At 38.2% G+C, this 131,115-nt stretch overlaps 10 protein-coding genes and 1 pseudogene across 12 annotated transcripts; 4 read left to right on the forward strand and 7 right to left on the reverse strand.

The window, feature by feature from the left end:
- Positions 1 to 5,977: 5,977 nt before the first annotated feature.
- LOC130420401 (hemagglutinin/amebocyte aggregation factor-like) lies at positions 5,978 to 7,169 on the reverse strand. Its single transcript, XM_056747686.1, has 5 exons — positions 7,100 to 7,169; positions 6,920 to 6,998; positions 6,625 to 6,813; positions 6,398 to 6,550; positions 5,978 to 6,206 (listed from the first exon to the last, which is right to left on the reverse strand). The coding sequence occupies exons 1-5, from the start codon at positions 7,152 to 7,154 to the stop codon at positions 6,161 to 6,163; spliced, it is 522 nt and encodes a 173-aa protein (XP_056603664.1). The 5' UTR covers positions 7,155 to 7,169; the 3' UTR covers positions 5,978 to 6,160.
- A 660-nt stretch (positions 7,170 to 7,829) lies between these two features.
- Positions 7,830 to 11,807, reverse strand: mapk12b (mitogen-activated protein kinase 12b). 3 transcript variants are annotated; one of them, XM_056747683.1, is made up of 12 exons: positions 11,397 to 11,807; positions 10,509 to 10,638; positions 10,334 to 10,392; positions 10,123 to 10,234; positions 10,003 to 10,032; positions 9,681 to 9,728; positions 9,453 to 9,567; positions 9,207 to 9,278; positions 8,896 to 8,975; positions 8,700 to 8,778; positions 8,440 to 8,613; positions 7,830 to 8,254 (listed from the first exon to the last, which is right to left on the reverse strand). In XM_056747683.1, the coding sequence occupies exons 1-12, from the start codon at positions 11,513 to 11,515 to the stop codon at positions 8,178 to 8,180; spliced, it is 1,095 nt and encodes a 364-aa protein (XP_056603661.1). In that variant the 5' UTR covers positions 11,516 to 11,807; the 3' UTR covers positions 7,830 to 8,177. The 3 variants fall into 3 exon arrangements, with proteins under 3 accessions (XP_056603661.1, XP_056603660.1, XP_056603662.1); XM_056747682.1 differs by having other exon boundaries at positions 8,440 to 8,634; XM_056747684.1 differs by having other exon boundaries at positions 8,440 to 8,634; positions 10,509 to 10,633; positions 11,397 to 11,520.
- Positions 11,808 to 11,895: 88 nt separating this feature from the next.
- mapk11 (mitogen-activated protein kinase 11) lies at positions 11,896 to 18,897 on the reverse strand. The gene is made up of 12 exons (XM_056747685.1): positions 18,661 to 18,897; positions 16,075 to 16,204; positions 15,938 to 15,996; positions 15,676 to 15,787; positions 15,521 to 15,550; positions 15,325 to 15,372; positions 15,076 to 15,190; positions 14,895 to 14,966; positions 14,555 to 14,634; positions 14,302 to 14,380; positions 14,050 to 14,223; positions 11,896 to 13,381 (listed from the first exon to the last, which is right to left on the reverse strand). Exons 1-12 carry the CDS (start codon positions 18,771 to 18,773, stop codon positions 13,308 to 13,310), a joined length of 1,086 nt encoding a protein of 361 aa, XP_056603663.1. The 5' UTR covers positions 18,774 to 18,897; the 3' UTR covers positions 11,896 to 13,307.
- Positions 18,898 to 19,371: 474 nt separating this feature from the next.
- Positions 19,372 to 34,028, reverse strand: LOC130421215 (deleted in malignant brain tumors 1 protein-like). Its single transcript, XM_056748996.1, has 28 exons — positions 34,006 to 34,028; positions 33,316 to 33,354; positions 32,867 to 33,199; positions 32,477 to 32,782; positions 32,072 to 32,386; positions 31,403 to 31,711; positions 30,978 to 31,283; positions 30,407 to 30,715; positions 30,003 to 30,308; positions 29,614 to 29,919; positions 28,923 to 29,228; positions 28,515 to 28,820; positions 28,091 to 28,396; positions 27,161 to 27,469; positions 26,726 to 27,031; positions 26,307 to 26,612; positions 25,884 to 26,189; positions 25,173 to 25,481; positions 24,739 to 25,044; positions 23,633 to 23,941; positions 23,221 to 23,526; positions 22,806 to 23,111; positions 21,976 to 22,284; positions 21,552 to 21,857; positions 20,632 to 20,940; positions 20,246 to 20,551; positions 19,714 to 20,066; positions 19,372 to 19,516 (listed from the first exon to the last, which is right to left on the reverse strand). The coding sequence occupies exons 2-28, from the start codon at positions 33,347 to 33,349 to the stop codon at positions 19,511 to 19,513; spliced, it is 7,794 nt and encodes a 2,597-aa protein (XP_056604974.1). The 5' UTR covers positions 33,350 to 33,354; positions 34,006 to 34,028; the 3' UTR covers positions 19,372 to 19,510.
- A 4,581-nt stretch (positions 34,029 to 38,609) lies between these two features.
- Positions 38,610 to 48,580, forward strand: LOC130421216 (deleted in malignant brain tumors 1 protein-like). The gene is made up of 13 exons (XM_056748997.1): positions 38,610 to 39,019; positions 39,051 to 39,385; positions 39,554 to 39,862; positions 39,941 to 40,204; positions 40,345 to 40,644; positions 41,525 to 41,764; positions 41,858 to 42,157; positions 46,182 to 46,220; positions 46,457 to 46,816; positions 46,875 to 47,213; positions 47,279 to 47,587; positions 47,837 to 48,142; positions 48,240 to 48,580. Exons 1-13 carry the CDS (start codon positions 38,610 to 38,612, stop codon positions 48,578 to 48,580), a joined length of 3,852 nt encoding a protein of 1,283 aa, XP_056604975.1.
- A 2,243-nt stretch (positions 48,581 to 50,823) lies between these two features.
- On the forward strand, positions 50,824 to 53,627 carry LOC130421217 (scavenger receptor cysteine-rich type 1 protein M130-like). Its single transcript, XM_056748998.1, is given in 4 exon segments — positions 50,824 to 51,004; positions 51,104 to 51,403; positions 52,887 to 53,196; positions 53,240 to 53,627. Coding segments are annotated over 4 exon segments (1,179 nt in total).
- Positions 53,628 to 53,853: 226 nt separating this feature from the next.
- Positions 53,854 to 57,249, forward strand: LOC130421220 (deleted in malignant brain tumors 1 protein-like). Its single transcript, XM_056749004.1, has 9 exons — positions 53,854 to 53,938; positions 54,184 to 54,363; positions 54,662 to 54,967; positions 55,054 to 55,353; positions 55,452 to 55,757; positions 55,846 to 56,145; positions 56,233 to 56,327; positions 56,870 to 56,962; positions 57,149 to 57,249. Exons 1-8 carry the CDS (start codon positions 53,854 to 53,856, stop codon positions 56,957 to 56,959), a joined length of 1,662 nt encoding a protein of 553 aa, XP_056604982.1. The 3' UTR covers positions 56,960 to 56,962; positions 57,149 to 57,249.
- A 3,255-nt stretch (positions 57,250 to 60,504) lies between these two features.
- On the forward strand, positions 60,505 to 89,939 carry LOC130421221 (deleted in malignant brain tumors 1 protein-like; annotated as a pseudogene).
- A 30-nt stretch (positions 89,940 to 89,969) lies between these two features.
- Positions 89,970 to 104,953, reverse strand: LOC130420642 (deleted in malignant brain tumors 1 protein-like). Its single transcript, XM_056748090.1, has 11 exons — positions 104,924 to 104,953; positions 96,264 to 96,305; positions 95,769 to 96,104; positions 93,389 to 93,700; positions 93,003 to 93,308; positions 92,628 to 92,930; positions 92,179 to 92,484; positions 91,218 to 91,526; positions 91,049 to 91,134; positions 90,846 to 90,947; positions 89,970 to 90,773 (listed from the first exon to the last, which is right to left on the reverse strand). Exons 2-10 carry the CDS (start codon positions 96,301 to 96,303, stop codon positions 90,849 to 90,851), a joined length of 2,097 nt encoding a protein of 698 aa, XP_056604068.1. The 5' UTR covers positions 96,304 to 96,305; positions 104,924 to 104,953; the 3' UTR covers positions 89,970 to 90,773; positions 90,846 to 90,848.
- Positions 104,954 to 105,817: 864 nt separating this feature from the next.
- On the reverse strand, positions 105,818 to 109,652 carry LOC130421222 (scavenger receptor cysteine-rich domain-containing group B protein-like). Its single transcript, XM_056749005.1, has 5 exons — positions 109,594 to 109,652; positions 107,190 to 107,236; positions 106,778 to 107,101; positions 106,402 to 106,707; positions 105,818 to 106,323 (listed from the first exon to the last, which is right to left on the reverse strand). The coding sequence occupies exons 1-5, from the start codon at positions 109,650 to 109,652 to the stop codon at positions 105,968 to 105,970; spliced, it is 1,092 nt and encodes a 363-aa protein (XP_056604983.1). The 3' UTR covers positions 105,818 to 105,967.
- A 12,408-nt stretch (positions 109,653 to 122,060) lies between these two features.
- On the reverse strand, positions 122,061 to 124,742 carry LOC130421223 (scavenger receptor cysteine-rich type 1 protein M130-like). Its single transcript, XM_056749006.1, has 7 exons — positions 124,534 to 124,742; positions 124,107 to 124,424; positions 123,672 to 123,989; positions 123,247 to 123,531; positions 122,813 to 123,112; positions 122,598 to 122,680; positions 122,061 to 122,498 (listed from the first exon to the last, which is right to left on the reverse strand). The coding sequence occupies exons 1-7, from the start codon at positions 124,706 to 124,708 to the stop codon at positions 122,400 to 122,402; spliced, it is 1,578 nt and encodes a 525-aa protein (XP_056604984.1). The 5' UTR covers positions 124,709 to 124,742; the 3' UTR covers positions 122,061 to 122,399.
- Positions 124,743 to 131,115: the final 6,373 nt, after the last annotated feature.

Genomic DNA, 131,115 nt, shown 5'->3' on the forward strand with positions numbered 1-131,115 from the left:
GCAGCTTGCCATGTCCTCCTGTCGCCACGGGAACCAGCTGCAGAGAAACACAGCGAAGCTGGGTCAACGTAGCCTCCCACAAATTCATTCATGATCCTTCTATGAAAAATGTCCAAATACAGTACAGACGCTGTGAGGTATTGTAAACCGAGCCTCGATTTTTCCCCCCCTCTAGTTTCTCATACTACAATACTCACTGTACAGCAGTACGATGAAACAGGGATTCTGAGAAGCATTTAATGTTAAATTTTAAAGAAAAATAATAATGATGAATTATTAACTTTGAAGGTAACCCATAAGAAAGAAAATTAACAGATGAGGTCTCTTTAACATGTGTTAGAGATTAAATAGAAAGCAAATGGAAACTTTTGATTTAATCGCCTGCATACGTCTCAAGGCCTTCTTAATGAAATCTCAGAAATGTCTCCATAAGAGTTTCAGATAAGATTTTAACAATGTCTGAAAGTGAGCTTAGATGTGACAAGTCTGCAAGTTAATAGTCTTGAGGATCTCAATATGAACTCAAACATTTCAATTCAAAATTACTCAATATTATAATCATTTAACACCTTCATATTTCCTGTATGTGTATCCAAACAATTGTGCCATTTGTTTCTGTTTTTCTTTCTTCTAAACAAATTTAGGAGAAAAAACGTTGATACACAAAAAGGTAAGTGGGACATACATTTGTCTGGAATATAACGAAGCAAGACATTATTTTATTTTCAAGTATTTTGTGTCATATAAATAAGCGTTTTCTTTTATTTGTGAAGATATCCAAACTCAAGTTTTGCCTAACATTATATAAATTAGAGGCTGCAAAGAATTATTTTGAGATGTTGAAAACATTTAGGTGTTTTATGTCAACTAAAGAACACAAGTATTTTTTTGTTGTTACAGTCAGATCACAATTGAATCTCAATCAATAAACTGTGAGAATACTCATATTTTATTTCTTTACTTTCAAGACATCTGTACTGAGATGCTCCTCTGTTGCAAGACTGTACTCGTGTCAGAATCACCGGCAGCAGCCAGCTCACTTCACAGCCTGCCAATTTGAGTTCCCCTTGGGAAACCTTGAAAGTATGACCCGAGCTAAAAATGGCCTCCCCTTTGAGTCAATACATGCTTTCAAATATCATAAGTTGAAACCAAAGCCAAAGTGTCTTTTGTTTACATCTCCACTTATTAACTTAACACACTCTTTCATCCAAAGCACGAAAAAAATGCGACTGACTGACTTATAATGCGTTCGGACCGTCTGAACTTTCTCAGCCACCTGGTAGTGTTCCAGAATCATGCTTCACCCTGTTTTGTGTCTCTGCGTATGGTGACAGACTCTGCAGAATCATCTGAGTGTGCAAATGGCTCCGGTTAAGCAGAAGGGTTCTTCTTCACCTCAAAGCTATCACACCGGATGGAGAGCAGGGTTGTTTAATACAAACAAATAATGTACTCAATAATAAAAGTGTGGAGTCTGATATGCTATAAATAACGAATGCACACAGGAAAATGTTTGAGACAGGTGTGTTCGTAAATACAAATAAAAATTACAATACAGTTGAAATGTTTTAGCATGGCAATTTAGCAATGTTTAACACAAGTTTCATTGTAATGACACCAAATTTATAAATCTATTTAAATTAGGCCTACTTTTCATTATTTTTACTATATTTAAATGATTAAATTATCTATTTAAATTTGGAGGGCTGACAAATGATTAATCGCAATAACATCCAAAATAAAAGTTTATGATGACATAATATTTGTCTGTGCACTCTGCATATTAATTTTGCGTTTAAAAACACAAAAACATGCAAATGTACACATATAAATTTCGGGAAAATGATATGTATTCATAGTATTCATTTATGTAGTATTCATAGTATACTACACATAGTATAATAGTATAATACATAGTATAATACATAGTATTCATTTATGTTTAACAATAATTCATGTTATTGAAATAAATATTTATTTTTATATTTTATATTTTTATTCTGGATGCGCTTTATCACAATTAATCGTTTGACAGCTCCAATTTAATTTAAAGCAAGCCAATCCTTACAAAATTGTAAAAAGTTTTTTTCTGTGAAAACCAGCTAGATTTAAGTTTGGAACTAAACGGGATAAACTTTCACAGTAGGGAATCTGTTGGTACACGTTTTATATGTTTTCATTTAATTTGATAGCTAATGCCTTTCAATGGAAATTACCTCAACACTCTAAACAAAGCTGCACACTTCAAGGCACTTCAATGTGTCTTCAAAGCTACCGATCAGGATATACTGTATATACTGTAGCGTGAGACGCAGATAGGTCGACCGCACACACGCTTGCATTTGTTGGATGCAAAGTTTGTGTGGTGCCACCCCGACAATCGGGTTATTTAAACAGCGTGGCCTACAAATAGAAGGGCGCTTTCTCTTTCTCAAGCGCACACACATTGTCAGAATGGGGAGTGTGATGGAGGGGTAGAGGGAGGTACTGAGATCAGAAAGGCTTTGCAGCTGTGGGTCTACGTGAGTCCTGGCAGGGACACACTCTCCCTCTCTCGCTCTCTCTCCTTCCTCACTCACTCCCTGGCATCAGTTCCTTTATCCTCCCCATTATTTTTTCGGTTTCTCGCCTCATTCAGTGCCGCGCCCCCCCTAAACTCCCATGAGACCTTGACAATGAGAGATGTTTCACTTTAAGCGCGATATCCGAGACGTGTGAAAAGGCACTGAGAGGCATGGGAACCAGTTTCCAAGCGCAGATGCAGACGTACCTGCAAAGAAATCTACTTTACAGGCCCGAAAATGACTTTTACAAGAATGTGCTATAACAGAGACACAATGAACGCTATGAAAAGATGTCTCAAAGAGAACTGTGGTATAGGACAGTTATCTGTTATATTATTGGGCTGCTTTTTCATGTGTCGCTCTCTCCTGATGTTCCTGTTTATAATGGACCTGGTCACACTGACAGACGTTTTGTCTTAGTAAGCAGTGTGTGGATATCAGCTCTCGTTCAGCCGGATACACACTGGCCGTGAACCAGACTCCTCTATTCAACGTTCCACCTGCTAGACATACAACAGCACGACCATCTGCAGCATTCTGCAACCTGCTTCCTTCATAATACACAAAATCACACTGTGTCACTTTGATAGTTTGTTTCTGAGCACATGTGACTTGCTAAATATTAAGTTCTGTTCAAGGTCGGTTTAAAAGATTCCGAGCAGAGGGAGGGAAAACAGAAAGTAGAGATAGAGATAAAAAGAAAGAGTCAATGAATGAGATTGTAAAGCCAGGGACGGGTCACAGAGGGCATGTGAAGTAAAACAATGCCGATGAAAAGAATGAATGATTCAATGGGCTGCTTTAGTAGTTTATATGCACTGGTTTTAAACATGTGACTGTGCATTACCAATCCATATTAACTCTGTACCGCCCCCTTGTGGTCAGTGTTTGAAATTAGTCTCATACTTTATTTTTTTTTAGTTGATGTGTATATTTTATTTGTAATAAATAAAATACAATTATTGTGAAATGTATTATGAGGCAAATTTACATATTTATTGTACAGTAGCCTACTACCATCAGTTGATCATAACTTCCCAAGGGAAGTAAACTTAGTGCATTCTTTAATATTATTAATAATGTAATCGTTTTAAATTTATTGTGTATTTTATTCTTAATATAAAACGTAAATTAAAACGTTTTGTGACGTTTAAATAAATAAAACGTATTGTGACGTTCATTTGGCGATTTTACTCCAGGGCAATAAACTGATTAATGGCGTTTTGTTGTTACGTTTTTGGTTATCTAGCAAATATAAGATGTATTAACAAACAATAAACAAGTTTATTCTACTACACTAATATATTATTGTTTAATGTAGGCTATTTTACGTAGTCTGGCACATGGGTAGGCGATTACCTTTTTTAAGGCAGCGCTGCGCAGACCAATCGCCATATGACAGCAAGTATCGCGAGAGCTGTACTGTCGACAGATGGACTCTCGCGGTACTTTGTTAACATACGACGATCATTCTGCGCAGTGCCTGAACACACCTGGCGTTTAATTAGACTAAAAAAGTACACGTTTCACGACCACGTGACGCACCTATCAGCTGTCCATGCCCCAAACACGCGCAGCTGTTTCCAAAGCCAGTGCGGGGTAGGTTAGCCAACAAATACTGTAGGACTATGTGTGTATCGTTAATGTCACATTTAATACACATTTTAAATGCACAGAGCGGGTTATAAATGAAATGAGCATGTGCAATTATGTCAAAATGTTACGTTAAACACCAGAGCAGTTATGTGATGATGTCACTTTGCAGAAAACTGGGGTTGCGGTTTCCTCAAATAGATCGCTTTGTCTAAAGTGATTTAAGTAAAATAATTTGTGACGTAGCTGTTACATGCCTCGAAGACATCTAAACACAGTGCTCTATATCATGAATAACATTCAACGTAAGTTAGCTATCGTGTCAACTGCTACTGCGTAAGGACGCAAAGCCTTGTGGTAGTTGTAGTTCTTATTTCCAATTGGTCAACCACGAGTTTTACTCTATAATCATTAAACTAGAATAAAAATAAAAATATGTTTCGCGAGTAAACGTCTAGGATACCTCGAAAATATAGCAGTAGTGTCAGATGTGCCCTGGCATATGCAGTGTAGGCAGTTTCAAGGCATTTAAAAATATTTCAGGGCATTCTTTTAATTTTTGTTTTGTCTGTTTCTGCAGTTTATGCCATCTCCAATCACCGCATCTCTGCTCTGTCATAAGCGAAATCTGAAGGAACCAGAGAACTGATCTCATAAGGTAGGCTTTTAATAAGAAGGGAGGATGCATCAGATTTGCATTTATTACTTTGACTTTAAAATGAATGCAGAATGAAAAATGTTGGGCACCTGAGCACAAAAACAGCTTTTATTGTGCAGTTGGGTTTACACAAAGTGTCAGAACCTTTTTTTATTAAAATACTTTGTACATAAAACAAAATTTTGTATGAAGAACAGCTATAAGGGGGCATGTGATTGTCATCTACCTACAACAACAATCGCTGTTATAGAAAAAACAAACTGTTTTGAGAGATGGTTTTCCAAGAACCCCTGTTTCAACAGATTTGTTTTGTGCAGTTAATGTGTTTCCAACGTCGATCTCTAAAAAGGTAACATAATGATCATAATGATTATGACGTTTACATTTTGGTTTCATCAGAGGTTAAACCTTATTTTGTGCCTGAAACTACAAGATGATTTCTTTTAGAAGAGGAGATTTCTGATCACTTGACTTTCTGCTTAACTCTTTATGCAGGATTAAGATAGAGTGTTGGGCCAAGTGAAACTGAATGTTTTATCATATATCATTAGAAAAATGCATTTACATAGTTTTATGTGTTTCATGTTATATTTCATGTTACATTTAACAAAAATAGATCTATTAGATTGATAGATGTGTGTACATGTTTGTATGACCACCTTGTTTTTTGATAAAGGTTGCGATCAGCAGCAGAAACAGAGCAACAACTCTCATGATGTTCAAAAGACTACGTTGACAAAAACATTAATGTAACTATTTATGCAACAAAATGTAAAGACATAATGTGATTAAGATAATGTTATGAGTAGTGATCAACATGCTAAAATAGGAATGACCTTGATTGATGTTTCACTTCCCCTGTGTCACATGTAGAGCCTTGGAAAATTATTTTTTAATCTGTGATATATTGCACATACAGTCACTTTTGGGAGTGTGTCTTTATGGTAAGAGTTACCTATTAAAACACTTTCACTTAAAGTGAGGTTCTAGGTGAACTCGGGAAATTTATGTGCTCATTAGGCAAACCTCAAAGATAAACACATGTTCTATTTTTTTTATCTTTTCTCTCCTTGTTTTAGGAGATGTTTTATCCCTGAATTTTCTTTACAATGACAATATTAATGACACAGTTTACATTTTAGTTAAGTTTATGTTTTAATGATTTGAACAGTTATTTGTGCAGCATGTGTCTTCTAACGGCACTTGCACGATCTAAATGCAGAGCTATCAGTGTTTTCATAATGACATTGGTTTCATTATTTGCTTTAATTCTGTGTTTATTGTAGATTTAAAGAAGTATAAAGATTATAATTATAATTTTTAGTAGTAATCTGTGAGGATCTCAGCATTGCACCTGGGAACAGAACTTGTACATCCAGCGCCGATCTCTGTAAACAGAATAGGCATCATAATATTGACATATGAATTATTTTTGCATTTATTATGTTTTCACTGCCTGTGAAAAGCAAAACATCTAATTTACAGTCTTGTTGAAAACAAGAAAAATGCAGGGAAATCTGGTGTCATTAAATTCATAAAGAATAAGATGATGTTCATGTGCAGATATTGCGATACTCACTCAGATCTATTTTCATGGTAGCTTTCAGCGCCTACCAGGTAGTTATGGTTAGGTACGGTCCAATGGAAAGCCTCGTCGAACCAGTTCACATATGTAGTCCACTGACAGGCTGTATTACAGTAACCGTTGCTTCTACAGCAGTAAAACTTCCACCTTTGTGAAAACATGGTATTGGGATCAGCTCGAGTGAATTGAAGTTTGATTTTAGAGCAGATGTATAAGCTCAACGCCTGTCCTCTTGTCTGTTGCTATGGTAGCTATTCATTCCCGAAACGACGTAGTTTGATGGACACTCATAGTTGAGTTTCTGGTCAAAGTCGTTTACGTAAGGTGTCCAGAAACATTCTGTGCCGGCATCAAAAGTGTGCTTGCAGCCAAATTCCCACATTCTGTCCTCTTGACGGTTAGCATGTTGGCTTGATGAAATATAAAAAAAAATGGTCAGTTGGTTCTTAGACTTTTATAATCCATAATGTTTTAATAATTAAACAACAAGCCATAAAATTTAATCTCTTGATTTACCTTTTGATGTATGAAATGGACCCTCCTGCAGGGCAGGCAAAATTTAACTCCTGATCATAGCCATTTTCCCAGCGTAGCTCTGTGGAATTTGTTGTAGAAAATATTAAAATTCTTTTTTTTAGCAGACATTCCCACAATGCGGCGAAAAACTTTATTTCACATTGCAAGCATAGAAGTTACCTTGTCCATTGACCAACAGTCCAGCATAAAGCAGAAAGAGAGTAGCTTTTCTCATGTTGTAGTCGTGTATTCAGAAGCTCATAAAACATTTGATATGAAAAATGTGCAGCTTATAAAGATCCCCGAAACCCAAGGTCATATGCAAAAAGTTGTGGGGTCTGATTTTGTTTGAACAGGTGGGGCTGATTATTTCAAGGTGATGCACTGGTTCGTTTATTTTGTATTATGTGTTAATGCAGTACATGAACTAACAAAAAACCATTGATTTTACAACATTTATTAATCTTTGGGAATCTTAGTTAATACAAATCCCACTGTTCATTGATTACTCACATTAGTTCATTTTGAAAATTGATTTTTAAATTGCATTATTAAATTTAATATTTTCAGTTTTATGCTGCAGAAATATCATTCAATATTACTCTGATGAATAATATGTTTATTGTAAAGTGTTACTTTTAAATTACTATGTTTCTTATGGTTTTAAAGCATTTTTGTCATTTGTCATTGGGCAGAGTTAAGCAGGTGACATGCCTGGCAGGAGGCTATGATTCTTCGTTAATTTTTCACCTGATAGTGAAGGGAATTTTGTTTTGTACAGCTGTCAACATCTATGTCTATTTGTACTTGGCCATGTGTTGGCACTCCTGGTGATGTTTGTAAAGAACCTTTGCTTAAATACAATGGTCGTAGTAGCTAAATAGAAAAAAAAGACATTAAACAATAAAAAAACATGAGACTCTCATTATATGTTTTAATTAATACAAAATGTGCTAGACATTATTTACAATCTATTGCATAAATGAACTGCATAGTAAATAAAACAATAATACCGACACACCTAAAACATCACAGTATATTGTGCACAGTACAGTGGCCTCTTTGTTTGATAGGTAAAACATTTGCCTATTTAAATCTCTTAAGATTAATTTGACTTTGTAACTATCGTTACTGAGCAACATTGTATCAAAAAGTCTTAAAGCTCTTGTTCTTTCCTTTCATTTCTGTTCTCTTTCTCTCACACACATGCCCAGATAGTGCTGCATTATTTAGCTCTCAGTCTTGTATGTGTGTCCACTCAAACACATGTTTCTTTGGAGTCTCTGATCTCTGTGATGGGTGGTTGAAACGACAGGATTTCTGTAAACGTGTGACCTGCACAGGAGAAACAGAGATCACAGAATGTTTAAGCTGCCAGTGCGGAACATCAACTGTGACTAACAGGGGGTATAGATTTGCCTTTTAAGCGCCCCCTTGTGGAAGAAAACTAAGTATTGTTGGAAAGCATTATTAGCTAGAAAATGTTGTGGTTGAAACCCCTCCCATGACCCCTTGCATACGTTTCCATTGGTCCAAGGGCAGCTCCATGTTATCCATGGAGTGGTCGTATGGCAACGCCTCCGTCTCTTCCTCGGGTTCTCTGAACTCGGTGAACAGGGGGAGCTCAAGAGCTTCTGCTGCACTGACACGTTTTTCTGGATCTAGAACCAGCATTCGATCTAGAGCACCCACCGCTGACAAGACACAAAACATTTCTGAACACTTTTGATGAGATTACCGTTCTTCTGTTATAATATAGCAAATAAGAGAAACGGCTTACCTTCTGAGCTAGCTTTAAAGAAAATTGTGTTCAAGTCTTTCTTTGGTACTTTAGGTAAACCTCTAATGTAGTTTTTGGCCTGGGTTAACAGATGAAGAAAAAGCATGCGCATTAATTGTACATGTATGCAGTTGTGTGCACATGTATGTGATGGATATGTCTTTCTGGGTCCTCTCGGTGTGTGTTATTCACTCACGTCTTGGCTTTGTAGTTTCATAATAAAATCCTGCGCTGGCGTGCCGGTAATTTTCATGATTTCTCTGAGCTGGTCCAGATCTTAAGTCTTGGTCAAGGATTTAGTGGAAAGAGTGGATAGAGTACAGAGCCTCTGCAGTTAAACTTTTGAAAAAGAAAGATAGCATAGTGCTTACGATGCCAAAGTTAGGGGTTAATTTCCTAGCGGGAATGTACGTATTGATAAAATGTATAGTTTGAATGCACTACATGTACGGATAAAAGCATCTGGCAAATGCAAATAGCAGAAACACTGTTGCTGAAAAAAGATACGGTCATTTCCTTTGAAAAGTGGCCTTCCCAGTAACATCTCTGCCATGATGCAGCCGACTGACCAGATGTCAACTAAAAAAGAAAAACATTGATTCATTTACATATCTATGAATTAATAAAAATGAAAATGAAAAAAAAATAAGTGTGATGTATCATCAGTGACATCTAGTGGTTCAGCCTCTAAATAACAACATCTGTATCCGTGTAGGAATGTGTCTTGAGTTTTTACACAAAAGTGTCTCTCACCTGTTTGTGAGTAGTGCATCCAGTTGAGGATAACCTCAGGTGCTCTGTACCAGCGAGTCACAACATAACCCGTCATTTCGGAATCTGCCTGTCGTGCAAGTCCAAAGTCAAGGATCTGCATCAAAGATATGGGAATTTTATATTATATATACATGTATGAGATATGTGAAACTTCAGGATGTATTGCAAAAAGGAGACACTCTTTAGAAACATTAAGGTATAAAATACCTTTAGCTCACAATCCTGGTTTACTGCCAAATTTCCCGGTTTTAGATCCTGGAGAAGGACAACCCAAATAGAGAATTACAATAAACACAAACGCTTCATATTAAAACATTTATAGAGTGATGAGAAGCAAACAGTTGATCTTTTTATTTTATATACTCAAAGACTTTGGAACGGTTTTAAGAGAAACATGCCTCAAATTCGCTGACATGTTGAAAGAACAGAAAAAAAAAGAGATGGACAGAGGATGATTGAATGTCGGGCTTGAATGAAGTGGTCACCCAACCCCCTCTGTGCATCTTATTAAACTCTAGAGGTCACATACCCTGTGAATGATCCCGGCTGAATGAATGTACTGTGGAGAGAGCAAAAGAGAGATTTATAGACACCACAAAGCTACAAACAAGTGCACAGGGCTTCACAAATCTCTGTGTCTGCGTCTAACCTTCAGTCCCCTCAATATTTGATAGACCAAAAACTGTATCCTGTCCTCTGACAGTCTCTCCATCTTCATCAGTTTTCCCAGATCCGTGCCCATATACGGCATCACAAGATAACTGAGACAAATTAAACAACATTAACAGCTGTTTCATTGCTTGGAATTTTTTTTTTCTAAAATTGAAATTTGCCTTAACATTGAGGGAAAATCTACTCACAAGTCCTGAAATCTGTCCAACAAGATTTCTGATGTAAAAACATCCAGTAGCCCAATAACCTGTGCAGCAGAAAGTTTGAAAATTGAAGTTAAATGTTAGAATGTGTGTTAATTTCGCAAAAGTGGCATTTTAGGAAAACCATTATAGAAGTAAAAGGTAGATGTTGTTCACAAACGTTCTCATGTTTCATATGTTTGAGGAGTCGCAGCTCTCTGTAAGCACGTTTGGCAAACAGTCTGGACTGAAATGGTCGATGGAGCTTCTTGATGGCCACACGCACTCCAGTCTTACGATCAATGGCTGAACTTTGAACATATTGAGAAGAGTAGGATGTCAATACTCAACACATTTTCCTAAAACACCATACACACTATCCTATTCAAAACCACTCCCCAGTAGTAAAGTATGTCAATGTCCAAAAGAAGAACATTACATGGTCATTTGTAAGAATTACATGAAGCATCTCCATGTTTTATGTATGACTCGAAGGACACCAAAATATGTCCAGATGAAGACAAGGTAGTCTGTAGAATAACCAAACATACGAAATATATTGCACATTTCTATAGTGCGTAATGCGCACTGAGCGAAACAGTTGTATTACTCTTCATTGAAACTCAAAAAAACTTGGTGGACATTGGAGTAGTCTTTTAAAACACAGACTGAAGACCAGTTGACTGTCTTTATTTCGTCAACTTCTGCTTGTTTAGCACAGACAATGACTCCAGCGGGAGGCTTTGTTATATGAGCCCTTGTCTTGCAATGGGAGAAACGCTTGCAAGAGAATTCGCCGTTGTTGAAATGGATAGGCCACGGGGATTTAATTTAGGAAGAAAGTATAACACACATGAGTGAAGAACTAAATATAATGATTTTTTGAGTTTTGTTGCGAAAGTCACTTTTTTCGCAAAATCCATTAGAAATATTCTCTTTTCTCAATAAAGCATTAGCAATTGCGTTTCTCTTAACCAAATACCCCTAACATAACGACAACGTTTGAGCCATTTGGACCCGTTTTCTTCAAATAGAAATGTAAACTTATAAATATTGAGAATGTATTTACCAAACCGTCCCGTATGCACCGGTTCCTATTTGGATGAGATCTCTGTGTCTCTCCGGTACGTCCCAAACGGTCCTGTTTATCTCCTGGCGACAAAATCCAGCCCTGATTCGAATAGACATTTTAAAAGTTTCAAAGAAAGTTTCAGTTTTTCTACGTGCTCATGATTTGATGGTATTTTGGTAAAAAAATACTCCGAGAGGTAGCGCAAGGCGAACCCAAGTTGGAGAGCTGCTGGCGCGTTTGGGGGCGTTTCAGAGTTTCCACAGTACGCACGGGAGACGCGCGCAGTTAAGATATTTAGCAAGACACACAACGTGTGCCTGAAATACAAACGTGTTGTTCAATCCAGTTTCATTTAATACCTAAAATTGAATAACTCTTTAAAGTATCATGAAACCCACATTTAACCAGTTGCGCAAATTCACATTATTACGCACACAGTAGTCCTTTTTTGTAAACATTGGACACTCTCTCTAGTTTAAAATAACACAGACACGGGTTGGAGGAAAGGTGTTTACATTTTATTAAGAAAGTAGAGGATGAGGGGATGTGGCTTCATGCTGTTGAGACAGACAAGTCACAAACAAAGGGAGAAAGATCCGCCCAGTCCTGTTGAAGTTGTTTTTTTGTAAAAAGTCATGCAGGATAGAGATACACAGTAACACGGATTGCAAAGTGCTAAGGCCATATAGGCAGAACTTCACCACATTTGTATGACATTTAAAAATATGTTTGTTTGCTTGGTTAAATACAACATTATAGAAGTCTTTTTTTCAATGGTGTAATTTTTTTCTGGATTGTATGCTATAGGAATGTATTAATGAAGGCAGGCAAGTCAGTTTCTGTCATTTACATATACTGTAAAGGGTAGAAACCACACCAATTTGACTTCAAAGTTGCATTAGTCCTTTAGGATGTTTCAACACGTACCATTAACACATATTGTGAAAGAAACCTAACTTCACCTCCTGAATCGCAGTTTCCTCACTGAAACAAGTTAATTCTGTAAACATCTACTGTTATTCCTCAAATCCTTTTCAAGTATTGTATAAAACACATTACATTACAGGACAGAAGAGGACATTCTATAGTAGGACTTTTTTGCATTGTGTCATTAGTTTTACAACAACTAAGCACATTTTTAACGCAGTACATGGTTTATGCTGTATAGGATTTCAAAGTATTTCTCCCTGATGTAATGCAGCATAAACACTTTACACAAGCAGTCAAAGTTTTAATATTCCATTATAAGATGGTTTTAGGGTGATGGGGGGGTTAGTACTGGATTTTGCTGTGTGCTCAGGAACATTTTTAAAACATCCGTTCCTATAATCAGCGGAAGATCATCTTAATGTAATACAATCTTAAAGTAATACAATCAAAACCATATTTGAGGTATGCAAAATTCAACCTTAGCCTTACCGATGTAAAATGGGTCAATGCAGAATGTGTAATTCTCTACATTTTATGCAGAGACATTAATCACTCCTTTCAACAATGTAAACATATTTTCTCTCTCATGGCCGTCTTCTCTTCTGCATGCCTTGTTTGTTTTGGTCTTATATGAAGGACACAATACCCTGCTTTACCTGACACCAACCTCTCATCCGATATAAAAAAGATGCAAAACACACGATTTACACGCATACACACACGCACACAGCATGCACCTCAATAATATGAATACATTGTGTCATTGTTAGAACAATACCACTCGTCATTTGCTCATAGTTAAATGTGTGTACAAACCCACACACATATAGCCTACAGGAAGGGCATCATGCCTTGGAAATACTTTTAAATTGTCTTATGGAAGCAGTCTGTTCTACCAATCCAAGTCCTGTGTCAGAGTGATTGACAGATAGTAAAGGGCCGGTGACGGTCTTCCTGGATTGTATTCACACTTGCATATTACTGTTCAACCTGAAGTGTTTCCGGTTTATTGGACAGGGCTTTGAAATTGTTTACTTCCTCATGCACCAGCTCTGTAGAAAGAGAGATCTTTTTATTGCATATCTTAAAACAACACATCACGGTCCCTATATTATTTTGGGTATTGGGTTGATTCATCAATATATGATATAACTAGAGATCATGTTTGCATTGATTTTTTGAATCAAATAAAAGCTTAAGTGTGGAGTTGGTTCATCAGATTGTGAGCAGTGTTGGATAAGTTACTCTGAAAAAGTAATTAATTACTAGTTACTAATTACATATTCAGAAGAGTAATTCGATTACTTTACAAATTACTCTCTCCCAAAAGTATATAATTACTTATTACTAATTACTTTCTATATCTTTCAACCTTGATTAGTTAGGTGATTCAAAGGTACAAAACTACTCTTGATTCATTCAAATAAATAATATAAAACAGCATTAAGTTCTTTTAATACTGACTTAAGTATTACAAATGTGAGAAAGATACATTAATGCTTGCATTTTAAAGTTAGACTTTGAATTTTAATGTCAATTCCAGTATTACATTACACACTATTTGGTTCAATTACATCTGAAGTAACTGTAATTAAATAACAGAAAGAACTGAAAAGTAATTACATTAAAGTAACTATGTACTATGCAACTAGTTACACCCATCACTGATTGTGAGACAACTTGTAGTGTTATGGCAGCATATGGCATGAGCATCTCTCACCCTTCCATTCCTCCAGCGTTCGGTCTTTGCTCTCAGGGGTCTGATCATACGGAGGGGCTTCCGGTTCATCGTCGGGATCATGGTATTGAGAAAAGTACGAATGGCACAGAGCTTCACTGGCAGAGATTCTCCCATCACAATCCAATACTAACATTTTCTTCAATAAGTCAACCGCTGGAGTTAAAGAGATAGAATGTAGCATTGTAACGCAATTTAAAGTGAGTCCATCTTAAAATACTGTGTTACTCTCACCTAATGGATTTGCCCCCCTGAATATCTTTTCCAGGTCCTGCTGGGGCATGTATGGAAGGGACTGGATGTACTTCTGAGCCTGGACATAGAAAATCATTTCATTTTAGGCCATATAATTAAAACGTCTGTCTCAAATATGATTTTATTCATTTAGTTATTAGTATCTATAACTCCGTCCATTCCAAAGATGAATCCGTTAGTTAAGATTTATAACTGAAACTATTATTAGACCATTTGGCTGACGTCATCTCACATGTTCAGAGGATATTTTCTTCAGGACTTCGGCGGTGGGAGTGCCTACCACCTCCATAATTCTCTTCAGCTGATCTATATCTGCATTCATTGTGTTAAAGATAGAAAACAAAAACAGCTTAACCAAAAACAAATGTTTTTTTTAGGAACTTGTGTAGATTGACTGAACCTTTATCCAGGCTCGGTCCGACCGTGAGATACCCTGCCTCTGTTTGCAGTCATCCTCCATAATTACATTTTGAACCACTTAGGCCGTGCTTTCCTCACATGCCTCACAGGAAGTAAGAGTCACTCAAAAACAGCACTAAGAGGAGGTCTGAGTGCCTTTGAATCAAGGATACAGTCGTTGCCCGGAAACAAAACTTTGCCCTTCAGAAGTTCACCCATGATGCATCCGACCGACCAGATGTCCACTGTCAAATGATTAAATTGCAAAGTGAATATACGCTTGAGGATATTTATTTGTACATCTCAAACAATATAAATATTTGTAAGTTTTCTTTTTTTTCTTTTAAGTTTTACCTGTCTGGTTGTAGTGCATCCAGTTAAGCATTATTTCAGGTGCTCTGTACCAGCGAGTGGCCACATAGCCGGTCATCTCATCATCCGTCTGCCTTGCTAAACCAAAATCCAGGATCTGACAACAGATCAAAATAATTTCTGTGAAAAAATATCTAGAGAGTTTGTGATTATAGACTCTATTTGATCTCCATTGAATCATATTACAGTAGTGCAAACATGCAAAGTCATTAAAACGCTCCTTTTTCCTACCCTGAGTTCACAATCTTCATTCACTGCTACATTGCTCGGCTTTAAGTCCTGAAACATAAATGTCCTTTAATAATTAAAATGATTATGAACAATAAGACAAAACCTGAAAGGATGATACCACTTTAGCCAAAAGAAACCATCATTACTGTTTATTCTGATGTAAATACGTATAAAAATGAAAAGGTCTAGCACTTACTCTGTGGATAAGTCCAGCTGAATGAATGTACTGTTTGTGAGAGAAGAAACTGAGCTGTTAGATGCGAGGCGGAAATAAAGAGACTTGGGTAGCACAACAGAGATCTGATTCGATCCCTGTATGAAACAAACAAAAGCAACATGTCATGTACTCGCCTTAAGGCCCCGGAGAAGCTGATAGATGAGGAATTGTACATGTTCGTCTGAAAGTCTTTGAAACTTGACTATGTTGTTGAGATCCGCTCCCATCAGATTGGTGACAAGGTAGCTGAGGACAGAGAGGCGGTTTTGTTTTAGGAAAGTACACAAGGGTTTACGTCTGTCTATCAAACTTCCATTAGCCATCTGATTTTGCAATGATAAAGGGTCTTTAGTTGTCTCTTAAATGTAGATATGTTGATAAAGGTGAGACACTCACACCTCATGAAAGTCTTCTAGAGAAGCTGCTGGGGTGAAAACGTCCAGGAGTCCAATCACCTAAATGAAAGTAACATTATAGATTTTGAATATGAGGCGAACGAGCAGGTCTTGTGTATGTGCATCTGTGGGACTCACGTTCTCGTGCTTCATGTGTTTGAGAAGTCTCAGTTCTCTGTACGTTCTTCTGCTGTGGATGAGGGACTGGAACGGTCGAGAGAGCTTCTTAACAGCCACTTTCTGGCGGAGGCGCACGTCATACGCCGAGCTAATGAAAGAAAAGCGTTATGTTGGATCATGTTTAGTTTATCTGAAGTTCGACCTCTCATTTTATGTGGCCTCACAAGCTCAGTCATATCCTATATTTCACACACACACACACACACACATATATATATATATATATATATATTATTTAAACTTTTAGTATGGCTACACAAAAAAGGTCTCAGAGCAGAGCTCCCATCCCCCATTTGGGACCTTCTTGTTCCCCGATTCAGCCCTTCACACCCTGGGTCTTCCCAGCCCCCAAACAAGCTCTGCCGTAAAGAAGTCAAATAATCACACAAAAGAAAGGGGCTTTACATGAACAATACAAATTCACAGCTCATTTGAGTAATAAAGTGTGTGTGGGTGTGTGAGAGATTCTCGGGCGGGGGTGACTAAGAATAAAATGACATTAAAGACACTAAAAGTCTTTGAATGAGAATTGCACACCTTTCTCGTTTTGTTTAGTTTATTTCTGAATTCTCAATCTTAATTTAAATGAAGATTAGGATCTCAATTATGTTGGTTTTAATTAAGCCTCATGTCATTTTAAATGGAAGTTTCGCATTGTGGTAGTAAAACCTTGTTGCATTTAAGGTTTTACAAAAGCGACAGCAAATTTGAGTGGATTTCAGCGAATAACTTGGACATTTAATTTTAAAAGCAGTAGATAGTTTAGACGGCATCTATTCAAATACATAACAAAAGCTTAATATCACGTCTCTTGTAGGATTGTATTCACTGAAATGTCTCTAAAAACACATAGGTTGTCAAAATTAAACAAACCAACTCAACATGGGATCAAATCAGCAACAATTAAATCCTTTGTGAAATTCTGTTTTCAATGTTGTGCATCTTTTCATGTGGCTAATGAAGTAATTAGGTCTCAGGTGGTCTCGGTGTGATGTGGGCCATATGTCTCCCTGAGAGTGAAATGAGCTGCATCGCATCCTTTTTCAGGAATGGCAATCTGCCAAACTAAGCAAAAGTTAACAGAAAAATGGTAATGATTTATCACATTCATATTTGGTTTACTATACACTACGTGACATGCTGATGCTGCAATTTCCTGACAGGTAATTTCTTCAGAGGGATCACATGAGGCAGACTTTTGAGCAACTAGGTAATTAAATCTGTTATTGCTTACACAACAATTGACGAAACTTTGTGAACGTTTGAGGAAGGGGAAGAGAAACTTATTAAAATGATAAAATGACCCGGATTAATGAGCAAACTATCAGTAGCTGATTATTTTGTGTCAAACAATGATGTCACAACTAAGTTGAATATTAAGAAATATAAAAAAATATATATATTGACATATTTAGAACCTGAAGATGCTCAGGCCAAGAGAGAAGCTGTGTTACTATGGCAACCATTTCAGTCACAGCGTGAGGGGGGCTGGATGGCTCTAATGCCGAGATGCTATAGTGTGCATTGCCATGCAAATCTTTGTTTCAGCATGACATGTAAAACCGTGGCAGGAAGATAAAGCTAGACTCATTCCCGTACAGATGGATCAGATCAGATTGCCGATGGGGGTGTGGCACTACTAAAAGTGGAAACAGTCTTACTTTAAGATCAGAACTGAATAGTTCTAGCATGATGGCGGATACAGGAATATTATTCTACCAGATGGGTATGTTTATCCATTATGTTTATACAGCATTACAAAGACTCTTGCACAATCTGAGGCCTTTTTGTATAGAAAAGACGGCAGCTGATTTCAACATTTTTAATGTTGTGAAAGACTTCCTTTGTCTTTTAGATGGACTGTCAGCAACATAAATACCCACTTGAGCACAGCAAAGGGTGATTTTGTCCTCATCTACACTACAGTCAGGCAACTTGACTTGAGACATCATGATTTTTACATCAATGATTGACACATCTCATCATTGCCAATAAACGAAACAAAAATTGGTCTGTAGTACAATAAAGACCACACAAACTATAACAGATGCTAACAATATTATGTTTAATACATTAAAGACTATTAATCATGCAATTTTATAGTGTTGTTTTAATTTAATAACAAATTTCCGGACAGATGTTTATTAGCAACGTTGGTGAAGATGGCTGTTTATTTGTTTACTTTTTATCCAAAATATCCGGATGTTGTTTTGTTATGGAATATTCTCGCCTCACCCTCTTTTACTCTTTGACTTTAAATTACAAATCCTACTACGACGAAGCGTAAGCTATTGAATATTAATTTGTTCACACACACGTTGCCTAGTTACCTTCCTGAAACCTCAGGCAGCGTCATCTAAGAAATATTCATAAGCCACGCCCACAACAGTGCATGATTCGCTAGCATCTGCCGTTCACTTCCGCGTTGTCCTTTACGCCAGCAAGCACTGTTTACGGACAAACGTCTCGTTGCGTCATTAATATGCAAGAGTCAAGCCTTCGTCATAGTAGTATTTGTAATTTCGCCTGCTGAGTTGGACTCACCATACTGAGCCGTAAGCTCCCGATCCAACCGGTGTGAGATTCTGGTATCGTTCGGGCACCTCCCAGACTGTCTTGTTCAGCTCTTGCCGGTAGAATCCCGGTCTTGTAGACATATTTTCCCTTAAAAGACGTTCTTTAATAGAAGAAACGACAATTTTTAACGCATACGCCGAAGGGATAGTCCAGTGTGTAGAGTCAGTCGGCTTTGGTGCCTCTTCTTCTATTTGCCAGAGAAGGGAGGAACCGTCTATGATTCGTGTGCGTGTGAGAGTGATGGGGGATGGGGGCAGGCAGTACAAAAATATTTAATTGTCTTTTATATAATGTTATATAGCATATTATCTATTTATTTATAACGATATATTATATATATACATATAATTAAATGATTATTGTATATTGTTATAAATGAAGGATGAGATGGGCAATGGAATAAATGTTGAAAAATACTATTATAATAATTATTATTATGCTTATTTTATGAGAAAAAATACTTGCAAAATTATAATATTACACTATTAAAAAACGAAATATAATATTTTTTTAACATTAAATAAATCAACCTGCACAGCATTTTTTTTTACGATTTATTGATGATATAGTTCTAAATATAAACTTAAAAACACTATTAAAGATATTCATAATGCAAAGATTTAACAACTCTTGATAATTATTATGTTTTTCACAATGCTGTTAGTTATATTCCACCACCCAGAGCATATTACCGTTACTTAATTAGTTTAACTTATATGGACAAAAAAAGAAAAAAGTTTTGCATTGTCAGCATTATTTGAATTATTATCAGCATTGGTCACAGACTCCAAAGTGGGAAGTAGCTCCACCAAGTGTCTCATCCCTGTTAAAACAAGACAAAAAGATTAAGCATTACAAAGTCAAGCTCTAAAACACAAATGTGTAGGCTTTAATGAATGTTAACTGTGTTAAGCATACAATTTAAATATCTAGTAAAAAGTGAACACTGTATACACTAGTGTTTAAAATCAAAAGCAGCATAGGTAGAATATTAAACAGGAATGAAAAGTAAATGCCGACCTGACAGATGAAAGGGAGACTCTCAAAGCAGCAAGCATCCATCCATTCACATGTGTTATTTCGTGTAAGGATTTTTCCACAATAGTTGCTCATTGGATCGGCTGGAAAATTGGGGTGCCACATAGGATTGTCCACATAAGGCCCGCCGGTCCACAACCAAGGGGATGAATGGAATAGCATATTTCTTTCAAGTCCTATCCACACGCCATTGGCGACGTGTTTACCACGAAGCATGCGTGTGATGTACATCTGTGCTGTGTCATTTAAAACGCGAACCAGAGTCTGATGGTGACTTATGCAGTACTGCAGTGCATCAATCCAGCTTTTTGATTCGTTGATGTAGATGAAGTTATCTGACAAGATAACAAAAAGATAAACATGCATAAGAATGTTATTTACCAATATCGAACATTCAAATATCATTTTTTGATAATCATATATTTGCCACATATCCGTGAAAGTGTAAATGTTAATAAAACTAAAACATTCATTTTCCCATTTATTTTATGAAACCATACACAGAATTACTCACATTTGCAAATGACTCCAGCATCCTTACGGTGTGCACAGTCATGTGCTCCCAAACTATTTGCTGAACAGTTTTTCAGTGTGGATTCACTTCCAGTACAATTTACGTTCTTCATCCATATTTGTCCTGAACCTTGTCCAAAGGAAGCACCACCTTTTGCTTCTAAAACATCTCCACAGCCCAGTTCTTTACACACCACTGCAGCATCTGACAGATCCCAGCCATCATCACAAACTGTTCCCCATGTTCCATTATGAAGAATCTCCACTCGTCCAGAGCAAGAGTTAATGCCATTCACCAACTTTACAGCTAATTTACAACATATTTATGTCAAGAAAAACTCAACTGAAATAAAAATGTTGAATGTATTAAAATAAGCAGTGACTCACATTTGCAGGTGACTCCAGCATCTTCATAATGTGAACAGTCATGTACTCCCCATCCATTTGATCTACAGCTTTTCAGAGTAGACTCGGTTCCATCACAGATCACATTATCCATCCATATTTGTCCTGAACCTTGTCCAAAATAAGCAAAGCTCTTCGCCTCTATAACATCTCCACAGCCCAGTTCTCTACACACCACTGCAGCATCTCTCAGATCCCATAAATCATCACAAACTGTTCCCCATCTTCCATCATGAAGAATCTCCACTCGTCCAGAGCAAGAGTTGTCACCATTCACCAACCTTACAGATGCTGATATCCATCCATTATAAGACAAGGAAAATATCTGAGTCAGACACAAACTGACACACAATCTATGTTTGATTTACTATAGGCGATATATGTACTGAAAGGGATTATTCTTTACAATAAGCAATGTTAATGCATGTTAATGCACAAGTAATCATGAACCAACAATCTGAGATAGTTTTAATCGAAATGAATGCCTTTTTTACAAATATACAATTATCAATTGTTCATTTTTTGTTGTTTACAAATGTTTACAATCTATACAAATGGAGGAAATGTTATGTGCATTAACCAAGATCAGTGAAAATATCATTATTTTACTCTCATGTTGTTTCACCTCATTAACCAATGTTTACTAATAGAAACTTACTGTAAAGTTTTACCCATTGATTTGCAAGTCAATAAAAATATTATCAAAATAATGAAACAGATGATGTTCAAGTCAATGTTCTATGTCCTTATATTAATGATTTGTTAAGTAATGTGTAAAATGGAGTTAATAAGAAAAATAAATGACAGTCTATTATCTCTTATCTCTTGCATTCTGTGTAGCACTCAAACACTTTAGTATTCCAGACCAGAGAAAAATACATTACAGAAATATTTTGACTCACATTGGCAGATGACTCCAGCATCTTTATGATGTCCACAGTCATGTGCTCCCGATCCATTTGATAGACATCTTTCAAGAGTAGACTCGCTTCCATTACAGATCACATTATCCATCCATATTTGTCCTGAACCCTGTCCAAAATAAGCAAAACTCTTCAATTCTATAACATCTCCACAGCCCAGTTGTCTACACACCACTGCAGCATCTGATAGATCCCAGAAATCATCACAAACTGTTCCCCATGTTCGGTTATGAAGAACCTCCACTCGTCCAGAACAAGAGTTAGGGCCATTGATCAACCTGACAGCTACACAGTACACCCAAAAAAAATTATATAAAGATAAAAAATAACTAAAATTAATAACTAATGTCAGAATAAGCCTTTTAATTATTTCTTAAATAGTTTTTAATGGTTTTTGACTCACATTGGCAGCTGACTCCAGCATCTTCAGAATGTGAGCAGTCATGTGCTCCCCATCCATTAGATCTACATCTCTTTAGAGTAGACTCTGTTCCATTACAGATAACATTATCCATCCATATTTGTCCTGAACCTTGTCCAAAGTAAGCAAAGCTCCTCGCCTCTATAGCTTTACCACAGCCCAGTTCTCTACACACCACTACAGCATCTGATAGATCCCAGAAATCATCACAAACTGTTCCCCATCTTCCATCATGAAGAACCTCCACTCGTCCAGAGCAAGAGTTACTACCATTCACCAATCTTAAAATTGCTGATGTTCACCCATTATAAAACAAAGAGAAATATACGAGTCAGAAACACAAACAAATGTCATAACACTTTTACAGTAGGCAAAATAATTAATATCTGTTAATGCATGAAGTATTTACTCCGCTTTTTTTCGTGGCTAACAACGCCCCTTAGCTGCTATAAAATTCACTGTAACCTAATGCTACTTGAGGCTTAATGCTTTTTTACATGGAAATGTATATTAACCAAGATCAATGTTAATGATTATGTTTTCATGTTATTTCACTGCACTAACTACGGTTAACAAATATTACCTCACTAGAAAGGTTTCATTAATTTTCATTTTAATTAAGTATTATTTCAAATAAATAATTTATATTCAAGTCAATGCTTCATCAGGGCCCTGGTGCCAGGGTTTATTTGGAACATAATCATCTGCTGACAGATTCTATTATTTGTTACCTATTGTTTTCTGTATAGGACACGAACACTCAACCTAGAAAAGTGCATCACAAAAATATTTTAGCTTTGGTTTTGACTCACGTTGGCAGATGACTCCAGCATCTTCATGATGTCTACAGTCATGTACTCCCCATCCATTTGATCTACATCTCTTCAGAGTAGACTCCGTTCCATCACAGATCACATTGTCCATCCATATTTGTCCTGAACCTTGTCTGAAATAAGTAAGGTTCTTCGCCTCTATAACATCTCCACAGCCCAGTTCTCTACACACCACTGCAGCATCTGACAGATCCCAGCCATTATCACAAACTGTTCCCCATCTTCCATCATGAAGAACCTCCACTCGTCCAGAGCAAGAGTTGTCACCATTCACCAACCTCAGAGCTAAGTTAAAACCAAATTAATTTAAGAAACAAAATATTGTGTAAATGTCAATTGTCAGTGAGAAAAGGTGTCTGAATTATATTTTTAACTTAAGTAAATTTTTACTCACATTGGCAGATAACTCCAGCATCTTTATAATGTCCACAGTTGTGTACACCCCATCCATTTGATCTACAGCTCTCTAGAGTAGACTCTGTTCCAGTGCAGTTAACATCATCCATCCATATTTGTCCTGAACCTTGTCCAAAATAAGCACCACCTTTAACCTCGATCACATCACCACAGTCCAGTTCTCTACACACCACTGCAGCATCTGATAGATCCCAGTCATTATCACACACTGTTCCCCATCTTCCATCATGAAGAACCTCCACTCGTCCAGAGCAAGAGTTGTCACCATTCACCAGCTTGACAGCTATACACCCAAACATATATAATTGTGTAAAGTAAAAGCAACTATATAAAATTATATGGATAAGCCATTTAAATTATTATGAAATATTTTAGTGTTTTTGACTCACATTGGCAAATGACTCCAGCGTCTTCTTTATGTTCACAGTCATGTACTCCCCATCCATTTGCTGAACAGTTTTTCAGTGTAGATTTACTCCCTTTGCAGTTTACGTTATCCATCCATATTTGTCCTGAACCTTGTCCAAAATAAGCATCACCCTTTGCCTCAATAGCATTTCCACAGTCCAGTTCTCTACACACCACTGCAGCATCTGACAGATCCCAGCCATCATCACACACTGTTCCCCATCTTCCATCATGAAGAACCTCCACTCGTCCAGAACAAGAGTTACTGCCATTTACCAATCTTAGATAGTCTGATATCCCCCCCATCATAAGATAATGAGAAATATATGAAGTTCAGACATACGTGCAGAATATATCAAATAATACACACACAAATACACCCTCTTGCATTGTTAATTTTTTTATGATAGATTATACATACTCTATTAATTTAAATATTTTTCATATATTTCATGTTGTTTTACCACATTAACTACTGATAATAAATGGATTCTTTGTGTGAAATATAGCCATTTAAGTAAAAACATGTAGTATAAAATTATGATGTATATAAATGTTATTAAACAGTCAAAATGACAGCAGTATTTGCTAGAAAACTGTTTTCCAAATACAGAAAGCATTTAAATAACTTTACAGTTTAAAACCATAAAATATAAATGACAAATTTTACACATAAGGGCAAAGTTTTGTAAACGCTATATTTAGTTCATTTTTATGATATGTGTTATATTTACTCATGTGGTAAGTAGCCGTGTAATAAAAATGTATAGCCAGCCAGCTGTTATCAATAAATACACCCAGACCAGGTGACAAGTGATACTACTCTTATTAATCAGTTATGACATGTTGTGGTATATTATCTGTCAAAACAACCACTGTAATGGTTAAATGAGAGATAATTAAGATATTTTTTTTTGGGATTAACACGTTTTCGCATCAGGGTCCTGATCAGGGTATGTATTTTACAACAACATCTGTACATTATCCCATATCTTCTGTGTTCTAAGTAGCCGTCAAACACTAGCATTTCTGAACAGGGACAATACATTACGAAAATCTCTAAATACATTGAATGTTTTTGACTCACGTTGGCAGATAACTCCTGCATCTTTCTGATGTCCACAGTCATGTACTCCCCATCCATCTGATCTACAGCTTCTAATAGTAGACTCTGTTCCATTGCAGATCACATTATCCATCCATATTTTTCCTGAACCTTGTCCAAAATATGAAAAATTCTTGGCCTCTATAGCATCTTCACAGCCCAGTTCTCTACACACCACTGCAGCATCTGACAGATCCCAGAAATCATCACAAACTGTTCCCCATCTTCCGTTATGAAGAACCTCCACTCGTCCAGAGCAAGAGTTATTCCCATTCACCAATTTGACAGCTATTTTAACCCAAAATTAAATAAAAATACAAAGATTTTTTGATGTAAAATATCTGAATAAGTCTTAAAATTATATTTAAAATTGTATAATGTTTTTTAATTTTAAATATTTTTTATATTTTTCTCACATTGGCAGATGACTCCAGCATCTTCATGGTGTCTACAGTCATGTACTCCCCATCCATTTGATCTACATCTCTTTAGAGTAGACTCGGTTCCATCACAGATAACATTATCCATCCATATTTGTTCTGAACCTTGTCCAAAATAAGCATAACTCTTGGCCTCTATAGCATTACCACAGCCTACTTCTCTACACACCACTGCAGCATCTGACAGATCCCAGAAATCATCACAAACTGTTCCCCATCTTCCATCATGAAGAACCTCCACTCGTCCAGAGCAAGAGTTTTCACCATTCACCAATCTCACATTTGCTGATTTCCACCCATAATAAGACAAAGAGAAATGAGTCAGAGAAACAAACACTGTTTGATTTAAACTCTAAAAAATAAAGGTGCTCAAAAGGTTCTTCACAGTGATGCCATAGAAGAACCATGGTTGGTTCCGCAAACAACCATTCAGTGAAAGTTTCTATAAAGAACCCTCTCTTTCTTAGTTTTTTTATAAACTGAAGAACCTTTTTTCCCCACAAGATTTTTTTTTGTGAAACTGAAAGGTTCTTCAGATGTTAAAGGTTCGTAATTATACCAAAAGGTTCTGTTATTGCATCAAAGAACCTTTAAGAAGTACCTTTTTTAAGAGAGTACTACAGGAGATATCTGATCTCAAACACTTTAGCCTTTCTAAGCTTAGAATTTCTTGTGTTTTTGACTCACATTGGCAGATAACTCCAGCATCTTCATGATGTCCACAGTCGTGTACTCCCCATCCATTTGATCTACATCTCTTTAGAGTAGACTCTGTTCCATCACAGTTAACATCATCTATCCATATTTGTCCTGAACCTTGTCCAAAATAAGCAAGCACGTTCACTTCTATGGCAGGTCCACAGCCCAGTTGTCTACACACCACTGCAGCATCTGATAGATCCCAGCCATCACCACACACTGTTCCCCATGTTCCATTGTGAAGAACCTCCACTCGTCCAGAGCAGGAATTTTCACCATTCACCAACCTCAGAGCTAAGTTACACCCACATTGGTATAATTATATAAAGTTCAAATGAAATAAATGAAAAACCAATGTCTTAGAATAAGTATTTATGTTATATATTTAATTTTATGTCTATTTTGACTCACATTGGCAGATAACTCCAGCATCTTTGTGATGTCCACAGTCGTGTACTCCCCATCCATTTGCTGAACAGTTCTGCAGTGTAAATTCACTCCCATTGCAGTTTATGTTATCCATCCATATTTGACCTGAACCTTGTCCAAAGTAAGCACCACCCTTTGCCTCTATAACATCACCACAGTCCAGTTCTCTACACACCACTGCAGCATCTGATATATCCCAGCCATCATCACAAACTGTTCCCCATCTTCCATCATGAAGAACCTCCACTCGTCCAGAACAAGAGTTGTCACCATTCACCAGCTTGACAGCTAATTTATAACAAAAATTGTTTAGATATATAATGAAATGTAAATTAAGATATTTTTTGGGAATTTGAATGAGCATTTAAATGTTTAATTTTATGAATGTTTATTTGACCCACGTTGGCAGATGGCTCCTGCATCATTGTAATGTCCACAGTTGTCTACTCCCCATCCACTTGCTGAACAGTTTTGTAGTGAAGATTCACTCCCAGTACAGTTTACTTTGTCCATCCATATTTGTCCTGAACCTTGACCAAAATGAGCACCACCCTTCGCCTCTATAACATCACCACAACCCAGTTGTCTACACACCACTGCAGCGTCTGATAGATCCCAGCCATCATCACACACTGTTCCCCATCTTCCATCATGAAGAATCTCCACTCGTCCAGAACAAGAGTGAGAGCCATTCACCAACTTGACAGCTATTTATACACAAATATATGCATACAAGATAGACAAATAAAAATATACAGAGAGATTTCAATGCATCAGAAAAAGCCCTGACTGTATATTTACATATAAATGGGTGTGTTTAATGTTTTTTTACTCACATTGGCAGATGACTCCAGCATCTTCATAATGTGAACAGTCATGTACTCCCCATGCATTTGATTGACAATTCTTTAGAGTAGACTCCGTTCCATTGCAGTGTATGTTGTCCATCCATATTTGTCCGTAACCTTGTCCAAAATAAGCAAAGCTCTTCGCCTCTATAACATTTCCACAGTCCAGTTCTCTACACACCACTGCAGCATCTGACAGATCCCAGAAATCATCACAAACTGTTCCCCATCTTCCATCATGAAGAACCTCCACTCGTCCAGAGCAAGAGTTGTCACCATTCACCAATCTTACAAATGCTAATATCCACCCATTATAAGACAAGGAAAACATATTAAGATAAGTCACAAATGACAATGTTACACTTTCTTTTGATGATCCTTACAAACAGTCAGTTGACTACAGTATAATGAATGCTGCACCTACATTTCAACTAACTTATGTTAGAGTATTATTAGACTGGTATATTAAGGTTAGGGTTGTTAGAAAGTTGACATGTACTTGCTATGTGCAGTGGAAGAACCATCAAAATGAAGTGCTGTCAGATATTAAGCAGACAGTACACTAATACTGTAATAAAATTAATTGACATGCATCATTTCGGACATTTGGGTAACATTTATAAATGTGCCTTAGAATTAAACATTAAGGATGAGCATCTTGAGACAAAACAATGCCTCTGAGATATTTAAAATATGTCTGAGTGTCTTTTTTGTTAAAGTATTCACTCAGAAAATGATTTTAGTTTAAATTTAACCAATGAGAGGTTACAGATTGCAGCTATATTAAGCCTTTGCTTTGTCAGAATCCTAGTAGGCTCCTGTCAGGGTTCACTTGAAAAATAATCATCTGCTGACCGTCTAGTAGCCCTCAAGCAAAATACATCACAAAAAACATTAACTAACTGTCTTTCGACTCACGTTGGCAGATGACTCCAGCATCTTTATGATGTCCACAGTCATGTACTCCCCATCCATTTGATCTACATCTCTTTAGAGTAGACTGAGTTCCATCACAGATCACATTATCCATCCATATTTGTCCTGAACCTTGTCCAAAATAAGCATCCCTCTTAGCCTCTATAACATCTCCACAGCCTAGTTCTCTACACACCACTGCAGCATCTGACAGATCCCAGCCATCATCACAAACCGTCCCCCATGTTTGCTTATGAAGAACCTCCACTCGTCCAGAGCAGGAGTTACTGCCATTCACCAACCTGACAGCTGTTATAGACCCAAAAATATATAATTTATATATAATAAAAAAATAAACCAAGGTCAATCGGAAATTTGTAAATTAATGTCAATTATATCTTGCATTTTATTTGACTTTTTTACTCACATTGGCAGATGACTCCAGCATCTTTATAATGTCTACAGTTGTGTACACCCCATCCATTTGACCTACAGCTCTTTAGAGTAGACTCCGTTCCAGTGCAGTTTACATTGTCCATCCATATTTGTCCTGAACCTTGTCCAAAATGGGCACCACCTTTTACCTCTTTAGCATCTCCACAGTCCAGTTCTCTACACACCACTGCAGCATCTGACAGATCCCAGAAATCATCACACACTGTTCCCCATCTTCCATCATGAAGAACCTCCACTCGTCCAGAGCAAGAGTTGTCACCATTCACCAACTTGACAGCTATACACCCAAAAATATATAATTATACAGTATAAGGTAAACTATACAAAAAGTATAATATATCTAATTAATTCTTTAAATTATTAATATTTTTTGACTCACGTTGGCAGATGGCTCCCGCATCTTTCTCATGTCCACAGTTGTCTACTGCCCATCCATGTGAACAGTTTTTCAGTGTAGATTCACTCCCAGTGCAGTTTACTTTGTCCATCCATATTTGTCCTGAACCTTTCCCAAAATAAGCACCACCTTTTACCTCTTTAGCATCTCCACAGTCCAGTTGTCTACACACCACTGCAGCATCTGACAGATCCCATAAATCATCACACACTGTTCCCCATCTTCCATTGTGAAGAACCTCCACTCTTCCAGAACAAGAGTTACTGCCATTTACCAATCTTAGATAGTCTGAAATTATTCCAATATGAGAGAAAGAAAAATATATAAACACTGTTTAATGGCTTTAAAAGATATGTGTACTCATCCAGTGGTCACACTTAAAGATTCAACTTGCTAATATTACTTATACCACAAGTTGAATGAACCAACAATGAATGTTTATACTACTCTTTTGTCTAGATGTATGTTAATATATAAATATACTATTGTCCATTGTTAATTATAGTTTTCATACATTATAATTTGTATGAAATGTAAAAAAAGTTTTAGATAGGTAAATTAAATTTTTTCCATGAATAATGAAAACATTGTTCACTTCAATTTCATGTAATTTACTCCAATAACTAATTGTAATGAATAGTTTTCCACTGTACATTTTTTGTTTTTAACTCACGTTGGCAGATAACTCCAGCATCTTTATGATGTCCACAGTCATGTACTCCCCATCCATTTGATCTACAGCTTCTTAAAGTAGACTCAGTTCCATTGCAGTTAACATTATCCATCCATATTTGTCCTGAACCTTGTCCAAAATAATCAAAACCTTTGACCTCTACACCATCTTCACAGCCCAGTTCTCTACACACCACTGCAGCATCTGATAGATCCCATCCATCATCACACACTGTTCCCCATCTATTATTGTGAAGAACCTCCACTCGTCCAGAGCAAGAGTCTGTGCCATTCACTAACTTGACAGCTATTATAAACCCAAAATGATATATTTATATGAAGAAATGCATAATTTATCTAAAAAGTAATAGTAACATTGATTTGACTCACATCGACAAATGACTCCAGCATCTTCATAATGCATGCAGTCATGTACTCCCCATCCATTTGATCTACAGCTTCTTAGAGTAGACTCGCTTCCATTACAGATCACGTTATCCATCCATATTTGTCCCGAACCTTCTCCAAAATAAGCATAACTCTTGGCCTCTATAACATCTCCACAGCCCAGTTCTCTACACACCACTGCAGCATCTGACAGATCCCACAAATCATCACAAACTGTTCCCCATCTTCCATGATGAAAGACCTCCACTCGTCCAGAGCAAGAGTTTTTGCCATTCACCAACCTGACAGCTACACACCCAAAATTATAAATTATGTAAAGAAAAAAACATCTGTACAAGAATAACCTATACATTTACTGTATATGTGTATTTGTTTTTTTGACTCACGTCGGCAGATAACTCCAGTATCTTTCTGATGTTCACAGTCATGTACTCCCCATCCATTTGATCTACAGCTTTTTAAAGTAGACTCCGTTCCAGTGCAGTTTACATTGTCCATCCATATTTGTCCTGAACCTTGTCCAAAATAAGCACCACCTTTAACCTCTTTAGCATCTCCACAGTCCAGTTCTCTACACACCACTGCAGCATCTGATAGATCCCAGTCATTATCACACACTGTTCCCCATCTTCCGTTATGAAGTACCTCAACTCGTCCAGAGCAAGAGTTGTCACCATTCACCAATCCTACATATACTGATAACCACCCATTATAGGATATGAAGACAAATACATGAAGATCAGACACACATACACGGTTTAATTTACTACAGAAGATATCTCAACACATTGTTGTATATTAACCAACGTAAAAACGTGGAATATCTTCTGCTTTATTGGTTTCTTGATGTCATATCAGGTTTATTCTCCTATTCTGTACAGCACTCAAACTTAAGCATTCCTGAGGAGATAAAAAGACATCAAAAAAATATTTCAACTTCAATTTGATTCGACTCACATTGGCAAATGACTCCAGCATCTTCATAGTGAACGCAGTCATGTACTCCCCATCCATTTGATCTACAGCTTCTTAGAGTAGACTCGCTTCCATTACAGATCACATTATCCATCCATATTTGTCCTGAACCTTGTCCGAAATAAGCATAACTCTTGGCCTCTATAGCATTACCACAGCCTACTTCTCTACACACCACTGCAGCATCTGACAGATCCCAGAAATCATCACAAACTGTTCCCCATGTTCCATTATGAAGAACCTCCACTCGTCCAGAGCAAGCGTTATCGCCATTCACCAACTTGACAGCTATTTATACCCAAAAAATTTTACATATAGTTATCAATTAAATTGTGTAAAGAAATTTTAATGTTGCAAAATGAGTTCTTAAATTGGTTATATGAATGCATTAATGTTTTTTGACTCACATTGGCAGATGACTCCAGCATCTTTGTGGTGTCCACAGTCATGCACACCCCATCTGTATGATCTGCAGCTTTTCAAAGAAGTCTCAGTTCCTTTGCAGTAAACATTGTTCATCCATATTTGTCCTGAACCTTGTCCAAAAAAGGCAAAACTCTTTGCCTCTATAACATCTCCACAGCCCAGTTCTCTACACACCACTGCAGCATCTGATAGATCCCAGAAATCATCACAAACTGTTCCCCATCTTCCGTTATGAAGAACCTCCACTCGTCCAGAGCAAGAGTTATTCCCATTCAACAGTCTTACAAGAGCTGATATCAAACAATTAAAGAGAAATATGAAGGTCAGACACGCAGTTTTTGACTTAGAGATGATTTCTGTAATCAATAACTGGTAATATTTTACAATGAGGTTACTTTGTTAATCAGTTAAGGCATGAGTTATCATGACACAATAATGAAGCATTTTCTAGTCTAGATCAACAATTGTTTGTAAATATATAGTTGTCTATTTTTAACTTCTGTTTCATGTTACATTACACACATATGAATGCAAACTGAAATGTAAAATATGTACACTTAGAATATTCAAAATATAATATTTTCATTTTATTTTACTGCATTATCAAATAGAAGCTTTCTTTAAAGTTTTACTCTTTAAATTAGACTCACGTTGGCAGATGACTCCTGCATCCCCATAAAAATAATAATGCCAATAGTTGTGTACTCCCCATCCATCTGACCTACAGCTCTTTAGAGTAGACTCAGATCCAATGCAATCAACATTATCCATCCATATTCGTCCTGACACGTATGTAGAGTAACCTAAATTTGTTGCCTCTATAACATCACCACAGCCCAATTCTCTACACACCACTGCAGCATCTGACAGATCCCATCCATTATAACAAACTGTTCCCCATCTTCCGTTATGAAGAACCTCCACTCGCCCAGAACAAGAGTTCTCACCATTCACCAACCTGACGGCTATTTTACACGCAAAGTTATATTAATACATAGAAATGAGTAAAACTGAATAAAGATATATTAATATATATATATAATTGCATGACTCACATTGGCAGATGACTCCAGCATCTTTATGATGTCCACAGTCATGTACTCCCCAACCATTTGATCTACATCTCTTTAGAGTAGACTCGGTTCCATCACAGATCACATTATCCATCCATATTTGTCCTGAACCTTGTCCAAAATAAGCCTCACTCTTGGCCTCTATAGCATTTCCACAGCCCAGTTGTCTACACACCACTGCAGCATCTGACAGATCCCAGCCATCATCACACACTGTTCCCCATGTTCGGTTATAAAGAACCTCCACTCGTCCAGAACAAGAGTGAGAGCCATTTACCAAAATGACAGCTATCACATACGAAAATGTACAGTTTAAATTGAATTGCATTTAAATAAGGGCTTATTTTGTTACTACACAAAGTTTCGACTCACATTGGCAGATGACTCCAGCATCCTCATAATGTGCACAGTCATGTACTCCCCATCCATTTGCTGAACAGTTTCCCAGTGTAGACTCGCTTCCAAGACAATGCACATCGTCCATCCATATTTGCCCCAAACCTTCTCCAAAAAAGGCAAAACTGTTTGCCTCTATAGCATTACCACAGCCCAGTTCTCTACACACCACTGCAGCATCTGATAGATCCCAGAAATCATCACAAACTGTTCCCCATCTGCCATCATGAAGAATCTCCACTCGTCCAGAGCAGGAATTGTCACCATTCACCAACCTGATTTCACTTTCACTAGTGGCCGCTGTTCTTCCTGTATATGTTAAAGAGTCACAGAGACAGAATAATTTCCCCTAAGCCCTAATTTAAATATCAGGATAAATGAAGCAAATGTGCATTCTTTTTGTATCTGTATGGAGATGTTCTTACCCAGAAGGAGAAAGAGAATCAGGGACCACAGCATACTGCCTGGAAATATATTAGATATAATATGACATGTAACTCCATATGATGTGAGTAATGTAAAGCCTTTTCTATGTTGTTGAATGGAGTTGCATTTAGCCTGTAGCAACTGTAACTGTTATACATATGCAGGAAAAATATACGGCAATGACAATTATCAGTTATATTCAGTATTTAGTGTAATTCAAGTGTCGTTTTTTTATGTTTTTTATCTTTTGTTTTTTGATGCTTAATGATGCTTAAATATTGAAACGCATATATTTTGTAAATGGAAAGCCTGAACAGTTTTACATTCAGATGTAGATTTTATAGTTAACGGTGCTAGAATAACAAGCATCTGTTATTAAGGAAAATTCTAAATGCGCATAAAATATAACTGAGAACACCCAAATGCATTGAACAGTCATATTGTCATCAAAAACAAATTACAGTTCAGTTCTGTGTTCACTGTGTTCAACAACCCTTCTCATACAATTTACAATGTAAAGTATAATAAAATAAAACTATAAAATAATAATTAAACACAGAAAAATGCAATAAGTGTTACATAAATTCTGTTAGCAGATATAAAAAAGATCATTTATTATATTATATTTCACAGCAGTAATTTAAGTTGTATATAAAATAAATGATTAATATATCTTTCTATGGTTGTACCTGTGTAGTTGGGTCTCTGTAAACTCTTTCTTCTCTATCAAATGGAGTCCGTCTGTATGGAAAGTGCTGTGCACATGTGTCAGTTATAAAATGGGATAAAACCACACCCATAATCGCGAAACAACCAGAAAGCCTGCTGTGACACTATTTGTAAAGTTTGGAACCCTGCTCGGTGAAGTTTTGGGTAGAAATGGCTGCACGACTAAATTTATTATTTATTACCTTTGTCACTTCATTTCTGAATTTGCCTGTATTTATTATTTTCTTTACTCATGCACTTTATTTAGAATCTTTATTGAGTCCTTTCTAACCCTCCAGAGAAAACTACCATTTGTTCTCTGATGTAAAACATGGCCACGATGGCTGAGGTTATTGTTGTAAGGATGGAGGAGATATATGTACAGTGGTAATGGTAAACTTTTAATAAAAATGCACGGGGAAATTACCAAGTTCCAATCGGGTCCTAAATTCCTCTCCTGAATTCAAAGAACATCCCTATGAATTAATGAAGCCCTTTTCATATACAGGTTCCTCTATAAAAGCACACATTAGTCACTGAGATGGTCTCTGTAAGCTCTCTTTTAGAAACGGCTTGTTACCCCGCTTTCTCGGGTTTGACATACCTCACATTCTGAAATGTTTCCCTCATTTCAGGGTTAATATCACTAAACCTCCTTTCTGAATCGGTGCCGTTACTTTGGTAACATAAGCTTGTTGCTGATGTTCCAGCAATTTTCTGATGATTCAGGGTTTGGGATATACTGCATAAGCAGCCAGTGAAAAGTGTCAACACAAATATGTCCCAAACACCAGGATTCCACTAAAGGAGTTGTGAAGTGAGAAATGTGCATTTATTGTGCAATTGTTTTCTTAGGCTTATTTTGACTATACCTGTTAATGTACTTATTCTTTGTACACTTGCTTGTATTTACATAAAAAAATAAGTGCATTGTACATATGAATAATAGAAAATAGTTATTCTTCATACTAATTTCAGCAGTTCAAATTTCCTTTTTTAGATCCTACTGGAGTTTTGTATTGAACACATAAAGGAATATATTTCTCCACAGTGCTCAACAGCATGTGAGTATTTTGGTATTTTTTAACATTTGTGTTTGTATATATGAGAGAATTGTATTGTATGTGTTTTATATTTAAGATAACTTAGAAGAACATTTTCATTACATTTGCATTTTCTCATAACACACAATCGTTGGTGACTCGTAAATGTGAAAATGTACAAACATTATCAATCAGGGAAAAAACAGTAGTGCCCCAATGGGACCACAGTGCTATACAACAGAGGTCATCAGGACATTTATATTTAGCTCCAAACAGTAACATTATTACCAAATAGTAAGTATTATTAGTATTATTAGAACTAAGGGTGAGAGCCATGTGAGATATTTGCATAAATAAGAAACCAAGTAAGCAAAACTTCAGTTGGTATTCAAATATGTATTTCCACATAATGTTATTCTTCATCAGCAATGTTTTTCCACAACAGAAATAACACAACAGTCCATTATTTAAATATTTTAATAAAATAAAATTTTCCTACTGTATTTCATATCTCTAATGTAAATTCGTTTCATCCAACGCATCTGATAAATATTGGTGTAATTTACCAAAAATGTATTTACAAAATGCAAAGGCAATAATTAAAAGCTATTGCAAATCTTTTCTATATAGTTGTGCACGATTCCATCCTTAGAAATGCATTTCAACCCATTCATGCAACCCGTTTGAACTGATTTTGGTGTTTTTCCAAAGATGACTTTTTGTTATTTTGCAGAACAGTAAAGATTATTTGGAGGAATGGTAACCCACTGACTTCCATTGTGTGGACACAAAACCATTTCTCACAATTTGTTCTTTTATGTTCCACAGAGTTCAGGTTTTGAAAGGTTAATAAAAGACAGATTTTATATTTTTTTATCATTTGTTTGAATGTTTTTTTCCTCTCCAGTGTTTGTGCTATAGCTCTTACTGATTTCGTTTCTCATCCAAATTGCTGGCTTTTATCTCGAGCTTAATCCGATTTTATGTGTGTTATCACCAACCCTGATGCACTGTAAACCTGGATAAGTTGGCAATACTCAAACATCTTTTAGTTTCAATGGTTCTTGGTAACTAAACTAAATTCTTTCAGTTTCTTTATTTTACATATTTCTTAGTCTTAATATGTATGAATCAAACACCTTTACTTATGCAACCTAAAATGAGCAAGAAGTGACTGATCTCAGAACTGGCATTAGCACAGTTACTGCTCACTGATAATAAACACATGTTACAGGTTAAATACTTTCGCTTATTGCTCCTAAACTCTTTGTAAGTCGCTTTGGATAAAAGCGTCTGCTAAATGTCTAAATGTAAATGTAAATACAGCTTCGCAGACCCTACGCACATCCACCACTCTTCTAAACAATAGTAACCACAAAACTGAAAAATATGTAAAACTCTTCTAAATATCTATGAGAAGTGAACATTAAACACTAACAAGTCTTTAACTTTAAATGAAACATATTAAATAATCATATATTTTTTAATTACTCATGCTGGGAATTGGAAATCCTTCTTGACCAATTGTGTTGAATTGACATGTTTAAATTAAGTATATTGAAAAAGTAGCAAATCCATTTTTAATCAAAAATAATCATTACACTTCACTCAAAAGTAAAAAAGTGTTTCTGGAACTTAAAACATTTAATTAAATTTGATTTTTTTTTATAAAATTAAGTATACATTACATAAACTTCCTAACTCTGTCCGTCCAACCACATCTCTCACAACATTTAAAAAACTACTTAAAACCCAACTCTTCTGTGAATACTTGACAAAAAAAAAAAAAAAAACACTAACACTTTCTCTCAACAGGTAGTGGTCTAGCTTTTGTTGAAATCAGTAACTTTGTATTGGCACCTAATGTATTATGGCTCCTGTATGAACTATCGCTTATTTCTCCTAAACTCTTTGTAAGTCGCTTTGGATAAAAGCGTCTGCTAAATGTCTAAATGTAAATGTAAATAAACTGTTGAACATGAACATTTGGGATTTAGTGTGAGCAAAAGTCATCATAAATTGTCTAATAAAGTTAATCCAGGATGGTCAGTCAAATGAGAGTATAAAAATCTCAGATCCCTGCCAAAATGTTGTGATGTACAATTGCATGCATTCTATACATGTATACATTAAAAGACCCTCTTTTTTAGAACTTAGATCAATTTTTACACCACCAAACAAAATATTATCGATAAAAAAAGGATGTTGCTGGAGGCCGCAGTGCATAGAATCTTAAACACATGCAAACCATCATGCAGGAAAAGGACGTTCATATGATATGTCACTAATTTGTTTACAGGGAGCTCAGTCACGTACACACAATTAGTAACGTAGCCTCAATGTATGGAAGCCTGGTGACCCTAGTTACCTGAGTGATATGAATTCTCTTTTAGGATTTTTTCTCCTCTTTTTTTGAGTTTTACCAACAACACCGTTGAGCTGTATACTGTGGGGTTTGTGTTTTTCATGTCAGTGTACATTTACAGCACTTTCTGTCATGCTTTATGCATGCGAACATTATTGGCATGATGTTTTTTTAGGGTATTTATGTAAATATAAACAAATGCCAAGCCCAGCATTATTTAAATTTAACATTTTCCATGTCTTTTGAATTGCAAATTTTAATCTCATTAAGGAAGTTGAAACCGGCCTACTAAATACTATTGGCAATAGAATAAATAACTTGTGGCTTTTGCTCACAGACTTATTGAGTATTGCGAGATAAACAAAGCAGAAAAAATCCATCTTGCTCTTGTAACCTGAGAAGCTTTACATTTAGAAAACCGATGTCATCAAATTCAGGCTTTATAGCAACGTAACCACTATCATTTGATTTAAATGGTCTATAACTACTTTAGGCTCAGTGTTGAACTGTAAATCCTGTAGCAGACATGATTCCAATGGAATGTATAGCATGAATGCCATATAAATCGTCACTGTAAACATGTGCCAAATGCCTAAATGTAAATGTAAAGATTAACGCTGAGTCATTTAGGGGGAGGAACGGAGTGAACAGGTGATCCAGATCCAAATAAACCACCTGGACGTCTCCTTAACTGTATCAGATGCTGAAGACAAAGAAAGTTGGAGACAAGTGGAATTTTAAAAGGTTCACAATGTCTAATAATTATTATTAATTTTTTGTTTTATTTTGACTATGATTGTTTTTCTGGTGTGGCTATTTTGATTCAATACGCAAACATACATTTCAGTTATTTTATGAATTCTGCTTGACGACAAAAGTAAATGGGATGTCAAGGGTAATTGTGTTCTCTGTTATTTTTTCTAATAGTTTGGTTTCAAAAAGAAACTTCTTTATTTTGTTTATTCAACCGATAAAATTAACCATTTGTAATTTCTTTTCAGGAACATGTTTTATTTCTTGTGGCTCATTCTTCTGTTGGGTAAGAAGAAACAGCTTTTTATATATTTGTTTTATTTTAAATCTCCCTTTATAATAAACCGTGTTAAGCGCCTCATATTGAATTTTTCAATCTATCAGCATCTGAATTGGTCTATAAAAATGGATGTATTTAGTATCCATGATGATCTATGACTGTATGTGCCATACAGATTTTAGAAACGGAGCACTTGGCCAGTCTCTTGTGAGGTTGGTAAACGGTCCCAACTCCTGTGCTGGACGAGTGGAGGTTTATTATAATGGAATTTGGGGAACTGTGTGTGACGATTACTGGGATCTAAAAGATGCTGCAGTGGTGTGTAAAGAACTGGGCTGTGGAAATGCTAAAGAGGCGAAGATGGTTGCTTATTTTGGACAAGGTTCAGGACAAATATGGATGGATGATGTCAACTGTTTTGGCAGCGAGTCCTCACTGATAAACTGTGAAAGGGCGAGTTGGGGAGTTCACAACTGTCTGCATGGTGAAGACGCCGGAGTCATTTGTGAAGGTAAATGCCTCCTAAACACAAATTGCTTAATTGTACCGACGATATTGTCATAAAATGCTAAGCATTTCTAATACCCGATCTTGTTTGTTGGTAACATCAGCCTTTATTAGGTTGGTGAACGGTTTTAACTTCTATTCTGGACGAGTGGAGATTTATTATAATGGTCAGTGGGGAACGCTGTGTGATAATGGCTGGGATCTGTCGGATGCTGCGGTGGTTTGTAGAGAACTGGGCTGTGGTGATGTTGTAGAGGTGAAAAGTGGTGCTTATTTTGGTCAAGGTTCTGGAAAAATATGGATGGATGCTGCACAGTGCAATGGGAGTGAGGCTTCACTCTTGAGCTGTTCATCAACAAAGTGGGACATTCAAAACTGTGACCATTCAAAAGATGCTGGAGTTGTCTGTACATGTGAGCTTAAAATCTTTTTCAAGTTCTATCATGTAATTTTCCTTTGCGAAGATGCATAAAGATTTTTGAGAAAAATTATTTTATTGCGTTGCACAATAAACATACATAGCAACATGCATTTTTAAAACAACATTTTAAGCATTTTAATAACATCCTTTTTTATTTTAGCTTCGGTCAGGCTGGTGAACGGACCCGACTCTTGTTCTGGACGAGTGGAGGTTTATCATAAGGGCGTTTGGGGAACCGTGTGTTCAGATGACTGGGACTCTACTGATGCTGCAGTGGTGTGTAAAGAACTGGGATGTCCATCCAACGCTGAAGCCAAAACATTGGCCTATTTCGGACCTGGTTTGGAATCAATATCGATGGACGATGTTCAGTGTACAGGGACTGAGTTGATGCTAACTCAGTGCAGGTCAAGTGGATGGGGAATACACAACTGTGCCCATGAAAATGATGCTGGAGTCATCTGTCGAGGTAGGATGGAGGCTCGCATTATTTTGCTTCCTCATTACTTTCATTACTTTACTAAATGCTTTGTCCATTTTGCTTTAGATATTAGACTGGTAAATGGAGCTAACCAGTGTTCTGGAAGAGTGGAGGTTTTGCATGATGGTCAGTGGGGAACGGTCTGTGATGAAGGCTGGGATTTATCAGACACTGAAGTCGTGTGTGAGAATTTGGGATGTGGAACTCCTGTAGAAGCAAAGATTGGAGCATTCTTTGGACAGGGTTCTGGACCCGTGTGGCTGGAAGATGTTAATTGTTACGGGAACGAGTCAACCGTTAAAGACTGTCCATCCAGTGAATTCCATACAAGTACGTGCATCCACGAACGAGATGCGGGAGTCATCTGTCAAGGTGATGGTTTATCACTAAAGATCTCATTTTTATACAATTCAGTGCCTTAAAGGGCTAATGCTGTGTGTGTTAACTTTGTTAAACCAAAATTTATACAGAAGTAATGCTGGTGAATGGGACCGGTCCATGTGATGGAAGACTTCAGGTGCATTATAATGGTCAATGGGGTGCTGTGTGTCACACTGGTTGGGGTCTGGAAGATGCTACAATTTTGTGTCGAGAGCTTGGCTGTGGTGAAATCGTGAAAACCACCTCCTTTGTGGGTCCATTTGATGAGCCGATTTGGATGGATAATCTTGAATGTAGAGGAACTGAGGTGAAATTGCAGAGCTGTCCGTTGACCAGAGGGGGCGTGCGCAGTTGTGGGGACGGACTTTACGCAGGAGTTGTCTGCAACAGTAAGATCCTTTTTAAACTTCCTCGTTGAGTCGCAGCTATTGCAGAATATGTTTTATAAATGAGGCTTTTAAGTATCTTGCTATTTTTAAAACCCAAAAAGTCCCACATCAGTTTTGTCTGCAGACATGCTGAATGCTTACTTTAAAATGCGCTGGCTTTGTTCGTCACCTTTACAGATTTGAATGTATTTTTTAATCTTAAAGCACTCATTTACACAGTTTGCTACCTTTAAGCAATGTTTAAACTTTATACGTTACTTCTGTGCATTGAACAGCCGCGGAAAAAAACTAGAGATCATTCAAAATTTGCATTTCTTAATGTCAATCAAAAAACAAACCTCAGGAGTGACATAATCATCCAACAAATAGACCCATGAAACTGTGATAAAGGTTGTCCCATAAACAATTTACTTGTTAACTTAATTAACTTTTCCTAAATACGTCTACAAAAATGACTGTTGTATTGCTTAAAAGTGAATGTGAAAATATACAGATACAGAGCATCTCTTCAGTTATGTTAACTTGTTTTCTTTTTTATGCAAAATAATTGAAAATGGAAACAATATTTTTATTTGAAATATGAGAGGAATATTTTCAGTAGTTTACAGAATGAAACAAAAATAATAATTTTACATAAACACATAATAGTAAATTCAAAAGAACTGAAAATAATTTGGAATGGTGTCTTAATTTTGTCCGTGGCTGCACACTACAGAAAATGTACAAACCTATACATTTTATTTTAGTCTAGGACTAGTCTCAACCCATAAAATGTGGTCACATTGATACTGTTATTTAACACCCACAGCTTTATGAGACCAAGCATCCATAACAGAGAGCTTGTGAACATCTACTCATGGTTTTGTTCACTCTCATTTAGATGTGAGACTGGTGAATGGAGACAACGTGTGTTCTGGGAGAGTGGAGGTTTTACATAATGATGAGTGGGGAACGATCTGTGATGCTGGATGGGATTTAAAAGATGCCAAATTGATGTGTAAAAACTTGGGTTGTGGGACTCCTGAAGCAGCAAAAACCGGAGCTTATTTCGGTCCGGGTTCAGGAACCGTGTTGGAGGATCTGAGTTGTTCTGGGCATGATGTAGGAATCATCTGCCGAGGTTAGTCGAAATCATTGATTATGATTAATGCTCTCATGAGAAAACAATATAATGGCCTACAAAAGCTCATACTGTATGTGATCCAAATATCAGATATGAAGCTGGTGGATGGGACGAGTCCGTGTAACGGCAGACTTCAGGTTCTCCATAAGGGGCAATGGGGGTCTGTTTGTAACACTGGATGGGGTCAGGAAGAAGCGACAGTTTTGTGTCGCGAGCTGGACTGTGGTGAAGCTGAACAGACTATGTCATATGTGGGTCCATTTGCTGGGTCAATATGGATGGATAATCTTGAGTGTACTGAAAATGAGTTGTCGCTGTGGAACTGTCCGTTTACCGGATCTGGCGTAAGCAGTTGTCCAGACGGACTTTACGCAGGAGTTGTGTGCAACCGTAAGATTCAATGTGGATTTGAGTTTTATATTCAAACTGTATTTAAAAAAAAGTTGAATAATATGCTATATGGATCAAATTTTCAATCAATGCTTTTACATGAAACCATTCTTGCTATAATATTTTCATGTTTATTGACACAGATCTTGTGAAAAGAGCCGTGGTACGGATTTTGATAACAGCTCAGAGTGATGTCGATTTAAATGACCCGAATATTAAGAAGAAACTTATGGACAAGGTGAGGTAACATTAATTTTAATGTGCAGTGTAAAACTTCCTATAGTTTTGCAGCTGGTTTGCCAGTTACGTACTTTAGATTTAATTGAAAATTTATCATAAACATAAACTTTCTTATTTCTTATATTTTCTTTCATAAATAAGATTAAACATCTAATATGGAGGACTAGACCTGCAAGAAATATTTTTTACTACAAAAAGCCAAAAATGCTTTGGAAGAAAATAGTTATTTTAGTTTAGTTTAATCAAACTGAAAACAGCACTAAAGTTTTAAGTAGTAATTAAATATGCAGTTAGTTACTTGCAAACCTGCTGCAAAACTACATCAAGTTTTTATAGTGTGCAAAGTATAAAGTATAATATTTACAATATTTGTGTGGTATATAGGGGAGAGCAGAAACAGCTGTAAACTCCTTAACATGAAAAGTAAAAAAACTTTCACAAATAAATACATTTAAGAAATTGTTACCGTTTTGTTCAGCATGTATGCTGTATTCTCAAATGTCTCTACAGGTGGTTACTCTTTTAATCATTATGTCTTTCTCTTGCTTCTTTTACTGCACTGTCATCTAGTGGCTGTTTCTAAAATACAGGCAACCAGTAGATATTATTAGGTTTCTTTGTGACAATGATGTATTTTTCCATGTCCAACTATGAAGATTTCAACGAGGAGGGATTCACATCTTATTAAAGCTGTCAGTGTCCAGAGAAGAGTAGCTTAATGTCTGACCTGCATGTAACCCACAGGAAGATCCATCAACCCTGACCTTGTGGGACAATGCGTCGTTTTAGGGCATGTCCAAACTGCTTCCAGTGAAAGCAAAGAGCGTGCAATAGAAAAGCGGAATGAAGTCTAAAACAATATGTGTAGTTTTGTAGGCCAAAGCCTAGATACAAGTTAGCATTTTACCACGTCCAGTTCCCTAATTTACATTTCTTTTTTCAGTAATGGGTTTTTTGTTTAATGCCTGAAATAATATTTTCACAATTTATGCTAGTCTTTGTGTGTTGATTCAGTTTCAATTCATAAAATTTTACAGATAAGCCAAGCGGTTGAAAGTAAAGGGAATTATTTGGTTGACTGGAAAACACAGCAAGATAGGAGGGTGTTCCACCTAAAGAGTACAACTACAGGTATGTTCCTTTCTCTTGAAACATTATTCATCTAGAAAGAGGGACACAAGGCAATGATTAAGTTAATGGATGAACATTGACTCTCTTATAAAGATACAAATAAGATACTTGACACACTTATAAAGATTTCTTATCTTCAGAAATATTTACTTTTTGCTGTAATAAATATAAAGTACATACATATATATTACTGATCTAGTATTACAATTTGAATACATTTTGTTTTCACAGGTGCTTTTTGAATGCAAGTCAGAAACATACAACTATTTATTGAATTTTTTGTGACAAAAATGTTGTAATTGTTTTTAAAATGTATCAAAGGATATAAAAACACAGAATTATTTATTGTATTGTGATGGTGATCTTTTTATGTTCACCTTTGCTTCACTGTCTCAGCTTTAATAATCGAATATTAAAGATCACATCATTTTTCTTATTGATCTAATAATAATCATATTGAACCTGCATTTTTGTGGTAGTTAAATCATGCTTCATGTATAACAGAACTTAGAATCAGAAAGTTTACATTTGGGTTGCAACTATTAATGATGAAGTAAGAATCCAGTGGGATGTAAAATGTTAAAGCATAAAACTAATTCATTAAAAAAAATTGTGATTGAATTATATGTAGCGTAACGTAATACCATGGGTTGCTGTAATGCCCTTGACATGTTTGGCATGGCATTCAATTAAAGAGAAAGAAGTTCATACTTTCATGTGTCAGTGTGTTTATTTGGGCTTCCAAACATTTTTTATTTTTCAAACCACTCAGCAAGGTTTCATTTTTAAGTTCGGGTCTGGTATCATTTTAAAGACAAACCTGTCACAGTAAACACGATTGTTTGAGTTCAAGCTTTCTGAGCTTTGGCTTTTAGACTTTTGACTTGTCTTGTATATTTTTTACCTGCCAATTTAGGATATCATGTGTAGAATTTGTATTTCTAAGGTTGTCAGGGTATACATGCAGGACTTTTAAACTTATGCAAACTTATGTTTAAATAACGCTGCTGGCATGAGGTTTTTAAGTTTGTTCATGTAAATATACACAAATGTTTAGTCTTGCATTCCTAAAATTTGACATTTTTTCCATGGGCTTTGAATTGCAAATTTTCTCACAGGCCGGGGTGGTTTTTGACCCGCCAAATATGGTCTTCTGGACTTAAATAAATACAGACAGACTGTAGTTTTGCCCACAGCTTTATGAATGAGTTTCCCTGCTTTGAACCTTGACCCATTTAAAATGTTGTCTATGATGTGCCATTAAATCAATTATGAGGCATACGTTTGGCTTTGAACACAAAATGATGAATCCAGAAAACACAGATGCAAACTTATGTCAGAATTAGGTCATTGGTGAAATTGCTATACCTAAAGTAATTACAGAGTCATATAAACCGAAGTACAACTTCAGATTTTCCAGTGAAGTTGTACTACCCTAATAACCTACCCTAAGGAATAACCTGGAATAACCTACCCTAAAAGGATAGAGAATAAACTTAAGGAATTCAAGAGATATAAACATATCTATGCTTCGTCAATCATTTTGTTTGGAAGGAGAAAATATCATCGGACTTGGTTGAGACCAACTAGAACATTTGGCGAATGGTCCAATGACCGAGTCGGAGTGCAAATACCAAGAGCAGTTTGAGTCGTCCGAGACTACAGAAAAATGTCTGGAGTCCGGACTCAAGTACTACAGCACTGTGTGAAACATACATCTAGACAAAAACATGTGAAAGATAAACATCTTAGATTGTAGTCAATTAATCATTAATTTAAAATTTCATGGAGAGTATTTTTTCTAGTTATGGACTGAAAGTGTGTGCATGCTGATAAACTATCTCTTATTAATATTCTGTTAAATGTATAAATGTAAATAGTAACGTTGTCTGCTGAGTCCTTTTTACATTTACATATAGTCATTTAGCAGACGCTTTTATCGACTTACAGGTGGTGTAGGCAATAGAAGCAATTGGGACAGCATAAGTAAAACAAAAAAAGAGGACTGGTCTCATATAACCTAACACCGTATACAGAACCATTCATTCATATATATATATTTTTTTTATAAAAGATTAGAGAAGAAAATAGAGTTAGAACAGATCAGTCAGATGTTGACGGAAGAGATGTGTTTTCAGACGTTTCTTAAAGATGGCTACAGAATCTGCAGATCTTGTAGCAGCAGGCAGATCATTCCACATAGGTGGAACAAATACCTTTTTGAGATGGCACCACAAGACTCTGTTCGTTAGAGGAGGAGCAGAGAGAGCAGGTGTTTCTTAGTCCAAAGAAAACATATTGACCTCTCCTTGACTCACACAAAGGACAGAGAAGGTGCAGAACTGGACTGAGATATTTTACGAGGTGTAAGGTTGGTGAATGGCTTTATTTTACTGTCATTTCATAGAATTATCACCGATGTAGTATTTTGTTTGCCTTAAATGCTTTTAACTCGTTCTGTAATTTCCCCTTTAATAAATTTATATGTTGCATAATTTAGTAACTAATGCACAATTTTGTAATAAATGTAAAAGTGATGACTGTATTTTGTTTTTGCGGCAGAAAGTTACTGCTAAACCTCAAAAGAACAATATAAATGATGATTCAAATGTGTCAGACAAATTATTTAAATTGATTTGATTTTTTTCTGCAGACATCATGTTATTGTCCTTGTGCCTGGTTATCTTGCTTGGTAAGAAGAAACATGCCGTTTGTTTATAAATTGTGTTGAGCATCTGGTCACTACGCTTGTATTAAATGATTGGAAACACAATTTGTCAATGAAAACGTACACCGCACTTGACATGTCTTGTAAATACACAAAGATTTTGGATGTCATAATTTCTACTCTTTGTATTATTATGTACTAAATTTATTCCATTCTTTGAATCATATTTATCTAATTGTGTGTTTGATATGTACGCGCAGATTTTGGAAAAGGACCTCCAGTCGAAGCTTCTGTGAGGTTGGTGAACGGTCCCAACTCCTGTGCTGGACGAGTGGAGGTTTATTATAATGGAATTTGGGGAACTGTGTGTGATGGTGGCTGGGGTCTATCAGATGCTGCAGTGGTGTGTAGACAACTGGGCTGTGGACCTGCCATAGAAGTGAATGTGCTTGCTTATTTTGGACAAGGTTCAGGGCAAATATGGATGGATGATGTTGCTTGTGGTGGCAGTGAGTCCACACTGCTAAACTGTGGACACCCGGGTTGGGGAACACACAACTGTGGACACGGTGAAGACGCTGGAGTCACTTGTCTAGGTAAACAGGAGCTAAATACTGAATGTACACACTGAATGTAACCATTGAGCATTTCTAATCTCTGACCCATTTTTAGAACTAGCATCGATCTCCATAAGGATGGTGAACGGTGACGAGCCTTTTTCAGGACGAGTGGAGATGAATTTACAGGGTCAGTGGGGAACGGTGTGTGATAATGGCTGGGATCTGTTGGATGCTGCGGTGGTGTGTAGAGAACTGGACTTTCCAATGGCCGTAGAAGCGAAGCTTGGTGCCTATTTTGGGCAAGGTTCTGGAAAAGTATGGATGGATGCGGCACAATGTTCTGGTGCCGAGGCTTCATTGGTGAGCTGTTCATCCACGAGATGGGACATAACGAGCTGTAGCCACGAGAAAGATGCTGGAGTCGTCTGTGCACGTGAGCTAAAAGTCCTCATTGCATGTTGTTCACCCAAAAACAGAAATTAAACAAAAGCATACTTCATTCTTTCCTGTATTTATGTTTAGCTGCGGTCAGGCTGGTGAACGGTCCCGACTCATGTTCTGGACGAGTGGAGGTTTATCACAACGGTGTATGGGGAACCGTGTGTTCAAATGACTGGAGTTACAGTGACGCTTTTGTGGTGTGTAAAGAACTGGGATGTCCAACCGGTGCTGAAGCTGTCAAATACTCTTACTTTGGATCTGGTTCGGGGAATGTATGGATGGCTAATGTTCTGTGTTCAAGAAGTGAATCCACACTTAAGAACTGTGCGTTTTCTGGATGGGGATTAAACAACTGTGATCACACGGCTGATGCTGGAGTCATCTGTCGAGGTGAGGGGATAGAAAGTTTTTCTTTTATGTTTTGCTTTAGATACTTGTAAATGCATACAAGAGTAGTGTGGCAGAAAGCATTTAAGCAAGTGATTAATATTGGTACACCAGTCTCTCCAAATGTCTGTATATAAATATGTAAAGTATTTGGACCTGTCTTGTCTGTATTAAGGATTATGTAAAAGAATTTATACAAGAAATTGCAAGAATGACACAATCACATCTCCTCATGGTTTTGTCCGTTCTTAGATGTAAGACTGGCAGATGGACCTAATTCGTGTGCTGGAAGAGTAGAGATCATGCATAATGGAGAGTGGGGAACCGTGTGTGATGATGCCTGGGATGTATCAGACGCTACAGTGGTGTGTGAAGAGATGGGTTGTGGGACTCCTGCAGCAGTAAGGACCGGGGCTTATTATGGTGAGGGGGAGGAGTTTGTGTGGATGGAAGATGTGAGCTGTGCTGGAAATGAGTCAACAGTGAAACAGTGTCCATCACAGGAGTTTGGAACAGCCAACTGCAGCCATACACAAGATGCTGGAGTCTCCTGTAGAAGTAGGTTGAAGTCGTTGTTTATAACTAAAGATCTCATAAAAATACGGCGCAACGCCTGAAAGAGCTTATGCTGTATGATGAAACTTATTTTCTGCAGATGAAAAGCTGGTGGGAGGTTCTGGTCCATGTGATGGCAGAGTTCAGGTGCTTTACGATGGTGTGTGGGGTGCTGTGTGTCACACAAGCTGGGGTCTGGAAGAGGCTACGGTTTTGTGTCGAGAGCTGGGCTGTGGGAAACTTATACAGGCAACCTCATATTCAGGTCCAGTGTATGATTACAAATGGATGGATAATCTTCAATGTACAGGAACTGAGGAGTCAGTGCGGCAATGCCCGTTTTCCGGATGGGGCGTGAGCAGTTGTGGGAACGGACTTTACGCAGGAGCCGTTTGCAACAGTAAGATCATTTCTGAAACGTCTTCGCTAAGTCACACCTGACCTTAATTAAAGATGACATTTTATTTTAATGTCTGTTATATTTCAATATTTAAACTGAGAATCCATGCAGTATTAGGGATGTAACAATATCTGTATGATAATACCTTGGTATAACTTCCACGGTATTTATAGCTCTTTTTAAAATGACAAATGATTATTTGGAAACATGCCACAAGCATCTTCTATTCTTAATCCGCTGATCATTGCTGTTGCTTAGAGGTATGAGGTATAGCATGAGATGGGTAAAATGACCGAAAAATCGCACCGGATGGACCTTGACAAAGGCAGCATCTATTATTTTTTTAACCTTCCCTATGTTAGGCCCTGAAGACCTATCGCTTAAAACAGTCATGTGACCACATATTGAGACAATTTTGCTATCGCGATGGATAATATTGTTACATCCCTATGCAGTATATAACCACAGAAGTCTGGGGTAAGACCCCAATGTGCCATAGTTCAAACGCACAAAAGACGGGCTGAAATCTCAAAATCTCCTGAAAACATGATGGAGAAAAGGCGAAACATTGACCTCTACAATGCCGTCTCAAGAGGAGAACCAATATGCAGACAGTTTAAAAAACAATTCCATGTTCTTTGAATAGCAAAATTTCTCGCTCTTTGACTGCGTTTCTAAATCCGACCCATCAAAATTTGATCCCACACACATAATTTATATTCCTGCTCTTTTGACCTCTATTCATTTTGTTATTCTCCTTTAGGTGTTAAACTGGTGAATGGAACTAGCCAGTGTTCAGGAAGAGTTGAGGTCTTATATTATGGTCAGTGGGGAACAGTGTGTAGTGATGGCTGGGATTTAACAGATGCTGCAGTCGTGTGTAAAACCGTGGGATGTGGGCCTCCTGTAGAAGTAAAGACCGGAGCTTTCTTTGGACAAGGTCAAGGACCTGTGTGGCTGGATGACTTGAGATGTACTGGGACTGAGTCATCAGTAAAAAACTGTCCATCAAAGGCATTAGGAACAAGCAACTGCATCCGTAAAAATATTGCTGGAGTCATCTGTCAACGTGAGCTAAAAATCCTTGAATTATTCTTACATGTCGTTCACCTGAAACATTTAGTGTGTCATTTTTATTTGTTCTAATCTATATCATTCTAAACCTGTCTGCTAACACAAAAGAAGAATCTTCATGCAAATCTTACATTGACAGTAATGTATGACTTGATTTTTGGTTGTCAATCGCAGAAAATACAATAAAAATTCTGGGTTTTTACAACCCATCGTTGGGTCAAATATGGACAAACCCAACAGTTAGGTCAAAATAAATGGGCTAAAATCGTTTAAAGCAACCAAGAATTTTTTGTTTGAAACAACCCAACTTGGGGAAATTTATAACCCAACGACTGAGTCTGTACTATTCTGACCCAATGTTTGGATGTAGTAACCCATCATTTTTTAGAGGGATCTCGTTCACCTTCACATATTTTAACAATGCCGCATGGTTTGTCATTGTATGGAGAAGAGTTGCATAAAGTTTTTTTTTTGTGTTTTACCGATAAAATAACAACATTTTGGAAACAACATGGTGAATAAATATGACATTTTAAAAACGTTTCATAATTTTTTTGTCCTTTATTGATGTTTAGCTGCAGTCAGGCTGGTGAACGGCCCCGACTCTTGTTCTGGACGAGTGGAGGTTTATCATAATGGCGTATGGGGAACCGTGTGTTCAGATCTCTGGGATGTTCTTGATGCTACAGTGGTGTGTAAAGAATTGGGATGTCCAACAAATTTTGAAGCAGTCAAATATTCCTACTTTGGATCGGGTACGGGAAATATATGGATGGACGACGTTCGGTGTACAGGGACTGAGTCATCACTAAGGGACTGCACGTTTAATGGATGGGGATCACACAACTGTTATCATACACATGATGCGGGAGTTTTCTGTCGAGGTGGGATAGATACAGCGGTAGTATTCCCTCAATTAAAAATTTTATGTCATGTTAAAACCATAAAAACTAGACTTTATATAATGTTTATATATCTGTATTTGGTATTATTTAACACTTAATTATGCTAAATAGATTTGTAGATAATAAATTGCACTAATTCCTTTTTTATATCTATTTACGTTCATGCCTACCCTCTTTTAGACATTAGACTGGTAAATTCAGCCAGTCTGTGTTCTGGAAGAGTGGAGGTCTTACAGAATGGTCAATGGGGAACGGTCTGTGATTCTGGCTGGGATTTATCAGACGCTACAGTGGTGTGTAACAACATGGCATGTGGGCCTCCTTTAGCAGCAAAGATTGGAGCTTATTATGGTCAGGGTTCAGGATCCGTGTTGATGGAAGATGTGAACTGTATTGGAAGTGAGACATCAGTGACACAATGTCCATCAAACGGATTAGGAGGAGCCAGCTGCAGCCATACACAAGATGCTGGAGTTATCTGTCGTGGTAAATTGAAAGTCTAGTTGATGACTAAAGATCTCATAATAATAAAATGCAACGCCTGAAATGGTTAATGCTGTATGTGAAAAAAAATGTGTTCTGCAGAAGTAAAGCTGGTGGGTGGTACCGGTCCATGTGATGGAAGAGTTCAGGTGCTTTATAATGGTCTGTGGGGTCCTGTGTGTCACACTGGTTGGGATCTGGTAGACGCCACGGTTTTGTGTCGAGAGCTGGGCTGTGGTGAAGTTACAGGAACATCCTCGTATTCAGCAACAGTTCACGGGCCAAAATGGATGGATAATGTGACATGTACAGGAACAGAGTCGACACTGCGAAACTGTCCATTTACCGGATGGGCCGTGAGCAGTTGTGTGAGCGAACTTTACGCAGGAGTTGTTTGCAACAGTAAGATCATTCCTAAAACTTTATTAACATAGAATGTTTTTTTTATAAATAAGGCTCAACATTCAAGTATTTCTCATTTAAAAATAGAAAGGCCCAGTGTCAGTTTTACTTGCACATGCCAAATGTTTACTTAAATTGATATTTACAACTGTAGGTCTGATTCTTTACGCCCGTATTTGCTTAGACCAAAAAAGTAATAATGCAGAATTTGGGGATTTTATCAAGTGCCACCCAATTAACAAACTTACACACAATAACATCCAAACTAAATTTCTCTTTAATGACAAACATTGTCACTCAAAACCATAACATTAATGTATTTTGTAAACTGAGGTGAAGGAATGTATGTAAATAAGAACAAGAGAGTTTGTAAACTAAAAGCTGTTATTTAAAAAGACAGAGTCAAAATATTTCTCTTATGATGGAGTCGGTGAAGAGACATTAACTGTCTTTAGAGCTCTTGCACATTTCTCAAAATTAATTTGAAGATAAAATGCAATTCATTTTGGGACACTTTTAAACATGGTTTCCAGCACCGAGAATCTTTTACTTTTTACAGTGAACATAAATCAGTGGAAAAAAATTAAGAGACAATACTAGATGCACTTTGGTCATTCCGGACCAGTATCTGTTGAATTTTAACAATGTCAAACCTCATGAGTGACATTAAGTCATCCAACAGCAATGTGAAAGACTGGCAGCCTGACAAGACACAGAAGAACTGATAAAAATCACAGAACTTTTCCTAAATAATTGTATAAATAAAGATATTCATCTGAACATGTTTTCTTTGCAGTATTTGAGGGCTGAAAAAAGAGAGCATCTTTTCTGTTATTTCCACCTGCTTCTCCAGTCTTCCTTTTCTGCAAATAAATGCAAATTGAAACAATATATATAAATTATATATATTTGAAATTTGGTAAAAAATATTGTTAGTAGTTCACAGAAGGAAACAAAAAGGATAATTTTCCACTACACACCTAAATATTTAATTTGGAAAAACTGAAAATAATTTTGAAATTGTATTTTTCCATGCCTGTGTACTTTGTACATGTGTTTGAAGTAAACATTTGTTAGAAAGTTTGTGATCTGCAACAACTGTTCATGAAAATGATAAGTATATAGTAAGTATAGTAAGTATAAAGCAATGTTTCATTCAAACTAAGAATGCATATGCAAGGTCAGAACAAGTCAGAACCAAATGATTTGAACCTGAATTTGTTTAGAAAATGGTGTTTCAAGTGGCATCATTCAATCATACAACAGACGGCTCAAAACTCTGTAACCAGATTACCAGAGGCGAACGTAGTTGAAAATTAAACAAAACGTTGACCTGTACAACTCTGCATCAAATCTAGAAACATAAAAATCCATCAAATGTGATCCTTTTGACATTGTTTCATACTGACAGCTTATGAGACAAAATATAAGAGAGGATTCTGATTTTGAACATCCACTTATTGTTCTGTTCACTCTCTTTTAGATGTAAAACTGGTAAATGGAGGTAACCAGTGTTCTGGAAGAGTGGAGGTCTTACACAACAATCTGTGGGGAACGGTCTGTGATGATGGCTATGATTTTAAAGATGCTTCAGTGGTGTGTAAACAAGTAGGTTGTGGGCTCCCTATAGCAGTAAAGCCTGGAGCTTTCTTCGGAGAGGGTTCTGGACCTGTGTGGATGGATGATGTGAGATGTACCGGGACTGAGTCGTCTGTGAAAAACTGTCCATCAAAGGCTTTAGGAACAAGTACATCCAGCCATGAACAAGATGTTGGAGTCACCTGTCGTCGTAAGTTGAAATGATCGATTGAAACAAAAGATCTTCTAATGACACAGTTCAATGCCTGAAAGAGCTCATATGTGAAACTAATATTTTCCTGCAGAAGTAAAGCTGGTGGATGGTACCGGCCCATGTGATGGAAGATTTCAGGTGCTTTATAACGGTCTATGGGGTTCAGTTTGTCACACTAACTGGGGTCTTGAAGATGCCACGGTTTTGTGTCGAGAGCTGGGCTGTGGTGAAGCTTTACAGGCAACCTCATATTCAGGTTCATATCTTGAGTCAAAATGGATGGATTATCTCGGATGTACAGGAAAGGAGGAGTCAGTGCGGAGCTGTCCATTTACAGGATGGGGCGTGAGCAGTTGTGGCAACGGACTTTACGCTGGAGCTGTTTGCAATAGTGAGATCCTCTTTATCTTTCTCTTTAAGGACATTCGCTAATGTTCTTACTCAGTTTTTGAAAGCATCCCAACGACAGCTTTATGTACATAGAACAGAATTTCCTGCTTTTGGACATCTACTTATGCTTTTGTCTCTATCAGGTGTTAAACTGACAAATACAACTAAACAGTATTCTGGAAGAGTGGAGGTCCTGTATAATGGTCAGTGGGGAACCGTCTGTGATGATGGCTGGGATTTAACAGACGCTGAAGTCGTGTGTAGACACATGGGTTTTGGGACTCCTAAAACCGAAACGACCGGAGCATTCTTCGGACAGGGTGTAGGACCCGTGTGGTTGGATGATGTTAAATGTACCGGGACTGAGTCAACGTTGAAAAATTGTCCATCAAAAACTGTGGGAACAAGTACCTGCAGCCATGCAAAAGATGCCGGAGTCATTTGTAACCGTGAGATAAAAGTCCTTGGAACATTGTGGGATTAAGAGTTTGATGAAAAGTCTCTTTTTTTTTGACAGAAAAAATCGGCTTTAGAGTGAATGACATATTTTGAAAAGAATGTTAGCATATTTAATAACATGTCCCTTATTTATTTGTAGCTCCCGTCAGGTTGGTAAATGGCTCAGACTCTTGTTCTGGTCGAGTGGAGGTTCTTTATAATGGAACATGGGGAACTGTCTGTATGGATGTCTGGGATGAGCTTGATGCAGCAGTGGTGTGTAGAGAAATGGGATGTCCATCCCATGCGGACGCAAAACGATTTTCTTACTTTGGATCTGGTACGGGAACAATATGGATGGACGATGTTCAGTGTACAGGGACTGAGGCGTCACTAAAGGACTGCAGGTTTAATGGATGGGGATCACACAGCTGTAATCATACACAGGAAGCTGGGGTCATCTGTCGAGGTTTGATTTTTACGTTGTCAATCACCATTCAACCCTTATGTCACTGCTTAGAATGTTTGACTCAAAGTTCGGTCTATCCAGTAGATAATCCATAAAACGGCAACACATTCCTTTCAAAGATTTGTCTGCACTTTGATATCTACTTTCGGTTTCTTCCACCCTCTTATAGATCTTAAACTGGCAGATACAACTAGTGAGTGTTCTGGAAGAGTGGAGGTCTTAGACAACAATGAGTGGGGAACGGTCTGTGATGCTGGCTGGGATTTAACAGACGCTGGAGTGGTGTGTAAAAACATGGGTTGCGGGTCTCCTGTAGAGGCAACGATCGGGGCTTATTTCGGACAGGGTTCAGGATCCGTGTTCCTAGAAGATGTCGACTGTACTGGGAATGAGATATCAGTGACACAGTGTCCATCAAATGGTTTAAGAACAAGCTCATGCACCAATAGAGACGATGCTGGAGTCATCTGTCAAGGTGAGATCAAATCATACTTTATGACTAATAATGATACGATACAGTTTAGTGCCTGACAGAGTTTATACTGCATGTGAAACTTGCAGAAGTAAAGCTGGTGGATGGTATCAGTCCATGTGATGGAAGACTTCAGGTGCTTTATACCGGGCACTGGGGGTCAGTGTGTCACACTGGTTGGGGTTTGGAAGATGCTATGGTTTTGTGTCGAGAGCTGGGCTGTGGTGAAGTTTTAGAGGTCACCTCATACGTGGGTCCATATGATGGGCCAAAATGGATGGATAATGTCGCATGTAGAGGAAAGGAGGCGACACTGAGGAGCTGTGGGTTTAGCGGATGGGACGTGAGAAGTTGCGTAGGCGAACGTTACGCAGGAGTTGTTTGCAACAGTAAGATCGTTTCTTAACCTTCCTCTTCTTTTAAAAACATGTTACACATTTTAAACATACAGAGCCCACTTTTAAACAGTTTGTTCATTCTTTGTTAGATATTAAACTGGCTGAAGGAGAGCATATTTGTGCTGGTCGAGTGGAGGTCTTACATAATTTTAAGTGGGGGACGGTCTGTGATGTTGGCTGGGACTTAACAGACGCTGGAGTGGTGTGTAAAAACTTGGGCTGTGGGACACCTTGGGAAGCAAAGTCTGAGGCATTCTTCGGAAAGGGTTCAGGAACCGTGTTGATGGAAGATTTAACATGTACTGGGAAAGAGCTTACCGTGAAAGATTGTCCATCCAAAGCAATTGGAACAAGTTCCTGCAACCATAAACAAGATGCTGGAGTCATTTGTCGAGGTAAGATAGAATCGTCCTTTATGACTATTTGATGCAGTTAAATGCCTGACAGAGTTTTTACTTTATGTCTAACCAATGTATCCCACAGATATAAAGGTGGTCAATGGCACGAGTACATGTGATGGCAGACTTCAGGTTCTTTATGATCAGCAGTGGGGTACAGTGTGTTACAATGGCTGGGATGTGAATGACGCTACAGTTTTGTGTAGTGAGCTGGGATGTGGAGAATTTGCAGTGCCAGTGCCATATAAGGGTCCATTTGTTGGGCCAATTTGGATGGATAATGTTGCATGTACTGGAAAAGAATGGCTGTTAAAAGACTGTTCGTTTACCAGAGGGGCTGTGAGCAGTTGTGCCAACGGACTTCACGCAGGAGTTGTTTGCATCAGTAAGATTATTTACGAAACTTGCCGCTTAATCTCACGTTGTAATATATGGGTTTTCTTTTGATAAACCATTCCCTTTTATTTCACAGGGTTTGTGAGAAAGAATGTGGTAAGGATCACCGTTACCGTCGACTATGAAATTGATGTCAATGACCCAGATATCAAGAAGAGCATTTTAGATGAGGTGAGGTTACATGAGTTTTACTATAGTAACCATAGTTTTAAATTGGTATTTGTAATGGTCTCACTACAATAAGTGTAGTTGAGTGGCCTGGGCTATCTTGCAGCTCTGCGACGAAGAAACACATGAAAGTAGATTGCACTGAAACTTACGAGTCAGATTGTACGCACTACACAATCATGCCAGCAGCCATATCACACTGTAGCCCAAGACTGGTTGCTTACTGTGGATGGGAGACCTCCTGGGAAATATAGGTTGCTGCTGTAAGAGAAGTTGGCGAGACAAGCAGGGGGTGCTCGCCCTGTGATCTGTACGGGTCCCAATGCCCCAGTATAGTGACGGGGACACTTTACTGTAAAAAAGCACTGTCCTTCAGATGAAACATTCAACCCAGAACCTGACTCTCTTTGGTCACTAAAAATCCGATGGCACTTCTCGTAAAAACTAGTGCTGAAAGCCCACTTAGGAAGATTCCCTTCTTGTGTTTTGACTAGATGATGTTTTATTTAAATGTCAGTTAATCTCTGAGGTTTTCTGTTCGACAGATAAACACAGTGGTTAAAAGCAGAGGGAATTATTTTGCAATCTGGAAAACACAGCTTGACGGCTCGGTATTCCAAAAAATAGAATCATGACAGGTGTGTAAACCGAGAGCTGTTGCTCTGTCTTTCTCTTCCTTGAACATAATATATTTAGACTTAGAATTATAAACATTTATTTTATGTTAAAGGATGTTGAGAATTTGAATTTACTGATAGATGTTCCATTAAAAATGCTTTTATTATTGATTTCATATTATAATGTAAAACATGTTGTTTTCACAGGTCCCCCTTTGACTCTCAGATAAAAAGCATACAACTTCTAGTAATAATGTAATGCAAATCTTTTTATAATCACTTTTGCTTCATTGCTTCCACCTAACTATTATTAAATTTAGTTATATATATACATCATTACATATGTGGTAGGTAAAGCTTCATATAATTAATAAACTGAAAATGTATAATAACTATATTAAAATGTTATTTGTAGTGTAATGCCACCCCTGTGGCAGTATAAGCTTATGGCCTTGATATGTATGGCAGTAAAATTAAAGAGAATGCTGTTCAGACTTCATTGTGTGTCTGTGTTTATTATGGTGATGCTGTAAAAAAAGATTCTGATTATTTTACAGACAAAAGTACATTTTGAATACTGTCATTTTACAGGGAAAACCCGTTTTATGGATTTATTTCTGGTGCCCCAGCTGCAAGAAAATTTATTTTCTTTTTATCAAGATTTGGTTTTTTTACTGTTTCTTTTTTACAGTCAAAAACTATAAATTTACTGACCAAGACAACATATTTGCAAGAAAAATGGCGTTTAATATATATATATTTGAATCCTCTAATTTTACAGAAAATTTTCACCGTAGAATATTGTGCAAAATAATCTTAATAACATTAGGTAACATTGCCGTTTCAATAACAACTAGAAAACATGTTTAATTCAGAGTTCTCAATTGCTCAAATGCAGAGTCTTAATGGGCTGAGGATTGTGTGAGCTTTAGCATGATCTCAAAAGGTTTTAAAAAAAACTTTTTTTTACCTTGTACTGAAATGAATGGGACTTTCAAGGGTGCAGGTCTTGTGAGCGCTGGCATAATGTTTTTGCATTACACTTACTAAATCTTCTAGAAAAAGCATGTCAAATAGCAAAAATGTATTCATGCGTTTATGTTTTTTTTCCACAATCTCATCATTTATAATTCCATTTATGTTATATTACATTTTTATCCAAAGCAACGTACAGAACTATTTTAGTTTAAATGTGCTGCAAGTTGCTGTGGATAAAATTGTCTGGCAAATTGTCTGGAAAAGTAAATGTATTAGTGTTGTTGTTCACTGTTGTCTGCTGAGTGAGGTTGAGCACAGAGGACAGGTCAGGACACCGCATTGACTTCCATTTTAAGCTGAGCAACAAGAAACTGCAAAAAGGAGTCATTTTACCAGGGTTTTTAAATTTGCTTTTTACTTTCAAAAATGTTCAGCTAATTTTTATACTGTCAGTTACCTTAACTAAAAATACCATAAACAAATTTAAAAGAGTAAGTTGAAACGACATAAGTCGTTTGGTTGTTATTTCAAACTTTAATGTTTTAAACCTAAGAAAGCAGCCTGATGTTAAGGTATAAATAATAACAGGTTTGTAAACTTTCTCTTCTTTAAAATTTCTTTAAAGAAAGGTTTCAATGTGGACAGTAAACTTCCACTTTTTACAATTAGGTGTATTTATTTAGCAGACACTTCAATCCAATGCGATTTACATATGAGAAAGCATTTCACGTGTCAATGAGGCAACATTAAGTGCATTCTAACTCATTACATGCATGACAAGAGTTGATGCAAAGGAAAGACGATCAAGATAGAAGAGGGTTCTGAGTGTTTAGTTAAGTGAATGCAAAACAGGTGTGTTTTCGGGTTTCTTTATATGTTATGTATATATACATGTAAGTTTTCTTGATGCAATATTACCCTTTAAAACATGCTGTTTTCACAGGTCTCTTGTGACTACCAGACAGAAAACACACAACTAGTTACAGTAAAAAGGTCATTGTGTCTTCTTCATTGTTTGCACTTCATACAGATGAGTCGCCTTTTCATACCTAATTTGAATTGAATAGTCTGTGAATTAAATGTTTATACGATTTTTATGCGTGTTTAAGCTATGAGCTGTGTTTCCACCTGGCTATACAAACGGATGGGAATTATTGGTAACACTTTATAATAACTGCACGCTATGAATCATTAGTTAAGCATCAGTACATAGTTAATTAATCATTTATGAAGCATTAGCCCCACATTAATAGACATCAGTAAGCAGTTTATAAATACAGCTATAAATGCTTTGTTCTTGATTTATAAGCATGTATATAATATGCTTAATAATCAAATATTCATACTTTATTAAGGATGAATTCATCATTTCTAAACTAAGGATTACATTACCTACAAACCAGTTAGTTTGGAGTTGTCAGTGGTTCATGAGATCATTTAGAAAGTGTAAGTAAATGATAAATAAACTCTTTGAATGCACATTTATACATCTTATTATTCTGACATATAGTAACAGTTACTTAATTTGTTAATAAATGTTTTTTAACACACATTCCAGATGTAATTCATGATTAATTAAGGTAGTTATAAAACATTTACTAGTTGTTAGAGAATTATTTTTGTGAGCTCATCTAAAGTGAGGACTATGCCTTGTAAAGCATTTACAGTTGTACAATTTTAATTTTGCATATTTTTTATTAAATCGTTTTATATTCATTAATATGTACAGTTGTACAGTTTAATTTCTTTCGCATCTTGAAATAAATATTTCTATGTTCTGTATCCATCTTTGTTGTTTTTTCCTATTTCTGCTTAGAAGATAACTGAGCCTTTAACTCTCATTTGTAAATGCTTTACAAGGCATACACAGTCCTCACTTTCAGTTCCTGTTTATTCAATGAATTTATTCAATAATTTCAAAAACTTTTACAACATTTTCCAACAAGAATAACTTGTGTAATCTCTAAAGACTACCTTTACTTTTCAATATCAAAGGCATGTACATTAATTTTTTTTTCCAACAAGAATAACTTGTACAAACTCTGTAATCTCTAAAGACTGCCAACCTAACCAAAGGCAACACTTTTCTGAACAAGGGTAACCACCAAACTCAAAAATATAACTAACTCTTTAAAACTTTTAAGATAAATGAACATTAAACACTAACAAGTGTTTATTTTTACTGAAAAATGTACGCAAAGCATGCTGGGAAATATAAGTCCTCTGCCCTATTATAACTATTTTATGTTAACACAACACAACTCCTTTATGTTGTCCCAACATGCATGGATTCAGTTATATGACTAAACATAAAACAATCATGTTGTAACCATATTTTCCAAAAGTTGTGTAGCTTTAACTTAAGCAAGTTAAGTAAATTGAACAGACAGCAAAAATTTTTTTTTTGAGTGACTAATGATTCATAGCGTGCAGTTATTATAAAGTGTTAACGAATTATTTGTTCTGGGCATGATGTAGGAATCATCTGCCGAGGTTAGTCAAAATCATTGATTATGATTAATGCTCTCATGAGAAAACATAATGGCTTACAAAAGCTCATACTGTATGTGATCCAAATATCAGATATGAAGCTGGTGGATGGGACGAGTCCGTGTAACGGCAGACTTCAGGTTCTACATAAGGGGCAATGGGGGTCTGTTTGTAACACTGGATGGGGTCAGGAAGAAGCGACAGTTTTGTGTCACGAGCTGGACTGTGGTGAAGCTGAACAGACTATGTCATATGTGGGTCCATTTGCTGGGTCAATATGGATGGATAATCTTGAGTGTACTGAAAATGAGTTGTCGCTGTGGAACTGTCCGTTTACCGGATCTGGCGTAAGCAGTTGTCCAGACGGACTTTACGCAGGAGTTGTGTGCAACCGTAAGATTCAATGTGGATTTGAGTTTTATATTCAAACTGTATTTAAAAAAAAGTTGAATAATGTGCTATATGGATCAAATTTTTCAATCAATGCTTTTACATGAAACCATTCTTGCTATAATATTTTCATGTTTATTGACACAGATCTTGTGAAAAGAGCCGTGGTACGGATTTTGATAAAAGCTCAGAGTGATGTCGATTTAAATGACCCGAATATTAAGAAGAAACTTATGGACAAGGTGAGGTAACATTAATTTTAATGTGCAGTGTAAAACTTGCTATAGTTTTGCAGCTGGTTTGCCAGTTACGTACTTTAGATTTAATTGAAAATGTATCATAAACATAAACTTTCCTATTTCTTATATTTTCTTTCATAAATAAGACTAAACATCTAATATGGAGGACTAGACCTGCAAGAAATATTTTTTACTAAAAAAAGCCAAAAATGCTTTGGAAGAAAGTAGTGTTGCTGTGCAAATTTTGAATCTCAAAAGTAAAGTTTAATTAAACTGAAAATAGCACTAAGAGGAAAGTTTTAAGTAGTAATTAAATATGCAGTTAGTTACTGGCAAACCTGCTGCAAAACTACATCAAGTTTTTACGGTTTGCAAAGTATAAAGTATAATATTCACAATATTTGTGTGGTATACAGGGGAGAGCGGAAACAGCTGTAAATTCTTTAATTTGAAAAGTAAAAAACTTTAATTGCATAATATTGCAATATTTTTTTTTACAAATAAATACATTTAAGAAATTGTTACTGTTTTGTTCAGCATGTATGCTGTATTCTCAAATGTCTCTACAGGTGGTTACTCTTTTAATCATTATGTCTTTCTCTTGCTTCTTTATTGCACTGTCATCTAGTGGCTGTTTCTAAAATACAGGCAACCAGTAGATATTATTAGGTTTCTTTGTGACAATGATGTATTTTCCATGTCCAACTATGAAGATTTCAACGAGGAGGGATGCATATGTATCAAAGGATATAAAAACACAGAATTATTTATTGTATTGTGATGGTGATCTTTTTATGTTCACCTTTGCTTCACTGTCTCAGCTTTAATAATCGAATATTAAAGATCACATCATTTTTTTATTAATCTGATAATAATCGTATTGAACCTGCATTTTTGTGGTAGTTAAATCATGCTTCATGTATAACAGAACTTAGAATCAGAAAGTTTACATTTGTGTTGCAACTATAAATGATGAAGTAAGAATCCAGTGGGATGTAAAATGTTAAAGCATAAAACTAATTCATTAAAAAAAATTGTGATTGAATTATATGTAGCGTAACGTAATACCATGGGTTGCTGTAATGCCCTTGACATGTTTGGCATGGCATTCAATTAAAGAGAAAGAAGTTCATACTTTCATGTGTCAGTGTGTTTATTTGGGCTTCCAAACATTTTTTATTTTTCAAACCACTCAGCAAGGTTTCATTTTTAAGTTCGGGTCTGGTATCATTTTAAAGACAAACCTGTCACAGTAAACACGATTGTTTGAGTTCAAGCTTTCTGAGCTTCGGCTTTTAGACTTTTCACTTGTCTTGTATATTTTTTACCTGCCAATTTAGAATTTCATGTGTAGAATTAGTGTTTCTAATGTTGTCAGGGTATACATGCAGGACTTTTAAACTTATGCAAACTTATGTTTAAATAACGCTGCTGGCATGAGGTTTTTTTAGTGTGTTCATGTAAATATACACAAATGTTTAGTCTTGCATTCCTAAAATTTGACATTTTTTCCATGGGCTTTAAATTGCAAATTTTCTCACAGGCCGGGGTGGTTTTTGACCCGCCAAATATTGTCTTCTGGACTTAAATAAATACAGACAGAATGTAGTTTTGCCCGCAGCTTTATGAATGAGTTTCCCTGCTTTGAACCTTGACCCATTTAAAATGTTGTCTATGATGTGCCATTAAATCAATTATGAGGCATACGTTTGGCTTTGAACACAAAATGATAAATCCAGAAAACACAGATGCAAACTTATGTCTGTGTGAAACCAGGGCTGTAGTAAAGTCCACCTTTGTCGAGTCCAAGAAAAGGCCAAGACCAGGACTAGTCGAGACCGAGTCAAGACCGAGTCTAAAGAGATTTGAGTCCAAGTCAAGTCCAAGTCCAAAGAGGTTCGAGTCCAAGTAAAGACAGAGTCCAAATGAGATGGTCCAGACAGAGACAGAAAAAAGAATCCTCTTCAAAGATCAAGACCACGTGCTTTATTTGTAATGATCAAAAAGCGGAAAAAATTTGGTTGTTTTATTTAGCAATTTCACCAGTGTCACATAAAACAAAGTACAGCTTCAGATTTTCCAGTGTTTTTATTGTAGTGTAACAATCACATGCGGGGCTGCCAATGGAAAATGTTCTTACCAGTGATCTCTTCATTGAATCAACATCACTTTGCAACCGCAATTAATGTTAAAAGTATGTAGAAGTTTCAACAAACATCATGTGATCAATATTTTCTTTAGTTGGGTTCTTCATTGTAGTTGGACATTCATTGTGCTAACAGTTTAACAGTGTGCACAGTTTAACAATAACCGAGTCGGAGAAAAATGTCTCGGACTCAAGTACTACAGCACTGTGTGAAAACATGTGAAAGATAAACATCTTAGATTGTAGTCAATTAATCATTAATTTAAAATTTCATGGAGAGTATATTTTCTATATCTCTTATTAATATTCTGTTAAATGTCTAAATGTAAATATTAACGTTGTCTGCTGAGTCCTTTTTAGAGGAGGAGCAGAGAGAGCAGGTGTTTCTTAGTCCAAAGAAAACATATTGACCTCTCCTTGACTCACACAAAGGACAAAGAAGGTGCAGAACTGGACTGAGATATTTCACGAGGTGTAAGGTTAGTGAATGGCTTTATTTTACTGTCATTTCATAGAATTATCACCGATGTAGTATTTTGTTTGCTTTAAATGCTTTTAACTCTTTCTGTTATTTCCCCTTTAATAAATTTATATGTTGTATAATTTAATAGCTACTTTAGTAACTAATGCACAATTTTGTAATAAATGTAAAAGTGATGACTGTATTTTTTTTTTGGCAGAAAGTTACTTCTAAACCTCAAAAGAACAATATAAATGATGATTCAAATGTGTCAGACAAATTATTTAAATTGATTTGATTTTTTTCTGCAGACATCATGTTATTGTCCTTGTGCCTGGTTATCTTGCTTGGTAAGAAGAAACATGCCGTTTGTTTATAAATTGTGTTGAGCATCTGGTCACTACGCTTGTATTAAATGATTGGAAACACAATTTGTCAATGAAAACGTACACCGCACTTGACATGTCTTGTAAATACACAAAGATTTTGGATGTCATAATTTCTACTCTTTGTATTATTATGTACTAAATTTATTCCATTCTTTGAATCATATTTATCTAATTGTGTGTTTGATATGTACGCGCAGATTTTGGAAAAGGACCTCCAGTCGAAGCTTCTGTGAGGTTGGTGAACGGTCCCAACTCCTGTGCTGGACGAGTGGAGGTTTATTATAATGGAATTTGGGGAACTGTGTGTGATGATTACTGGGATCTATCAGATGCTGCAGTGGTGTGTAGACAACTGGGCTGTGGACCTGCCATAGAAGTGAATGTGCTTGCTTATTTTGGACAAGGTTCAGGGCAAATATGGATGGATGATGTTGCTTGTGGTGGCAGTGAGTCCACACTGCTAAACTGTGGACACCCGGGCTGGGGAACACACAACTGTGTACACGGTGAAGACGCTGGAGTCACTTGTCTAGGTAAACAGGAGCTAAATACTGAATGTACACACTGAATGTAACCATTGAGCATTGCTAATCTCTGACCCATTTTTAGTACTAGCATCGATCTCCATAAGGATGGTGAACGGTGACAAGCCTTTTTCAGGACGAGTGGAGATGAATTTACAGGGTCAGTGGGGAACGGTGTGTGATAATGGCTGGGATCTGTTGGATGCTGCGGTGGTGTGCAGACAGCTGGACTTTCCAAGGGCTGTAGAGGCGAAGCTTGGTGCCTATTTTGGTCAAGGTTCTGGAAAAGTATGGATGGATGCGGCACAATGTTCTGGTTCCGAGGCTTCATTGGTGAGCTGTTCATCCACGAGATGGGACATAACGAGCTGTAGCCATGAGAAAGATGCTGGAGTCGTCTGTGCACGTGAGCTAAAAGTCCTCATTGCATGTTGTTCACCCAAAAACAGAAATTAAACAAAAGCATACTTAATTTTTTCCTGTATTTATGTTTAGCTGCGGTCAGGCTGGTGAACGGTCCCGACTCATGTTCTGGACGAGTGGAGGTTTATCACAACGGTGTATGGGGAACCGTTTGTTCAAATGACTGGACTTACAGTGAAGCTTTTGTGGTGTGTAAAGAACTGGGATGTCCAACCGGTGCTGAAGCTGTCAAATACTCTTACTTTGGATCTGGTTCGGGGAATGTATGGATGGCTAATGTTCTGTGTTCAAGAAGTGAATCCACACTTAAGAACTGTGCGTTTTCTGGATGGGGATTAAACAACTGTGATCACACGGCTGATGCTGGAGTCATCTGTCGAGGTGAGGTGGGGGGATAGAAAGTTTTTCTTTTATGTTTTGCTTTAGATACTTGTAAATGCATACAAAAGTAGTGTGGCAGAAAGCATTTAAGCAAGTGATTAATATTGGTACACCAGTCTCTCCAAATGTCTGTATATAAATATGTAAAGTATTTGGACCTGTCTTGTCTGTATTAAGGATTATGTAAAAGAATTTATACAAGAAATTGCAAGAATGACACAATCACATCTCCTCATGGTTTTGTCCGTTCTTAGATGTAAGACTGGCAAATGGAGTTGATTCGTGTGCTGGAAGAGTAGAGATCATGCATAATGGAGAGTGGGGAACCGTGTGTGATGATGCCTGGGATGTATCAGACGCTACAGTGGTGTGTGAAGAGATGGGTTGTGGGACTCCTGCAGCAGTAAGGACCGGGGCTTATTATGGTCAGGGTATGGGGTCCGTGTGGATGGAAGATGTGAGCTGTGCTGGAAATGAGTCAACAGTGAAACAGTGTCCATCACAGGAGTTTGGAACAGCCAACTGCAGCCATACACAAGATGCTGGAGTCTCCTGTAGAAGTAGGTTGAAGTCGTTGTTTATAACTAAAGATCTCATAATAATACGGCGCAACGCCTGAAAGAGCTTATGCTGTATGATGAAACTTATTTTCTGCAGATGAAAAGCTGGTGGGAGGTTCTGGTCCATGTGATGGCAGAGTTCAGGTGCTTTACGATGGTGTGTGGGGTGCTGTGTGTCACACAAGCTGGGGTCTGGAAGAGGCTACGGTTTTGTGTCGAGAGCTGGGCTGTGGGAAACTTATACAGGCAACCTCATATTCAGGTCCAGTGTATGATTACAAATGGATGGATAATCTTCAATGTACAGGAACTGAGGAGTCAGTGCGGCAATGCCCGTTTTCCGGATGGGGCGTGAGCAGTTGTGGGAACGGACTTTACGCAGGAGCCGTTTGCAACAGTAAGATCATTTCTGAAACGTCTTCGCTAAATCACACCTGACCTTAATTAAAGATGACATTTTATTTTAAAGTCTGTTATATTTCAATATTTAAACTGAGAATCCATGCAGTATTAGGGATGTAACAATATCTGTATGATAATACCTTGGTATAACTTCCACGGTATTTATAGCTCTTTTTAAAATGACAAATGATTATTTGGAAACATGCCACAAGCATCTTCTATTCTTAATCCGCTGATCATTGCTGTAACTTACAGGTAGGAGTTATAGTATGAGATGGGCAAAATGACCGAAAAATCGCACCAGATGGACCTTGACAAAGGCAGCATCTATTATTTTTTTCACCTTCCCTATGTTAGGCCCTGAAGACCTAGCGCTTAAAACAGTCATGTGACCACATATTGAGACAATTTTGCTATCGCGATGGATAATATTGTTACATCCCTATGCAGTATATAACCACAGAAGTCTGGGGTAAGACCCCAATGTGCCATAGTTCAAACGCACAAAAGACGGGCTGAAATCTCAATATCTCCTGAAAACATGATGGAGAAAAGGCGAAGCATTGACCTCTACAATGCCGTCTCAAGAGGAGAAACAATATGCAGACAGTTTAAAAAAAATTCCATGTTCTTTGAATTGCAAAATTTCTCGCTCTTTGACTGCGTTTCTAAATCCGACCCATCAAAATATGATCCCACACACATAATTTATATTCCTGCTCTTTTAACCTCTATTCATTTTGTTATTCTCCTTTAGGTGTAAAACTGGTGAATGGAACTAGCCAGTGTTCAGGAAGAGTTGAGGTCTTATATTATGGTCAGTGGGGAACAGTGTGTAGTGATGGCTGGGATTTAACAGATGCTGCAGTCGTGTGTAAAACCGTGGGATGTGGGCCTCCTGTAGAAGTAAAGACCGGAGCTTTCTTTGGACAAGGTCAAGGACCTGTGTGGCTGGATGACTTGAGATGTACTGGGACTGAGTCATCAGTAAAAAACTGTCCATCAAAGGCATTAGGAACAAGCAACTGCATCCGTAAAAATATTGCTGGAGTCATCTGTCAACGTGAGCTAAAAATCCTTGAATTATTCTTACATGTCGTTCACCTGAAACATTTAGTGTGTCATTTTTATTTGTTCTAATCTATATCATTCTAAACCTGTCTGCTAACACAAAAGAAGAATCTTCATGCAACTCTTACATTGACAGTAATGTATGACTTGATTGTTGGTTGTCAATCGCATAAAATACAATACAAATTCTGGGTTTTTACAACCCATCGTTGGGTCAAATATGGACAAACCCAACAGTTAGGTCAAAATAAATGGGCTAAAATCGTTTAAAGAAACCAAGAATTTTTTGTTTGAAACAACCCAACTTGGGTAAATTTATAACCCAACGACTGAGTCTGTACTATTCTGCCCCAATGTTTGGATGTAGTAACCCATCATTTTTTAGAGGGATCTCGTTCACCTCCACATATTTTAACAATGCCGCATGGTTTGTCATTTGATGGAAAAGAGTTGCATAAAGTTTTTTTTTTGTGTTTTACCGATAAAATAACAACATTTTGGAAACAACATGGTGAATAAATATGACATTTTAAAAACGTTTCATAATTTTTTTGTCCTTTATTGATGTTTAGCTGCAGTCAGGCTGGTGAACGGCCCCGACTCTTGTTCTGGACGAGTGGAGGTTTATCATAATGGCGTATGGGGAACCGTGTGTTCAGATCTCTGGGATGTTCTTGATGCTACAGTGGTGTGTAAAGAATTGGGATGTCCAACAAATTTTGAAGCAGTCAAATATTCCTACTTTGGATCGGGTACGGGAAATATATGGATGGACGACGTTCGGTGTACAGGGACTGAGTCATCACTAAGGGACTGCACGTTTAATGGATGGGGATCACACAACTGTTATCATACACATGATGCGGGAGTTTTCTGTCGAGGTGGGATAGATACAGCGGTAGTATTCCCTCAATTAAAAATTTTATGTCATGTTAAAACCATAAAAACTAGACTTTATATAATGTTTATATATCTGTATTTGGTATTATTTAACACTTAATTATGCTAAATAGATTTGTAGATAATAAATTGCACTAATTCCTTTTTTATATCTATTTACGTTCATGCCTACCCTCTTTTAGACATTAGACTGGTAAATTCAGCCAGTCTGTGTTCTGGAAGAGTGGAGGTCTTACAGAATGGTCAATGGGGAACGGTCTGTGATTCTGGCTGGGATTTATCAGACGCTACAGTGGTGTGTAACAACATGGCATGTGGGCCTCCTTTAGCAGCAAAGATTGGAGCTTATTATGGTCAGGGTTCAGGATCCGTGTTGATGGAAGATGTGAACTGTATTGGAAGTGAGACATCAGTGACACAATGTCCATCAAACGGATTAGGAGCAGCCAGCTGCAGCCATACACAAGATGCTGGAGTTATCTGTCGTGGTAAATTGAAAGTCTAGTTGATGACTAAAGATCTCATAATAATAAAATGCAACGCCTCAAATGGTTAATGCTGTATGTGAAAAAAAATGTGTTCTGCAGAAGTAAAGCTGGTGGGTGGTACCGGTCCATGTGATGGAAGAGTTCAGGTGCTTTATAATGGTCTGTGGGGTCCTGTGTGTCACACTGGTTGGGATCTGGTAGACGCCACGGTTTTGTGTCGGGAGCTGGGCTGTGGTGAAGTTACAGGAACATCCTCGTATTCTGCAACAGTTCACGGGCCAAAATGGATGGATAATGTGACATGTACAGGAACAGAGTCGACACTGCGAAACTGTCCATTTACCGGATGGGCCGTGAGCAGTTGTGTGAGCGGACTTTACGCAGGAGTTGTTTGCAACAGTAAGATCATTCCTAAAACTTTATTAACATAGAATTTTTTTCATAGAAGTATTTCTCATTTTAAAATAAAAAGGCCCCAGTATCAGTTTTATTTTCACATGCCAAATGTTTGATTCAAATTATATTTACAACTGTAGGTGTGACTCTTTACGCCCGTATTTGCTTAGACCAAAACCAAATTATATAGAATTTGGGGATTTTACCAAGTGTCACCCAATTAACAAACTTAAACATAAAAATGGCTAAACTAATTTTCTCTTTAATGACATACATTGCCACTCAAAACCGTAACATTAATGTATTTTGTAAACTGAACACCTCAGCTTTAGGGATGTAGATAAATTCAAGAAAGTTAGTAAACAAAAAGCTGTTATTTAACAAGACCGAGTCAAAGGTTTTCTCTTATAATGGAGTCGATGAAGAGACATTTACTGTCCTTAGAGCTCTTGCACATTTCTCAGAAAAATCTTTTTTTTAGAAGAGTAAAAGCAAATTTTGGGACACTTTTAAACATGGTTTCCAGCACCGAGAATCTTTTACTTTTTACATTCAACATAAATCCGTGGAAAAAATTAAGAAACAATACTAGATGTATTTTGGTGATTCCTGTCCAGTGTCTGTTGAATTTTAACAATGTCAAACCTCATGAGTGACATTAAGTCATCCAACAGCAATGTGAAAGACTGGTAGCCTGACAAGACACAGAAGAACTGATAAAAATCACAGAACTTTTCCAAAATTCATTTAGAAATATGACTGTTGTATTGCGAATCTGAACTAGTTTTCTTTGCAGTATTTGAGATCTGAAAAAATACAGAGATTATTTTCTGATTATATTTCCACCTGTTTCTACAGTCTTTTCTGCAAATAAATGCAAATTGAAACAACATGTATAAAATATATATATTTGAAATTTGGTAGTAATATTGTTAGTAGTTCATAGAATGAAACAAAAATTATAATTTTCCCTTTACACATAAAAAGTAAATTCAGAAAAACTGAAAATAATTTTGAAATGGTCTCTTAATTTGTCCACGGCTGTGTACAATGTGCATGTATTTAAAATGATCATTTGTTTGATAGTTTGTGATCTGCAATAACTATTCATGCAAACGATACCTTAATGTAAGTATATAGCAATGTCGTTTTCATACTAAGAATATGAATATGCAACCACAGAGGTCAGAACCAAATGTCCCCTGAACCTGAATTTGTTTAGAAAATGGTGTTTCAAGTGGCATCATTCAATCATACAACAGACGGCTGAAATTTCTTCAACCAGATTACCAGAGGCGAACGTAGATGAAAATTAGACAAAGTGTGACCTGTACAATCTGCATCAAATCTAGAAACATAAAAATCCATCAAATGTGATCCTTTTGACATTGTTTTATACTGACAGCTTATGAGACAAAATATAAGAGAGGATTCTGATTTTGAACATCCACTTATTGTTCTGTTCACTCTCTTTTAGATGTAAAACTGGTAAATGGAGGTAACCAGTGTTCTGGAAGAGTGGAGGTCTTACACAACAATCTGTGGGGAACGGTCTGTGATGATGGCTATGATTTTAAAGATGCTTCAGTGGTGTGTAAACAAGTAGGTTGTGGGCTCCCTATAGCAGTAAAGCCTGGAGCTTTCTTCGGAGAGGGTTCTGGACCTGTGTGGATGGATGATGTGAGATGTACCGGGACTGAGTCGTCTGTGAAAAACTGTCCATCAAAGGCTTTAGGAACAAGTACATGCAGCCATGAACAAGATGTTGGAGTCACCTGTCGTCGTAAGTTGAAATGATCGATTGAAACTAAAGATCTTCTAATGACACAGTTCAATGCCTGAAAGAGCTCATATGTGAAACTAATATTTTCCTGCAGAAGTAAAGCTGGTGGATGGTACCGGCCCATGTGATGGAAGATTTCAGGTGCTTTATAACGGTCTATGGGGTTCAGTTTGTCACACTAACTGGGGTCTTGAAGATGCCACGGTTTTGTGTCGAGAGCTGGGCTGTGGTGAAGCTTTACAGGCAACCTCATATTCAGGTTCATATCTTGAGTCAAAATGGATGGATTATCTCGGATGTACAGGAAAGGAGGAGTCAGTGCGGAGCTGTCCATTTACAGGATGGGGCGTGAGCAGTTGTGGCAACGGACTTTACGCTGGAGCTGTTTGCAATAGTGAGATCCTCTTTATCTTTCTCTTTAAGGACGTTCACTAATGTTCTTAATCAGTTTTTGAAAGCATCCCAACGACAGCTTTATGTACATAGAACAGAATTTCCTGCTTTTGGACATCTACTTATGCTTTTGTCTCTATCAGGTGTTAAACTGACAAATACAACTAAACAGTATTCTGGAAGAGTGGAGTTCCTATATAATGGTCAGTGGGGAACTGTCTGTGATGATGGCTGGGATTTAACAGACGCTGCAGTCGTGTGTAGACAAATGGGTTTTGGGACTCCTAAAACCGCAACGACCGGAGCATTCTTCGGACAGGGTGTAGGACCCGTGTGGCTCGATGGTGTTAAATGTACCGGGACTGAGTCAACGTTGAAAAATTGTCCATCAAAAACTGTGGGAACAAGTACCTGCAGCCATGCAAAAGATGCCGGAGTCATCTGTAACCGTGAGATAAAAGTCCTTGAAACATTGTGGGATGAAGAGTTTGATCTCTTTTTGTTTTTGAAAGAAAAAAAAAATGTTAGCATTTTTAATGACATATCCCTTATTTATTTGTAGCTCCCGTCAGGTTGGTAAACGGCCCCGACTCTTGTTCTGGTCGAGTGGAGGTTCTTCATAATGGAACATGGGGAACTGTCTGTATGGATGTCTGGGATGTGCTTGATGCAGCAGTGGTGTGTAGAGAAATGGGATGTCCATCCCATGCGGACGCAAAACGATTTTCTTACTTTGGATCTGGTACGGGAACAATATGGATGGACGATGTTCAGTGTACAGGGACTGAGGCGTCACTAAAGGACTGCAGGTTTAATGGATGGGGATCACACAGCTGTAATCATACACAGGAAGCTGGGGTCATCTGTCGAGGTTTGATTTTTACGTTGTCAATCACCACTCAACCCTTATGTCACTGCTTAGAATGTTTAACTCAAAGTTTGTTCTATCCAGTAGAAAAGCCATAAAACGTCAACGCATTCTTTACAAAGATTTGTCGGCACCTTGATATATACTTTTGGTTCCTTCCACCCTCTTATAGATCTTAAACTGGCAGATACAACTAGTCAGTGTTCCGGAAGAGTGGAGGTCTTAGACAACGACGAGTGGGGAACGGTCTGTGATGCTGGCTGGGATTTAACAGACGCTGGAGTGGTGTGTAAAAACATGGGTTGCGGGTCTCCTGTAGAAGCAACGATCGGGGCTTATTTCGGACAGGGTTCAGGATCCGTGTTCCTAGAAGATGTTGGGTGTACTGGGAATGAGATATCAGTGACACAGTGTCCATCAAATGGTTTAAGAACAAGCTCATGCACCAATAGAGACGATGCTGGAGTCATCTGTCGAGGTGAGATCAAATCGTCCTTTAAGACTAATAATGATACGATACAGTTTAGTGCCTGACGGAGTTTATACTGCATGTGAAACCAATGTCCCTTGCAGAAGTAAAGCTGGTGGATGGTATCAGTCCATGTGATGGAAGACTTCAGGTGCTTTATACCGGGCATTGGGGGTCAGTGTGTCACACTGGTTGGGGTTTGGAAGATGCTATGGTTTTGTGTCGAGAGCTGGGCTGTGGTGAAGTTTTAGAGGTCACCTCATACATGGGTCCATATGATGGGCCGAAATGGATGGATAATGTCGCATGTAGAGGAAAGGAGGCGACACTGAGGAGCTGTGGGTTTAGCGGATGGGACGTGAGCAGTTGCGTAGGCGAACGTTACGCAGGAGTTGTTTGCAACAGTAAGATTGTTTCTTAACCTTCCGCTTCTTTTAAAAACATATTTTCCATGTTACACATTTCATACAGAGCCCACTTTTAAACAGTTTGTTCATTCTTTGTTAGATATTAAACTGGCTGAAGGAGAGAATATTTGTGCTGGTCGAGTGGAGGTCTTACATAATTTTAAGTGGGGAACGGTCTGTGATGTTGGCTGGGACTTAACCGACGCTGGAGTGGTGTGTAAAAACTTGGGCTGTGGGACACCTTGGGAAGCAAAGTCTGAGGCATTCTTCGGACAAGGTTCAGGAACCGTGTTGATGGAAGATTTAAAGTGTACTGGGAAAGAGCTTACCGTGAAGGATTGTCCATCCAAAGGAATTGGAAAAAGTTCCTGCAACCATAAACAAGATGCTGGAGTCATTTGTCGAGGTAAGATAGAATCGTCCTTTATGAATATTTGATACAGTTAAATGCCTGAGAGAGTTCCCTTTCTGTCGGTCTCTCGACGTTGTGTCGAGAACGACAGATGGGGTTCGCCCTTGAGAACCAATCAACTCTGACTACTATAGAAAAGGCCAATGAAATTTGGCGAATGCAATTTGCATGCCGGGCTCCGCCCCCGGAAATCCGGTATAAAAGGAGGCCGGCGTGCAGCATTCACTTACCTTTTGTTCTTCAGAGCCATCGCTCATGAGTACAACTCAGGATTCAATCCTCTACAACTACACGCTGGTGCTACGACGTGTTACAGCGGATCGTCCCTTCCTGCAGCGACCTTCCCCTGGGCGTCTCGGCGGTTCCGGAGGTGTTAGAGATTTTTTCTAAAAGTCCTTTTCAGGACTGACTGAGCATTCTCCAGCGCGGCATGTCCCGCTGTTCTCTTGGGTGCGGCACCCTCATCGAGGAGGGGGATGGACACGATCGCTGCATTAGGTGTCTGGGCGTCCAGCACACTGAAGCAGCGTTCGTTGACACATCTGCCTGCACTGCGGGCAGATTGTCATTCAGAAGTTGCGGTCACGGGTGGCTGTCTTCCTACGGGAACCAGCCACCATTTCGTCTGCTACCCGGGCTGTGACATCTGTGGCTACGGCCCCGATGACCACCCACGTTAGCAGCGTTAGTGATACGGGGAACTCTGCGAACGTAAACCCGCCAGCCAAGTGCTCACGGGCCGATCGCACCCCGATTCGCTCTTCTGAACGTTCCCCAACCGGCGGTGGCATACCGTCCGGATCCTCACGCACACACTCGGAAACGATGTGTGACGTAGATGAGATGTCGCTCGCAGCATCGGAGGGAGACTGGCATCCGACTCTGCCGAATCCAAACTCCACCCCCAGCGGTCGAGTTCAGGAGGAAGCAGAAGTGATGTCATCCGTGCTAACCCGGGGATGCGTGGTTCCCGAGGTCGGTGCGCGGTGCAAACCGCGCCCACCCCGGGTGCCATGTTTTTCCCGGAGGTGCATGAGGAGCTGTGTAAAACTTGGAACGCTCCACTCACGGACCGTTCCAGTGAAACCAGCTCCGGCTCCCTTACTTCCCTCGATGGTGAGGCAGCCAAGGACTGCGTCGAGATCCCCCGGGTGGAACGTCCGCCTGCGGTGCACCTGTGCCGCGGACGGCTACCACCTGGGGGGGGATCGACCACTCCTACCGTCCAAAGCACGTAAGACTTCGGCATCACTGGTGTCGAAAGCTTGCGATGTTGCGGGCCAGGCTGCCTCCTCTCTCTATGCCTTGGCCATCCTGCAGGTCCGCCAGGCCAGGGCGTTGAGAGGGCTCCACGAGGGTAAGGCCGACCCGGGTATAATGCAGGATCTCCGTGCCACCGCTGACAGCGCTCTACGGGCGACTAAGGCGGCGGCACGGGCCCTGGGTCGGACGATGTCCACGGTAGTGGTCCAGGAGAGACACCCCCGGCTATACCTTGTGCAGAAGAGTGACAGCAAGGAAGTCCGCTTTCTTGATGCACTCATCTCGCAGGGTGGGTTGTTGGTAACACCGTCGAGGACTGCGCTCAGCAGTTTTTTGACGGCGAAGCAGACAGTGGCAATTAACCACATTTTTTTCACGCCGCGACTCGGCCGCCTACAGGCCTCCGAGATCTCACGTGACGTCTGCTTCCCTGCAACCCAGGACCCTTTCGACATCGGCTCCGGTTCCTGTGCCCCCACAGGCGGCACCCCGGAAGCAGAGGTCGAGGGGGAAACCTCCACCCCGTCAGCAACCTCCTCGCGAGAAGGGACACTGACGGGAAGACCCCAGGGAGAACAACATCGGGCCCGAACCTTCACAGCCACGGCTCTGATCGGTCGGTACGGGACGACTCCTGCCTCGTCACCAAAGCCGGGCCCTTGTTAGGGCTTGGCGCCCACTTACTCACTGAGTTTTCTGTTCTCCCCGGGTTTACTTGCAGCCGATCGCACACTCCACTGGACTGTGCTCGGCGAACCGACCTCACACCCTGGCGAGGCGTGAGGTCGTACACATACGACAGCCGTCACCACTCTCAAACCGACAGTGCGTGCCGTTGTCCCGCCAGGCAGGTAAGCAGGCGGAGCAAAAACCTTCCCTCCGGGGACTCCCCGCGACATGGTTAGCTCCGCCAGCCGACGAACCACCCCCCGTGGGAATGATGAAGCAGACCGTCCCCTTGGTCACCCTGTCACAGTCCCTGGGAGCTCGAGAGCTGCCCACACTGTCTCGCTGGCTAATGAGGGCGGTCCGTCTTGGTTACTCGATCCAGTTCGCCAGAGACTCACCCAAGTTTCGGGGCATCATCTCTCCCTCTGTCAGAGGCAGGGACGCCTCCGTACTTCGGGTAGAGGTCACCACCCTTCTGGCAAAACAGGCATCGAGTTCGTCCCTCAAAACCAAGATGTTCAGTGGGTCACCACCCGCACTTCATCGTTCCCAAGAAAGACGGCGGGTTGCCCCCAAAGGCTGCGTACCCTGAACAGAGCACCTTCACAAGCTGCCATTCAGGGTGCTCACACAGAGGCGCGTCCTGACATCTATGAGGTGTCAGGATTGGTTCGTGGCAATCGACCTGAAGGACGCTTACTTTCATGTCTCGATCCTCCTCGACACCGGCCGTTCCCACGGTTCGCGTGCGAGAGGCGGGCATATCAGTACAGAGTCCTCCCTTTCGGTCTGTCCCTGACCGCCCTTTCTCCCTGAGAGGAGGAAGGCGAGCGGGTACTAAACTATCTCAGCGACTGGCCTATCTTGGCACACTCGCGAGATCTGTTATGTACACAAAGGGACCTGGTGCTCCGGCACCTAGGTCGATTGGGACTCCAGGTCAACCAAGAGAGGGGCAAGCTCTCCCCAGTGCAGAGCATCCTCTTTCTCGGTATGGAACTCAGCTCTGTCACCATGTCGGCACACCTGTCCGCAGTTGTGCCCAACCAGTGTTGAACTGTCTGAAATGAACATTTTAGGCAGACAGCGTTCCCCATGAAACAATTCAGAGGCTCCTGGGACACATGGCGTCCTCGCGGGTTAATACCCCTCGAGTTGATGCACATGACACCGCTCCAACACTGGTTTCAGAGTCGAGTTCCGAGGAGAGCGTGGCACACCGGCAGCAGGCGCATGGTGATGCCGCCCTGCTGCCGACGCACCATAACCCCTAGTCTTTATGACTTTTTCGACGGACTCAGGTCCCTTTGAGCAGGTTATGAGGCAGGTCGTGGTGACGACTGAAGTCTCCCTGCAGGGGTGCGGTGTAGTGTGCAACGGGCACGCAGGTGGGGTCTTGGACGAACCCCCGCCTGCGCTGGCATATCAATTGCCAAGAGTTGTGGGCTATGCTACTTGCACTGAGCAGGCTACGGCCTCTCGTGCGAGACATGCACGTGCTGTTCCGAGGACAGCACTATAGCTGTAGCGAATACAGATCGTCAGGGTGGCGTTCGCACACAGCAGCTAAACACAACTTGCTCGACGCCTCCTCCGGTGGAGTCAACAGGTGACTCGTTCCCTGCAGGCCACACACCCCGGGCAAACTGAACTAGACAGCCGACGTGCTTTCTCGCCAGTTTATGCCTCGTGGAGAGTGGCGACTCCACCCCCGTGCAGTCCAGCTCATTTGGAGGCTGTTCGGGTAGGCCCAGGTAAAACCTGTTCACCTCCCGTAACACCACCATTTGCCCGCTTGATAGTCCCTGCCCTCGGCACGGATATCCTTGCGCACAGCTGGCCGCGGGATGGGCGGAAGCACACCTTCCCCCCCCCAGGAGCCTTCTTGTACAGACTCTGTGCAAGGTCAGGGAGCAGGAGCACCAAGTGTTATTGGTTACACCACACCGGTCTAACCGCACTTGGCCTCAGAGCCGATGCTCTGGACAGCGACTCCCCCTGAACCATTCCCCTGACAGAGGACCTGCTCTCTCAGGGGAAGGACACGTTCTGGCATCCCAGATCAGACCTCTGGAACACCCATGTCTGGTCTCTAGACGGGACGAGAAGATCCTAAGATGGCTACTCCCCCTATACGGCTGAGACCATCACCCAGGCTAGGGCCCCATCTACTAGGCGGTTACACGCCTCTAGACGGTGCCTCTTCTCGTCCTGGTGTCTTTCTCAACGAGAAAGACCCACTGAGGTGCTTGATCAGGATTGTGTTCCCCTCCTCACGAGACTGGAGACTAACATCTCCCTTCCACACTGAAAGTGTATGTAGTCGCTATTGCCACTCATCACGACTCAGTCGGTGGAAAGTTTCTAGGGCAACACGACCTGGTCTCCAGGTTCCTAAGCAGCGAGAGGGCGGAATCCGCTTCATCTCCGCTCCATACCCTCTTGGGACCCTAAGTGGTCCTGGGGAGCCTCAGGGCCCCCCAAAGAGCCCCTCGGAGGTTCCGATCTTCCTCATAGAGTAAGACGGCCCTCCTGACGGCGCTCACTTCCTTCAAGAGGGTAGGGGACCACCGAGCATCCTCCGTGTCCCTGGATTGCCTTAAACTCGGCCCTGGAAACTCTCACGTTATCTTGAGACCCAGGCCCGGATGCGTGCCCAAGAAGTTCCCACTACTCCCTCCGGGGCCAAGTGTTGAACTTGCAGGCGCTCCCCATAGGGGAGGAAGACCCAACCCGATTAGTGTTGTGTCCAGTACGTACTGGACCGCACGCAGAGCTCTGAAGCTCTGACCAGCTCCGTGTCTGTTGGAGGACAGCAGAAGGGGAAGGCTGTCTCCAAACAGAGGCTGGCGCACTGGGTCGTGGACGCCGTTACGACGGCATTCCGATCTCAGAATCTCCCATGCCCATTGGCAGTGAGGGCTCACTCCACACGGAGTTTAGCCACCTCCTGGACACTGGCAGAAGCGCCTCTCTAGCAGACATCTGTAGAGCTGCGGGTTGGGCTATGCCCAAACACCTTCGCAAGGGTTAACAACCTTCGCGTAAACCCGGTGTCAGCCCACGTCCTGCGTGGCGACATGTAGGACTTGCATCCGGGGGGGCGTATGCCTGCGAAAGCACCTTTCCACCCTCTAACAGGTTGGGTCAGTGTGCTATTTACCTTTTCTTCTTACCCGAACACATCGCTAAGAAACTGGTACCTCACCAGCCTCCCTTCTTACCCAGACACTGGTTAAGAATAGGCATTCCATACATCACCAAACAAGCACCCCCTGGGGGCTGGCTGGGCAGAGCAGCCTTCCCCCTTAGGCCGGGATACCATGTGAGCTATCACAGATAGCTCTAACCGGACCTAGTGCTACCGGACGTCTGTAACACCCCCTCCGTGGGCTGTTCCGTCTGATGTATCCTCATGAGAATGGTTCCCACTCCTGGTAACCCATGAGCTTCCCCAGGTGGGCCTCCACCTCGCGGTTAACTACTCAGTCCGCACGTTCCATGCGTTCTCCTCCAAGGACGAGACCATACCTATATCCACCATATTCCTCCCCACGGGTAGGAGGTGGCCTCTGTAGCGCTTCTCTGATTAAGAGTCGCGCTTACCCGGTGTAAACTGATCTGGACGGCCTCTCGCCTATAGAGAGCTAAGGCCCCGTCCGTGAAAGTTACCGGTCAGGGCTGTACCCATCTTTCTCCAAGAAAGCTCTGGAACCCCCCGACCACCACACTGGAAGGTTACAGTCTCACGAAAGCTTCGAGATGACACGCCCAGGCTTGTTACCGTCGCTTCGCTAGAGATTGTGACGCGATACAGCGTTGTGGCGTTTTCCATAGGCAACCCCATCTGTCGTTCTCGACACAACGTCGAGAGACCGACAGAAAGGGAACGTCTTGGTTACGTATGTAACCTCAGTTCCCTGATGGAGGGAACGAGACGTTGTGTCCCTTATGCCACGAACACGTATCGTATTCTGCTGCAGTTTGAGAGGTCTCAGGCTCTTCAGAACAAAGGTAAGTGAATGCTGCACGCCGGCCTCCTTTTATACCGGATTTCCGGGGGCGGAGCCCGGCATGCAAATTGCATTCGCCAAATTTCATTGGCCTTTTCTATAGTAGTCAGAGTTGATTGGTTCTCAAGGGCGAACCCCATCTGTCGTTCTCGACACAACGTCTCGTTCCCTCCATCAGGGAACTGAGGTTACATACGTAACCAAGACGTTTTTACTGTATGTGAAACCAATGTATCCCACAGATATAAAGGTGGTCAATGGCACGAGTACATGTGATGGCAGACTTCAGGTTCTTTATGATCAGCAGTGGGGTACAGTGTGTTACAATGGCTGGGATGTGAATGACGCTACAGTTTTGTGTAGTGAGCTGGGATGTGGAGAAGTTGCAGTGCCAGTGCCATATAAGGGTCCATTTGTTGGGCCAATTTGGATGGATAATGTTGCATGTACTGGAAAAGAATGGCTGTTAAAAGACTGTTCGTTTACCAGAGGGGCTGTGAGCAGTTGTGCCAACGGACTTCACGCAGGAGTTGTTTGCATCAGTAAGATTATTTACGAAACTTGCCGCTTAATCTCACGTTGTAATATATGGGTTTTCTTTTGATAAACCATTCCCTTTTATTTCACAGGGTTTGTGAGAAAGAATGTGGTAAGGATCACCGTTACCGTCGACTATGACATTGATGTCAATGACCCAGATATCAAGAAGAGCATTTTAGATGAGGTGAGGTTACATGAGTTTTACTATAGTAACCATAGTTTTAAATTGGTATTTGTAATGGTCTCACTACAATAAGTGTAGTTGAGTGGCCTGGGCTATCTTGCAGCTCTGCGACGAAGAAACACATGAAAGTAGATTGCACTGAAACTTACGAGTCAGATTGTACGCACTACACAATCATGCCAGCAGCCATATCACACTGTAGCCCAAGACTGGTTGCTTACTGTGGATGGGAGACCTCCTGGGAAATATAGGTTGCTGCTGTAAGAGAAGTTGGCGAGACAAGCAGGGGGTGCTCGCCCTGTGATCTGTACGGGTCCCAATGCCCCAGTATAGTGACGGGGACACTTTACTGTAAAAAAGCACTGTCCTTCAGATGAAACATTCAACCCAGAACCTGACTCTCTTTGGTCACTAAAAATCCGATGGCACTTCTCGTAAAAACTAGTGCTGAAAGCCCACTTAGGAAGATTCCCTTCTTGTGTTTTGACTAGATGATGTTTTATTTAAATGTCAGTTAATCTCTGAGGTTTTCTGTTCGACAGATAAACACAGTGGTTAAAAGCAGAGGGAATTATTTTGCAATCTGGAAAACACAGCTTGACGGCTCAGTATTCCAAAAAATAGAAACATGACAGGTGTGTAAACCGAGAGCTGTTGCTCTGTCTTTCTCTTCCTTGAACATAATATATTTAGACTTAGAATTATAAACATTTATTTTATGTTAAAGGATGTTGAGAATTTGAATTTACTGATAGATGTTCCATTAAAAATGCTTTTATTATTGATTTCATATTATAATGCAAAACATGTTGTTTTCACAGGTCCCCCTTTGACTCTCAGATAAAAAGCATACAACTTCTAGTAATAATGTAATGCAAATCTTTTTATAATCACTTTTGCTTCATTGCTTCCACCTAACTATTATTAAATTTAGTTATATATATACATCATTACATATGTGGTAGGTAAAGCTTAATATAATAAATAAACTGAAAATGTATAATAACTATATTAAAATGTTATTTGTAGTGTAATGCCACCCCTGTGGCAGTATAAGCTTATGGCCTTGATATGTATGGCAGTAAAATTAAAAAGAATGCTGTTCAGACTTCATTGTGTGTCTGTGTTTATTATGGTGATGCTGTAAAAAAAGATTCTGATTATTTTACAGACAAATGTACATTTTGAATACTGTCATTTTACAGGGAAAACCCGTTTTATGGATTTATTTCTGGTGCCCCAGCTGCAAGAAAATTTATTTTCTTTTTATCAAGATTTGTTTTTTTTACTGTTTCTTTTTTACAGTCAAAAACTATAAATTTACTGAACAAGACAACATATTTGCAAGAAAAATGGCGTTTAATATATATATATTTGAATCCTCTAATTGTACAGAAAATTTTCACCGTAGAATATTGTGCAAAATAATCTTAATAACATTAGGCAACATTGCTGTTTCAATAACAACTAGAAAACATGTTTAATTCAGAGTTCTCAATTCCTCAAATGCAGAGTCTTAATGGGCTGAGGATTGTGTGAGCTTTAGCATGATCTCAAAAGGTTTTAAAAAAAACTTTTTTTTACCTTGTACTGAAATGAATGGGACTTTCAAGGGTGCAGGTCTTGTGAGCGCTGGCATAATGTTTTTCCAGTGTATTCATGTAAATATAAACTAAAGTTCTTGCATCACAAGAGTTGATGCAAAGGAAAGACGAACAAGATAGAAGAGGGTTCTGAACTGTAGATAGTCAAGAGTTAGTGTTTAGTTAAGTGCATGCAAAACAGGTGTGTTTTCGGATGTTCCTTAATATGTTCTGTATATATACATGTAAGTATTCTTGATGCAATATTACCCTTTAAAACATGCTGTTTTCACAGGTCTCTTGTGACTACCAGACAGAAAACACACAACTAGTTACAGTAAAAAGGTGATTGTGTCTTCTTCATTGTTTGCACTTCATACAGATGAGTCGCCTTTTCATACCTAATGTGAAATGAATAGTCTGTGAATTAAATGTTTATACGATTTGTATGCGTGTTTAAGCTATGAGCTTTTTTACCACCTGGCTATACAAACAGTTGGGAATTATTTGTTTTATGCTCACTATGCATGGTTGTATAGCTACAATAATATGCTTCAGAATATTTTGTCCTTTTGTATTTAAATCCAGACATGCAAATCTATAAAAGCATCTGCAGAAAGTTTCCAAACTAAACAAATAACACTGCAGCTTATTTAATGCGTGAGATTTGAATAGGAAAACTAGCTTTGCTCAAAATTGTTTTTTTATGTTTTTAGATTGTTGGAAGATCCTTAATGTGGGTTATGCTAAGAATGTTGAACATTGCTAGTGCATGCTCTTAAATTACTTGGGGAAGAAAGCTCCCCCATACATTCTTTTGCCATGTTTGCAAATATTACAAGAATCCTCTGCACATATATATGCACCTAGGATCAGACATACATTGAAAATGTATTGAATTGAATTAAATATTATGTCACTAGGTGGCAGTATAAACACATTATGTTGAATAACATCACATTAAATGAAAGAGAACTGAGTTTGGTCAGTAATGTGTTTTTTATCGAAGTAAAATTGAAAAGGTTAAGAAGAATAACAAAATCATGGCAAGCACATTTTGAAGTATGCCTGAGGCTAAATCTGAATCTTACTTCCAGTCTTTCTTAAAGATTCACCATATTATATTCATCATCATATTTCTTAATGATATCAGTAAATCTGAATAACAACCATGTTCTCAATCCAAAAACATTGTTGAAAGTCAAACATCTGGTGTCAGATGAACGTTTGGATGATGCTGTAAAATCAGACCTTCAGTTTCCTGAAGTACTTCTGAGTTTCATCATGGAGGGTGTTTTTCAACACTTTTCTTAGTCAAAGAAATATGCAAACGATCATTGTCTGAAGGGTGGTTTGAATGAAAGTGCCTGATTTGTTTACAGGCTCAAGAGATGAGCTCACAGTGCTTAGTTCAGCCAGGTTTGAGTGTTTATTTTCATGTACAGAAGACACAGGACAATGAAAGACTATAACAAACGCTTTATAAAACACTCACAATTTGCTTCCAATTTAATCATCTTTATCACATACAGTGCTCTGAAGTTGTCATATTTGCACACTTGTGAGTGCTGTGTTGTGTGATAAGCACTGTGGGTTAGAGTATGTGCTGCGTTTACAGTATTTGCATAGTTTGTGCTGCGCAGTCAAGTATTACAGTGTGAGGTGTGAGGTAAGCCTGGGATGTTGCACGTTTTAGGCACGGAAAAAAAACAATGGGGGTTAAGAGCATCTTTAGTCACATTGTCTGGAATAAGTAATGCTTTATATGACATACTCTGTGGCTTACTGAAACCAGACAGAAAACATCCACTGTATATTAATAAGTATATTAGTATACTGCCCTTATCATATTAACTGTTTTCAAACACAATCATAATATTTTCTAGTGAAAATGAGAGACTTGTATACTAAACATGAAAGTTTTGTAATCTAATGTGATTGATCATCATTAGAATTACCACAATGTTTAGGCGCTCGGTAAGCCACAAATACTTTTTTTTGCTGTGAGTGCCACAATTCAACCCTGCATCTGTCCCAAGTTATTCTAAGAAAATTGTAAACAAATGAATTTAGCCACCCGTAGTCACCCAGTGAACGTCTCTATGCACCTGTGCAGTCTTTTACCAAGCCTTGTGAAGTGCTTTGAAAAAAGCACAAATATCCTCAATTCTGTTTGCATCGCCCCCATTAAGTTACATTAGTTTTTATGTATATTTAAAGGGGTCATATGTTGCAAACAGGTGTTGTTCTTTGTCTTTGGTGTAAATTGCTCATGCATGGATTAGACACGTGATATTCCAAAAATGTAATTTTAATAATAAATATAAAAGATTCATTCTTTCTAAAAGCGAATGCTCAACCAGGCCTGAAACGCCTTGTGTGACCACACCCCCACAAATCAGTTTGAGGTATGACTTGACTAAGACCTTCTTGTTTTAAGCGTCTGACAGTCAAATACTCTTATAATGCTGTTCAAAAGTCAATTAGGTCAAGCCATGAATAAAAATAAGTTTCCAAGCTATAATGGTCTTAAATGTGTGAAAAAGTGTAGCCTACAGACTCTCCGAGACGTCCACATTTGGTTAACAAACATTGTCCTATTCTGCAATAGCACAGACAATCATTTATTTCAGCTCGTGAAATATGCAAACTGTAATTCCATGGAAAAGTCTTCACAATGTTTGAATGACGCGTTTCTAGTTTGTTTACCAGTACAATGGATGAAGAGAGAAATCATTCTTCAAGCCAGATCATTAATTCTTGCCAGAATATTCCTTTCTTACTGTTTGTCCACTAGTTTTTATTCACAAAAAATAGACTGAATTTTAAATGTCTGAAGTTGAATTGTTTTATAAATTCATTTTATACAGTAGGGGAAAAAATGGAAATGGAAATTTGATTACGTGTAATTTGATTTAAACTGTACACAAGTCTGTTTTTTTATTTTGCTCGTCTTCTCCAAGTAATTGAAATGCATCACTTGCTCGTCTAACATTCAAGAAATGTTTAATCAATGTATTACAGATGCGAACAGACACCTTGATGTGAATGCTTGTCTGTCAGAGATAAAGAGGCGGAGCCATAAAGAAAATGCAGGGAAATCCTGAATCAATCAAATCCCCAGTTCACTTCCTTAAGATTATCCCACGCCATCTTGAAGACATTTGGAGTGACATTTTACCAGGTACATTTTTTTATGATGAAACACAGGTTTAGTTTGCTGATTTGTTCATTAAATACTTGATATGTTAATATGTTAGATATGGGTGGTTTTCTTTGCCATTTTATATTCTTATAAACACACACACACAGAGCTGGAATTCAATTGAAATTGAACAACTTCAACAACTTACCGTGAATACTTAAAAAATGAAAACCACAACATGACTGTGATGTAAGGATGGTTTATCAGCCGGCATGACCACTGAACAGAAACTTTTTTTCAGGCATCACAATGTATTGCTTACGGCTTTTTGTTCTCCTGTTGGGTAAGAAGAAACACCAGCACAGAGACATACACACACCTTTAATAGAACTACTGAATCGCTGGTATGAATATGAAGTGTTTTGTTGGAGTATCTATGTTCTGTTTAAGTTCTGTAAACACACACAGGCTTCAGAAAAGGACCTGAAGTGGCATCTCTTGTGAGGTTGGTGAACGGCACCGACTTTTGTTCTGGTCGGGTGGAGGTTCGGTTAAATGGACTTTGGGGCACAGTGTGTGACACCGGATGGACTCTAATAGACGCTGCGGTGGTGTGTTATGAGGCCGGCTGTGGGCCCGCTATAGAAGCAAAGACGGGTGCTTTTTTTGGAGAAGGTTTAGGAGATATATGGTGGAGTAACGTGACTTGTTTGGGCTCTGAATCTTCCTTGATGAACTGCCAGTGGCTTCAACAGGCCTGTACGCATCAGAACGATGCAGGAGTCGTGTGTCAGGCCGGACGTAAGCTTGAATGACCTCTAATAAATGGGAAACTGGAAATGTGAAGCATTTATAATCACCCATCCTGTTTCTTAGCTTCTCTTAGGTTGGTGAACGGCTTACACTCTTGTTCTGGACGAGTGGAGGTTTTTCATGATGGTCAGTGGGGAACGGTGCGTGATAACGGATGGGATCTGTCAGATGCTTCAGTGGTGTGTAAAGAACTGGGTTGCGGTGCTGTCATACAGGCGAAGATTGGTGCTCATTTCGGTCAAGGTTCAGGACAAATATGGATTGACGCTGCACAATGTGCTGGAAGTGAGGCTTCATTGGAGAGCTGTACATCGATAAAATGGGGAATGGCGAGTACAGACCATTCAAAAGATGCTGGAGTCATCTGTACAAGTGAGCAAGAATTAAAAAATAACTAAATTGTTTTGTGGAACACAAGAGTAGAAATGTTGAAGTTTTTATTTTGCTAATCATTCGTTTTGCCTTTCATTTCAGCTCTTGTGAGGTTAGTAGACGGCCATGACTCTTGTTCTGGACGAGTGGAGGTTCTTCATAATGGGATATGGGGGACAGTGTGTGACGATTACTGGGATTTAATAGATGCTGGGATGGTATGCCGAGAACTGGGCTGTGGCAATGTGATACAGGCAAAGAGTAATGCATTTTTTGGAGAGGGTACAGGACAAATATGGATGGATGATGTGTGGTGTTCTGCGACTGACCCTAAACTGACCGAATGTAAATTCCTTGGATGGGGAAACCACAACTGTGTGCATGGTGAAGATGCTGGCGTCATCTGCCAATGTCAGCTACACATTTAAATACATCATGAAATCTACCTTGGGACTGTGAGCGGATCAAAATATTTCCAACCCTTTTTTATCATGTTAGATATTGTTAGGTTGGTGAATGCCCCGTTTAGTGGCAGGCTGGAGGTTTTGCATGGTGGAGAATGGGGAACGGTGTGCGATGATGGCTGGGATCTGTCCGACGCTTTGGTGGTGTGCAGAGAACTGGGCTATTGGAACGCTAAGGCTATAGAAAACAGCTCTGTTTCTGGTCAGGGCACAGGACCCGTGTGGGTCAGGAATGCACAATGCATTGGAAAAGAGACCAGTTTGAGGACTTGTCCATCAATGGTGTGGCAGTCCCAGACCTGCAGTCATGACAGAGATGTTGGCATCGTCTGTAGAGGTAGATCAATGTAATGAATGTAATATTGCATTACCATTCAAAAGAACGATGCATCATTGCACAAACTGAACAGGAGTGCAGCAATAATAATATCCCCCCACATAGTGAACCAAAACTATTTTCGGTTCTCAATTTTTGCATTTTCGAGTGCAAATTTTCAATGCAAATCGAGCATTTTAGTATGGGTAGTTGGGTTGAAGGGTGATGTTGCAGGTGGGGTTTCAGTATCCCACACTCAAAAAAGAATAAACAAACTTAATTAAGTTAAGGAAAACTTTTCCACAAAATTGAATGACATTTCTCCAACAAAATATAATTAGTTTGAAACGATTCATTATAATCTTTTTTTGTAGACTTTATTAAATTAATTTGTGTCTTACCTTCCCAAAAATGAAATATGTTCAACTTTTTTTATATTATACATTTTTAACATTAATTAGGCATTATTTCATTCAACTTTAATAAGAAGATTGGAAAGGATTGTAAAGAATGGCGTAATGAGGATTGTAACCGCCCAGGACCAAACCAAAGGCTGCACTTTTCTGAACAATGGTAACCACAAAACTCAAAAATATAACAAACTATTCAAAACCTTAAACATAAAGACACATTAAACACTAACAAGTGTTTATTTGTACTGAAAACGCATAAAATATCACTTATTTAAGAAAATAGCAAAGCATGCTGGGAAAGTCCTCAGCCCAATTATAACTATTTTATGTTGACACAACACAACTCCTTTATGTTGTTTCAACATGAATGGATTCAGTTAAACTAAACATAAAAAGACATGTTGTGACCAAATTTTCCAAAAGTTGTGTTGATATAACTTAAGAAAGTTAATAAATTGAACAAGCAGTAACTATTTGTTATTTGTTACTAATTATATGTATGTTTCGTAGGATTTACATGAAACAAATTCCTACGAATAAAATATTGTAGTAATGAATTCTGTGAGATCAGGTTTTTTATTGGTTGTGTTTTCTTCTGTATTTCCTCAAATCATCAACAAATTTGTTATTAATACATTATATTTATCTTGTTTTATTTCAGTATTCTATTTTTATTTAAATATTTAAACATTTAGATGAAAAGATTTTTAAGGTACTGTTAAAAAATATTTCAGTCAAGCGTTTCAAAACTGTCGTGTACATAATTTATGGCTGATTTGATATGGCAAATGATGCCCTCTCATTTCTTCTCTTCTCCCGCGCTGCATTAGGGGTCCAGTTAACTGGTGGTGGTGAGTGTTCTGGACGAGTGGAGGTTTATCATGAACGCCAGTGGGGAGGTGTATGTTCAGATTCCTGGGATTCCACAGATGCCGCAGTGGTATGCAGGGAGTTGGGATGTCCGAGCAATGCTGTACCAAAGAAATGGTCTTATTTTGGATCGGGACCAGGATTAATATGGTTAGAAAGGGCTGACTGCACAGGAACTGAATCATCACTGAAAGAGTGCAATTTAAATACCTGGGGGGTAGATTCATGCATTGGAAATGAAGCTGGAGTCATCTGTCGAGGTGGGATTAAGACAGTCTTACTAACTACCACTTTTGAATTGATGTCTATTAATATTGCATAGATTCACTTTTTTGAAGGATTTCAACTATTTAAAGTCTAATGTACGATGCTATATTATTCTGTTTCTCTATGCATCATGTTTTGTGAACTTGCCATCTGCCTAATCCAACTTTGTTGATTATTTTGATTCACTTTACTTTAGATATTCGACTTGTAAACGGAGACAATGTATGTTCTGGAAGAGTGGAAGTGTTTTATAATGGTCAGTGGGGAACAGTCTGTGATGCTGGCTGGGATTTAAAAGATGCTTCAGTGGTGTGTAAACACATGGATTGTGGGACTCCTATAACAGCAAGGCCCGGGGCGTTTTTCGGACAGGGTTCAGGACCCGTGTGGCTGGATGATGTGACTTGTTTCGGGGATGAGCCAACAGTAAAACATTGTCCATCAAAGGAATTAGAAACAAGTTTGTGCAGCCACGGACAAGATGCGGGAGTCTCCTGTCAAAGTAGGCTTTATAATGTGACTAAAGATCTCATAGTAATACGATTCAGTGTCTGAATGGGTTCAACTGTATGTGATACCAATATTTGCAGTTACGAAGCTGGTTGATGGCCCCAATCCGTGTGATGGCAAACTTCAGGTTCTACATGATCATCATTGGGGGTCGGTGTGTAATACTGGTTGGGGTCTGGAAGATGCTACAGTTTTGTGTCGAGAGCTGGGATGTGGTGAAGCCGTAGTGCCGATGGCGTATGTGGGCCCATCTGTTGGGCCAGTATGGATGGACCATGTCGCATGTACAGGAACTGAGTTAAAAGTGCGAGACTGCCCATTTACCGGAGGGGGTGTGAGCAGTTGTTCAGATGGACTCCAAGCAGGAGTCATGTGCATCAGTAAGATCATTTATAGACTTCCTGGCAAATAAATAAATACATGTAACTGTCAACCATTTGGCTGCATTTCAATTCACAGAATTTGTGAGAAGAGGTGTGGTGAGGATTATGGTTTCAGCTAAGACTGGCGTTGATGTCAACGACCCAAAATTTAAGAAGGACCTTTTGGAAAAGGTGAGATAAAGAAAGCCATGTTTGGAATCTCCAGCAAGGCATGTTCTTTAAAAAGACCAACACAAAATTACTAAAAAGAAGCATTTAAGTACCGCTTTACTGCCCTCTGCTGTCCACTTGACTACGTCAACGCCTTCTTTAACCAAGTCATGTGATGAAAGTTAGATTTTTTTATAGTGCCAAATTACTTAATAAAAATGTTGAAATATTTGAATAAATACTTTTAATGACTTGGATCACAAATGATTTGAAATATTTTAATATCTCAGATGTCAAATACAGAAATTCAAACCTGGCATGATATGCTAACTGAGGTTTAATTGGATTTTACAGATAAAGAAAGTGGTTCAAAGCAAAGGGGATTCTAATGTGAACTGGAGAACACAGCCCGACGGACAGATATTCCAAAAATACTCCACATATGAAACACCGCAAGAGGTTTGCGAGAGCTGATATGTGTATATAGAGAAAGATACAATCATATTAACTGAATATATATTTTATTGATTTTGTATTTTGCCTGTAAACATTGTCCTTTCCGAATCAATAGAAAATCCGCACAATGTTATTCTTGTTCTTCTATAGCACTACAGTATGTAATTTCAACATTCCTAAGAATTTGTCTGAGAGATGCTTTATAAAAGAGTTACCTTGCAGATGTCTATTGCATCACAGAGTTTTTTTAAAGTACTAAATGTTGTAATGGAATAACGTGTACAATGCATTAGTAAAAGAAAGCAAACACAAGTGGCCACACAAAATCTTTTTTCTATTTAAACAGTATGTGTTGTAGTTCCTTGTAGTTAACGTATTGTGTCTTCTATATAAATAAATGTTACAATTTTCTCTCTGAATCTAAAACTTATTTTAAATCCAGAGATTCTATATGGTTTCAGCGACAACATCATAAACAAATGTGGCCCAACCTTAACGCAAAGTATCTATAACTGTCGAGTATTTTTCATTAAATACTATGAATATGCAGTATAATAAAAGATTAATAGAAACTAAATCTAAAATAAATTGTGCTATTATAACCAAACATAGACCAGAAGTTAATTTCGGGCCATGCGGGTTCGTCCATCTATTTGATGTCTTTATTTAACTGCATTGTTCTACCGCAATAAATGTGTTTTTTAATAAATGTGTTTATTTAGAAGATTAATGCGCTTCACATGTAAAAAGTTTTTTACGTTGAGAGAGAACTAAACCCAAATGGAACCACTGTTCTCTTGAATTTCGTGAAGGGTGAAATCATCTTCAGGCTTGTGGAGACGATGCGAAAACCTGTGTGGGATGAAGACTTGAAATTTTGTGTTCATGATGCAATGACAACATAAACAACTGAAATGAACAAACCTGTTAGGGATCAAATACAGTTTCTTCCTGAAACACTTGTTTGTTTTGCTGAATTCTCCAGTTGACCGTATATTCTCCCATCTTTTGGATTTCTTGCCTTAACTGCAACATTCATTTAAACGACATTACAGTTAGGCACTGGCAACAACATAACATAAACGTTTCATTTAATCACTGTATGTTATTTTATGTGTATGCGTTACTTTATCCAAGATTTGCTTCTTGACTGTTGGGCTGTTAGGGTTAACCTCGGAAGCTGTCACTTCAAACCTGAGCACATTTCTGATAACTGTGAAAATGAGAAATTGTCCATCACTATGAGAGGAATGATGCACATGCAATTTTTCAAATAAGGTTTGGACATGCACTCACTTCTGCACACTACTCCTGCGTCGTATGCATGACTGCAGGTGCTTTTCCCCCAACCACCAAATTCGCAGTCTTTCAGGTTTGACTCTTTGCTTGTGCAACCGACGTTCTCCATCCATACTTTCCCAGCAGTTTGCCCAAAAAATGCATTTGGCATGGGCTCCACGTTCCCACCGCAGCCCAGCTCTCTACAGAGCACTACACCATCAGCGACATCCCAGCCATTGTGGCACACTGACCCCCACTGACCGTCGTGATAGACCTGTACTGTGCCTTGACAGGAGTTGTTGCTCGCACTCACCAATCTCACCTCTTGAAGAATTAGAAATGACTGTTTTTATATAATCCAAGCACATAACGTTGCAGCGTGCCTATATTTATTGTCAAATAAAGTAATCAGAAGCCATAGCTGCGTCCCGATCCGCATACTATCCATCCTAAATATTATTGGAAAAAATATTTAAATTGAAATACTATGAAAGTAGTTTTCTCAAAGGACCCAGATGGTCTACTGTTTCCGGTGAAAATTTGAAGTATAAATATTATACTTCAAATATTATACTGTCTGATATTACCCACAACTCACTGTGAGACTTCCGTTTCGCTTATGATTGTTATTATTCATACCTTTGGTATGTCACAGTGCAGTTTTGCTACGCACTAAAATGTATATATATATATACTTTTCCATAACAAAAGCAGGACATACTTTAAGGGCATATAATAAGTATGCGAATTGGGACGCAGCAATTTTGCAACAGTTAAGGAGCGTTGTTAGGCACGACATTAAATGATGAAGATATTATTGCTCCGCCGAAAAATGTAGTTCCTTGGAAACGTAAACAACACAGTGATTTCCATGCAACTCATCAATGGGAACAACAATTTTACATCATAAAATGTTTTGAGAATAACGACTATTTACAAATATGTAAAAATGCTATGACAAAGCCTTTTGGCTTACCTCTACAGACGACACCTGCGTCTTTATGGTGCCCACAGTTGTGCGTTCCAATTGGGTTTGCTTGACAGTTAACCAATGACCCCTCGGTGCCAGTGCATTGGACCTCATCCATCCATATTCTTCCGACACCGTCTCCGAAAAAAGCACCTTTCTTCGCTTCAACCGCAGTGCCGCAGCCCATCTCTCTACAGACAACTTCGGCATCGTTTATATCCCAGTTGTCGTCACAGACGGTTCCCCAGTGATCGCTAAGAAGAACCTCCACTCTTCCAGAGCAAACGCTGTCTCCACCTACCAGTCTCAATGCTACAAGACACAGTAAGTCAACATTTAAAAGCAGGTGTGACAAAATCAAGCAAACATTTTATGTGAAATATCTTTGCGAGATATCTTATTATATCTTAACTTTTATCGAGATACACAGTCCAATAGATAGGACTTTTACTGACTTTTGCAGGCAACTCCTACATCGTAGGAATGTGTACAGATGCTGTTTATTCCAGGGAAGGGACATTCCCTAAGTGAAGACTCGCTTCCGGTACAAGCTAAACCATCCAGTGAAACAAGACCTGGTCCGCTTCCATATGTGGGTCCAGTGTATAACATTTGAAGAGGACCACAGCCAAGCTCCCGACAAGTCACGATGCCCTCCATAGTATCCCAGTTATTATAACAAACTGAGCCCCAGTCTCCGTTGTAACGCACCGCCACCGTTCCTCTGCATCTAAATGGCCCATTTACAAGTTTGGCATCTGTGGAAAAAATGAGGCTTTAAGTAAACGTTTCGCTAATTGTTTGAACAAATTTAGATCAGTCAAACTTACGCCTGCAAACAACTCCTGCTTCATTATTGTGATTACAGGTGTTTGCCGTTCCTATTGCTAAACAGCTTTTCATATTGCTCTCAACCCCCAGACAGTTTTTGTTAAATGTCCATATTTGTCCTGTTCCCTTTTTAAACGTAGATCCAGTTGTGGCATATAAAGCGCTCCCACAATCCAGCTCTTTGCAGATCACATCTCCGCCCAAGAGATGCCAGTCTTTGTCACAAATCGTACCCCATCCCGAGTTGGGATAGAGGACCTCGACCCTCCCGGAGCAGGCGTCGTCTCCATCCACCAGCGCGACCTCTAAAGAGGAGACAAGCGGTCAAAGGGCGATCAGATCAGAACCTCACTATTGGGCATTTTCCGCTGGTCGTCGCTCTCACCTGCACAGATGACTCCAGCATCATCTGTGTGGGTGCAACTGACAACTCCCCAACCGCTAAACGTACATTCTTCAACAGAATCCTCGCGTCCAGTGCATGACAGACCGTCCATCCATATCTGTCCAGAGCCCGATCCATAAACGGCGGCGTTGGAGTACACTGTTTTTGGCTTTCCACAGCCTCGTTGTTTACACACCACCGCTGCGTCCACCGTGTCCCAGCCGTTGTCGCAGACTGTGCCCCACACTCTATTGTGAAAGATCTCCACTCTTCCTGAACAAATACTACTGCCGCCCCGTAACCTGACGATGGCTACAGAAGAAAAGGTTAGTTTTCTGGACATAATAAAATTGTGCCAACACACGAATCTCTTTCAATACAAAACCAAAGTTCTAACTTAAGGAAATGTTTTTTTTTAAAAAGATGACTTGAACAATGAAGAAGTTAAAATGAGTCCAGAGTAGATGGAAACTCCTTTAATACTGTTAAGAAGCAACTCTTGGTGAGACGTCAAGAAGCTCCTTGCAAATGCAAAGAATACATTTACATATTTACATTTCTTCTTCTACTTGCTTGCCTGAAGATGTAACAGTATAAAGACTTTCCCTCTAGTCACAATTTGTTGGGCATGTGGTCTCCCAGATAGTGAATATGATTGATTGCAAGTGACAGTTTAACCAAAAATGAAAAATCTGTCATCATTTACTTACCCTCTTGTCATGTCAAACCTGTATGATGTTCTTTCTTCTACAGAACACAAAAGGAAGAAAGAAAGTCATACAGGTTTGAAATGACAAAATGGTATGTGAATAGTAACTGATTTTTGTTTTTAGGTGAACTATCACTTTAATGTTGATTAAATGTTAAATTGGTGATTCTAAACATTGATTGTACATTCAGTCAATTATGATTTTTTCTGGGCTATGTGGCTTTGTAAGCATAAACTAAAAATATTTAAATATACACTGTATATTCCACAGCGGCTGAAAAAAAATAAGAGACCATTTCAAAATTGAATTTACTATTTTTAGATATGTTAAGGCAAAATGATTATTTATCCCAAATTTCTAATAAAAAATATTCCATCTATTTGCATTTATTTGCGGAAAATGAAAGCTGGGGATACAGGTGAAAATAACAGAAAAGATGCTCTGCAGTGTTTGGGGTCTGAAAAATACAAAGAAAACAAGTTCATTTTTCACTTTAAAGCAATACAACACAGTCATATTTCTACTTGTACTATAAAATTCAACAATTTGTTTTGTTAATGTCAACCTGGATTTTTAAGACAGTTTTCATGTGTCTTTTCATGTTGTCATGCTTTCACATTGCTGTTGGATGACTTTGTCACTCCTGAGGTTTGATTTGATTAAAATTCAACAGTAGGGATGTAATATTATATAATTATATAATATGATAATATTATCGATATCTATCAATCACAAAAATTGTCTCAATTGTATCATGCTCACATGATTGTATGAAACGATAGGTCTTCCAGGCCTAACATAAAGAGAATTAGAAAAAATCTGATACAATTATTCTATTTTATAAATGGGATTTTTAGGTCAATTGACCCATCTCATACTTTAACTCATACCTCCAAGCAACAGTTATGGTCAGCGGATTAAGAAAAGAAGATGCTTATGGCACGTTTCCAAGTCATCATTTGTCATTAGAAATATTGCAACTAATACAGCACTGCGGACGTTATACCGACGTATTATCATGCAGTGAGATTTTGTTACGTCCCTATTCAACAGACACTGGACAGGAATGGCTGAAATGCTAATAAAAGAAAATGGGAATGGTCTATGTATATGTATATGCTATTAGCATTATCGTCCCAATGAGGGGTTTTAAAAAATATATCATAACAAATAATGTTTTTTACTTTCATCAGGAAGAACGTGAGATTTTGAAATTATTTTAATAGAAACATCTCTTGAATAGAGCATGGGTGCAAATTAAAAAAATATATATCACTGCAGTTTTTTATCATGAAAATAAAGGTGCAATATGAGAACCATTTTTGGCTAAATGGTTCCATAAAGAGCTTTGAACAACCAAAGAAACTTACTGATTCACAAAGGGTTCTTTGTTGGGGGAAAGAGGCTTTAAATGATAAAAAAGTGAGAAAGAAATGGTTCTTATTAGAATGCTTGAGTAAATGGTTCTTTAGGGAATCAAAAATGGTTCTTGTTTGTCATCGCTGTGGAAAACCTTTTGTAGCACCTTTATTTTAAAAGTGAAGAGTAATAAAGTGATTTGACCCTAATGTCACTTTTTTCTTCATATTATCTTTGAGTTTCACAGAAAGGTCGTTTTGAAGTAAAATGAATTTTCTATTTGTGTAAACTGTCCCTTTAAATGAACTCACGGTCACAGATGACGCCAACATCGTCTGAGTGGTCACATGCATCGGTGTGGTTATTCCATTCACAGTCCATCACCAAGCTCTCGTTCCCAAAACAGTTCAGGTCATCCATCAGTAATGGTCCAGATCCCTCACCAAAAAAAGCCCTTTTCTTTACGACTGAAAGAGGACCACAACCCACTTCCATGCAGATCATATTCCCTTCAGCAGCATCCATATCACAAATGGTGCCCCAGTCATCTGTGAAAATCTCAACTCTTCCAGAACAGCTGCTGGTACCATCCACCAACTGAATCGAACCAAGAGTGGGTTTCACGACCCCCGCATTTTCAACATTATCTGAAATTCAGAATGATAATTCACATCTCAGCATAGTAGGCTACATCTCTCTTCCATATAAAGTTTTGTTTGATTTTATCGCCTCTGAAAATTAAGCACATTGTGTCTTTAAAAACCCAACGCTAACTTTGGATTTTTTTTGTTTAAAATTTCTCTCACCAAGTAGCAGAAGGAAGCTTGGGAGGAACAGCATTTTCATTACTGCAAAGAGACAAGCATATATATTTGTATATAAAAATATACTAAACTAATGGTGATCAACAAGAATAGAAAACCACTGAAAATTTGACAAGTTAGTGGCACAACAATAAATCAAACTGAGTTTTTAACTTGAACAAATTGACCATTCCATAAAGTCCCATAAAACTGCAAAACATTCATATTATTAACAAAACTCTTTCTGGTTAAATGACAAAAAGGAAATTGATTTACTTTCCTTGCTTAACATCTTTCATGATCTCTTTAGTTTATTATGACACTAAGCGTTGATATTCCCTAAAAATAATTTACACCATCCCCTTAAGACCAAACAAAACTACTGCAGGCTACTTATGAATATCTCATTAAATTTTCAAACACTGTCCCTTTATTTTAAATCATATTAAAATATGCAATTGATGCAATTTTTGCACAAATTATCTGATGCAAAATATCTGGAAAAAAAAAGAAGCAAAACCTTTTGATGCCATTCTTTTGGTTGTTCGTTGTGCAGGTGAAGAGACAGAAGGTGTAAAGAATCTTTGTTAACAGCAGTCAGCGTTAAACCCCGGAGCCCCTCCCTCAAACCAAACCAAGCATTTCACTGCTGTGTACATAACGAATACACAAAAATAACCATCACACTGCCAGAAAATGGGGAATCATCGCATTTCACTGTAATTCTTATTGAGATTTTGCTTCCAGTCACAAATGTTTTATAATGTATCAATCTGACTGCACTGTGTCAGTCAGTGTGTTTTGTGTCATACCAGTAATAAATAGCTACAAGAAACTACAGTGTTTACATTTTAGGGTTCTACCTTACATTGGGCATTTTTTCATTTATGTAAAACATGATGCAGACACTTTGATTTTACCAAGTATTTTAAAAGTCACAGTTGTCAATACTGTTTCAGCATGAAGTGACTAAGCAAAACAAAACGAAGGAATTAAGAAATGCAAAAAGAAAACGTGCTGTTTTCTATCTCTTCTTTCTTCAACTTCGAGAGACTTTGTCATGGGTAAGACGGACGCATTTGTTAATCAAATCTTTGTTTAACTATTCAAATAGGTCGAATTTAGACTCTTGCAAATTTTCTCAAGCTGTTGAAGCAATATGCAAACGAGAATGCGGAAAAACTCTGGAAAAAAGTTGAAAAAACAATTGTAACCTTATTTCCAACCGATTTCAAATAATGTGTGAAAATGTGTAATGTCATGTTGTGTACTTGTTTTTATACATTGTGGTGTCCAAATGTCCCCAAGAGGATAGTAAAAGTCTCTCCAATTCATATGGACTATTAAACATAGGCTACTTAATGATGTTTATTTGAAAACGTAAAAATGCATTTTCCGGCTAGGTTTTGGGGTTGGGTTAGGGGGAGGCAAATATAAAAATCATTACGCCTATGGAAATTCCCCACAATGTATAGAAACGTGTGTGTGTGAAGCTAAAACTACTTTGTTTTTGGTCTCAGTTTAACAGATTTTCAGGGTGGAAGATTTTTAACAAAAAAATTCTGTGGTTGTTAAAGTACACAAATGTAAATTATCGCTTGACTCCTGGCTTTACCTGTCTTGCAGTGTATACACAAAATTGGACAAATGAGACATGAAACTGCTTGTAACAACTAAAACCATTAACATACAGGTTTACAAATGACCTCATGATTCACATGACCTTGCATGTGACCTTGGAGGCTCACCAATGCTCCATGCACTCTTGGATGTGGAAAAACATACTTTTATATTTGTGAGACAATGCCATCATGTTTTGTAATAGTGAATTGGTGCCATCAGGTACAGGTTTGTGAGACACTGTTTTACATTAATGCAAACTTTTATAGTTTTGACTGTCTCAAGTTGTATAACTATGAAGCAGTAAAATTGACACAAATCTACACAGAACAGCACCTTTCAATACACTTTTTTTACAGCTATGAGCTGTGGCTAGAAAGAGAGGTCTTCTCACAACCCATCCAATGGGAAGGTCTGCTACAGGCCCAGTGATGGAGATCACAGTGTTATGGAGGTGTTCTTGTTTGGGAAAGATGTTTTTATTCTATATTAAACCAACACTGTTACTGTGGACTCACAATTAACACACCAGTACTCAAAAGCATGAATGGCCTGCTGTTCCTGATTTGATAAATATGTGAATATAGCATACTGGATGGTCGTCATTTGATAATTTTAACAAGTACTTAACAAAACCTAACAAACACAAACATCAAAAAAATTAAAACCGCTCCAGTGATATTATGACATTGCATAAATATAAACACTGACTGATTGGCAACATAAACAACACATATTAACTTGCATAAAATAAAGAAGCTTTACAAAAAGCAACACACTCACTGTGTAGAAGTTCTAGTTTAAAGTTAGAGCTATTGTGCTTCAAATATAAAAGCCTTGGTTGAAATCCTCCCATTAAGCATCTTTAATCATATAATACAAAAATTACCTGACTATCTGTAGTACCTGAATCTCTTAGATCAAGCCCACAATCTTTAAAGAACTTCAACCATATCAAAAAAATCCCTCCATTAAAAAACTCAACAAAGTGCCTCAAACACACTGGCTGAGGTTTTGAATGCTTTCCTTTAATTCTAGAAAGTTCGGGTTATGTCTGTAAGATTCTTTAAACCTACCTATTAAAGAAAGAACCTGTTGTGTTTTTGGTGTTTCAGATATTTTTAAAGAGAAATATACCAGGAGAACCGTAAAAGGTGTGACAGATCTCGTGGCTCAGTGGTAGAACCGCAGGCAATTTAATCTAGTCATCCGGGGATCAAGATCCACATGCTTCAGTCTAAGTGCTCTGCAACATCTCTTATGCTTGGTAATGATTTAAAGAGAAAGGGTAAATATACCAGAAAACCAACAAACACGTGTATAACACATGGGATCGGTGGCATGAGCACAGAGTCCGAAGGAGTGCTAAATAAAGTGATTCAGGTTGTGCAATTAAAATTTGTTATGTTTCATGAATGTGTATGAAATATAGCTGGAGAAAACTCTATGCATACAAGGCCCAACCACTTGGCTCAGGGGAAAGAGCACCAACAAATAAAGGAGGTGCCCAATGGTTCATGTCCAGGTTCTGACAATTGTAAGTGCTCGTTGCCATACTTTACACCGTTCTGATGAAAGAAACATTTGTCAACATTTGTTACAGGGAGTTTAGATCTGAAGAAATAGATACACACGGCTGAAGAAATGTCACAAGCCTTCATGGCACAGTAACTCAGGTCTATAACCACAGAAACAAGAAGCCGCAGGTTTGATACCAGGCTCTGCACTGACATGAGAACAGGTGGCTAATGGATCGAGGCTGACCGATCACACCTTAAGTGTTTATTATGGACACCTGATAATAATAGATGAATATGCCCGTGGTAATGACACAAGCGTGCCTTGCAGAGTGGCTAAGGTGGAAGCGCAATGGCATGAGAACAGGTGACTGTGGGATCTAAGTCATCCAGAAACACTTTAAGTTTTAATGACATCTCTTACGCATACACAAAAAGATAAATACACCCGGAGAACTGTCACAAGTGTGTTGCACCCAGTGGCTCAGTTGAAAGAGCACTGATATGAGAACAAGTCACTGTGGGTTCTAAGCCATGCGGAGAAACTTTAAGTGTTCAATTGCATCTCTTTCGCATACCTAGTTAAAGAAAAAGATAAATACACCCGGAGAACTATCACAAATGGGTTGGACCCAGTGGCTCAGTTGGAAGATCACTGGTATGAGAACAGGTGACTATGGGTTTTAAGCCACCCAGAGACACTTTAAGTATTCAATGACATATCTTACGCATACACAAAAAGATAAATACACCCGGAGAACTGTCAGGAGTGTGTTGCACCCAGTTGCTCACTTGAAAGAGCACTGATATGAGAATAAGTGACTGTGGGTTCTAAGCCATCCAGAGACACTTTAAGTGTTCAATTACATCTCTTTCGCATACCTAGTTAAAGAAAAAGATAAATACACCCGGAGAACTGTCACAAATGTGTTGGACCCAATGGCTCACTTGGAAGAGCACTGATATGAGAACAGGTGACTGTGGTTTCTAAGCAATCCAGAGACACTTTAAGTGTTCAGTGACATCTCTTTCGCATACCTAGTTTAAGAAAAAAAACAAATACACCCGGAAAACTGTCACAAGTGTATTGCACCCAGTGACTCAGTTGAAAGAGCACTGGTATGAGAACAGGTGACTGTGGGTTCTAAGCCATCCAGAGACACTTTAAGTGTTCAATGACATCTCTTACGCATTCGCACAAAGATATATACAACCTGAGAACTGTTACAAGTGTGTAGGACCCAGTAGCTCAGTATGAGAACAGGTGACTATGGGTTCTAAGCCACCCAGAGACACTATAAGTGTTCATTGATATCTTTTAAGCAAACCTAGTTAAAGAAAAAGATAAATTCACCCGGAGAACTGTCAGAAAAGTGTTGGACCCAGTGGCTCAGTTGAAAGAGCACTGGCATGAGAACAGGTAATTGTGGGTTCATAGCCATCCAGAGACACTTTGAGTGTTCAATGATATCTCTTACGCAAACCTAGTTAAAGAAAAAGATAAATACACCCTGAGAACTGTCACAAGTGTGTTGGACCCAGTGGCTCAGTTAAAAAGAGCACTGGTATGAGAACAGGTGACTGTGGGTTCTAAGCCATCCAGAGAAACTTTATGTGTTCAAGGATATCGCTTACGCAAACCTAGTTAAAGAAAAAGATAAATACACCCGGAGAATAGTCACAAGTGTGTTGGACCCAGTGGCTCAGTTGAAAGAGCACTGGTATGAGAACAGATGACTGTGGATTCTAAGCCAACCAGAGACACTTTAAATGTTCAGTGACATCTCTTTCGCATACCTAGTTCAAGAAAAAAACAAAAACACCCGGAAAACTGTCACAAGTGTATTGCACCCAGTGGCTCAGTTGAAACTGGTATGGAACAGGTGACTGTGGGTTCTAAGCCATCCAGAGAGTTTTTAATTGTTCAATGATATCTCTTACGCAAACCTAGTTAAAGAAAAAGATAAATACACCCGGAGAACTGTCTCAAGTGTGTTGGACCCAGTGGGTCAGTTGAAAGAGCACTGGCATGAGAACAGGTGACTGTGGGTTCTAAGCCATCCAGAGACACTTTAAGTGTTCAATGATATCTCTTACGCATACCTAGTTAAAGAAAAAGATAAATACACCCGGAGAACTGTCACAAGTGTGTAGGACCCAGTAGCTCAGTTGAAAGAGCACTGGCATGAGAACAGGTGACTGTGGGTTCTAAGCCATCTAGAGACACTTTAAGTGTTCAATGACATCTCTTACGCATACGCACAAAGATAAATACAACCTGAGAACTGTCACAAGTGTGTAGGACCCAGTAGCTCAGGTCGAAGAGCACTGGCATGAGAACAGTTGACTGTGGGTTCTAAGCCAGCCAGAGACACTTTAAGTGTTCAATGACATCTCTTACGCATATGCAAAAAGATAAAGACACCCGGAGAACTGTCACAAGTGTGCAGGACCCAGTGGCTCAGTTGGAAGAGCACTGAAACTGGAACAGTAGGTCCAGAGTTCAAAGCCAGCTGGTGGCATGTCCTGCACACAAAGCACAGAGGGAGGAACCACACAACCAAGAGAGGCCAGAGAGGCACTGAAGGAGAGGAACCACCGGAGGAATCAGTCAAGGATCAAACAATCAGAGGCACCACAACAGGATACCCAAGCTGAGAAGGGGGGAGACGTTGGAGCGTGTCTCCCCCGAGGGTGAGGAAAATGTAAACAGGGGGTTATGCGGGAGATGCCAAAACTTTTGCAAAATACTTAACAGTTCGTAAGAACTGGCTTGCAGCTACAATACAAAAACACATACACAATTTAAAACCCTAAATATGGAAGGTCCTGCTCCGCCTTCTGCTGCTCCGCCTTCTGCTGCTCCGCCTTCTGCTGCTCCGCCTTCTGCTGCTCCGCCTTCTGCTGCTCCGCCTTCTGCTGCTCCGCCTTCTGCTGCTCCGCCTTCTGCTGCTCCGCCTTCTGCTGCTCCGCCTTCTGCTGCTCCGCCTTCTGCTGCTCCGCCTTCTGCTGCTCCGCCTTCTGCTGCTCCGCCTTCTGCTGCTCCGCCTTCTGCTGGCCTCAAACCCCAGACCTCTTGATCTCAGGGTGTTGCTCCTTACAACTTAGCCACTGGACACTGCATGCTTGAGACAGTTCTCCTGGTAATTTTATATTTTTCATTAATATCTGATACAACCACATAAGAATCATTAGCAAGCACTCAAACTTCATCAAGCTGGTCTTGAACCCAGGTTGAAACATTGGATCTGAGTTCAATAATCCTTACCACTGAGCCACAGGACACTGCATGCTTGAGGTTGTTCTCCTGGTAATTTTATCCTTTTTACAACACGTAAGAATCATCACAAAACATTCAAACTATATCAAGTTGGTCTTGAACCCAGATTGATCCCAGATTGAACCATTGGAACATAGTTCCATGCATTTACCACTGAGCCACTAGACTTCCTTTGGTCGGAATTGGTATCTTTTTATTGATATCTGACACACATAACACTTGTCCTACTGAATTCAAATGCCTGATTCAAACTTCTAAAAATACTTATGCAATAACTTTTTGTTTAACCTACATCATAAGTGAGAAAGGAAAGATTTAGCTAGTTTATGGGCTGCTCCAGCTTTAACCAGCCTTGGCAGTCCAAGTATCATAAAACAAAATCAATCTCAGACATTTGCACAGAGACAAGATTTAAACCACTTACATAACCACTAAATAAATCAAGAAAAGCTAAACAGGATTTAGATTCTCTGATCAAGTTGGGACAAATGTATTATCTTTGCCTGTTTGATGTGAGATTTTTAAACAGAGTTCCTTATTTTTTAGATAAAAATACAACAAAACCAGTCAACATAGAAACACTCAAACATGGACAGGGCCAATGACAGAACAACACCACAACAACAACAACATCAAAAAAAAAACATTTAAGATGAAAAACGAAAATAAAACCACACAAAGCAACACAAACCATAAACTGCCCACCAAAAAAAAACAGAACCAAGTGAAGACTGGGGAACAGGTGAAGCACATTAATTCATAATGAGTGAACAAGGGGGCGGGGTCAAAACTGAGATCACATGATGACTAAATACCAAAAACACACACAACATGAAGACGAGGGCACACGACCCTCACACCATAAACAAACATCCACCTGTTTGAAAACAAGATAAACAAAACTGAAACCAACAGAATAAGACAGGATATGTCATATAATTACATGTTTCCTTTTAACTTTCTTTTTATGGTATCATAATAAATGAGAAAAATTACAACATATGTAAGTGTGAAACTCTGCAGCCTTGCTTGTCTGTAAATAGTAGCCTATGTTTGCATGTGTTAGTGTTTATGAAAATGACAATGTCCAATAGGGCAAAGATGACATCACACACAATACGCACTATGCTTGAGTTTATATGCATTTATTTTAATGTCAGATGGACTCTAAGGGTTAACCTGTTTGCTAAGTGTCTATGCAATCTATTGAAACTAATAAATGCAAAGCAAACAACAACAAAGAGCAATCATTTGGAAGATGCTCTTGGACGAGAAGATTCTGCTGACCTCTAGTGGAGGTCAAATGACATGATATTGTCATTATAAAATCCAGATAAAACAGGGGATTTTAAAGATTCATAAAAAATGTAATTCTGCATTGCTTAGTAGCAGAATTAAGCATTGTTGAGGAAAAACACTATTGATTAAGATTTCAGAAAACTTTTTTTTGGTATTCAGGTGTGTTACTCCTGCACATGCACCCACAGACCAAAAGTTCCAAAACATAAATACCAATAATGTACTAAATATTTGACATCTCATATTTACACCTCATTAATTATGTTAAACACATGCCTTATTAAAATGCCTTAATATGAAGTTATGTCATTTTTATTATCTCCTTGGCATTACAATGTATATCACGTCACAAAGGTCAAAGTTCAGATTCAGAAAATTGATTTAGTAATATTTTTCAGTTCCACACACATGAGATAAACGTCAAACTGTTAGCACAAGATGTTCGGCAGTGTTTCAAGTGATGCTTTGAATATTATTCAAAATACATTGAGTCTCTAGAGCAATTTTCTCACCCGAAAGATAATCCAAATCACTTTGTATACCACAAATAATTAATATTTAGGTTAGACAGTAAAAGCTGTGGCTATATTCCTCCTACGGAAGCTGCTGTGTACAGGCAGAGCAATAAACCATGAGGTACAAAAGTACTCTGAATACATAAATCAAGATTATAAAAATTGTTTGTGGAGTGATGTAATGAAACTGAAAATCACAGAAGAACGGAACAGCACGATCTGGCTGAAGAACAAATCACTACACACAATTTAAGTTACAATAGAACTCACATGAACCTTTGGATTTCTAATAAGTTTGTAAAGCCGTATGCTATTATTCTTATTGTGTAGGAGCTAAAACTACGTAAATTCAAGATACATTAACTGTTGAACTACATTTCAATTACAACTCAAACTCCTATTTTAAAGCACATCAGTTGCAAGTTTGTTTACTTTTAAGGCCTCTTGGACCTTCTGAAAAACGCTTCCATCAGACTGAGTTGTCCACCTCATGGAGAAAGTGTCACTTGTTTCCATCTTCTTCTGCATCTATGAAGATCAAATGCGTGAAAATGCAGAGCCGACAGTTTCATGAACAGCCAGTAGATAGAAGCACACAGTAAATAAATTCAGTGTCCTCTGTTCTCACCTCCTCTAAAAGTGCATACTTGATTGAATCATAGTTTGGGTCCACTTCAGGTGCGGCCTTCACCTCTATCCTCACCAGGACTTTATTATCTTTCTGCGCGAAAGTGTCTTCAAAGTACAGGAGATTGATTTGAAAAATAATAAGAATGATTTACCACAAAATTACATTGACCATTGTAAACTTGTAAATGATATACATACTAGACATACATACATACGTTTATTTATGCATTCACGAGTTCAAAAATACTTACAGGTTCAAAAACTTTCCCAAGCGTACTAAAACTTCAATGTTATATAATGTTATCTTTGTTTTCTATAATAATTACAAGAATAATGTGCCGATTCAATAGCCATGCCATTCACAATATAAAAAGGGTAAAAATCTTCATGAATATATTAGCAGTGAAACTATTCACAATAGCTCCGAATTTTATGATTGTTTATCACACCTGAAGCCTTACATGACATATTTCTATTTGATTTTAAATCTGATGGAATCTCACCTCTGCAAATGACTCCAGCATCATACCGATGCCCACATTGATCTGAACGCCAACCAGTCGAGTTACATTTCATCAGTGTAGACTCAGACCCAACACAGCCAACACCTGTCATCCATATCGGACCTGTTCCCTGTCCAAAATACAGGGCCCTGCCTCTTGCCTCTACGTAGGGGCCACAGCCCAGTTCTTTACACACCACTGCAGCGTCCGACAAATCCCAGTCATCATCACACACTGTTCCCCATTGACCATCATGGTAAACCTCCACTCGTCCAGAACAAGACTCGAAGCCGTTCACCAAAATAACAGGGTCTTATGACCACAAAAGCATTTGAAGAACATATCATTGCACGTGTGTTAAGGTTATAGAGGGAAAGGTTTGTAACTCACAGCCACAGATGAGTCCAGCAGTCACAGAAAGAATGCAGAAATAGTCACCCCATCCATCAAAATGACAGGTGCTTAGTAATGGCTCCGACCCTAAACAATCGACATTATCCATCCACATTTGATTCGAAGTCTCTCCAAAATAATCACTGCGTGGTATTTGCTGAAAATCCCCACAGCCGAGCTCTCGACACACCACGTGACCGTCTAAAAATCCCCAAGTGTCGTCACATACCGTTCCCCATATTCCCTTGTGCAGAACCTCCACTCGTCCAGAACAAAAGTCGAAACCGTTTACCAACCTGACGACGGCTAATGAACACACAAAGAGATGAATGGAAGCAGTTAAAACATATTTTGTGTAGAATGTGTTGAAACACGGTAACTTACGTCGACAGATGACTCCTACATCCATTGTGTGGTCACAGGAAGACACACTGGACACACTACAGGCGCTCAGTATTGATTCATCTCCAACACAGTTAACATTGTTCATCCATATCGGTCCTGAACCTTCTCCGAAATAAGCACCCCTCTTTGCTTCAACAGCATCTTCACATCCCACTTCTCTACACACCACCGCAGCATCCGACAGATCCCAGTCATCATCGTCACACACAGTTCCCCACGTGTCATTCTGAAGAACCTCCACTCGTCCGGAGCAAGAATCAACGCCCTTCACCAATCTAATTTTGGCTGATGAGAAACAAAAATCAGCAAGAGCACTGACTAATTTTATTTGTGCAAAAGAATTGACAGTACTCACAGCGACAGACAACTCCAGCGTATCTTTTACACAAATATTCTCCCCAAAGATCGTTCTCACAGTCCATAAGTGAAGATTCAAATCCAGTACATCCGATCACAGACAGCCACGCTGCTTGTTTGGGCTCAAGATTTTCCATATTGGTCTCTCTAACGCTTCCACAGCCCAGTTCTTCACAAACCACCCTGGCATCTAGTAAATCCCAGAAAGCGTCACACACGGGCCTCCATTCATCATTATGAAGAACCTCCAGTCTGCCAGAACAGGTGTTGGCTCCATCAACCAATCTGACGGATGCTGCGTTGCTCGGTGTGTTTTCCAGAACTGCATGGCATGAAAAACACAGATACATCAATGAGAACGTATTTGCAATTATGTGAATGGAAGAAATGTGTGAGCTGTTTTCTCCTACTTTGAAACAAAATGAGTGCAGAACACAGCGTAACTGCAGAGCAGAAACTAAAAAAAGATTAGACAAAGTTGATTTCAATAGACAATCATTGGATGATTCATGACATTGTTCTGGAACACAACAACAGGAAGATTTTGGTAATTCATCTGTGTGTTTAAGTTTACAAAAAGAGCCACAAACAAGCAACAACGATATCTAACAAACAAGCAAATATTTCATCCATTCTCTAATTCCATATTGTAAACATTTCTCACTATTTCGTTTAAGTATACTATTTTGAAAATCAATTTACATTACATTTGGCAGATTTGTCCAATGCGACTTATTGTCCTTAAGAAAGTTTTGTTCTTAAGAATCATAATTTGATAGGAAATCAATAAAAACAAAGTTCAAAAGCATCTCAACCTGTTGAAGTCCCTCATGATTGCCGTGACTATGTGGGAATGAGAGATGTGATGAATTTATTGTTTATTGTTTTTTAACCGACAGCCAGTCTCCTCCCGACAGCTCACCCCTGCAAACGATCACACCTTTTGTTCATAGAAATCATTTTACATGACTATTTTACATATTACATAATTCACAACCCAACCAACACTATTCAGGGTGTAGTGCAGTTGTCAAAAAGCAGAGTTTAGACGTGGGGGGTGGTTTACATGTTCCTATAATCCGATACTAATTCATTATGATATATTTTCCCGAAAAACAGATGAACATACACATGTATAAATTTCGACCAATAGATACATTAAGTTTGGACTCATTAAGTTTGGAGACATGAGCGAAATAAAAACCCCATTGGAACCATAAAACAATTGTGTGGCACAAACAGAAGCCTGTTTGCATTTCGTTTGGTTGTCGTCCCCCAATCACTCTGATGGGCCTCATTAATAAAATGCAAAAGCCTGAAATACTCCCTTTAAGTAAATACTTCTGGAGATTTCTAAAACAGAGTATTTGTGTGTTTCTGGTTAATTCAGGTCATATTTTAGAGTTAAACCTCTGCTCTAAATGCAACCCTACATTTCTTCTGCTTAGCCCATTTCTTGTAATGGTCATGTCTGCCCCTGTCTGCTTTTTGGTGTTCTCCATTGACTGTATTACTCCACGGACTTCAACTCCCACACTGCTCAATGGCTCCTCAGCCATTATAAAGACTCACCCTGCATTCCAACTGGGATCAATCACCCTCTGAAGGGCCCTTCGGGGTAACAACAATCATGGCCGCCATACTGAAGGGTCGCTCCTAACCGAAGTGCTCATAACTGGCCACTTCAAAGGGCCCTTCAAAATGAAGGATTTCGAAGGGTACAACTGATGGTCACTTCGGGCCCGCCTCCTTACTTCAAGAAACTGTTGTTTGGTCCCCTACACCCTTTAACCCTTCAAAGCTCTCACTCCGGAGGGTAAACTATACGAAGGGCTTAGGGCATAGGGATGAGCCCTTCGAAATGGAACGCTGTTTTCTCTATTGTTGTCTGGTCTCGTCTTGTATTACATCAATGTTAAACTACAACTTATTCTTTGTAAAAGCTCAAATAAGAACTCCTCATTTGCATTTCGGAAAGGTTGCTTTCACTACTACAGTACTCATCTCTACAGTTCATGATTAGCCTGTTGCAAATGATTTACACAACAATCTTTTTTGTGTCTTTTTTTAAAAAGGGTAATTGAAATACGGCATATTTCACGGAAACCCTCCCTGCACACACTGTTGTGATCAAACCATATCAGAGCCTGGCATTTGTTAACAACATAATCAATTTTAATAAACAAATAACAAATAAATTCAAAAAAGGGTCAATCACCCTGTTCAAAAGTTGACCTACATTACACCTTAGTGTGTTGCATTCATGAGCATTATTATGAACAAGATCTTTTTGCATCATGGAGAGCCAATAGACAGTAATGGGAAGACGTTAATGGATGAAATGATACTGTGTGTTAATTACATATAAATAACCGCTTAGCTTTACCATACCATAAATGTATGTCCATTTTTTCAGATATGATGTTGATACACTACAGATGTACTGTTGATATAAATATGAAATGGTTTTCTGTCTTATGCACTTACTGCTTTGAGTACTATTCAAACTAGACCATTTCAGGTCATTTGATTAACTAAGGAAGTAACTTTCCATTCAGCCTTCTTAATACCAAGCTTAAAAATGCAATCTGGTGAATCTAACAAACAGAAACAACTAAATGCATTATAAACTATACAACTGAATTGAATTGATTTACTCAGCATATAGAAAGAAGAATTAAAGAAGAAATGAATGGTTTGACACAGTGGACAGGAAGCGTTGATAGGTGGATTGTCCAGTCGGGTTATAAGTCAGCGCATTAACCACAGGGCTATCGACACCGAAAACAATATTTTATATTTTCATATTTTTACCATGCACTGTGCTTTCCGTTATGCGGTGACGCAACCTTCACCGCAACCTTCAGCAACATTGTTGAAGAACCAATTCTTTTATTCAGATCCTCAGAGAGTTCTTTGCCATGAGGTGCCATGTTGAACTTCCAGTGACCAGTGTGAGAGAGTGAGAGCGATAACACCAAATCTAACACACCTGCTCCCCATACACACCTGAGACCTTGTAACACTAAAGAATCACATGACACAGAGGAAGGAAAATAGCTAATTCGCCCCAATTTGGACATTTTCACTCATTGCCAGCGGTTTAAACATTAGTGGCTGTGTGTTGAGTTTTTTGAGGGGACAAAAATTGACACTTATACAAGCTGAACACTCACTACTTTACATTGTAGCAAAATGTAATTTCTTCAGTGTTGTCACATGAAAATATTTGCTCAAATTTGAGGTGTGTATACTCACTTCTGTGTGATACTGAGTATTCAAATTGAAACGTATGAAAAAGTTAAAATGTTTTCAAGGTCTACACTTTAAAAACAGTCATGTTAAAAACAGCACCTTTTGTGTTTAGCCAAGGACACATCTCTGTGTTATTTCTTGGGACAACACAGAAGTGTTAAGTAACACATAAAGTCCTATATGGACACAAACATTGTGTTGAAATGAACACATCCATTTTAAAAGTTGTAGTGTTTTTAGCTGCTTGTTAAATTACGGATGAGTTTACTCATCAAATAAGATTCTCCACCAGATCTATCAAGATCAAACATATATGAAATGAGTTGTTAAAACGTCAAATTCAGTCAAGGAATTAGTTTAGCTCAAAGGCAAATATGTATAATAATCGTCATTACACATACATATTTTACAATTCTGATTAGCAGTATAGTGATACAAATCCTATATGTATTCGTCCAGCAAATGCATCAATGATATATACACTAACGTTATCTCATGACCATAAGTAACGTGACTTTACCAAACAAAATTTAAGAGCAGAGGTAGCATAGATCGAAACACAGTTTAAGTGACCAAGTTTGTGAGCGTGAACAAAGAGAACCCATCACAAATGCCTTTATGGGTTTTTATTAAACTCTACTCTACATGGTAAACAAAATGAAGACAAACAAATACATTAAACACAAATGCGCTAGGATGCGCAGAGAGAGAGAGAGAGAGAGTGAGAGGGCATGGCCGCGAGGCAGGTAAAACATGTCTGAAAACCATTAAAATCATCTTTAACAAAGAGGCACGATCTTAACGCAGCTAATCTATATTTAGAAACGGATACTTGCAATATTGTTGTTGGACCAATATCTGTATGCGCGTTGATGGAAATCTTGAATGGTTTCAGAATGCAGTCCTGTTGAAACGCTGAGTTTGGGTTCTGAGTCCAGAGTTCCATGGCCTAAACGGACTCCCCAGAGGGGAGTCCCTTGGAGTGTCTTCTCGTCCTCTTTCTTTTCCTTTGTGATTCCAAAAGAGTTTTCGCACACTTGGTTTGGTGATGGTGTTTTAAATGCATACCTGCCCTGCCCCCAGATGGTCTGCGGGCCAATGCCATTAAAGTGAAAAGGGGGCCTAAGAAAGATCCTTTGTTTCTCATGGCACCTCATTTGCATAGCTCTGACAGTTTGGTCAGTTTGCGTTTAATACCTAAACTTAGTTATGGGCATAGTATGATGTGTGCTATGTTTTTTATAACATAGCTCATCATATAGGGATTTCAAAGATGTGTAGTTACATATGAAACATGCAAGGCATTGAACTGTGAACGTATGAATACGTCAAATGAACCCTGAATCAAAACTTGCATATCTAACAAATACAGAGTATATAAAATAGCACGAGGGACAACACACAACCTAGACATTTAGATACATTTACAGAGAAGAATAGTTTAAATCAAATAAGTTCCTATTTGTCAGAGAAGTTTCTCTGCTTGGTCTCATGTCTTAAGTAAGAGATGGGACAGAGACTTATCAACAATGCTTTGAAGCGAAGGAGTCGTAAATATCCAACAGAGGAACCAAATGGTTATAACACTCTCTGTGAGAGTTCAACCTAAAACCAGACCCCATGGAGCTAGGTTTCCTTTGGTCTTTGAAGATGTTATCTTAATACCTAGACAAAAGGGAGTGAGAGGTTGAATGGCTTGATCCAGACACTACAAAGTGTATTGTCATGTTAGGGCCAGATGGGATAACCAAATTAAAATTTTCCTAATGACTCAATTTGAATCTCATAAGGGTTGTCTTCACAGGTGATCTCGCAAGGCTGCTTGTGGAAGTAATCTACAGCTGCTTTTCCATGTAACATGCCCAACTTCGGTTTTTGGTCATTTTTTACCCTTGACAGGGATAGTTTAACCTATACTGAAAATTCTGTCATCATTTACTCAGATTGTTCCAAACCTGTATAATTGACTTTATTTTATTAAACACAAAAGAAGGTATTTTGAAGAATGTTGAAAACCAACCCGTTCTGAGGCCCATCTGACTATTATTCTAAAGTCAATAGTGTCCCAGAACTGTTGGTTACAAACATTCTCTATGATATCTTTCTTTGAGTTCAGCAGAACAACTGCAACAGTTTAACACAAGTTTTGCAGTAATACACCTGTTGTGCATTTCCTTTAACATTGCTCAAACCACACAATATTTCATTTCGAATTTCAATAAAAAAAATATCATAAACAACCTCATGAACAGCCATTAGATGGCAGCAAAAAGCAGAGAAAAGCTTAACCCCACTGTTACTGTCCCCACCTCACTTATAATTTCTGGTTCCATCATCCTTTGGATGGACTCCAGGACCAATCTTCACTTCAGTCAACCCCTTATAAATGAAAGAGAGAAAGTATAAAAAACGTCCTTTTTTAAAAACTATTTTTGTTTGTGTACTTAGAAATGAAATTGACACTGCTGTCTGTGAAAATACACCTTCCACAAAAGCATGATTAAAAATAAATGAGCTTGTCACAATAAGAAATTTAGATTATAATGGGTAACCCAACTTTACCTTCATTATTATTTACGTTGTAGTCAAATAAATGCTAAAACATTTTATACCCATAACATCGAAGGTTTCATTAAGTGACTATCTGTAAACAAACACTCACAAGTTCAGACTGGGTATGAAGCATATAAGATGAGGAGTATCCACCCGGTGTTAATCAATGATGCACTATGATGTAGTATGAATATCCTTGATTAACAACAAAATCTTCTTTTCACACATTTTAATACATAACAGAGTTTAACCCACTAAAATCTATTATTTATCCTCTTCTAACTAAAGCATATTTATTATTAAAGCAAAAGTTCACCTAAAAATCTAAATTGTGTTATTTTTTACACACATGACGTTCAACATGCTTTAAGACCTTCCGGCATCTTCAGAACACAAATAAAAATATTTTGGGTGACAACTGAGAGATTTCCTGGCCTCCTCATAGACATCATGGTTGTTGTCAAGGTCAAGAAAAGTACTAAAGAAGTGACAAGAATACTTCATGTGAGAAAATCGAACCAAGAGCACTTCAATTGGCTGTGAAACCAGAAAACATAGTTTATTTTAAAGATAAATGTGCTCTTTATATTAATTGGAGCCATAAAATTACCGGCTTCTTGGAATTCGGTGATTGTACATTCTTGAAAACAAGGAATTATTGATTGTTCAGATGTTCCAGAAAAAAATCTCTCTACTTTCATTATTTCCATACACTACATGCAACCATAAAAATGTTTATGTTAGCTACTGTATGTTGTCTACGCAAGGGAAGTTTGTATGTACATTGTGTTGCAGTCTTCTTACACACAGCAGGTTTTTAAGAAGAAAAGTGAAAGAAAAAGTATTGGGGACCTGTGACCCAGTAGAGCATTAGGTCTAAAATCGCCCCTGCAATATACTGAAACCAATCAGAGAGAGAGAGAGTGAGAGAGAGACAGGGAGACTGGAGCAATGGTTGTATTTTGTTCGGTTGTTTGTATAATGACTCATCAGGAAGAGAGGTCTTATTTACAGAATGAAAAATATGAAGCTACTTAATTTACCTTTTGTAAACAATCCAGGGTTTTTTAAGGACACGACTCTCCCCATAACTCTGAGGGCCAATGGTCAGTTGAAATAATCTGTTGGTTTTATAAATCAGCCACATTCAGTAAAATAATAATGTGTCTTCACAACATGTGGGTTTTTTAAAAAGTCCTATGAACACAATATTTTTGGGTGGGATCGAAAGCGTTATTTCAATTCTGTGATGCGTTATAATTTCAACATGGATGGCAAGATTTTATTTGTGTCACACACCTCTGGCTCGCTCTCTCTTTATTCACACTTTCAGTCATTATTTGGTTGTTTTTGTAAAAGATCATACATCACGCAACATAAAAAAGCCAGTGAAACCAATAACCTTGATCAAAAGTTGTCAGTGTATCGTAGTTTGTTTGTTGCATTCTCAAGCATCAGTGAACTTTTCCACATGCATTTTTGCACCATGAACAGCCAATACATGGCAGCAAAAAGTAGAGAAAAGTTCAAGTTTGGTATAATTTATAGATGCTTTAATTATTCACATAAACTATTTTCTAACATATTCACATTGTAAAATAGCAATGGATGTTTGTAAATTCTAAAATGAAGGTTGAACTTTCTAAACCCCAAATTTACATCAACATGTGAGATATGTAGATATACTACATATATACTGTATAGATAGAATTTTGCCAAATGGTAATTTGTTATCCAAGTCTGTCTTATTGATTTACTGCTTTAACTATTATAAAAACTCACCTTCCATTCAGCATCTCAATATTATTAGATCATTATTTGATCTTTCTTGATAAATTACATTAATTTATTTTCCTCTCATTGCCCTTTTTTGATACAAAGCACTCATTACTGTACACACAATACTAGAAACCAAACTTATAAATAGGATGTAAATAAATCCAGTGACACAAACGATAACAACTGAATGCACTGTAAATTAAACACAATAGAATTTAATTGTTCTAAGTATATAGGTTCCAAGATTTTCCCAGGAAATATTTAGTAAATTATGCAATAAAAGCAGATCTGAAATAGAAATCACGGCTAAATCAAAAAAAAGGTTTACATGTATGACTTAATAACATGTTTTAACAATGAGAGGTGTTTTTGGACAGCCAAAAGTTATCTTTCTATTTTCACTACACTTCCCTCATACAACTATTTAACATCTATGTAATTGAATTGTGTTTTATTATTAAACCGTTTTTTCCAGTATTTGACTAATGACCTGCATAAAGAATATCTTGGTGAAGTAATTGTGTCAATTAAGAATCTTATGTCCCGTGACAAGTAAATTGCAAATTCATTAATTTCTCAGGGATTTTTCAGCTGGAAGATGTTTCCATTGGATTGAGTTTTCCAGCTGATGGTGAAATTGTTATCCACTTGGAGCTTCTCTTGTATCTGTGAAATTCAAGAGTACAGACAGTACAGTAATATTTAATGAGAGCAGAAAGTGAGTGAGTGAGTGAGTCAGTGAGTAATTGAGAGAAAGAGAGAGAGAGAGAGAGAGAGAGAGATAGAGAGCCTGGATCAACCCGATGCTGTACAGCTCACTGTTACCTTTCTCAGAATGATGTCTCTGATGTCAGGGTCATGTGGGTCAACAGCAGGGTCACCTGTTACCTCCAATCTTAACCTGTATTTATAAGTCACTTCTGCCAAAAAATGATGTGATGTTATTCTATGTAACAATGCCGTACCAGGTATACAAGTAAAAAAAACATAAGGTACAAAATATCCTCCAGCAATCGCAGAAATTACGTACAGTAGGAAAAATGTGCGATATTGCTTTTCAATAGATAAAATCCCCTTATTGTAATTTAATAATGCATAAAAATGTTAAAATGTGTCTGAGAAAATGCACCAAAAAAATTCTCTGTTGTCATCTCACCATAAAGAATTATGTTTTACCTCCACATATGACTCCTGCATGACTTTCTGGACCACAGAAGTTGCTTCCAAAGGTAGAAATACATTCTGTGAGTGAGTTTTCATAACATCTGCTGGATCCATTCACTACCTTTATTGCTGGAAACATAATTGTAAAAGAGTAAAAATATGCTAATAAACTTTTATTTTTGAATGAACGCCTAACAGTGAGAAATCAGGAGAGTAAAAAAAAACCGACTGCACATATTAAGTTACCCTTCATTGTGGAAATTACATACAACAATTTTGTCTTAAAATCTTTGTAATAGCCTTCCGTTCTTTGAAAAAAATATGGTTAGCTGTGGTGGAAGTTCCACAATTATTGCCGGACGGTTTGACTTTATGTCAATTCATGTTTCCCACCGACACAATAGATATTGTCCATGTTTATTCCACTTTTTGTTGGTTGATCACTAGTTATCACTAGCTACTATTTGCTTTTGATATTTTAAGATTGTAAAGTCTAAGGTCAAAGACTTTAAGCTGTTCGTTTTTATACAACTGTTGAACAGCCGAGTTTAATACTCACATCTGCATGTGACTGTAGCATGCAGGTTAGAAGAACAGTTTTGTGCAGACCAGCCACAGCGCATCAGTGTAGATTCACTCCCGTCACAGTTGACATTATTCATCTTTGCTGGTATTTGTAATGGAGCACTGTTTGTCTCTGAAACATCTCCACAGCCCAGTTCTCTACACACCACTGCACCATCTGTTAGATCCCAACCATCATAACACACCGGTCCCCACAGACCACCACGATAAACCTCCACCACACCAGAACAAGTGCTGCCTCCTGTCAGTCTGACGGGGTCTAATAAGCATAACAATAAACATGAATAACATCTTGCTCATATCAAACATTTTCAACCAATCACTCATAATAACACAGCTTTATGCTTTACTTACATTCACAGATAACTCCAGCATCCTTCTCATGTCCACAACTGCCGTCTCCCCAAGGCTTTCCACATTGACAGTGTCTAACTGTACTTTCTGAATCTAAACAATTTAAATCACTTATCCACACCGGCCCCGAGCCCTGGCCAAAATGGGCCTCTTTCTCTACTCTATTTAAACCTCCACACCCCACTTCTCTACACACAACCATCCCGTCAGGTCTGTCCCAGTTATTATCACACACTGTTCCCCATCGTCCATCATGGTAAACCTCCACTCTCCCAGAACAAGAGTTATCACCATTCACCAACCTAATGAGGGCTTAATAGACCCAAAAAGAGAGAGAGCTAAATATTCCATGTTGTTGATCTCACTATCACATCATCATTGATTTGACAGATATACACAGAAACACAGGTGTGAGTGTTTTGAAACTTACGCTGACAGACACTCCAGCCGTCTTTAAAATATCACAGACACTCGGAACCACAGCGCCATCATCAGATACACAACTGCTCAATGTTGACTCGATTCCAACACAGTTCACACTGTGCATCTTCATTGATCCTCCTGTGCCGAAAAAACTCTTTTTTTCTGTAGCATTACCACAGCCCAGTTCTCTACACACTACTGAAGCATCCGACAGATCCCAGCCATCATCACACACCGTTCCCCACTGACCATCTTTAAACACCTCCACTCGTCCAGAACAAGAGTCGAAGCCGTCCATCAGTCTAACATTGGCTAACGTCCATGTAGTGAGATAAGACACAGTATGATCAGAAAATATTTAAACCCATAAGGATGTAAACATGCTGTTTATTTATTCATCTTTGCACTTACACGTACAAATGACTCCAGCATCTTTGGTATGATCGCACTGTATTGGACCTTGATTGTCTGTCAGACAATTAATCAGACTGGTTTCGGTGTTAACACATTGGAGCTTGGTCATCAAAACCGGTAATGAGCCCTCTCCAAAAAATTCAGCTTTTTTTTCCTCTTTCAACGGTCCACAGCCCATCTCTCTACACACCACCACACCATCCTCCTGACTCCAGTCCTCTTCACACACCGTTCCCCACTGACCGTTGTAGAGAACCTCAACACGTCCAGAACAGGAGTGACTGCCATTCACCAGGCGGACCGAAGCTGCTTCATAAGGGGTGGTGTAAATCAAACCTGCGTGTTACAGCGATAATTAAAAATCATTATTCACACACTTTTTGCATTTTGTATAAAAAATCTCAGTTTTTATGTCGAGTCTTACCCAAAAGTAACACAAGCCACACAGAACACAACATATTCCTTCAAAACAAGAAAGAGAAAATGTATGTGAGTTTGGTAAGTTTAATTTTGATTATCATAATAAAAACATATGCACATATTAAGACATGTATCCAAAATAGATAAAGAAAAGTCAAGGATTACTCAAAACCAATTTCAATTGTAAATTGACACTTACCTGCACACTTCGACTATTCCACCTGAAATTGTTTCTCCATTATAAAATTCTGAAAGACCTCAGTAATCAAGTATTAAGTAATAAATAGATTATCATTCATGCCTGTTCAGGCACCACTGTCCAGCCGAGACGGTCTTCAAACAGTTTTATTTGTGCATTGAAGCGTGTCCACTCAGCCTATGGCCCCTCCCAAAATCTACATCTTCACATAAAAGGTACACGTGACTCATACAATGAAGGCTAAAAATTTATAAAAAAATCCAACTACAGTTTTCCAATAGTAAAAATGATTTTAAATCAATTGAACACAAATAAAACATTACAATTACGATGAACAAATTGTGGCTAGAATACAATACAAGACTTTTAAAATCTGAACAGATGATTTTTAAACTAGACATCATACAGTTGCAGACTTTTTAAACGTTTCAGATAGAAACACACTAACTGATCAAATCTAAAGACTTGCACAGACTTTCTGCAACAAGTCCAGTCTGAAATCTGGGCAAAATCTGAACTAAAGTCTTGTACTGTGTTTTAGCCTTCACACATGGGACCTGTTTGAAGTGGTTCCATAAAAATGTCACATTAAGCAAATATTCTGCTCCGCACTCCTTTTCAGTACACATTATATCATGTTATATTCTCTGGTAAAGATTAGAAACAATTCCACTTGTAATATTGCCATGGCCTGCTTAGGTCAGATTTGGTAACCAAATTGTACTTTCACTAATGACAGCTGAGAAATTCAACATTCAGGGGTGATCTCACAAGGAGACATGCTCAGTAAATGTTCAGTAGATTCACTTCTGTCACTCTATTCTAATATCCAGCGAAGGTTTTCTATGTTTTCCCAAGTTGACAGTTTGAAAGCTCTTAATGTTTCAAACTGAACATTTCAATTCATGAGCAGTACGAGGGAATGAAGACCACGAATGAGAGGTGGTTAGGATTGCTGTTATCACTAAGATGTGTGACAGTTCTCTTATGTATATTCTATTTCCCTCGTATTTTCTTCAAATATCAGTGAAGCTTAACCAATGTGGAATCTATGGGTCACAAATGGCTGTTTTGAATTTTATTCAAAACACATTGTGCTGCGTAAAGGATTACTTTGTCTTGAGCAGTGATGACCTATGAATATTACATTAGGCTGTCATGTCATCCCTTGTAATGTTTGGCAACAAAAGACCTCGTAATAAACTGAACTGAAATAAACAGTTTTAGATGTAAGGCTGAATTAAGATGTTTTTACAAAGGTTTTAAAATCGGATTACAGTGCACAGGCAGTTTCGAACTAGATGTAAGATTTTTTCTCCTTATTTTTTAATGAATGGCGAGTGATTAGAATCAGAATCAAAGAGCTTTATTGCCAAGTATGTTTGCACATACATGAAAATTTCTCTTGGTGACATCCAGGAGCATCCAGTACACAGAGACCATAACACAATAGAATACAGTACACAGATGATTAAAATAAGGGCCTATGGGTATATAAAATTAAGAAATACAATACAATAAACATAAGAAAAGGATATAGAGAGTAAAGCTATGTGTGTACTACTGTGTCTACCTACTGGTCTCACCTACAACTCTTCCAGCAGCAACCTTCAGGAGGTCTCCCATCCAGGTACTGAAATTACACATTAAAATAAGATTTTACTTATCTTTTTTATTTTATTTTAAACTGGCCTTAATCCTCTTTTGTCACTGAATTCAATTGAATCCTCTTTTGTAATAAAAAAATCCTCTTTTGTAAATGTATTCATTTAATGGTGTTAATCATCATAAGGCATACATAAACAGCAATTTATGAATATTACAAAACCTTTTTTAAACAAATGTATTTACTGTATATATACCTAATATACTTTATTATTTAAAATACATTAGCATCATTACTGAGTTTGTACCTTTAACTGTACCTTATATCTCTTATAATTTATAGTTCCGGCATCATTTGGATAGACTCCAGACCCAACATTCACTTCACTCAACGTCTAAACGTCTTTCTCATGCCCAGACAACAATTGTTTGTACTTACTCAGAAATAAAACCGGTCACAAATAATCAGACGTCAGTGAACAGACACGAAACATTGACACCACAGGATATTGTCTGTGAAAATACGAACAATATTCACATATGAGATGCCTATAAAATAAATGAGCTTGCCACAATAAGAAATTTAGATTCTGTTGGTTGACCCCTCTTTACATTGAATCAGATTCAGTCAAATGTGTGTAAATACATCTTCCAACCCATAAAATACAAATGGTTTAATTTCTTTCGTTAGTGAGAAATATTATCATCAGATTCAGACTAAACTTGTTGCTGACCAAGATTATTTATTTTGTTAACTGGACTTAGATATTTAAATTTTTGTTTGAAATGGTCAAAAGTTTGCCCAATTTATCAAACTATGGAATCTAAACCACAGACAGTTCCTAGCATGAATTGCGCAATGATCAATTAGTTTCAATTAGAAAATATTACTGTTTTGGTGTCTGCAGACATATTTATGCTACTGCTGCTGGAGTTGTTGTTGTCAAAAAAGCTAGTGGCATGATGTATTTGTTTTTAATGAATGATGTTTTTTGTTCCCCATGATCGAGGTTTATTCTTGAGGGGTAAGTGCATGATACAATCCAGCTATCGCTAAAAGTAGAATCAACACAAGCTGTTTCTTAACCAATGTTCTGATGTGTTTTAATTAAAGTGTTTATATAATGCGTTGAACTACTAAAAGAAAGTTAAATGAAAACTTAATCATCTGAGTTGGGACTTAAAGTTGAAAGAACTTAGAAATCTGCTTGTTTCTTAAATAACTGTTAACTATTTTTTTCTTTTTTTAGTTACTCAGTAAATTTAGTCTACATAAACTGCTTCCCCAAAAGTTGACTAAACGAGTTGACTAAAAGTTTTTCACTAGCTTGTTCTTTGGAAAACGTCAAAAAAGAACCCTGTGTCCTCATTTTGTATGGAAATAGGCTGCTTTAACTACTAAATCTCTACAGTTCATTACCTGTTGCAAATGATTTACAAATGATTTGAGTATCCTAAAAAACGTAACTCACTCTTTTGGACCCGCAGGTCTATTTGGCGCTGTGCGTTTGTTTTACAAACCCTCACTACACGCATATTGTGAGCCAACCTGATTATAATAGCTGTTGTTTATTTTTTTATTTTTAACATAAATATTTTTGGAAATATAAATATAATATTTAAATAACAAAAAATGACACCAATCAAATCCGTTCAAAAGCTACATTATAATTGTATTCTCTCCACATTCAGGTTTAAAATAGCCACCTTACATCATTAAAGTATAATCAAATGTTTTATATCATATATTATATAAAGAGTTCATTTGCAAAACAGATATATGTAAAAAAATATGTTTTTATGGTGTATTCCAAAATATCAAGATTTGGTTAAGTAATAATAACAACACAAAAATGCAGGAAACTAACACAATAAAAACATAACACAATTAAAAACAGTATTTTTGTTTTGGAAATTAACTCTCCATATAATAAAGAATACAATTTTCATACATGTTTATATTTGTTTGTTAATTACTTAAAAATGTAAGTTAAGCTTGTCCATATAACATCAATGACATGTAGAAAGAGAAATACTTTATTGATAGAATCTTTAGAAATGTTCATTTGTTGTGTAGTTTGAAATCTGTCTAATGTGGTAATATTTTACTTTGGATATTTAAAGTACAGACTGACCTGTTCAGTAAATTTGATTTACTAAGTCATTTTCCACTCCGCCTTATTTTAATACTCATGACACCAGTCGAACAATTCATGACTACTAATTTAGCAATAAGGTTTTAATGCAATAAAAATGCAGTTCAATGAAGTGAACTGAACAACAACACAATGTATTTGACTTACGTTTATTTATAAGATTGACTCAGCAGATGATTTAAGATTAATGCTCAGCAGTAAATAATTTAAAGCAATCATTTGAAAAAATGATCATTTCAATAATAAATGAGGATTTAAAAGCAAAAATGACAATAACTGCAGTTCTAAATCATGAAATAATCTGCTCACTAAATGAAAACATGTTTGCATGTATGACATAATCACGTTTGTTAAGATTGGGGAGTATTGTAACATTTAAGCATGGGAGTACATAGCATATGTTTCCCCACATATCTGCGACACAATCCCAATGCATGGCTATCCGTGGATTATCCTCCTTATACCATGGTCATTAGCAAAGTTAATGCTGTTACTGTGTAATTTTTGCTCAGACAGGTGAACATTTTGTCAGTCATTTTAGTCAGTTCATTTCAAATGTTGATCAACTGACTGGAACTGCCTGTGTATTAAATGGTTTTAATGCACACCCTCCAGCCAATCAGAATCGAGTATTTAAACAGACTACGGTATAACTCCCCTATAAAGTTCCAGTTTGTTACCGAGTGTACAAGTGTAACGAAATATTCATCAACTTATGGATCAAAAGTGTTTTTGGGCTGAAAGATGGTCCCATTAGAATGAGTTTTCCAGCTGAGTGTGAAATTCCCATGGCTGTGTACCTTCTCCTGTATCTGATTCAAGAGGACAGACAGTGAGATTAAACGGCTGCAAACACCAACAGAGAGAGAGTTTGAAGGAATCGGATCCTGTGCATGCGGGGTCACTGTTACCTTTCTCAGAATGATGTCTCTGACGGCAGGGTCAGAGGGGTCACCCTTCACCTCAATCCTCAACCTGTATTTAAAAGTCATTTCTGCAAAAGAAACCATAGGATGTAATTGTGTGTATGTAATATGCCTTTATCACGTCATTAATATTCGGAATGAAAGAAAAGTGCACGTTTTGTCAGCTCGCCAAAAATATACAGAAAAATATAGAGCTTTACCTTCACATATAACCCCTGCATAATTTTCAGGACCACAAAGGTCGCTTCCAAGTTTAGAGGAACATTCTATGAGTGAGCGCTCGTTTCCTGTACAACCGACACCTGCCATCCACGACTTTTGTTCAAGCAGCCCAAAGTAAGCCTGCACCTTTGCCTCCCCACGTGCACATCCCAGCTCTCTGCAGACCACCTGTGCGTCTGATACATCCCAACCATTATCACACACCGACCCCCATCTTCCATTATGAAAAATCAGCACTGTTCCAGAACACTGGTTGGACCCGTTCACTACCTTTATTGCTGAAAAACATGGCAGTGAAACATGAATATGTCCCAAACACACATATTCTCACATTATAGTCAGATTTCTGTGTAAAGCCATTTTAATGACCTTTGTGTAGGAAATATACTAATAAATCTACATTCCTACTCACATCTGCATGTGACTGTAGCATGTCGGTTAGAAGAACAGTTTTGTGCAGACCAGCCACAGCGCATCAGTGTAGATTCACTCCCGTCACAGTCGACATTATTCATCACTGCTGGTCCCTGTATTAATGAACTGTTTACCTCTATAACATCTTCACAGCCCAGTTCTCTACACACCACTGCAGCATCTGTTAGATCCCAACCATCATAACACACCGGTCCCCACAGACCACCACGATAAACCTCCACCACACCAGAACAAGTGCTTCCTCCTGTCAGTCTGACGGGGTCTGATATTTGTACCAATAAACAAACAAAATGTAAAAGTTATTTTTTTTTCAATAAACATGTTCATTGTAAAACACAGATAAGATACACAAATATCAATCTGTGATGGTTTTCATTTTATTGCAAAATTCGCTTTACTTACGTTTACAGAGAACTCCAGCATCACTGTCATGTTGACATATGTTGTCTCCCAATGACCTTGATCCACAGTATCTTACAGTAGTTTCTAAACCTGAACACCTCACGTAACTTAACCATATCGGTCCTGAGCCCTTGCCAAAATAGGCATGTCCCTCTGCCCTTATTATATCTCCACAGCCCACTTCTCTACAAACAACTTGTCCATCAATGCTGCCCCAGCTGTCCAATTCACTATCACACACTGTTCCCCATCGTCTATCATGGTAAACCTCCACTCTCCCAGAACAAGAGTTATCACCATTCACCAACCTTACGAGGGCTTTATAGTCAAAAAGAGAAAGGGATGTCAAAAAACATATGAATCTATCATATTGTTCTGATTATTACTGATTTGACAGATATACACAGAAACACAGGTGTGTGGATAGTAACTTACACTGACAGATGACTCCAGCGGTCTTGGAAATATCACAAACTTTCGGATCCACAGCGCCATCATCAGATACACAACTGCTCAACATTAACTCACTTCCAGCGCAGTTAACTCTGTGTATCTTTATTGGTCCTCCTGATCCTTGTCCGAAATAACCGCCTCTCTTCACTTCTATAGCATCACCACAGCCCACTTCTCTACACACTACTGAAGCATCCGACAGATCCCAGCCATCATCACACACCGTTCCCCACTGACCATCTTTAAACACCTCCACTCGTCCAGAACAAGAGTCGAAGCCGTCTATCAGTCTAACATTGGCTAACGTCCATGTAGTGAGATAAGACACAGTATGATCAGAAAATATTTAAACCCATTAGGATACATAAATACTAAACATGCTGTTCATGGATAAATTGTTTGCACTTACCCGCACAAATGACTCCAGCATTTTTATTATCACATGACCTTTGCTCTTTGTCTGATGGACAATCAATCAAACTGGATTCAGTGCCGACACATTCAACTTTAGTCATCAATCCCAGTAATGTGCCGTCTCCAAAAAATGATCTTTGATTTTCCTCTTTCAATGGTCCACAGCCCATCTCTCTACACACCACCACACCCTCCACCTGACCCCAATTCTCATCACACACCGTTCCCCACTGACCACTGTAGAAAACCTCGACACGTCCAGAACAAGAAGACATTCCATTCACCAGTCGGACTGAAGCTGCTTTATTTGGGGTTGTGTGAATCATACCTGCGTGTTCCAGTGATAATAAAAAATCCGTGAAATTCACACACCTTTCACAATTTGTACAAACTAATGTGTTTATGACAAATCTTACCCAAAACTAAAACAATCCACACGACGTACAGCATATTCCTTCAAAACAAGACTTGGAAAATAAACACACATGATAATAGTGTATTTTGGGAAATATGCTTTTTCAGAGCTAAAAATGTGTAAAGTGACACACAGCCGCACACTGCTATTTCACCTGAAAGCTCAACATTAACATTATATATTACAATACATGAAAACTATATTATATTTAATTCATATCACATTATTATTGCAAATTTAGATGTTTACCTGTCCAGATGCCACAGCTCAGTTCTGAAAATCTTCAGTTGTGTTTGCACATTGAAGTGTTTGTCCACTTAAGCCATGGCCCTTCCCAAAATCTACATCCCACCTCCAAAACCCTCCACCCCCTTGACAAGATATTAACGCAGTCTCATTTTTAAATCACTTTGGATAAAAGCATTTGCTAAATGAATAAATTACATTTAAATATAATGGGTGCATGTCACTGATAGCATATCAGTTAATATACAGAATATAATTTTTATTTGAATAAGCCTATTTTCCCATTCTGATAATTGGTGTATTTTTTTCAAATAAGATTGTTTACCTATTTTGTTTGTACATTTGATACAGTTAATAAAAGAAAAAGATTAACATATGTTGGTATTAATTCAGTGTTTAAAATGCTTATACGAATTTTAACCTTAAGTGTCTTGGTTTCTGAAGAGAAAAGCTTTTGTGTAAAAAATCAAGTACACAAAAGTCTGTAAAATATGAAGTTAAAGGGATTTATTGATTAGTGTAGACCTTTATTGGATTTCAACTTTAATTTTATAATGTTTAATAAACAAAGCAGCTGATGTTACCATTGCAATAGCAAAAAACAATTGGACTGCCGAGTCACTTTTACCCCAGAATTGCTGGGTGCTAGTGTTGTAATGCAAAGTTCTATTTACTTTGGCCTCATGGTACCTAATCTCTTGGTGAGAAGTGTAAGACACTAAAGAGATTTAAATGTGTAAGAGCAGATGTTCAAATGAATGGGCGAGGCTTGACTGCTATGCTTGTAATGTCAATGGTGATATTCGCTCAATGCAAATATTTGCCAGTCCCAGGTGAGGACTCATTATAGTCACAGAAATAAATGTTAGACACAGTCTGGCTTTCAGAACTAACCAAATCAAATACGGTTGCATAACTTTCATAATTTCCTAGCATAGCTTTCCTGTAGCTCAGTAGTAAGAGCAAAGCGTTAACGACGCAAGGTTGTGGGTTCGATCCCAGGGGATTGCAAATACCTATGTATACTTATGTGAGTCACTTTGGATAAAAGGGTCTGCTAAATGCATAAATGTAAGTTTCAAAGCAAAGCACATTCCAGGAATCATTCTTGACTCCCACATATTAAAAAATGATCAAGTATAGTGAAGAAAAGGCAAAATCCCAAAAAAAGTAACAATTAAAATGATCTCATCATGAGCAGAAAATGAAGTTACTAAATAAAGATGGTACTCAATGTCATTGCTATACATAAAAATAGGACTAGGGCCACATTAAAAAAAGATCATTCTAAGTTTATTTTGTATTGATACGATTATAATATTGTACTTTTAGCCTTTGCCTTAAAATAATATGATTTTAATATCGTAAATCCTATTTTATTTTCTATATAAACTTACTTGTATATGTGTCGCTTTATCTTTCCAAAAATTCCGAAATTCAAATCAATTTCACAAAAAATATCTTTAACAGCCAAAAAGCACTTTTACAAGTCTGACTTATTTATAGATCTTAATGGTTATTTATGCATCATTTGGATGGACTCGTGGGCCAAACTTCAATCATTAACATCCAAGACTGGTTGATGTCATTATTATGGCCAGACCTGTCCCAAGTTTGTGTTTTACCAGGAACCTGTCATTGCTGAACAGACACTGAAGACACGGACACTCCAGTACACTACATCTGTAAAATAAAAGTTCGACCAAACAGATGCCTAAAAAAATAAATCTACAAACAAATTCAGATTTTCTAGGCTGACCACATTTTACCTTTAATTGCATCCTCAAACCCATCAAACACAAAAGGTTTTACATTGACTCTATGAGAAATATCATCAAATGCATAAAACACACAATCACAAGTTCCAACTGGTTATAAAGCGCATTAAGGGTACTCATAATTTCTCTGATGCTGGCACACGGTGCTGAACTGTAAGTATTGTAAATAAATTATTTTCACACAGGCCTGGTTCCTGCCAGGTGCAGATGGCAGGGCTAGAAGATATCCTGGTTGGGCATACCACACAGACAGAATATAGCCGCAGAATTGTTTTTCCCTTTTTCTGATAAGAATGTGTTTTGTTTACTTCTGTGAACATGTCTCCCAAATTTATAATGAAATGTTGTTTTTGTTCGCCTTTACTTTCAGAAAATAATTGGAGAAAACAACAGAAAATATTTTTTTAAACTGAAACAGCGCAAAAAAGGTATATTTTTTAACAACACAAAACTAATGTTTGTACATGTATTAGAAAAAGTATAAAAATTATGTTTGATGTAATAAACCTGATTTTTTTAATAAGTTTAGTATCATGATCTCAGTCTTTCATATTGCTGTTGACTGTCATTCTTGAGGTTTGCTTTTGTTTTATCGATGTGTTACGCATTAATAAAGCGTTTATGTACACTGATTGTAAATTTTTTACAAAAAATGTAAGTCTTTTATTTAGTTGAGGTGGAATTGTGTGGTTAAACCATGTTCATTTTCCAAAAATCATTAACAGAAATTGAAAGAAAGCAATGCTTTCATGGCTTGTCATATTTTAAAATTGAAAATCCGAGTCTGCGATAAACTGGGGGAGGCAGGAGTACATTTATAACAAAACTAATTTCTTACTCAGAATTTGTATCTTGCTTTGCAGTAAAAAAATCTTAAATCAATATAGATTTACTCGAGACGCAAAATGAGAAGTAGCCTATTACAATTTTAGCTCAATGTTTAAAACGAAAAAATATTTCTGCCAATGGGGTTCTATAAATACATATGAATTATACACTGTAAAGAGGGTACATTTATTTGAATTTGATTTTTTCTGGTTTGAAAGAATGATCACATTTTCAGAACATAAGACTCAGGGCATTCTACCTCTTTAGCATTTGGCTGTATTTTGTTTGGTGGTTTGTATAATGAGTCATTTCTCCCAGTCGCAATGACAGGCCTTATTTACAGAATGCAAAATACGAAGCGTATTTACCTTTTGTTAATAATCCATGGGTTTTTTAAAGACACGACTCTGTCCTGAATTCAATATTTAGATACAATAATCAGGTGCAAGGTGTTATAAATCAGCAATAAGCGCTTTATTTTACATCTTTACAATCAATATCTTTTTGTTTTTGTAAAAGGTCAATAAGAACTCTGCTTCATGCCTGTTTCGCATGGGGATAGGTTGCTTTCCATAGTAAATATGAGAACATCCTTTCCATTCATTATCCTGTTGAGAAGGTGTCCAAATCTTTTATTTTCTTAAAAATATTACACGTCCTTTGATCAAACCTGATATGAGCAGGTGTATATTAACATTACGATCATTGCCGATTCCCAACTAACATTTGGACGTTTTCTGACCGTTGAAAAGACGTCAGTCCGACACGTCCCGTCACGGTTGAAAAATAGTTCCAACATAAACCTTTAACGGCACCTGGCCAGGCGTGATTTCCACGTCTTTTCTGCTCGTCCCTGGACGTCCAAATGTGTCCACTTCTGGAAGTTTATTAATAGATGTGTAGCTGCTTATTGTAAGCATATATGTAAGCCCTTCATTTAATATAATCACACACCCATTGTGTAACATTGGGGAGTTCTGGCATGGAGGCCTTCATTACGCAGGGTGCCCCATATTGTCTGAGCAGAAACATCAGTGCCCACATCTGACAAATCTTTTCTCAGTTCCTCAGCAGTCACACGGGGACTTTTCTCCACTCTACGCTTCAGGTAGCGCACAGCAGTCGAAGTCAGCATCTTCTTTCTGCCACGACCAGGTAGCGTTTCAACAGTGCCCTTTGCCTTGAATTTGCGAATGATGCTTCCTATGGTGTCTCTTGGTATGTTTAACATCTTTGCAATCTTCTTATAGCCATTGCCCTTCCTGTGAAGAGTAATCACCTGTTCTCTTGTCTTCCTGGACCATTATCTTGACCTCACCATGTTTGTAACCACACCAGTAAATGTCTAGAAGGAGCTGAGTATCACAGTCATTTTAAAGCTGCCTAATTGGTGCTTATTATGCTTTATTGCTGCTCCCTGATATCCACAGTGATTTAATACCTGATTGAAAACACTTCATTGAACCTCTGTTCTTCAGAGGTAGTCTTTAAGGGGTTGAATAATTATGTCAATTAAGAATTCACAAAAGAAACATTTACTACTGTATTACAAAACTAATTGATGTCATTTAAGTTGCATATGGTTCTTTAAGAAGTCCTTGTTGGATTTCATTCTGAATACAATTACAAATGTACACTAAATTCCCTAAAACCATTTACAGCATTGGGGGTTGAATAATTTTGAACACAACTGTAAGTAATCACTTTAGTATTTCCATTTTTTTCAAAATGTTTACTCTCATTTCCTTGGTCCCTGACCACCAGCTCTTTGAGGAGTATGATTCATGTGTTCCACCATAAAGGTATTTTGTTTTTGACTTGTTTTATGGCCTTTTTACCAGTAATACAAGACTGTAAGGAAATAATAGGTAGTGCCATAGCTCTGACTTCCATTCATTAATCGGTTATCCTTTTACGAAGGTCTCCAAATCTTTTAATTTCTTAAAAAGATTACATGTTCTTTTAATCAAACCTGATCAGAGATCTGTGCCGAATCCTAACAAACATTTGGACGTTTACTGACCGTTGAAAAGACGTCAGTCAGACACGTCCCGTCACGGTTGAAAAATAGTTCCAAAATATCTTAGAGGGGGTGAAAGTTGTTTGTAGCTCATTTTTTATATCTTCAGGTGTTCTGCCATTGCTGCATTAAAGTCTGAATCTGTTGCATTTGGGCTACACCTGTTCAAAACATCTCAGTGAGAGAAGAGAATACGAATATTTAAAAAGAAGAAAAAAATCAAAGGGTAAATTTGAGGTAAATGACGTAAATTTATTTTAAAAAGTATCCTACAACTAAATTTAGAATAGATACAAGATTGTAATTAACATGTATTACATGCTTTATTTTTCTCTAGAATAATCTAATGTCAATAAAAGATACTTATAACACTAGAATAAACCTTTTTTTAAGGGTAGCAAAAGCACCCGAGTACATTTTCTGTAATGAACATATGGAAAAACAATATGTCATCCAATGAAAGAACTGAGTCTCTGTTTCTATACAAGAGAACCTGTGTTATTCTATGTTTGTTTGTTCTTCTTTTAACCCCTTCTAACATGTGGGTATGTTTCTAAAAAATATTAGAGATAATTAGCTTTTTTGTCAAAGAGTCGTCCCAGATTAGACTCAATGATTAAAAACAGACAAAATATATGTGTTCTTGGTTCAGAGATGCTTTACTTTTTTTCAGAGGTGTGTAACAGCGCCACCTGCTGTACAGACGTACAAACACCGCTTACAGTAATAACTCGTCTTTGACAGGGAAAGAGTTATTTAGCAAGAAGCATGACATAGCACAACTCAAGTGTAGAAACACCCTTTTAGGGTAAAGCCTAACTTTAATCCTACTACATTGTAGCCTGTTAGCTAATTTTAGCCAAACTCGAACTACATGTCACTTGACAATGTGCTCATAATTAATTAAGTTCCTTCGTGTCCAATAAGTAAAACTCAACAACATTTAATAAAACATCACAAAATGTACTTACCCAACAGTAGTTTTGTAGTACCAAAATAAACCAAATCGGCCTTCCCAAATCTTCTTCAGAGTTTATTGGCGTTTGGCAAAACAACTTAAGAGTTCATTACCGCCACCAACTGGACTGGAGTGTGGATCACGGATTTGGGCAGCACAGGTTTGACAATCATCCACTTTAAATTGTGAATGGAATTGTTTATAACGTTATATCTGATTTATATGTATATTTATTACTTTCATAAAAGTACAGTAATAAGATGGGTGTTTAAAACTAGGCTTATTGGAACAGTCAAATGAATCATTGCAGTATTAATCAACGTGTAAACACA

This window comes from Triplophysa dalaica, chromosome 5 (assembly GCF_015846415.1).
Source record: "Triplophysa dalaica isolate WHDGS20190420 chromosome 5, ASM1584641v1, whole genome shotgun sequence".
Lineage (NCBI taxonomy): Eukaryota > Metazoa > Chordata > Actinopteri > Cypriniformes > Nemacheilidae > Triplophysa > Triplophysa dalaica.

Coding starts and splice junctions, on each gene's coding strand:
- mapk11 (XM_056747685.1), bottom strand. CDS start 18,773: ATGTCTACAAGACCGGGATTCTACCGGCAAGAGCTGAACAAGACAGTC. Junction 15,551..15,675: donor AGCTTCTCCGGGGCCTTAAG/GCGAGTACATGA, acceptor TCTCACAAACAG/TACATTCATTCAGCTGGACT. Junction 14,967..15,075: donor GATGCACTACAACCAGACAG/GTAAAACTTAAA, acceptor ATCATTTGACAG/TGGACATCTGGTCGGTCGGA.
- LOC130421222 (XM_056749005.1), bottom strand. CDS start 109,652: ATGTTGCTGAAGGTTGCGGTGAAGGTTGCGTCACCGCATAACGGAAAG. Junction 107,237..109,593: donor AACGGAAAGCACAGTGCATG/GTAAAAATATGA, acceptor ATCTTTTTTTAG/TTTCTGCTCTGCAGTTACGC. Junction 106,324..106,401: donor TGTAGGAGTCATCTGTCGAC/GTAAGTTACCGT, acceptor TGTGTTCATTAG/CCGTCGTCAGGTTGGTAAAC.
- LOC130421220 (XM_056749004.1), top strand. CDS start 53,854: ATGGGTTTTGGGACTCCTAAAACCGAAACGACCGGAGCATTCTTCGGA. Junction 54,968..55,053: donor TGCTGGAGTCATCTGTCAAG/GTGAGATCAAAT, acceptor TGAAACTTGCAG/AAGTAAAGCTGGTGGATGGT. Junction 56,328..56,869: donor AGAAGAGCATTTTAGATGAG/GTGAGGTTACAT, acceptor TCTGTTCGACAG/ATAAACACAGTGGTTAAAAG.
- LOC130421223 (XM_056749006.1), bottom strand. CDS start 124,708: ATGGGCTGTGGACCATTGAAAGAGGAAAATCAAAGATCATTTTTTGGA. Junction 123,113..123,246: donor TGCTACAGTCACATGCAGAT/GTGAGTAGGAAT, acceptor CATGTTTTTCAG/CAATAAAGGTAGTGAACGGG. Junction 122,681..122,812: donor TGCAGGGGTTATATGTGAAG/GTAAAGCTCTAT, acceptor TTTCTTTTGCAG/AAATGACTTTTAAATACAGG.
- LOC130420401 (XM_056747686.1), bottom strand. CDS start 7,154: ATGAGAAAAGCTACTCTCTTTCTGCTTTATGCTGGACTGTTGGTCAAT. Junction 6,814..6,919: donor TCCATTTCATACATCAAAAG/GTAAATCAAGAG, acceptor TATTTCATCAAG/CCAACATGCTAACCGTCAAG. Junction 6,207..6,397: donor TACCATGAAAATAGATCTGA/GTGAGTATCGCA, acceptor TTCTGTTTACAG/AGATCGGCGCTGGATGTACA.
- LOC130420642 (XM_056748090.1), bottom strand. CDS start 96,303: ATGAAAATGCTGTTCCTCCCAAGCTTCCTTCTGCTACTTG. Junction 93,309..93,388: donor TGCTGGAGTCATCTGTGCAG/GTGAGAGCGACG, acceptor TCTCCTCTTTAG/AGGTCGCGCTGGTGGATGGA. Junction 90,948..91,048: donor AGAAGCAAATCTTGGATAAA/GTAACGCATACA, acceptor TGAATGTTGCAG/TTAAGGCAAGAAATCCAAAA.
- LOC130421215 (XM_056748996.1), bottom strand. CDS start 33,349: ATGCTGTGGTCCCTGATTCTCTTTCTCCTTCTGG. Junction 33,200..33,315: donor GATTCTCTTTCTCCTTCTGG/GTAAGAACATCT, acceptor TAACATATACAG/GAAGAACAGCGGCCACTAGT. Junction 29,229..29,613: donor TGCTGGAGTTATCTGCCAAC/GTGAGTTAAAAA, acceptor GAATAATTTCAG/ACTATCTAAGATTGGTAAAT.
- mapk12b (XM_056747682.1), bottom strand. CDS start 11,515: ATGTCTATTCGAATCAGGGCTGGATTTTGTCGCCAGGAGATAAACAGG. Junction 10,639..11,396: donor GGTGCATACGGGACGGTTTG/GTAAATACATTC, acceptor ATATGTTCAAAG/TTCAGCCATTGATCGTAAGA. Junction 8,976..9,206: donor ACTTTTCAAAGGAAATGACC/GTATCTTTTTTC, acceptor CCAAGACTTAAG/ATCTGGACCAGCTCAGAGAA.
- LOC130421216 (XM_056748997.1), top strand. CDS start 38,610: ATGATGATCTATGACTGTATGTGCCATACAGATTTTAGAAACGGAGCA. Junction 40,205..40,344: donor ATCCAGTGAATTCCATACAA/GTACGTGCATCC, acceptor AAATTTATACAG/AAGTAATGCTGGTGAATGGG. Junction 46,817..46,874: donor ACAGGAGCTAAATACTGAAT/GTACACACTGAA, acceptor TTTTAGAACTAG/CATCGATCTCCATAAGGATG.